Source organism: Pristis pectinata, chromosome 3, assembly GCF_009764475.1.
Source record: "Pristis pectinata isolate sPriPec2 chromosome 3, sPriPec2.1.pri, whole genome shotgun sequence".
NCBI lineage: Eukaryota > Metazoa > Chordata > Chondrichthyes > Rhinopristiformes > Pristidae > Pristis > Pristis pectinata.
This window is the reverse complement of record NC_067407.1, coordinates 137604622-137732761: the sequence shown is the minus strand read 5'-3', so window position 1 is coordinate 137732761 and position 128140 is coordinate 137604622. Positions and strand designations below refer to the sequence as shown.

The 128140-nt window shown below is 45.3% G+C and overlaps 1 protein-coding gene across 1 annotated transcript; it reads left to right on the top strand.

Moving 5' to 3' along the window:
- Window positions 1–21882: 21882 nt before the first annotated feature.
- Window positions 21883–86901, top strand: nmbr (neuromedin B receptor). The gene is made up of 4 exons (XM_052011278.1): window positions 21883–21958; window positions 24639–24915; window positions 54940–55288; window positions 86515–86901. Exons 1-4 carry the CDS (start codon window positions 21883–21885, stop codon window positions 86899–86901), a joined length of 1089 nt encoding a protein of 362 aa, XP_051867238.1.
- The last annotated feature ends 41239 nt before the right edge of the window (window positions 86902–128140 follow it).

The following is a 128140-nucleotide window of genomic DNA, read 5'->3' as shown; positions in this document are numbered from 1 at the left end:
GCTTCCCCCCTGACCCTGCCCCTCCATGTGTGGTAGCAGAAGGAACCCAGACTGTGATCTTTCCTCACAGAGCCTTTGCATTAGCTGCATCGAGCTTCAGTGCATCCCTCAGCACATTCTCCTGCAGCCTGGAATGTGCCAGTCAGCAGCATTCCCTTATGGACATAGAACATAGAACACTACAGCACAGTACAGGCCCTTCGGCCCACAATGTTGTGCCGACATTTTATCCTGCTCTAAGATCTATCTAACCCTTCCCTCCCACATAGCTCCCCATTTCTCTATCATTCATGTGTCTATCTAAGAGTCTCTTAAATGTCCCTAATGCATCTGCCCCCACAACCTCTACCAGCAGTGCGTCCCATGCACCCACCACTTTCTGTGTAAAAAACTTACCCCTGACATCCCCCTTATACCTTCCTCCAATCACCTTAAAATTATGTCTCCTCATGTTAGCCATTGTCGCCCTGGGAAAAAGTCTCTAATTGTCCACTCCATCTATGCCTCTTATCATCTTGTACACCTCTATCAAGTCACCTCTCATCCTCCTCCTCTCCAAAGAGAAAAGCCCTGGTTCACTCAACCTATCCTCATAAGACGTGCTCTCCAATCCAGGCAGCATCCTGGTAAATCTCACTGTGCTGGAAGGCCAACAAGTTTCGGGCAGACCAAAGGGCATATTTCACCGAGTTGATGACCTTCCAGCACCAGTTCACGTCTGTCTCTGTGTATGTGTCCCCGGGAACAGCCCGTAGATCAGAGAGTCCTCTGTCATGCAGCTGCTGGGGATGAACCCTTGCATCCGTCTCCACACTCTCTTAGTAAATCCACAGTCTGCAAAGAAGTGGGTGACCATCTCTTCCCCACACTTTTCTTCTAGGCTACCTCTGTGTGTGGGAGCTATACCTTACTGCTGGAACTAAGCACACACACGCTTCCTGTGCATCTTAAGGATATATTCCCTGCTTTTGCAACATTGCGAATAAATGATTTTCGCTAACTGTGATTTACTTTTCTAGTAGTGAGTTTACTAACATTAAAGCAGCATCAAATACAATATTCTCTTGGTCCAACACCCAACGAAAATTCAATTTATATAATTATTCTGTTTACTGGAAGAACAAGCCACTTGCTTAGATGTTACTGTGATGTAAAATGCACCTTTAAAACATCACTGAAAATTTACATCTCAGGCAGAAAACTCAGCTCACAGTTTCATGAGAAATATTTGCATTGATTCCTGTGAAGCTTTTATGTTTTACTGTGTTAAAAGCTCAAGTTGTTAATTAAAACCAGACTGGATAGATTTTCCTCCGGTACTGTCTCCTCCATTTTAAACCAGTGAATCAGATGCAGATGTCATGTTGGATAGTGCAAACGCATCTGGCTGTTGGTCCTGACAGCATTTGACCAGGCACAGCAAGGACAAGGAACCGTGCTGTGATGAGTAACTCCTCCCATGGAGAAGGAGAGCGGCGTTCACAAAGAGTCATGTCAGAGCGAGGAGCGTTCACTTCACTGACAGGTTGCAGGAGGTGACTAGGTATCTCGTGGACAGGGTGGTGAAGAAGGCTTTTGGCAAGTTGGTCTTTATCAGTCAGGACACTTGAGTATAGAAGTTGGGAGGTTATGTTGCAGTTGTACAAGATGTTAGTGAGGCCGCATTTGGAATATTGTGTTCAGTTTTGGTCACCCTACAGTAGGAAAGATGCCATTAAGCTGGAAAGTGGTCAACGGAGATTTATGAGGATGTTCCCGGCACTCGAGGGACTCAGTTATGGAGAGAGGTTGAGCAGGTTGGGACTTTATTCATTGGAGTGTAGGAGAATGAGGGGTGATCTTATAGAGGTGTATAAAATCATGAGTGTCAGAGATAGGGTGAATACACACAGTCTTTTTCCCAGGGTTGGGGAATCAAGAACTAGGGGGCACAGGTTTAAGGTGAGAGACGTGAGATTAATAGGAACCTTTTTCATCCAGAGCGTGGTCAGAGGAAGTGGTTGAGGCAGGTACATTAACAACATTTAAAAGGTAATTGGACAGGTACATGGATAGGAAAGACTTGGAGGGATATGGGCCAAACGCGGGCAAATGGGATGAGCTTAGATGGGAATCTTGGTTGGCATGGACCAGTTGGGCTGAAGGGCCTGTTTCCGTGCTGTATGACTCCATGTATGGATGTTTGCACAGACAACATGTCTTCTAAAGCAATGCTGGTCTATTTTTTTTACATTCCTTCAAGGGATGTGGGTTTCACAGGCTGAGCCAGCATTTCATTGCCCATCCCTAGTTGCCCTTGAGAAGGTGGTGGTGAGCTGCCTTCTTGAACTGCTGCAGTCCTTGAGGTGTGGGTCTACCCATTGTGCTGTTAGGGAGGGAGGTCCAGGATCTTGACCCAGCGACGGTGAAGGAACGGCGATATATTTCCAAGTCAGGATGGTGTCAGGCTTGGTGGGCAACTCCCAGGATGGCGGTGTTCCCCGTGCTTCTGCTGGCATTGTCCCTCCAGCTAGTAGAGGTTGTGGGTTTGGAAGATCCCACCTTGCCGAAGATCTTGTCGAAGTTAATGCTGCAAAGTTATCCTGTCAACATTGCCCACTTGGACTTTCAAAAAATGCTTTCAGTGAGGCATTAGACTTGAAAGTGAATTTTATAGGAATTCTGTGTCAGTGGTTGGATACATTCCAGACTCAACAATTTCAGATGCATAGCAATTATGGCCTTAATATATCAGATTCCCAGTCCTCTCTCTCCGCAGATGCTGCCTGACCCAACTGAATGTTCTCAACATTTCCATTCCTGTTTCAGCTTTCCAGCATCTGCAGCATTTTGCTTTTGGCTTGGGAATCGGCTGCAGTCTTGAAGACAATAGATTATAGAGCCATAGTTGTACAGCACGGAAACAGGCCCTTCAGTCCAATTCACCCACGCTGATCAAGGTGCCAACCTAAGCAAGTCCCATTTGCCTGCATTTGGTCCATATCTCTCTAAACCTTCCCTATTCAAATACCTGCCCAGCTGTTTTTTAAACGTTGTGAACGTACCCACCTCAACCACTTCCTCTCATGGTTTGTTACCACCCTCTCTGTGAAAAACTTGGTCCCTTTTAAATCTTTCCCCTCTCACCTTAAACCTACGCCCTCTAGTTTTAGACTCGTTACTAGTGGCAGTGGTTCTAGTGGGGCCTGGTCAATAACGATCAAGGAGTTGCATATATTTTAATACATCTATGTGTATGCACCTCTAGTGAATGGATAGACAAGAGATGGGTTAAGAATTTTTTAGGTTTCCTCCCTGACACCTGTCAGTCCTGCCTTGGTCTCAGTGCCTGACATTGGACTCTCTGCTGACTGTCAAAAACTCTCTCGCAATCTGTTTCTTGCACTTTGTGAAGTCTACAGAACGAGGCAAAGTCAGAGTTTGTACGTTCTCCCCATGTCTGCGTGGGTTTCCTCCGGGTGCTTCGGTTTCCTCCCACATTCCAAAAGACGTACGGGTTAGGAAGTTGTGGTCGTGCTATGTTGGCGCCGGAAACGTGGCGACACTTGCGGGCTGCCCCCAGAAAACTACGCAAAAAAATGCATTTCATTGTGTGTTTCAATATACGTGTGACTAATAAAGATATCTTATAAAAATACTGTCATTTAAAAGTTAGGGCAAAAAAATTGGATGCACAGGAAATAGTCACTGATAGAAGATTTTTGAACGATATAAATTTGGGTTGGAAATTCTTTCTTCACTACCTGATAGAGGTATATGAGATCATGAGGGGCATAGACATGGTGAAAGCACACAGTCTTTTTCACAGAGAGGGGATTGCTAAAAACAAAAGAGGGCATTGGTTTAAGATCAGAGGTGAGAGATTTAAGAGGGACATCAGGGGTGGCTTCTTCACATAAAGGGTGGTGTGTATTTGGAATGAGCTGCCAGAAATAGTGGTTGAGGCAGGCACATTAGCAACGTTTAAAAGCCATCTAGATAAGTCCATGGACAGAAGAGGATTAGAGGGTCATGGGCCAAACGCGGGCAGATGAGACCAGCTCACTGAGCAACACAGTCGGCATGGATGAGTTGGGCCGAAGGGCCTGTTTCCGTACTGTATGACTCTATGACTCGATGTGGTCACATATGTATGCACATTGCACTCTGGTTGTGGAACTGGGTTCCATTGACAGATTGCATCTTGGACATCTAAATACTGCAACATGTTCAACCACTGAGTAAGGATGACTTTCTACCCGATGGCATCCTATCACGTTCCACACTGAATAAAATACACTCCTGTTGCATTGGTACATATGTAAAAGGGATAGAAGCATTTCCTTAGCACCTGGTAGAGCTGCTGCCTCACAGCTCTAGAGTCCAAGGTTCAATCCCGACCTCGGGCACTGCCTGTGTGGAGTTTGCACGTTCTCCCTGTGACCTTGTGGGTTTCCTCTGCGTGCTCCGGTTTCCTTCCAGATTCCAAAGTTGTGCAGGTTGGTAGGTTAATTGGCCACTGTAAATTAGCCCTGGTGTGTGGGTGAGGGGGTAGAATCTGTGGGGAGTTAATGGGAATGTGGGGAGAATAAAATGGGTTAGGATAGGATGAGGCAATGATGGGTGCTTGATGACCAATGTAGACGGTGGGCTAAAGGGCCTGTCTCTGTGCTGTGCCTCTGACTCCATGCTTTCCTTACTTTCAGTGTCTTTACTTTCTGAGCAGGAAGGGACTTTCGGCTTCTCACTGAACACTCTAACAAGCTTCTAAAGGTATACGGTTGAAAGTATCCTGACTGCTTGCATCATGGTCTGGTATAGCAATTCAAATGCGCAGGAACGTAAGAAGCTGCAGAGAGTAGTGGACTCAGCCCAATACATCCCTCCCCATCATCGGGGGTATCTACAGGAGGTGCTGCCTCATGAAGGCAACATCCATCATCAAAGATTCCCACCATCCGGGCTGTGCCATCTTCTCACAGCTACCATCGGGCAGGAGGTACAGAAGCCTGAAGTCCCACACCACCAGGTTCAGGAACAGTTACTTCCCTTCTATCATTTTGTTCTTGAACCAACCAGCACAACCCTAATCACCACAACACTATGACCACTTTGATCACTAAAATGCATTTTGTTTTTTTTTGTTCTAATTGTATTCTCCTGTAAAACTGTGTATAATTTATATTTAATTTATGTTTTTCTTGAGAATGCATACATGTACTTATGCATATGACAATAAACTCAACTTTGACTTTGAAACCTCAAGAGATGATTCAAACAGCATAGGACTTTATTTATTGAATGCAGATGCCTGAGGGGTGACCTCATAGAGGTGTATAAAATCACGAGGGGCATAGACAGGGTGATTACACTGATACTTTTTACCGGGGTTGGGGAATCAAAAACTAGAGAACATAGGTTTAAGGTGAGAGGGGAGAGATTTAAAAGGGACCTGAGGGGTAACTTCTTCACGCAGAGGGTGGTGGGTATATGGAGCAAGCTTCCAGAGGTAGTGGTGGAGTTGGGAACAATAACGACATTTAAAAGACACTTGGACAGGTACATGGATAGGGATATGGGCCAAATGCGGGCAAATGGGACCAGCTTAGACGGGCATCTTGCTCAGCATGGATGAGTTGGGCTGAAGGGCCTGTTTCTGTGCTGTATTGCCCTGTGACTCTATGAGATGCCAGAATACTTTAGGTAATTAAGTGCTTTGAAAGATTGTCACTGTTGCAAAGGCACAAATACAGGTACATTTCTTAAAATGAACTGACACTGATGGATTTATAATTCACTCAGAGTCTGGCCAGGTGATAACTAGGGTCAGGCAAATGCATTTTCATTCATTTTGATTCTGCCATAGACTATGTTTTGTCAAGGGAAGGTCAGGTACATGAGCATTGCTGGTGTAATGAAGTTGATTTTACTGAACATTGTCCTTTCAGCAAGCATGCTAACAGATCACAGTTGGACCTGGATTCTTCATGCAGCTGGAGTCATGGAGTCATGCAATTGTTAGAACACAGGAAGAGGCCATTCAGTCATCAAATGAATGCTAGCTCCTCAAAGAACAATCCCATTGCTCCTACTCCCATGTACTTCTTGTGTTGATGTGGCTTTGTGTAATAACAGTCTCTGGGAAAAGCACAACACCGTGATTGTGAGATAAGATGTCTTTATTAGTCACATGTACATTGAAACACACAGTGAAATGCATTTTTTGCGTTGAGTGTTCTGGGGGCAGCCCGCAAGTGTCGCCACGCTTCCGGCGCCAACATAGCACGCCCACAACTTCCTAACCTCTACGTCTTTGGAATGTGGGAGGAAACCAGAGCACCTGGAGGAAACCCACGCAGACACAGGAAGAATGTACAAACTCCTTACAGACAGCGGCGGGAATTGAACCCCGGTCGCTGGCACTGTAATAACATTGCGCTAACTGCTACGCTACTGTGCCGCCATGGTATGTTATGTTAATCTAAGTTCATGCAATTGATGTCTGTCATGTTTGTAATGTATTGTGCTGCATTGTGTAATGTACTGTGTGCTGTACTGTGTAATGTACTGTGCTGCTGCTGCAAAAAGCAAATCTTCATGGCATTCATACCTTGGGTATGTATGTCCATGACAATAAACTTGAACTTGGTGAGAAACTCAACTAGACCAGCCACATAGAAATTGAGGGTATCCAGCACTGGCTGACTCACCTCCTGACAACTCACCATCTACAGGGCTCATGTTGGGAGTGTGATGGAACGCTCTCCACTTGCCTGGATGAGTGCGGGTCCAACAACTCTCAGAGAGCTCCACACCATCCAGAGCAAAGCAGCTGCTTGATCATCACCCTGTGCAGCACCCCAAGCATTGTTCCCCTCCACCACCAGCAGGCAGTGACTGCAGTGTGCTCAGTGCACTAAATGCATTGGAGTTACTCACCTGGGCTGCTCAAACAGCACTATCCGAACCTGTGACTCTAGCAGCAGGTACATGGGAGCAGCACCCACAGGTTTCCCTCAATGTTGCACACCATCCTGGAAAAATATTGCTGCACCCACCACCTTCTTGGGTCTAAATCCCTCCCGATGGTGGGAGCTCCTTCACCAGGACGGCAGCAGTTCAAGATGGCAACTCACAACCACCTTCTCAAGGCCAATTAGCAATGGACAAAAAAAGCTAACCTTTCCATTAACACACTGGTGCTGGAAGAACAAAAACATTTTTAAAAATGACTGAAAGGTATTCCCAAATGCACTGAAGATAAAAAAAATTCTGGATTTAGTTCCCCATAGGATGAGATGCAGAAAATATATCATACTGCCTGATCTTGTAGAGAGCTACAGCATTTACAAGTATGTTGCCAGGAAATGAGGGACAGTTATAGATAGTGGTTGGACAGGCTAGGACTTTATTCCTTGGAGCATAGAAGGGGCAGGCACGATAGTGTAGCAGTTAACGTAACGGTATTACAGTGCCAGTGACCCGGGTTCAATTCCGGCTGCTGTCTGTAAGGAGTTTGTATGTTCTCCCCGTGTCTGTGTGGGTTTCCTCTGGGTGCTCTGGTTTCCTCCCACATTCCAAAGACGTACGGGTTAGGAAGTTGTGGGCATGCTATTGTTAGCGCTGGAAGTGTGGCGACACTTGCGGGTTGCACCTAGAACACTCAACGCAGAAGATGCTTTTCACTGTGTGTTTCGATGTAGACGTGACTGATAAAGATATCTTATCTTCTAGAGGTGTATTAAATCATAAGAGGCATGGACAGTGTGAATACCCTCAGTCTTTTTTCAAGGGTTGGGGCTTAAGCTTAAGGTCATAGGTTTAAGGTGAGAGGAGAGATATTTAATAGGAACTTGAGAGGCAATTTTTTTACACAAAGGGTGGTATCAATGTGGAATGAGCTGCCAAAGGGTGGTTGAAGCAGGTACATAGAACATAGAACACTACAGCACAGTACAGGCCATTTGGCTCACAATGTTGTTCCGATATTTTATCCTGCTCTAAGATCTATCTAACCCTTCCCTCCCACATAGCCCTCCATTTCTCTTATCATTCATGTGTCTTTCTAAGAGTCTCTTAAATGTCCCTAATGTATCTGCCCCCACAACCTCTGCCGGCAGTGCGTTCCATGCACCCACCACTCTCTGTGTAAAAAACTTACCCCTGACATCCCCCTTATACCTTCCTCCAATCACCTTAAAATTATGTCAGCTCGTGTTAGCCATTTTCGCCCTGGGAAAAAGTCTCTGATTGTCCACTCGATCTATGTCTCTTATCATCTCGTACACCTCTATCGTCACCTCTCATCCTCCTCCTCTCCAAAGAGTAAAGCCCTAGCTCACTCAACCTATCCTCATAAGACGATAACAACTTTTAAAAGACAGTTGGACGGTACATGGATTGGAAAGGTGCAGAAGGTTATGGGCCAACTGCTGGCAAATGGGACTAGCTCGGATGGGGCATCTTGGTCAACATGGACCAGTTGGACCAAAAGGCCTGTTTCTGTGCTGTATAACACTATGAACTCTATTACTTCCCTTGTAGGATCTGGGCATACAAACACTGTCTTTCTCCCTTTTGTATTGTTTAAGCTTTTATATGCCTAAATCAATTAACCATTTTATTGGAGGTATAAATTCAATCATGATCTCCTGCATGTATTGCCTAAAACAGTGCTTCTTCAATGAGAATCAATGCAGTTCCTTCATACATAATGCAATAACTTTTCTTTTTACAACACTTTCAGTGCCATGGTTTTACGTTGTTATTCAGACCTTTTTCTTTGTTTCAATATCACCCGTAAGTGGATCCTACCGTGTGTTTTGTCCTGCCTAATATCCCTCCGGGTTAAAACACTTGCGCCGCACACTGAACGTAGAATATAGAACAGTACCACAGGAACAGGCCCTTTGGCCCACGATATCTGTGCCGAACACCAGGCAGAATTAAACTAAATCTCTTCTGCCTGCACATTTTTAAAATTTAAAATTTTATTTACAGCGGGGTAACAGACCCTTCTGGCCCAACGAGTCCACGCCGCCCATTTTAAACCCAAATTAACCTATCCATACGTCTTTGCAATGTGGGAGGAAACCCGAGCACCCGGAGGAAACCCACGCAGACATGGGAGAACGTACAAACTCCTTACAGACAGTGACGGGAATCGAACCCCAATGGCTGGTGCTGTAATAGCGTCGCGCTAACCGCTATGCTACCGTGTCATGATCCATAATCCCTCCAGTCCCTGCATATTCACATGTCTATCCAACAGCCTCTTAAACGTCACTGTTGTATCTGCCTCCACCACGACTCCTGGCAGAACATTCCGGGCACCCACCACTCCCTGTGTATAAAACTTGCCCTACCCATCTACCTTAAACTTTCCCCCTCTCACCTTAAATGCATGTCCTCTAGTACTTGACACTTCTACCCTGGGAAAAAGATTCTGACTGTCTACCCTACCTGATCAGGTCTCCCCTCATCCTCTGCCGTTCTAGTTTGTTCAACTTATAGCTCATACCCTCTATACCAGGCAGCATCCTGGTGAACCTCTTCTGCACCCTCTCCAAAGCCTCCACATCCTTCCTGTAATGGGGTGACCAGAACTGCACACAGTACCACAAGTGCAGCCTAACCAAAGTTTTATACAGCTGCAACATAACTTCCTGACTCTTATACTCAATGCCCTGACCAATGAAGGTAAGCATGCCGTACGCCTTCTTTACCGCCCTATCTACTTGCGTGACCACTTTCATTGAGCTAAAGGCTTGGACCCCAAGACCCCAAGTATATGGATCACAAACACAGATCACAAATCACTATGTAATTCCCCACTCTTTCAGAGAACAGATGAAATATCCACTTTTAATCTTCTGACAATTAGCTCCAGAACATGGATTAGATTTACTTGGTGCCTGCTGATTTTCCGTGTACTTTGTACTTGGCTCGAAATGGCCATCAGAATTAGGTTGTCAGTTTGCACTTACATTTCATGGAGGCAAGTCAAATCGACTCTAACATTTATTTAGCTGAAACCACCTCCTGCAAGTGACTCATGGGGTTGGAACAGTCGGGGCTGCTGAAGTAACAATGTGGTTAAGTTACTACACTAGTAATCAAGAGGCTTCAACTAGTGATCCAGAACTGTGAATTTAAATTCTGTTAGTTAAAGAATGTGTCACAAATATCCAGTAATAGTGATGGTGACCATGAAGCCATATCGCAGAATAGCTGGTTCACTGATACCACTCATCGAAGGAAGTTAGACATCCATTCAGAATCAGAATCAGAATCAGAATCAGATTTATTATCACTTACTTAGATGCCATGAAACTTGTTGTTTTGCGGCAGCAGTGCAGTGCAAAGACATAAAATTACTATAAATTACAAAAATAAATAAATAGTGCAAAAAAGGTGGTAATGTTCATGGGTTCATGGACCGTTCAGAAATCTGATGGCAGAGGGGAAGAGGCTGTTCCTGAATCATTGAGTGTGGGTCTTCAGGCTCCTGTACCTCCTCCCTGATGGTAGTAACGAGAAGAGAGCATGTCCCAGATGGCGAGGGTCCTCAGTGATGGATGCCACCTTCTTGAGGCACTGCCTCTTGAAGACGTCCTCAATGGTGGGGAAGGTTGTACCCGTGATGGAGCTGGCTGTGTCTACAACCCTCTGCAGCCTCTTGAGATCCTGTGCATTGGAGCCTCCATACCAGGCGGTGATACAATCAGTCAGAATATTCTCAGAATACAGACTCACACTATGCTTCACTCTTAATTGCAGTAACCCAGCAAACCATCCAGTTCAAGGGCAATGAGGAATGTACACTCAATGCTGGCCTTGTTGTAAGGCCCAGATTTGGTGAATGAATGAAATCAGAATTCTGACATTCTACATACAAATTGGTAATTGGTTTATTGGAATTGAATTTAGGAGCCGGGAGGTATTGTTGCAGCTATGTAGGTCCCTAGTCAGACCCCACTTGGAGTACTGTGCTCAGTTCTGGTCGCCTCACTACAGTAAAGATGTGGAAGCCATAGAGAGGGTGCAGAGGAGATTTACAAGGATGCTGCCTGGAATGCGGAGCATGCCTTATGAAAGCAGGTTGAGGGAACTCGGCCTTTTCTCCTTGGAGAGACGGAGGATGAGGGGGGACCTGATTGAGGTGTATAAGATGATGAGAGGTATTGATAGGGTAGATAGTCAGAGGCTTTTCCCCAGGACTGAATTGGTGGCCACAAGAGGACATAGGTTTAAGGTGCTGGGGAGTAGATATAGAGGAGATGTCAGGGGTAAGTTTTTTACTCAGAGAGTGGTGAGTGCATGGAATGGGCTGCCGGAAACGGTGGTGGAGGCGGATACGATAGGGTCTTTCAAGAGACTGTTAGATAGGTATATGGAGCTGAGTAAAATAGAGGGCTATGGGTAAGCCTAGTAATTTCTAGGATAGGGACATGTTCGGCACAGCTTTGTGGGCCGAAGGGCTTGAATTGTGCTGTAATTGTTCTATGTTCTATGTTCTATTATTATTGTCCCATGTACTGAGGTACAGTGAGAAACTTGTCTTGCATGCTGACCATACAGATCATTTCACCACATCAGTACCTCAACATAGTGCAAGGGAAAAGCAATAACAGAATGCAGAATAAAGTGTTACATTTACAGAGAAAGTGCAGTGCAGGCAGACAATAAGGTACAAGGCCATGACGAGGTAGATTGTGAGGTCAAGAGTCCATCTTTATCATACTAGGGGACCATTCAGTAGTCTTATAACAACAGAATAGAAGCTGTCCTTGAGCCTGGTGGTATGTGCTTTCAGGCTTTTGTGTCTTCTGCTTGGTGAGGGGGGGAGAAGAGAGAATGTCCGGGGTGGGTGAGGTCCTTGATAGTGTTGGCTGCTTTACCGAGGCAGCGAGAAGGAGCAGGAGAGGCAGGTTGGTCCCTGGTGCCTGTTTCATGAGATCATGACTGATCTAACTTTAACCTCAACTTTGTATTCCCTTCTATTCTCTGTGACTTTTTTTTATCATGTTGCTAATCAACTACATGTCTATCTCTGCCTTCAAAACTCTTCAAAGACTCTGCTTCCACCATCCTTTACAGAAGACATAGACATATATGAAATCATGAGGAGCATAGATAAGGTGAATGCACGGAGTCCTTTTCCCTGGGAAAGGGAATGATAAACTAGAGGGACACAAGAGGGACTGCAGATGCTGGAAATCTGGAGCAACGCACAAACTAGAGGGCATTGGTTTAAGGTGAGACGGGAAAGATTTAGGGGGGGTCAACTTCTCCATATGATCTGTCTGGATGGCACACAAACCAAAGTTTTTCACTGATTCTCAGTGCACCCAATTACCAATTCTTCACACAGAAAGGGGTACAGATATGGAAAGAACTGCCAGAGGAAGCTGTAGAAGTGGGTACGATTACATTTAAAAGACATTTGGACAGGAGCACAAATGCGAAAGGTTTAGAGGGATATGGACCAAATCTGGGCAAATGGGACTAGCTTAGATGGGTGTCTTGGTTGGCATGGATGGGTTGGGCCGAATGGCCTGTCTCCGTGCTGTTTGACTGAAAGAGTTCCAAAGTTTCACATCCCTCTGAGAGGAAAAGATTCACCCCATCTCTATCATAAATGGGTAACCATGAGGAAACTCTCTCCCCACATCCACCCCGCCATGACTCATCAACAGCTGATATGTTTTAGTCTAGTTCCCAACCCACCACCCCCACCGACACTCAATCGCCAGCACATACAAGCTCGGCTTGTCCAACCTTTCCTCATCATCCACCATTCTGAGTATCAGTCGAGTAAACCTTTCTGAACTGCTTTAAATGCATTAACATCTTTAATAAATAAAGAGACCATTAACGTACACATGTATCCCCACCGATACCCCTTTTAACTGAACGATAGCCTTCTTACTTTTGCATTCAACTCCCCTTGCAATAATTGATAACGTTCTGCAAGTTTTCCTAATAACTTGCTGCACCTTTGCATTGGGCTTCTGCAGATCATGCACTTGGCCAGCCAGATCCATCTGCATCGCAGAGCTCTGCACCCTCTTGTCATTTAGATAATACATTTCTTTTAATTTTTTCCTGCCAATTGGACAATATCATTATCTTCCATTTGCCAGATCTGTGCCTAATCATTTATCATGACGACGGTTTGAGTGAACTCAGCCTTTTCTCCTTGGAGCGACGGAGGATGAGAGGTGACCTGAGAGAGGTGTATAAGGTGATGAGAGGAATTGATCATGTGGATAGTCAGAGGCTTTTTCCCAGGGCTGAAACGGTTGCCACAAGAGGACACAGGTTTAAGGTGCTGGGGAGTAGGTAGAGAGGAGATGTCAGGGGTAAGTTTTTTACTCAGAGAGTGGTGAGTGCGTGGAATGGGCTGCCGGCAACAGTGGTGGAGGCGGATACGATAGGGTCTTTTAAGAGACTTTTGGATAGGTACATGAAGCTGAGAAAAATAGAGGGCTATGGGTAAGCCTAGTAATTTCTAGGGTAGGGACATGATCGGCACAGCTTTGTGGGCCGAAGGGCCTGAATTGTGCTGCTGGTTTTCTATGTTTCTATGTTTCTATATCTGTAGCCCTTTGCAGCCTCCTTACACAACTTTTCTTGTACTGAGGAATATATTACAACCTGAGGACTCAGATTCAGCTCGATAGAAGCAATAAAAGCTAAGTTTCTTGTGCCGCTCCCTGTGAGGATATCAACTATTGATCGTTCCCATGTTCAGATTCCCCTACACAAGTATGATGAATACTTACTTGAAGTTATATGGAAAAAAAATGCAATGAAAGGCTGAGTCTTCCATTATCCCAGGGGAACAAAGCCCAGACACACTGCTCTGAGCAATACGGCATGATTGGCTAACTTAGCATGACTGTGATGTGGATTGCATAAACGGACAATGCAATCATTCCCGGATAAATAGCTGAATATATTATCCCAAGGAACAAGCACTTTGTGAAACCCTGTCAGCCAGTTTATCTGGACTTGGAGTTGATGTTTTTTCTTTAAGACATTTTATGTGATTTTGGCTATTAACCTCTGAGAGTCATTAAGTCACACAAGACAGAAACAGGCCCTTCAGCCCAACAGGTCCATGCCAACCAAGGCACCCATCTAAACTAGTCCCATTTGCCCCTGTTTGGCCCATATAGAGTAATAGAGTCATACAGCATGGAAATCACTCTAAACCTTTCCTATCCATGTACCTGTCCAAATGCTTTTTGAATGTTGATAATGTACCTGCCTCAATCATTTCCTCTGGCAGCTCCTTCCATATACTGACCACCCTCTGGGTGAAAAGGTTGCCCCTAAGGTTCCTAGTAAATCTCTCCCCTCTCACCTTAAACCCATGCCCTCTAGTTCTTGATTCCCCAACCCTGTGTAAAACATTAGCAATGTAAAGTACATTTAAAAAAAATCAATGCAAGTATAGTTTTTGTCACAGGAAGCATTCTCTCCTGTCTGTTAAAATTCCTGGGAAGAATAAGTTGAAAACTGATAAATAATACACTCAAATCTCCCTTCAATACCTAAAAGTGACCTGATTACCAGTTTCCTTTGCTCAATGCTGGACAATGCCCAGGTTTACTTTGGATTCACCTCAGATAGAAAATTAGACCTTGGTCTGAAGGTCCAATCTGAGGGCAGGCACGGCAGTGTAGTGGTTAGCGTAACGCTTTACAGTGCCAGCGACCCAGGTTCAATTCCGGCCACTGTCTGTAAGGAGTTTGTACGTTCTCCCCGTGTCTGTGTGGGTTTCCTCTGGGTGCTCTGGTTTCCTCCCACATTCCAAAGACGTATGGGTTAGGAAGTTGTGGGCCTGTTATGTTGGTGCCGGAAGTGTGGCGACACTTGCGGGCTGCCCCCAGGACACTACGCAAAAGATGCATTTCACCGTGTGTTTCGATGAACATGTGACAAATAAAGATATGATATCATATCAAATGCTGTCTCTCCTGGAGATCCCACAAGCAGTGCACTGCATCTCAACCAAAATTTTATGCTTGAGAGGTTCAGTCCACCATTGATCCAAGGTGTGGTTGCCAGTGAGAAATAATTCATTCTGACAATATGAAATTTTGTCCTACATCTAAAAATATAAATATAGATATTGATAGAAATGAATGGCAAAAAGCTGAAGTCAATTACTTCTGCAAAGGACAATATAGTTAAATGTAATTAGTAAATTGGTAAATTCGTTTATTATTGTCACATATACTGAGTTACAGTGAAAAGCTCGTCTTGCATACTGTCTACACAGATCATTTCATTAGAATCATTTTATTCATGCAGAATAAGGTGTCACAGTTACAGAGAAAGTGCAGTGCAGGCAGACAATAAAGTGCAAGGTCATAACGAGGTAGATTGTGAGGTCAAGAGTCCATTTTTTCATACTTGGGAATAGTCTATAACAGTGGAATAGAAGCTGTCCTTGAGCCTGGTGGTACGTGCTTTCAGGCTTTTGTATCTTCTGCTCGATGGGAGGGAGGAGAAGAGAGAATGTCCAGGGTGGGTGGGGTCTTTGATTATGTTGACTGCTTTACTGAGGCAGTGAGAAGTGTAGACAGAGTCAATGGAGGGGAGGCTGGTTTCTGTGATGTGCTGAGCTGTGTCCACCGCTCTCTGCAGTTTCTTGCGGTCCCGGGCACAGCAGTTGCTGTACCAAGTCGTGATGCATCCAGATAGGAAGAAAATTATTCAAAACCGTATTTACATTGAACTTTTCTGATTGTGGGCACTGATTATTCAGGCAGTGAAATGATAGAAACTCAAGAAACTGTCGAGAGAGGGATAGTTAATATCTCTGTTCAAATATCAAAGGATTGACAAATATTTATTCACATTCAGACCAGTAGGGGACCCGATGGGATCGCTGGTTCTGCCTGGTAAAGCAGGCAAACTGTTCTGGTCAGGCACCAGCTGAATCAAGGGCTTATTGTTTCTGAGACATTTATGAGTTGGATTCGGTCCCTGGAACAATCTAATGATCGAGCTAAAATTGAAATAAGTTACGGATCTGATTGATAGAAGGTTTTCCTACCGTGCTTTTCATGATCTCAAGCCTAGATTTAAGAAGGCCACTATACTAACAAAAGAAAATGACAGGGAATTCACAGAAAACTGTGCAATATTAATCCACCCTAGAACCCACAAAGCTGAGCTGAAAGCAAGCCATCCTCAACCCCGAAGGAGTATCTAAGAGGAGAAGGGATGGACCAGATAATGTGCTTGTGAGGGCACCGGTGCACTGGAATGCATGAGCGAGTTGGAGCAAAATGAGTTTGTTGCAATGACTTGCCACCTCTGTATTCTCAAGGCCAGAGACTCCTCACTGAAGGCAAGTGCTTCCTTAGCGTAAGACACGGAGAGAATGAAGGAGAGGAGGAGGAAGAGGGGGAGTTGTTGTTGTTATGAGGAAACAAATGGGAGGGGAAATGGGGCTCCTGGGAATGCCCAGGGAGCCAGCATAGATTCAATGGGCTGAATGGCCAAATTCCATGTCATATTGAAAATGTGAGGTAAGATGACGTGAAAGTGTGCTCCGCGCTGAAGTGTTGGCTCGTGCAATGACATCACCCTCGGCTTGACCAGTGTGGTTGGTGTAAGTTTTCAGCTGCAGAATGTCACAAGATCACAAGATGAAGGAGCAGAAGTAGGCCATTCGGCCCATCGAGTCTGCTCCGCCGCTTCACTATGAGCTAAACTATTCCCCCATCTAGCCCCAATTTCTGGCCTTTTCCCCATATCCTTTGATACCCTGACTAGTTAGATACCTATCAATCTCTTCCTTAAACACCCCCAATGATCGGGCCTCCACAGCTGTACGTGGCAAAGAATTCCATAAATCCACGACCCTCTGGCTAAAGAAATTTCTCCTCATCTCTGTTCTAAATGGGTATCCTAATTCTAAAACTGTGCCTTCTTGTCCTGGACTCACCCACCAGGGGAAACAACTTAGCCTCATCTACTCTGTCCAATCCTTTCAGTATTCAAAATGTTTCTATGAGGTCCCCTCTCATTCTTCTATAGTCCAATGAATACAGTCCAAGAGCCGACAAACGCTCCTCGTATGTAAGCCCTTGCATTCCAGGAATCATCCTCGTAGATCTTCTCTGAACCCCCTCCAACATCAGTACATCCTTTCTAAGATAAGGGGCCCAAAACTGCACACAGTACTCCAAATGAGGTCTCACCAGTGTCCCACAGAGCCTCATCAACACATCCTTACTTTTATACGCTATTCCTCTTGAAATGAATGCCAACATTGCATTTGCTTTCCTTACTGCCGATCCAACCTGGTGGTTCACCTTTAGGGTATCCTGCACGAGGACCCCAAGTCCCTTTGTACTTCTGAATTTTGAATTTTCTCCCCATCTAGATAATAATCTGCCCATTTATTTCTTCTTCTGAAGTGTACAACCGCACATTTCTCAATGTTGTATCTCATCTGCCATTTCTTTGCCCACTCTGCTAAACTGTCCAAGTCTCTCTGCAACCTTTCTGTCTCTTCAACACTTCTTGCTCCTCCACCTATCTTGGTGTCATCTGCAAACTTAGCCACAAAACCATTTAATCCATAATCTAAATCACTTCGTTTTATAAGGGAAGGTAGTGGATAAAAGGACATATTGAACACAAACAGCGACAGGTAACCAGGTAACTCAGGAGCTTTTTTTTCCCTGCAAACAAGATGATATTTGTGACGGTGGAACCATGAACAGAGTTTGGGAGACATGCAGGTGTAGAGAGGGCAGAGATGGTGAGAGTCCGATGGTGTGAGAGTGTGAGGCTCAAAGGAGGTGAATGGGGCTTGCAGAGATATTTGGTATTAACTTCCCCTTAACCTGATAATTCAGCATTCGGAACTATGTGGTAAACTTAGCACTTGCTAAGCACATGCAAATTTATACTCATAGAATTGTAGATTGATGGCAGGTGGTTAGTGGTTATAAAACACTGGTTAGACTGCACTTGGAGAATTGTACATTGGTAAATGGGTTTATTATTATCATATGTACCAAGATACAGTGAAAAACTTTGACTTGCATGCCATCCATATAGATCATGTCATCACATCAGTGCATTGAGGTAGTACAAGGGAAAATAATAACAGAATGCAGAATAAAGTGTTACAGTTACAGAGAAAGTGCAGTTCAGGCAGGCAGTAAGGTACAAGGTCATGGCAAGGTAGATTTTGAGGCCAAGAGTCCATCTTTATCATACTAGGGGACCAGTCAGTAGTCTTATAACAACAGGATAGACGCTGTCCTTGAGCCTGGTGGTACGTGCTTTCAGGCTTTTGTATCTTCTGCCCAATGGGAGGGGGGAGAAGAGAGAATGTCCGGGGTGGGTGGGGTCTTTGATCATGTTGGCTGCTTTACCGAGGCAGTAAGAAATGTAGACAGAGTCCATGGAGGGGAGGCTGGTTTCCGTGATGCGCTGGGCTGTGTCCACAACTCTCTGCAGTCTCTTGCGGTCCTGGGCAGAGCAGTTGCCATACCAAGCTGTAATGCATCCAGATAGGATGCTTTCTATGGAGCTTCCATAAAAATTGGTGAAGGTCAAAGGGGACATGCCAAATTTCTTTAGCCTCCTGAGGAAGTAGAGGTGTTGGTGAGCTTTCTTGACTGTGGTATCTACGTGGTTGGACCAGGACAGGCTACTGGTGATGTTCACTCCTAGAAACTTGATGCTTTCAACCTTCTTGACCTCAGCACCATTGATATAAACAGGAGCATGTGCACCATCCCCTTTCCTGAGGTCAATGACCAGCTCTTTTGTTTCACTGACATTGAGGGAAAAGTTGTTGTCATGATACCATGTCATTAAGCTCTTTATCTCCTTCCTGTACTCTGACTCATCACTATTTGAGATACGGCCCACTATGGTCATGTCATCTGCAAACTTGTAGATGGAGTTAGAGCAGAATCTGGCCATGTAGTCATGAGTATATAGGGAGTAGAGTAGAGGGCTGAGGACACAGCCTTGTGGGACACCAATGTTGAGGATAATCATGGCGAATGTGTTGCTGCCTATCCTCACTGATTGGGTCTTTTGATCAGGAAATCAAAGATCCAGTTGCAGAAGGAGGTGTCGAATCCCAGGTCCTGGAGTTTGGGGATGAGTTTTCATTGAAGGCTGACCTGCAGTCAATAAACAATAATCTAACGTAGGTGTCTTTACTGTCCAGATGGTCCAGAGATGAGTGTAGGTCCAGGGAGATGGCCTCCACTGTAAAGCTGTTATGGCGATAAGTGAATTGTAGTGGGTCGAGGTTGTCTGGGAGGCTGGAGTTACCAGCCTCTCAAAGCACATCATGATGGTGGATGTCAGAGTCACTGGGCGGTAGTCATTAAGGCATGTTACCTTGTTTTTCTTTGGTACCGGGATGATAGTGGGAATCTTCTTAAAGCAGGTAGGAACCTCAGACTGTAGAAGGGAGAGTTTAAAAATGTCTTCAAATACCCCCACCACCTGATCAGCACAGGATCTAAGCACACGGCTGGGGAGACCATCCGGGCCAGATGCTTTCCATGGGTTTACTCTCTGGATGACTGTTCTGTTGTCTGCAACTGTGACAGTGGGTGCAGGTGCATGTGTACGGTTCTGGTTGCCACACTATAGGAAGCATGTGATTCAGCTGGAGGAGATTCATCAGGCTGTTTCCTGGATTGGAGGACTTTAGTTATGGGATGAGATTCAAGAGGCTGGGCTTGTTTTCCCTGACGCAAAGGAGACTGAGGAGTGACCTGATAAAAGCAGATGGGATTATAAGAGGCATAAATCGTATTGGTATCAGTCAGAAACTTTTTCTCAATGTAGGGGAATTAAAAACAAGACGGCATGAATTTAAAGTGAGAAGGAGGAGTTTTAAAGCAGATCTGAGGGGGTATGTTTTTTATACAGAGGGTGGTTGGTATCTGGAACTCATGGCCAGAGGAAGTGCTGGAATTGGATACATTGAAGTCATTTAGACAAACACTCAAATAGCCAAGGTATAGAAGGATAGGGACCTAATGTGGGCAAATGGGGTAAGTGTAGATGGGCAAATAGGTCAGCATGGGTGTGATGGGCTGAAGGGCCTGTTTCTGTGCTGTATAACTCTGACTCTATTGAAATGAGTTGCTCAGGATTGGAGGGGAAATTTACACCAAACAACTGACTGCAAGTGTCCAAGTGAGCAGAACCAGGACCAGCAGCAGAATCAGTATTCGGAGCTTTGGAAACAATGAGCAGCCGGTTCGAACTAATTTCACAACTTCCAGTGAGGATGTAGAACTGAGAACCATTTCTCTGCCAGACACAATCCCCAGGCAATCCTGCTGTGATAGCTTGCTCCAAGTTTGGGCATTTGCCACAATTCTGTCCTCTTGGAGTTTTATTGTACAGTATAGTGCTGGCTCCCCTGAAGCCCCTGTCATCCTAACTCACCAATAAATAATTTGTACTATTTTTTCATTCAAAGATTTGGGATCAATGAAATTCCACCCCAGCTCCACGTCTGTCTGTCTGTCTATCTATCTATCTATTGTTATGAACTGGGTTACTATTGGTAAATGTCCCTTTAAGAGAGGGCATAGTGTGTGTGTGTGTGTGTGCGTGTGTGTGTGTGTGTGTGTGTGTGTGTGTGTGTGTGTGTGTGTGTGCGTGCGTGCGTGTGTGTGTGGCGTGCTTACATCAACAGAAGATTAAGGACATTGTTGAAGAAGTCAGTCAGAGGAGAGAGAGGGAGAGAGAGAGAGAGCAGCCTGCTAGTTTCTCCATTGATGGATGAGAAACAATAACTGTGCCTATCACTACAATCCATGTATGGATTTTTGGAGTAATCTGGTGGAGTTCACTTTGTTGTTAACCTGCGGAGGGAAACAGGTGTTTGTGTGGACGGCCACATCTCGGATGCTTTTCGGGGTGGCAGATACTTCGGAACGACGCAGTGGAGTTCACTTTGTTGTTGACCTGCAGAAGGAAACAGGTATTTGTGTGGACGGCCACGATTCAGATGCTTTTCGGGGTGAGGAAGTCACTGCCAAGTAAACACTGAGGTGTCGTTTGGGTTCCATCGTGGAATATTTGGATTTCGTATGTACTCTCTATTTTCTCTCTACATCTACGTCTTATCTTCAGACAACGGTGGTGGTTGAAGAAGCCTTTGCTCATGTTTCACCTTGTGGCTTGCTGAACTGAACTTTAATAACCATTCCTGGACTTGGAGTTTGGCAATTTGCCACACACACACGACGAGTTTAGTTTTGGGGTTAATGTTCAAGGTTTAACATTTTTACTTCTAACATTCTAACATTTTTACTTTTATTTTTCTTATTATCATAAGTAGTTATTAATAAAATAGCTTTTAACACTGAATCATGACTCAGTGTGTTTCTTTTATTGCTGGTTTGTAACACTATCTATCTGTCTATCTGTCTGTCTGTGTCTGTCTGTCTGTCTGTCTATCTATTTCTCTATCTATCTATCTGTCTGTTTTCTATCTATCTATTTATCTCTCTCTCTATCTAGCTATCTGATTTCAGGACACTGAAATCTTTGTTGCCCCGTTCCGGACCAGGCTGTCACCAATAGATAATGCTGACATTAGAAAGAAGGATTTGGTGGGATACACTGAGACACAGATACTGGAATCTGGAGCAGCAAACGAAGTTGGAGGCCTTAGAGGGTCAGGCAGCATCTGTGGGGGGAGAAGAATATTCGATATTTCGGATCATCGGGTCTCATGGGCTGGGTTTGGAGAACTTGCTTCCAGTGTCAGGAATCTCTGCAACCCGAGGACACAAATTCAACTAAAAAACAGACAACGGCGAGCTATTTTAAAGCAGAGTGCTACCGTCTTCTGGAACGCGCTTCCCCTGAAGAGCGATGGAAGCATCTCGGCGGCAATGTTCAAAACCGGTGGCAGGGGTGTGGGTGTGGCAGGGTGTGGGACTCGCTGCTGGAGAGAAGGGGGAGAGGGGTAGGACTAATTGGATAGTTCTTTCAAAAAACTGGCAACTGTAAGATGGGCCGAATAGCCTCTTCCTACCAGCTCGTGGGCTGAGTTGTTTCCACTAATTATCATCCCACTTTAGAAAAAGACGGGGAGTTCAGTCGGGAGCAACAGCTTGTATCTTGGCTGCGGTTGTTACACCGGCTGAAAGTTCCGCAGATACTGACTGAGTGGAAATGAAGGTGTGTGTGTGTGTGTGTGTGTGCGTGCGTGTGTGTGTGTGTGTGTGTGTGTGTGTGAATGTGTGTGCGTGTGAATGTGTGTGTGTGTAAATGTGTGTGTGTGTGAATGTGTGTGTGCGTGTGTGTGAATGTGTGTGCGTGTGAATGTGTGTGTGTTTGTGCGTGAGTATGAGTGTGTGTGTGTCACTGTGCGTGAGTTTGTGTGTATGAGAGTGTGTGTCTGTGAGCGAGTGTGTGTGAATGAGTGTGTGTGAATGAGTGTGTGTGAATGTGTGAGTGTGTGTGAGAGAGTAAGTGTGTGTGATTGTGTGTTTTAGAGAGAGAGAGAGAGAGAGAGAGAGAGAGGTCTGACTTTAACAGTTAGCCCAATGTCCATTTCAAAGTCCATCTGCAGCCAAGTCGTGAAGATGGATCTGTTGCCATTGTTACAATTACTGAATTGTTTGCAGCTATCGAGGATGTTAAAAAAATGACTTGGAAAGGAAAATACAATAAAGGGCATTTCCCACTTGAAATCCCGCTCAGTAATTAGGTTGCGCTCCCTATTTCGTGGATTTAACGGTGTTATTGGCCGAGGTCTCACTGAAAAAGCGTGAAGTACCGTTCGATCGCTCTGCTTGAGTGTGCAGGATGAAGACATTTCTGATCGTGTGGAAGGCAGCTTCCAATGTATTCTTTACGGTGCGTTCGCCTTAAGGGAACCTCGTCCCAACCACCGCACACCGCCCATAGACTTCCAGCCCCCGCAAAAGAAAGGCGCTCGCAAACAAACCTATTAAATTGACCTTGCCGTTCGTTACAAGTCTCATTATATGTTCCCCGTTTAAAATTGTGAACGTACTTCTCGGAATTTGTAAGACGCATGAAACTTTGTATCTTGCGCGTTTACGATCTCTCCAGAACCGGGAACAGCGAAGCTTGTTTTAAAGGGCACATCTCATTCTGAGGCGAACAGCGACCACGATGTCTCACTGCACCAACAGGGGATCTCCCAGGCATGTCTAAAGCACAATACAGGGCACTCTATCTTTGGAAACTTCAGCTGGCCACCTGTAATAGGGATTGGGTGAGTTCAGGTTATGAAGAGTTAACATACTCCTTCAGAAACAAGGAAATCGTGTAGTAGCTACAAGATTTCAGCTGGACGCGTTGCTGACTATGAAACTACATAAAGCAGACGATACAAAACAAATAATTTCTGAAGCCCCGAAAGGCAAAATTGTACATGTATTGATTTCATCCTTCGCAATCCTGTCACAACATACTCAAGTGTTAAGAATTTTATGAGAATTATAAATTTCAAAAATTATCCAGGACGCAGTTTCCATCATCGTTTAACAAAGTATCTTTTACTTTCAGATTTGTGGTGATTGACTGGAGTTCTGCAGTGATACACACTCTCTCTCTACCGATGGAGGCGTTCCCAAGGGTTTATTCTAATTGGATTCGGCAATAACTTTCGTCATACTTCGCATGAGGTCTGTCACATTTCTTTAAATAAAGTCGACCCTTTGAGAAAACGAACACTCTGTTGTGGGAGATGCGGGTAAACCCGCGCCTTTATCGATTAGATTAATAGAATTTGTCCTAAGTGAAAGAGAGAGAGAGAGAGAGAGAGAGAGAGGCAGACAGACAGACAGACAGAGAAGGAAATATCAGGATTCAAAAGAAATAGTACAGAGAAACTGTGGAACGTTTGTAACACCAAGGGAAAGAAAGGTGGGAGAAGAATACTTGTAGAGAGCAAAATAAAAAGTGTGAGAGTGAAAAAGCAGAGAGAGAGAGAGAGAACACAAAGAATTATTCAAATATTCGAAGAAATTAACTGAAAACAAATCTTTGCTCATCTTCGCGGCTTCAGCACCGCGGGTTCGGGGACAGCTCCCTTCCCATCGACCGAAACCCACCCACTGTTAGAAATGTAACAAGAAACATTTCAGCACCGCAGGAGCAGGACAGCTCCTCAACCCGAGATCAGGGTCTGCAATCAAACCTAAACGGATCGGGAATCGACCTCTGGTACATTGGATGCTGCTTTTTAACGTGTCAGTGAAAACCATTATAAAGAAAAATCTAATATTTTTATTTAAACCAAATTCTTCCAGCTAGCAATCGATTCACGTGTGATGCTCCGTTTCTGGTTCATTCAATCTTGCACGCAGATTGTTGTGTTCGGAGTGAAAGACCCAGAAAAGGCGCGCGGATATCACGACTCTCCATCACATTGACCAAGTGCAGAGTGGATTTGACAGGTGTTTCAAGACGTTGTGGACGAGAGCAAGTTTTATTTCTTTTGGAAAGTTGAGGAGACTCTAATAGGATGGCCAGCGGACTGTTCTCAAACGGCACTATCCTCTCCTTGGACAAGTCAGCTCTGAACAACTTTACCGAGGAGATCGTCTACCTTGACACTGTCTTTTTCGCGATTAGGTGCATCGTCCCACCTATTTACCTCCTGATCATCACCGTGGGCTTACTGGGGAACATTACTTTAGTTAAGGTTTTTGTGTCCAACAGCGCAATGAGAAGTGTCCCCAACATCTTCATCTCCAGCTTGGCAGCTGGCGACCTGCTTCTCCTGGTGACCTGCGTCCCCGTGGACGCTGCGAGGTACTTTTTCGAGGAGTGGGTCTTTGGTACAGTGGCTTGTAAACTCATTCCCCTTATCCAGCTCACTTCAGTGGGAGTGTCGGTGTTCACTCTAACCGCCCTCAGCGCCGACAGGTAGGAGGAACTGCTAGATAACCCCATTGTAAATTAAGTTAAAAGCTCTCTGCTTATCGGTCGGTCTGTCTGTCTGTCTGTCTGTCTGTCTATCTACCCATCTGTTTGTATATCTCTTTGTTTACCTACCTATCTCCCTATCCGGAGACACCAGAGACTGCAGATGCTGCAATCTGGAGCCACAAACAATCTGCTGAAGGAACTCAGCGGGTCGAGCAGCATCCGTGGGGGGCAAGGAATTGTCGACATTTCGGATCGAACCCCTTGCATCTTTCTATCTGTCTATCACGTTGCCAGGTCTTCCCCCCCCCCCCCATCTCTAGCTATCTATCAGTTATTTAGCTACCTATCTACGTAATACCCTGTTTATCTACTTACCTACCTACCTGCCTGTCTGCTCCATTTATCAACTGAATTGCCTTCCTCTCTGTTGCCTCCTTCGCCCATCTACATTAAAATAGCTATAATTTGTTGAGAATTATAACAAGGAAAGTAAATATATTCCAATATCAGAAAAAAAAGTAGCATCAGCGGGCTCACATTTAAAATTGAAAGTAAAGAAACAAGCAAGAGCTCGGCGGACAGATATGGCCACTTTGAAGGATTGAGCGATGTCAATATCTTTACTGGAGTTGAACGCATAGTATTCAGTATAACTGGTATGACGAATTTGCTTAGATTCATTACAGCAAGAGCCTCATTGATGATAGAGAAGTGCTCTGATGTTCCCTGTTATGATGTTTACTTCAGGGATAGAATGATCTCAAACAATCTGTTGGATATGATTAGAGCAAAGCTGGTGGACATGACAGAGCAGATGCTCTAACACCTTGCATCACAGTGAAGTCGATTGGTAGTATTTAACCTTGTCATTACACTCACCTTCCATAGCAATGATTATCAGAGGAGATCAGAAGAGGTATCAGAGGAAGGTTTTTTACCCAGAGAGTGGTTGGGGCATGGAATGGGGTGGTGGTGGAGGCAGGCACATTGGTCAAATCCAAGAGATTGTTAGATAAGCATATGGAGGAATTTAAAATAGAGGGATATGCGGGAGGAAGGGCTCAGATAGTCATCGGCGAGGTTTAAAGGTCGGAACAACATTTTGGGCCGAAGGGCCTGCATTGTGCTGTACTGTTCTATGTCTATGTCTATATCAATGGAGAATGAGTCTCTTATAATGAATATCATTCGTCAAAATTAAACAGATAAACCCTGATGTGGAATACTCAGTTTGATTTTTATTTTAGGGAAAAGATAATTTCATTGTGTAATCACAGCAGGGTGGTGAACAAGGCAAAATATTAACATGTTGATGTGCAATTGATTGTGATGGGCGAACAGACCGCCCCACAGCTCGTTAGATTGTTCACGTTGTTGCAAATGGGATATTGAAGAGGCATTCTCCACAGGATACCAGGGTCCTTAAGCAATTAAACTGAAGAGGCGTCAGTGCCGTTTACAAAGCATGCTAGTAAGGTGCAGAAAGTGAACGGTAGAACGGGAAGCAAAAATCAGATTATGATGCAAAGTAAATATTTAAAAAGACGAGTCCACGTTTGTAAAAAAAAATGATCAGATGTTAGCTCGCACCTAGACCACACGGTCAGATGAGGATACTAATGGACAGACTCTTAAATCTTTATGCTGAGTTCTGCCTGTGGCGAAGATGTCAGTTTAGGAACTTTGCACTGCTCGGGGTATCTGCCCGAGAGTGAAATGGTGCCTTTGCTCTGTTTACTGCATGGACAATATCTTCTGTCATTTTGTGTTAAGCTGTGCATCAATGCTCAGCTAATTTGCTGTCCGAGTTCTAAATAAACAATGATGGCTGTCATCGGAATTTTACAGTAAGTTATGACTCATTATAAGCACGGGTCAATCCAATGAGGCTCCGCGTGGAGAGGAAGGGCAATCACAGACGATCCAGACTCTTCCCCCAAGAAGGGTGAGTCGGGGTGTGTGCAGAAAGTTGCAGCGAGGCTGCAGCGAGGGCTTGAGGAGGGGAGTGTGCGTTGATGCGGGAAGGAGGATGAAGAGAGGAAGTCTCCAAGGAAAAGTGAGAAAGAGGCATCTTCCCTAAACAGGTCCTCCAGCTTTCTCACCCCGCTCTCCCGACCTTCTTTGAATCCACGAAGCTTTAGTGTCAACCTCGATGAAGTACTCATGCACTTGTGCTCTGTGACAATCGCTTCTGAAACATTTTACCTAGCAGGCGGCGATCATTTATTTGTGAATTTCAAACAACTCTCTGCTAAAGAGTCCTTGTTGTGACCTTGCACGTTATTACACTGAACTTCCTCTGTAGCTGTGACACTTTACTCTGTACTGTTATTGCTTGTACCTGTACTACATCAATGCACTCTGTACTAACTCAATGTAACTGCACTGTGTAATGAATTGACCTGTACGATCTGTATGCAAGACAAGTTTTTCACTGTACCTCCGTACAAGTGACAATAATAAACCAATACCAATACCAATACCAACCATGGTGCTGGAAGGGCGAATACCTTTCCTTGGTCTGGGTTATCAACATTACCGGACAATAAGGTGATTTCAGGTGTTTATTTCTCCAATAGAACAGACGCGATTTGGCTCCTGAGGAGGACAGGAACATTGGTATTGGCTTATTATTGTCACGTACCACGAAACAGTGAAAAGATTTGTTTGCGTGCCATCCAGACAGATCATTCCACACATAAGTACATCGAGGTAGTAAAAGCAAGACAAAATGCAGAATATAGTGTTACAGTTACAGAGAAAGTGCAGTGCAGGCAAACAGATATAGTGCAAGGGCCATGATGAGGTATATTGGGAGATCAAGAGTTCGTCTTTTAGCCTGAGAGCTCCGTTCAAGAGTTTGATAACAGCGGGATAGAAGCTGTACTTGAACCTGGTGGCACGTGTTCTCAGGCTTTTGTAAGGGATGGGGGAGAAGAGAGATGTCTGGGCTGGGAAGGGTCTTTGATTATGCTGGCTGCTTTACTGAGGCAGTGAGAAGTGTCTCACATAGTGGGGAAGAAGAGCTCTTGACTGTGATTAAAGTCATAGAGTCATACAGCACAGAAACAGGCCCTTCAGCCCAACCAGTCCATGCCAACCAAGATACCCATCTAAGCTAGTCCCATTTGCCCACATTTGGCCCATATCCCCCTAAACCTTTCCTATCCATGTACCTGTCCAAGTGTTGATTGTTTGTTGATAATGTACAGTGAATAGAGGAAATCCAAGTTTGTTGGTTTCATCCACAAGTACATTAGCTAACTTCCTTAACATGATGCATCTCTATAGAACTTTGGTTGGGCCGCACTTAGAGTGTTGCGTGCAATTCTGGTCACCTAATTATAGGAAGGACGTTGATGCTTTAGAGAGGGTGCAGAGGAGGTTTACTAGGATGCTGCCTGGATTAGAGGGCATGTGCTATCAGTAAAGGCTGGACAAACTTGGGCTTTTTTCTCTGGAGTGGTGGAGGCTGAGGGGTGATCTGTTGGAAGTTTATAAAATTATGAGGTACATGAGGGGTATGTTTTTTACTGAGAGAGTGGTGGATGCCTGGAATGCATTGCCTGATAGGGTGGTGGAGGCAAATTCAATGGGGGCTTTTAAGAAGGACTTGGATGGGCACATGAATGATAGGAAAATGAAGGGATATGGGCATTCTGTAGGTAGGAGGGAATAGCTATGTTGACACAACATTGTAGGCCGAAGGGCCTGTTCTGTGCTGTACTGTTCTATGTTCTATATAATTTTGGGCTCCATTTAATAGAGTCATAGAAAGATACAGCACAAAAGTAGTCCCATCTGCCCACAGAGTCCGCACCAACCATCAACCTCCCATTTACATTAATCCTACAATAATCACTTCTGTTTATTCTCCTCACATCCCCATCAATTTGCCCAGATTCTACCCCTCATCCACACTCTAGGGGCTAACTAACTTACCAAGCTGCGTGTCTTTGGGATGTGGGAGCAAACCAGAGCACTTGGAGGAAACCCACATGGTCACAGGGAGAACGTGCAAACTCCATGCTGGCAGCACCCGAGGTCTGGATTGAACCTGGGTCTCTAGCGTTGTGAGACAGCGGCTCTACCATCTGCCCCAATGTGTTGTCTGACTCCAAAATGTTGTCCCTAACCCTGACATCTACACTAACCCAATAAGATAAGATAAGATCAGATTTCTATATTAGTCACATGTACATCGAAACACACAGTGAAATGCACCATTTTGCGTAGAGTGTTCTGGGGGCAGCCTGCAAGTGTCGCCATGCTTCTGGCGCCGACATAGCATGCCCACAACTTCCTAACCCGTACGTCTTTGGAATGTGGGAGGAAACTGGAGCACCCGGAGGAAACCCACGCAGACACGGGGATAATGTACAAACTCATTACAGACAGTGGCTGGATTTGAACCCAGGTTGCTGGCACTGTAAAGCATACAGATATATCAATAATACTCTGGAGCTGTAGAACAATATGTTGCTCTCTCTTTCTTCAGCACTCCTTCCCTGACTTCCTCTCCCTCCATCTTTCAGTGCATTGGGTCTTGTTGGCAGAAAATTGGTGTCCCAGTTTTTCTGTGTGAATGTCTCCTCCAGAAGCCCATGAGGAATCACATCAACTGCTGTACCCAATCCAGATACAACCGTGTGGTTGTACTCATGTGGATCAACTGTCGGCCTTGCTGGGGATGTGAAAGTGATGGCGTATCTCCCAGATGAGTTTCATTTCAATTGGAAAATGAACCCCTCGGTTTTCCCTGCCATGAATGCGAACACCCACACCGGAAATGCCATCTCATAACAGAGGGCATAGCTAAACCAATAATGAATCCAATTGCAGCAACCTTATATTTTTTACACCTTCTCTTGCGGTGTGGTTGACGCTGGGAACACCACCACTTATTGCCCAGTGTGCACTCTGTGATAAGGTGAGGGTGAGCCACAGCAGTATCTGTTGTGAAGGAGCACCCACAGCTCTGTTAGGATGCAGAAATCTGATACAATGATGAAGATTAGGACAATCTCATAGAGCAGCCAATTATACCCTCTTCCACACTTCTCCTGCCAAAGACCCCTCAGGTTCTTATTCATTTCAAACTATGATTCTGTAATTCTGCGACTGCACGTTTTCTTCCCCATAGGACATCAAGAAACCAGTTGAGTCTGTATGATGATACATAGCATGATATCAACCCTGTATTTTTAACAATTTTAATAGAATTGATTTGAAATCGTCAAACTGCTGTTTCAGAATCTGGATTATCAGCCCAGAGAAACTATAATTAGCTGGCGGCTTCCCAGAGAAGAGACCCACTGCTAAATCTCCATCCTCTGTGTCACAACCTGGAGTCATTAGGTTGAGGACCAATATCTATGTTGTATTGCTCTGTGACTCTGTGACTCCTTGTGATGTATGCATCCAATTTACCCAGTGGTAATGTGCATGTCCCGGAACTATACCTCTCCTCTCAGTTATTGTTCGGCTGCAGAGAACAATGATCTTTTGAAGTGTAACCTCACCAGGTTGGGCAAAATATGAATTTCCTTGTGGTCCCTGTGGTGACAATGGCTAACCCGAGGGGACATAATTTTAAGGTGATTGGAGGAAGGGAGATGTCAGGGGTAAGTTTTTTACACAGAGAGCGGTGGGTGCGTGGAACGCACTGCTGGCAGAGGTTGTGGGGACAGATACATTAGGGACATTTAAGAGACTCTTAGATAGACACATGAATGATAGAGAAACAAATTGGGCTTCACTAGTGCTGTAAATTCGCAGTTATCTTAGTGCAGCCTTCAACCTGTTTTACAGAAGGGTAGCACACCCAGCTGGGAAATGAGAGGTTTTATTAATATTGCAAACGATCTCTGATCATAATACTAGCCTTACACTCCAGCAGTGGTGCGTGAATGGATTCCTGGTTGATACACTCACTAGAGACACGAGAGACTGCGGAGGCTGGGATCTGGAGCAACACACAATCTGCTGGAGGAACTCAGCGGGTCAGGCAGCATCTGTGGAGGGAAATGGACAGTGAACGTTTTGAATTGAGACCCTTCATCTGGACTGGGAACTGAAATGTCGACTGTTCAGTTTCCTCCATAGATGCTGCCTGACTTGCTGAGTTCCTCAATACACTCACTAGACTACCTGCACCTTTATTGTGCTGTGTTTGGTTTGGTTCTACCAACCCTGATCAAGACGGACTCACTTTGTGGCTGCATTGTGTGCTTGACCCCCTCACCAGCTCTGCCACACCCTCCCACCCCTACAAATCTTCAGTATCTGTGACAACTGACAATCACATATCCTTCCTTTAGCTGGGTTCAGGTTGTTGAAGAGCCACTGGGTTATGTTGTGACTGGAACTGGAATAATGGTCATAGAGTCATAGAGTGCCAGAATGTGGAAATAACCCTTTGGCCCATGGAGTCTATACTGACATCAAGCACCTACACTGATCCCGTTTTATTGATCCCACGTTCCCATCAACTCCCCCCAGATTCTACCCCTCACATACACACTGGGGTAATTTACAGTGGCCAATTAACCTTCCAACCCGCATATCTTTGAGATGTGTAGAGGAAACCCACGCGGTCACAGAGAGAACGTGCAAACTCCACACAGACAGCACTGGAGGTCGGGATCAAACCTGGGTCTCTGGCGTTGTGAGCTCTACCAGCTATGCCACTGTACTGTCCACTGCGTTCCAGCTCTGTTGAACTGTCTTCTGCACTCCTGGTGCTGTTAAGGGCTGTTAGCTGTTTATTGCACAGGGCACATCTATGTTGGTCTCTTTGTCATCCTTAGTAGGGTACTGAACCATTCTTTTGGACAAGAGGTTACATCACAAGCACATTCATGACCTACAGCATCTTCATTGGTCTGGATGGAGTGAAGAGACAAGTTTCACGAAGGAGGAACACCAGCAGCTCTGCTTCATTAGGAGTTTGAGGAGATTCGATATATCACCAAAGACTCTTACAAATTTCTCTAGATGTACAGTGGAGAACATTCTGACTGGTTGCACCACCGCCTGGCATGGAGGCTCCAATGTGCAGGATCGCAAGAGGCTGCAGAGGGCTGTAGACTCAGCCAGCTCCATCATGGGCATAACCCTCCCCACCATCAAGGACATCTTCAACAGGCGGTGCCTCAAGAAGGCGGCATCTATCACTAAGGACCCTCACCACTCAGGACATGCTCTCTTCTCGTTACTACCATTGGGGAGGAGTTAAGGAGCCTGAAGACCCACACTCAATGATTCAGGAACAGCTTCTTCCCCTCTGCCATCAGATTTCTGAACGGTCCATGAACCCATGAACACTACCTCGTTATTCCTTTTCTTTTGCACTATTTATTTGTTTTTGTGATTTATACATTTTACGCCTTTGCACTGTACGGCTGCCGCAAAACAATAATTTTTACGTCATCTAAATCAGTGATAATAAATCTTATTCTGATTCTGATTCTGAAGTATATTCCCACCAAAGTTGGAAGAATTCTATTGGAAATTCCTGCTCTGTCTTTGTAACGTCGGGGTGATCCACATTTACCTGTACAATGTGCTATATACAATGTGCGTCCAATTCATATGGTGTTAGTCAATAGGATGTGATGATTGTTAGAAAGCAGAGCACAGCTGCTGAGAGCATCCTGAAGGTTGACACCTGTCTAGACCATGTGATCTTGCTGTAGGCGCTTTTAATTGATGGCATGTGTCAACAGCTCCAGACATAGTGGAAAGGAAGCACAGTCTCACCAGCATTATTTCCACTCAAGATGTTAGTGCTTGGTCTCAGCTCTTCGCCGTTGACATTGTGAAGGAAGGTCCTTGGAGCGTCTGGCTAAGGCAATAAATTATTACCTTGTTCTCCGCCACTGATCTCACTCATCCCCCATTCTTTCAGTTAGAAAAGGAACCTGCCAGAGGACAACACACAAAGTGCTGGAGGAAATCTGCAGGTCAGTGTGTTAGAAACATAGAAACATAGAAAACCTACAGCACAATTCAGGTCCTTCGGCCCACAAAGCTGTGCCGAACATACCTTAGAAATTACTAGGCTTACCCATAGCCCTCTATTTTTCTTAGCTTCCATGTACCTATCCAAAAGTCTCTTAAAAGACCCTATCGTATCTGCTTCCACCACCGTTGCCGGCAGCCCATTCCACACACTCACCACTATCTGAGTAAAAACTTACCCCTGACATCTCCTCTGTACCTACTCCCCAGCACCTTAAACCTGTGTCCTCTTGTGGCCACCATTTCAGCCCTGGGAAAAAGCCTCTGTCTATCTACACGATCAATGCCTCTCATCATCTTATACACTATCAGGTCCCCTCTCATCCTACGTCCCTCCAAGGAGAAAAGGCCAAGTTCCCTCAACCTGCTTTCATAAGGCATGCTCTGCAATCCAGGTGACATCCTTGTAAATCTCCACTGCACCCTCTCTATGGCTTCCACATCCTTCCTGTAGTGTGTTGTTCCTCCAGTGCATGTGTATCCAGCTTGGTGAGTTCCTCCAGCGCTCTGTGTGTTGCTCCAGATTCCAGAACCGCAGATAACTAAGTGGGAACCTGGTGACTCCACAGAGATTCCTGTCCCACTGATGAAGCTTTGACTCCTATTAGGGGGGTGTGGAAGTTGGCTGTGTGCTCTGGCTGGTGCCTTGGGTACTGACAACTGGTGGAATGCAGGCAACACAAGAGCACTTCACTTTTTCACAGTGCTGCTTTTCTGCAGCACAGAAATAAAATGGTTCATTTCCATTGAATTTGTGTGTGTGTGTGTGTGTGTGTGTTTTGTGTGTGTGTGTGTTTTGTGTGTGTGTGTTTTGTGTGTATGTTGTGTGTGCATGTGTGTTAAATGTATGTGTGCATTTGTGTGTGTGTGTTTTGTGTGTGTGTGTGTGTGTTTTGTGTGTGTGTTGTGTGCGTGTGTTTTGTGTGCATGTGTTGTGTGCATGTGTGTTAAATGTATGTGTGCATTTGTGTATGTGTGTTTTGTGTGTGTGTGTTTTGTGTGCATGAATGTTAAATGTGTGTGTGTTTGTGTATGTGTATTTTGTGTATTTTGTGTGTGTGTTTTGTGTGTATGTTGTGTGTGCATGTGTGTTAAATGTGTGTGCATGTGTGTGTGCACATCTATTATTATGTAATTTAAAAATCGTCTGGTCTCAGTGCTCCAGCAGAGAGAGAGAGAGAGCAGGAATTAGTCAGACGTCTCACTTCAGATTATTATTGAGTTGAGCTGAAAGTAGGTGGGAGGGCAAAATGTCTGCACCAAGAGGTCACGTTGGTGGGCAAACAGTTTGGCAAATGTAGTTTAATGTAGGAAGGTGTGAGGTCATGCACTTCAGGAAGAGGAATCAAGAAACCAATCACTATATAAACAGTAAGAGGATGCAAATGAGTGGAGAACAGGGAGAACTTGGTGCTCTTGTGCATGAAACATAGAAAGTTTGCATAGGTGAAGAAAGCAATTAAGAAACCAAATGTCACATTTATGGGATTCTTTATGGGTTGGCTTTAAAAATAGAGGAGCATTGTTACAATGGAAAGACCATACTTGGAGCACTGCGCACGATTCTGGTCTCCTTATTTAAGAAAAGAGGCTGTCCAGAAGTGATTAATTAAGCTAATTATGGAATCACGCACAGCTACAAAAAGTTAGATCTGTACTTGTTGGAGTTTAGAATAACAAGGGTGGTCTTATTAAAACTCATAAGATCGAATGGGCATGACAGAGTGCAAATAAACATGAAATGCTGGAAACACTCAGCAGGTCAGGCAGCATCTGTGGATAGAGAAACAGTTATCGCTTCAGGTCTGGAACTCTTTGTCAGAACTGGGAAAGAGGGAAGACGTTAGTTTTCAGTTACAGGGCAGGTGGGACAGGTATGGGTGGAACAAAACCGATATCTCTGATTGGGTGAGGCAGGCGCGGGAGTGTAGCGGTTAGCGTGACGCTATTACAGCGCCAGCGACCCGGGTTCAACTCCCGCCACTGTCTGTAAGGAGTTTGTACCTTCTCCCCGTGTCTGCATGGGCTTCCTCTGGGTGCTCCGGTTTCCATCACGTTCCAAAAGACATAGAGGTTAGGAAGTTGTGGGCATGCTATGTTGGCGCTGGAAGTGTGGCGACACTTGCGGGCTGCCCCCAGAACACTCTACGCAAAGATGCATTTCACTGTGTGTGTCGATGTACCTGTGACTAATAAAGATGTCTTATCTTATCTTACCTTAGCTTATCTTATTTTATCCTATCAAAAGGGTTAATGGGAGCATTTAGAGTAGAGTTTAGAAACACATCATGCTTCTATATCTGTGTATTATGTTAGTATTGAGGCTGTGAGACATGCCCAGAAGGCCAGACTATACTAATAGAGAAAGGAAATACTGAGTCAACATGATAACACATAGAAATAGCCAGTTCTGACAGAGAGAGAGTGAGTTACCTGCAGTTGTGGAATTTGATATTGAGTCTGAGAAGCTGCAACTTGCCCAGATGGAGGATGAGGCGTTGTTCCTGAAACTTGTGTTGAGTTTCACATCAATAATCCAGATGGCATGGACAAGTTGGGCGGGAGGTCCTGTTTCTGTGCTGCATAACTATGTGACTCTAGTGTTGGAGGCCACAGGCAGGAAGGTCAAAATGGAAGTGGGATGGAGAATTAACATGGCAGGTGACTGGAAGCTCAGGTGCTCTGTAAAGCAATCGCTCAGGCTGCATTTGGTGAAGGTAGACGTTGATATGTTTCCACTCGCAAATTGGTAGCATTGTAAATTGGTTTATTAAAGAAAGCATTTGGCATTCTGACCTACATCAGTGGGGGCGTTGAGTACAGGAGTTGGGAAGTTATGATGCAGTTATATAAGACGTTGGTGAGGCTGCACTTGGAGTACAGTTTTGGTCACCCTGTTATAGGAAAGATGTTATTGAACGAGAAAGAGTGCAGAAAGATTTAACAGGATGTCGACTGGACTTGGGGGGCCTGAGTTACATGGAGAGGTTGTGTAGATTAAGCCTTTATTCCCTGGAATGTAGGAGATTGAGGGGTGACCTGATAGAGGTGTATAAATTCATGAGGGGCATAGACAGGGTGAAAGCACACAGTCTTTTTCCCAGGGAGGGGGGGCTAAAAACAAGAGGCCATAGGTTTAAGATCAGAGGCAAAAGATTTAAAAAGGGACATCAGGGGCAGCTTCTTCTTACAAAGGGTGGTGTGTATTTGGAATGAGCTGCCAGAAATAGTGGTTGAGACGGGCACGTTAGCAATGTTTAAAAGCCATCTAGATAAGTACATGGATGCGAGAGGTTTAGAGGGCTACCGGCCAAACGCGGGCAGATGGGACTAGCACACATTCGGCATGGACGAGTTGGGCCGAAGGGCCTGTTTCCGTGCTGTGTGACTCTATGGCTCTATTGTCACATGTACCGAGGTACAGTGAAAAACTTTGGTTTGCATGCCATCCATACAGATCATTTCACCACGTCAGTGCATTGAGGTAGTACAAGGGAAAACAGTAACAGAATGCAGAATAAAGTGTTACAGTTACAGACAAAGTACAGTGCAGGTATAGACAATAATGTGCAAGGCCATGACGAGATAGATTGTGAGGTCATGTGTCCAACTTATCATACGTGAGGTCCATTCAATAGTCTTATAACAGTGGGATAGAAGCTGTCCTTGAGCCTGGTGGTACGTGCTTTCAGGCTTTTGTATCTTCTGCTTGAAGGGAGAGGGGAGAAGAGAGAATGTCCGGGGTGGGTGGGGTCTTTGATTATGTTGGCTGCTTTACTGAGACAGTGAGAAGTGCAGACAAGAGTCCATGGAGGGGAGGCTAGTTTCTGCGATGTGCTGAGCTGTGTCCACAACTCTCTGCAGTTTCTTGCGGTCGTGAGCAGAGCAGTTGCTGTACCAAGCCATGATACATCCGGAGTGGATGCTTTCTATGGTGCGTCGGTAAAAATTGCTAAGCATCAAAGGGGACATGCTGAATTTCTCCAGCCTCCTAAGGAAGTAGAGGCGCTGGTGAGATGGTCTCAAATGAAGGCACAAGAGGGTGTAGGAATTTCTCACAGAGGTAATTCTCTACTGCAAAGGTTTGGGACGCTGGATCACTGGCGAAATTTAAAGAAGAGTGAGATACATTTTTGAAAACTCAGGGAATTGAAGGCTGTGGGGAACTGGCATTGTAAAGGAGATGAGGCCTGGGACAGATCAGGTATGATCTCATCGAATGGTATTGGAATTGGTTTATTATTGTCACTTGTACCGAGGTACAGTGAAAAACTTGTCTTGCATACCGTTCGTACAGGTCAATTCATTACACAGTGCATTGAGGTAGTAAGAGATAAAGAGATAAAGGTTTCTTTATTGGTCACATGTACATCGAAACACACAGCGAAATGCATCTTTTTGCGTAGAGTGTTCTGGGGGCAGCCCGCTAAGTGTCGCCACACTTCCGGCGCCAACATAGCACGCCCACAACTTCCTAACCTGTACGTCTTTGGAATGTGGGAGGAAAGTGGAGCACCCGGAGGAAACCCACGCAGACACGGGGACAACGTACAAACTTCTTACAGACGGCAGCTGGAATTGAACCCAGGTTGCTACACTAAAACAACAGAATACAGAGTAAAGTGTCACAGCTACAGGGAAGTGCATTACAGGCAGACAATAAGGTGCAAAGTCAAACAAGGTAGATTGTCAGGTCAAGAGTCCATCTCATCGTATAAGGGAATAATTCAATAGTCTTATCACAGTGGGATAGAAGCTGGCCTTGAGCCTGGTGGTACGTGCCCTCAGGCTCCTGTATCTCCTGCTTGACGGGAGAGGAGGGAAGAGAGAATGGTGTGGTAGGTGTGAAGTGCTTCTATATTCTTGTGATCTTATGATTCCCATAGGAAACCACAGAAGGAAATTATCTTTAGAAGTTTATTATACAAAGTCTTTATCTGACCAATTTCCCTTTGGCTTCTATGTTCATCCTACTGAATTTTATTTGAAAAGTACTCAGACATGGACAGACCCAAATTCAAGTTCACACACAAACTCTTTGCCCTTCACAGAACACGCAAAGTTCATGCTCATATACAGATGTTGACCAATATGCATATATACAATGTAATATATAGAACACATAAGAGCTTTAATCTACATGAAGACTGGGTAACCAAATGAGCAGGAACAGTGTGATGAAACAGGATTAAATAATACTCCAGAGGACTTTTGAGGAGGAGCGATCCATAGTTCACTGAAAGTGGCTGGGTAAGTGGATAAGGAGGCGTGTGGCATGCTTACCTTCATTGGTAGGGGTGTGGAGTATAAGAGTAAGGAAGTCAAGCTGAAGCTGTATAAAACCTCAGTGGGATCTGCTCTTGGAGTATTGTGTGCAGTTCTGGTCGCCCAGTTTTTGGAAGGATGTAGAGAGGGTGCAGAAGAGGTTCACCAGGATGCTGCCTGGAGTAGAGGGCATGAGCTATAAGGAGAGGTTGGATGAACTTGGGTTGTTCTCCCTCAAGCGTCGGAGACTGAGGGGAGACCTGACAGAGTTTTTTAAAATTATGAGTGGCATAGGTAGGGTAGACAGTCAGAATCTTTTCCCCAGGGTAGAAATGTCAAATACCAGAGGACATGATTTTAAGGTTAGAGGGGGGTAAGTTTAAAGGAGACGTGAGGGGCAAGTTTTTTTTACGCAGAGAGTGGGAGGTGCCTGGAGTGGGTTACCAGGGGTAGTAGTGGAAGCAGGAGTTTGGGGGAGTTTAAGAGGCTTTTAGATAGACACATGAATGTGTGTCAGGCGTTGTCTTTTACACAGAGAGTGGTGGGTGCCTGGAACACACTGCCGGCAGAGGTTGTGGGGGCAGATACATTAGGGACATTTAAGAGAATCTTGAGTAGACACATGAATGATGGAGAAATGGGGGACTATGTGGGAAGGAAGGGTTAGATAGATCTTAGAGCAGGATAAAATGTCGGCACAACATTGTGGGCCGAAGGGCCTGTACTGTGCTGTAATGTTCTACGTTCTATGTTCTCTGTGAAGGGAATGGAGGGATATGGATGATACAAGGGAGGAGGACACTTAGTATAAATTGGCATCAAGATTGACAAAACATCGTGGGCCGAATGGCCTGTGCAGTGCTGTACTGTTCTATGTGCTATGTTATTACAGGACAGAATCTTATACAAAAATTGAAAGTGACTTATTTCAGTCTGAAACCAGGGACTTAAATTCTGAACAAAACAAACCATGGATATATGAGGTGTAAGTTAGTTAAGGTAGATTAAGAAATTGTATCAAAAAGGATGACAGTAAAATAGCAATGGTAAATACTAACAGAATTAATGAATCATTTGCAAAATATCTTTGAGGCGCAAAAGCCAAACAGGGAAAGTCAAAGTCGGTCAAAATCGAGTTTATTGTCATCTGCACAAGTCCATGTGTGCACAGGTGCAATGAAAAACTTCCCTGCAGCAGCATCACAGGCACATAGCATCAGATAAGCAGCATTCACAAAAAAAACATAAATTAAACATAAATTATACACAATTTTTATGAGCAAGAACTCAATTACAAGAGCACAAAAAAAAAACAAAGTCCATTTTAGTGCAAAGTGATCAAAATGGTCATAGTGTTGCTAAACTGAGGCAGTGATTAGGGTTGTGCTGGTTGGTTCAAGAACCGAATGGTTGAAGGGAAGTAGCTGTTCCTGAACCTGATGGTGTGGGACTTCAGGCTTCTGTACCTCCTGCCCGATGGTAGCTGTGAGCAGATGGCGCGGTCCGGGTGGTGGGGATCTTTGATGATGGATGTTGCTTTCTTGAGGCAGTGCCTCATGTAGAGTCATGTGAAATGAATGGATATATTAGATCAATTAATGATATTAATTGGGTAATATTAGATAAATAGAAAATGGATAAAAAGCATCAAGCTCAGAATTCAGCAAAAGAGGACCAAGATATTAATAAAAAAGGGTAATTAAGTGAGAAAGTTAAAAACCGACTGTAAAGGTTTCTGTGGATATTTAAAACTGAATAGATAGACAGAAGTTAATGTGAATCCCTTACATATTGACACAGGAGAAGTTATATTGGAGAATTAGGAAATTGCAGATTACTGAGACGAAAACTTTGTATCTGTCTTCATGGAAGCAGACACAGAACTTGTTCTGGAAATTGTGGAGGACAACATGTCCAGAGTGAATGAAACCTGAAAGAAATCATCATCAATGAAACAAATGGTGGAATTAATGAGACTGAAAGTTAATAAACCCCCAGGATCTGATGATTGACACCTGAAGGTTTTGGTAAATTGGTTTATGATTGTCACATGTACCGAGGTACAGTGAAAAACTTGTCTTGCATACCTTTCATACAGATCAATTCATTACACAGTGCACTGGGGTAGTACAGGGTAAAACAATAACAGAATGCAGAATAAAGTGTTACAGTTACAGAGAAAGTGCAGTGCAGGCAGATAATAAGGTGCAAGGTCATAACGAGGTAGATTGTGAGATCAGTAGTCCATTTTATCATACTGGGGGACCATTCAATGGTCTTATAACAGTGGGATAGAAGCTGTTATAAGACTATTGAATGGTCCCTTAGTACAATAAGAAATCTTGTGGTTAAAGATCCCCTAGATGGTAGAGACCACAGGATGATAGAATTCCACGTACAGTTTGAGGATGAACACCATTGATCCATAACCAGTCTTCAATTTAATTAATGGCAATTATGATGGAATGAAGGAGGAGTTGTCTCAGGTGGACTGAGTAAACAATTGGAGAGACAGGGCAGTGGAGGGACAGGGGCAGAATTTCAAACTGCTGGTCAATGATGCTCAGCAAGAGTTTATCAGGGACACCAGCCTCCCCTCTTTGGACTCTGTCTTTACCTCTCGCTGTCTTGGTGAAGCAGCCAGCATAATCAAAGACCCCACCCACCCGGGTCATTCTCTCTTTTCTCCTCTTCCATCGGGTAGAAGATACAGCAGCCTAAGGGCATGTACCACCAGACTTAAGGACAGCTTCTACCCCACTGGGATAAGACTATTGAACGGTTCCCTTATACAATGAGGTGGACTATGACCTCACGATCTACCTTGTTGTGACCTTGCACCTTATTGCACTGCACTTTCTCTGTAGCTGTGACACTTTACTCTGTACTGTTATTGTTTTTACCTGTACTACATCAATGCACTCTGTACTAACTCAATGTAACTGCACTGTGTAATGAATTGATCTGTACGATTGGTATGCAAGACAAGTTTTTCACTGTACCTCAGTACAAGTGACAATAATAAGCCAAAACCAATCACAATCAAAAAGAGGGATTTCATGCGAAAGAAAGTGGTTAACAAAGGAGTTAAAGGATAATAAAAAATAAACTCTTGGAGGAACTCAGCAGGTCAGGCAGCATCTGTGGTGGAACATGGACAGTCAACATTTCAGGTTGAGACCCTTCATCTATTCAGATGAAGTGTCTTGATCCGAAATACTGACCATCCATCTCCCTCCATAGATGCTGCTTGACCCGTTGAGTTCCTCCAGCAGTTTGCTCTTTGCTCTAGATCCCAGCACTTACAGTCTCTGGTGTCTTCAGATAAACGATAATGTTAAATTGAAAAGTAGGAGATATGTACTGGCAAGGGCTAGTGGTCGATCAGAAATGTTTTTAGGATCCAGCAACAAAAGACTAAAAAGCTCAGAAGAAAGGAGAAATTGAGCTTTGAAAGAAGACTTGCAGGTAGTGTAAGAACAAACAGTAAAAGTTTCTATCGATATATAAATAGGAAGATGGCTGCTACAGTAAACACGGGGCCTCCAGGGAAGAGGTTGGTGAATTAATAACAGCAAGCAAAGAAATGTCAGATATGTTGATTACATTTTTGCATGAGTCTTCACACTGGAAGACATTGCCCATTTCCCGAAGATATCGGATGGGTTAATTTCAGATATAGTAGAACTTGCAAAAATCCCATTTACAAGGGAGAAAGTATTGGAGAAACTCAGTGGGCAAGTCACCAGGTCTGCATGCTTGGGTTTAGACAATGTGGCTGCAGAGACAGTGGACCCACTGGTTGATGGTTGAAAATTTTCATAACTCTCTAAACTCTGGGAGAAGATGGGAAAACAGCCAATGTTTCAAAAAAGGAAAAAAGCAGAAAACAGGGAACTACAGCCCAGTGAGTTTAACAACTATTATTAACAAGATTCTAGAGATAACAATTAAAGAGCATTATTTTGGAAAGCGGAATATAATTAAGTCTAGTCAACATAGTTTTATGAAAGGTAAATTGTGTTTGACAATTTACTACAGCTTTAAGGATGTGACAGAGAGTGTTGATAGAGGGGAACCTGTAGATGTAGTGTATTTAGAGTTCCAAAAGGCATTTGACAAGGTGACACATCGGAGACTAGTGCATAAGTTAAAAGCCCATGGTCTCGGAGGAAGTGTGTTAGAATGGATTGAAAACATTTTTTTCATAGAAAACAGAAAGTTGAAATAAATGGGTCCTTTTCATACTTGAAGAAGGTACTACTTGGATCAGTTCTTGATCCGTAATTGTTCACTGTTTACATTATTGGTATTGGTTTATTATTAATGACCTGCAGAAAGGAAAGGATGTGAGGTTTCCAACTTTGCTGATGATACGAAAATAGGTAGAAGGTCATCTTGTCCTACAGGTATTCTGCAACAGGATATATATAGATTGAGTGAGTGGGCAACAGACTGGCAAAGTGGAGTTCAATGTGGGGAAGTGCAAGGTCATGTAGAGTGAGAGAAATCAAAAGGTGGATTATTATCTAATTGAAGAAGGACTACAAGTGAGTGTTCAGAGGGATCTAGGTGTTCCAGTTCACGAATCACATAAAGCTAGCAGGCAGGTGCAATGTAGTTAGAAGGCAAAAGTCATATCGGTCTTTAGTGCAAAGGGGGTGGAGTTTAAACAAGAGGGAGGTTTTGTTGCATTTGTACAGGGTGTTGGTGAGGTCTCACCTGGAATACTGCATGCAGTTTTGGCCCCCTTGCCTAAAAGCAGGTATAGTTACATTGGAGGCAGTCCAAAGGCTCATTCTTGGGATGAGAGGATTGTCCAATCAAGAGACACTAAATAGTTTGGGCCTGTAGTCTTTGGAGTTCAGAAGAGTGAGAGGTGACCTTATTCAAACATATAGCTGAGAGGGCTTAACAAGATAGATGTTGGGATGTTTTCACCAAGATAAGATAAGATATCTTTATTAGTCACATGTACATCGAAACACACAGTGAAATGCATCTTTTGCATAGAGTGTTCTGGGGGCAGCCCGCAAGTGTTGCCATGCTCCTGGTGCCAACATAGCATGCCCACAACTTCCTAACCCATATGTCTTTTGGAATGTGGGAGGAAACCGGAGCACCCGGAGGAAACCCACACAGACACAGGGAGAACATACAAACACCTTACAGACAGCAGCTGGAATTGAACCCGGATCGCTGGCGCTGTAATAGCATTATGCTAACCTCTATCCGGTTACTCTATCTGGTTTCCTGTAGAACACTCTACGCAAAAGATGCATTTCACTGTGTGTTTTGATGTACATATGACTAACAAAGATCTGATCTGATCTGAAGAGCCTCAAACAAGGGACATCATTGCTAGATGAAGGGCTGAGATTGAGAGAGTGGATTCTAGTCACTGGAGTTAAGAAGGAGTTTGAAGTGTACATGATTCTGAGACGGATTGAAGAGTACTTGTTGAGAGCTGTCTCCTTCGGCTGGAGAGGCATGAGTTTTGAGACAGTCTCAGGAATCAGCTACTTATAGCTAAAATGATGGATTTTTATTTCAATTGTTTTGAATCATACCAGTGGCATTTTTTCCTGGGTGGAGGTCCAGTGACAGACACCTTCAATGGATCCCAAGGGCATGGGGACACTGTCTCAATAGAGAGAGGTTTATTACTCAATGTCCCATGATGAACAATATTTTCCAAGGGAAACTGAACAGTGAGGGATTGGAATGAGAAACAGTGACTTTTTTTGTGTGCCATCCATACAGGTCATTTCAAAACGTAAGTACATTGAGATAGTACTGTGGGAAAAGCAATAACACAAATCAAAATACAGTTACAGAGAAAGGGCAGTTCAGGTAGTCAATAAGGTGCAAGGGCCATGACAAGGTAGATTTGAAGTCAAGAGTTCATCTTTAATGTACAAGAGCTCCATTCACTAGTCTTATAACAGCGGGATAGAAGCTGTCCTTGAGCCTGGTGGTATGTGTTTTCAAGCTTTTGTATTTCCTACCTGATGGAAGGGGAGAGAAGAGAGAATGACCGGGGTGGGGTCTTTGATTATGTTGGCTGCTTTACCAAGGCAGTTAGAAATGTCAACAGAGTCCATGGAGGGGAGACTGGTTTCCGTGATGCGCTGAGCTGTGTCCACTCAGCTCTCCGCAGTTTCTTGCAGTCTTGGGCAGAACAGTTGCCATACCAAGCTGTGATGCATCCAGATGCATCTAGAAAAATAGCTGCATCTATAAAAATTGGTGAGGATCAATGGGGACATGCTGAATTTCCTTAGCCTTGATGAATTAGAGGCGCTGGCATGCTTTCTTGGCCTGCGGAGAAATGTCAGAGTTTAGTCTTCAATCTGCTTAATCTGGTCCTCTCAAGTGACTAACTTTATTAATTTACTTACTTATGGGAGATGGGCACTGTTGGAAAAACCATCCTTGACCAATCATTCACCCTTCCGTCATTGCCCGTGGTAAGGTGGTGGTGAGCTGCTGCCTTGAACCGCTGCAGTTCTTCCAGTGAAGGTGCTCCCACGGTGCTCTTGGGAAGGGATTCCCTGGATTTAGACCCAGTGATGATGAAGGATTGGCAATAATTCCCCAGGTGAATCTGGAATTGTGTGCTGGCCAGATTGGGTAAGGTCACAGATGTGCTTCCTTGAAGGACGTTGGTGAATCAGATTGCTTTTCCAACCTTGTGACATCATTTCTAATATTATCTTCCTTGTTATACAATTTCAGATTAAGTAATTAACTGAATTTATTTAAATATTAATAATAAAAGTTTGGCAGGAATCAAATGAATCATATCCTATTCAATCACATTTTATAATAATCCCAGCTACTGGGCTCAATGATTATTTAATAACCAATTAAGGCAAAATTGTAATGAAGCACTGATATCAATCGATGACTCGGGCTACATGTACATCAGCTAATTATTTGTGCACCTCTTTGTTTGGAACTCAATAAGCAACTCCTACTTCTTGGAATCTTTGGGAGAGGGTTGGGAAATTTATTCCCTCTGCATAATCTGAACAGTGAAAGGTGAAACCAAGCTTATTTTGAGCTGGCGCTGGTAACTTAATGAGACAGACTCAGCCAATGTCAATTCAAAGTCATTAGATGGTGGAGTTAGAGATTCATCAGCATTGAAACAGGCCCTTCAGTGCAACTCATCCATGCCGACTGTGTTGCCCAGCGAGCTAGTCCCATCTGCCTGCGTTTGGCCCATAGGCCTCTAAACCTCTCCCATCCACGTACTTATCTAGATGGCTTTTAAATGTTGCTGATGTGCCCACCTCAACCACTATTTCAGGCAGCTCATTCCAAATAAGCACCGCCCTTTGCGTGAAGAAGCTGCCCCCGATGTCCCTTTTAAATCTCTCGTCTCTGATCTTAAATCTATGCTCTCTTGTTTTTAGCCCCCCCTCCCTGGGAAAAAGTCTATGTGCTTTCACCCTGTCTATGCCCCTCATGACCTTAGGTACCTCTATCAGGTCAACCCTCAACCTCCTACGCTCCAGGGAATAAAGTCCTAGTCTACGCAACCTCTCCTTGTAACTCAGGCCCCCAAGTCCAGGTAACATCCTAGTAGATCTTTTCTGTACTCTTTCTAGGTTAATAAAATCTTTTCTATATCAGGGTGACCAAAACTGTGCACAATACTCCAATTGTGGCCTCACCAACGTCTTATATAACTGGAATGTAACGTCCCAATGTCCTGAATAATAGCTGACCAAAGTAGTTCCTAGGCAGAGACCTAAGGGAAGAATTTATCTGATGTTTTTGGATTTAATAGTTGAGGATGCTGATCCCAGTCTTGTTCCTTTAATAACAAATATCCTGTGCAAACAGAATTTAGACTGATGATCCAGAGTTGAGGAGTCAGCTCATTCAACAGGCACTAGTGAACACACCTGAGATGATTTCAATTACTTATCCAGCAGGCTTTTGAAGAGGACTGATGACCCCAAACCTCCCACTGCATTTCAGCAGAGAATCCTTGGCAGGATGGCCCCCTCAGCTGGTCTGTGACTTCCAAGCCTGAGCGTCACAAGGCAGGAGTCAGAGATGGGTTCAGCCCGGCTGCTTGGCTGCTGAAAACAGCTCTGAGGCCAGGGGTGACCAAACATGCTGAGCTAAGGGGCAGCATGAGTTTCATATCTGACCCCTCAGCTTCAGACCAGGGATGGCTGGTGAACGTAACATGACCCCATTCATTTATATGAGGTTACTGTTTTTGAATGAAAAGATAACTACAGGTAAGTTGATTGTTTTTACTTCATTTATGTTACTTTTAAAATTATTTTAAAAGATTTATTTCTATAATAAATGATTTAAGTTTTTTTTCCTATAATTGTTTAAATACTTTTGAACCATTTAAATTGTCTGTGATCGCCAGAGATGCAAAAACTGTTTTGCAAGAACCCTTTAGAGAGTCATATAGCATGGAAATGGGCCCTTCGGCCCAACTGGTCATGCCAACCAGGATGCCCATCTGAGCTAGACCCATCTTTGGCCCATATCCCTCTAAACCTTTCCTATCCGTGTACCTGTCCATGCACCATTTAAACGTTGTTAATGTACCTGCCTCGGCCACTTCCTCTGGCAGCTCGTTCCAAATACTGACCACCCTCTGGATGAAAAAGGTTCCTATTAACCTGACTTCTCTCACCTTAAACCTGTGCCCCCTAGTTCTTGAATCCCCAACCCTGGGAAAAAGACTGTGCGCATTCACCCTATCTATGCCCCTCATGATTTTATACACCTCTATAAGATCATCCCTCATGCTCCTGCACGCCAATGAATAAAGTCCCAACCTGCTCAACCTCTCTCCATAATTCAGTCCCTCGAGTCCCGGCAACATCCTCTTAAATCTCCTCTGTACTCTTGCCAGCTAAATGGCATTTTTTACGATAGCAGAGTGACCAAACCTGAACACAATATTCCAAATGCGGCCTCGCTGACATTTTGTACAGTTGCAAAGTAACATCCCAACTTCTATACTCAGTGCCTTGACTGATGAAGGTCAGCGTGCCAAACGCCTCCTTCGCTGCCCTGTCTACCTGCGACGCCACTTTCAGAGAACCACGTACTCGAACTCCACAAGTTGCCAGAAGTCCAACAGGACAGCTCAGAGATCCCAGCATCCGCCACCTGAAGCCAGGTCACTCACTACCTGAGGGCCACTGTACCTCATGGGAATAACAACACCAGTAAGGCCTGGAGGAGAATTGGACCCACGGGGCCTCAAAAGGAAGTGTCACTGTGGGACGGTGAGGCTAGTGGAGGGACAAGTGAGTGTAGAGGGAGCAACAAAGCCCAGGAAGTCGGCCAAACTAAGCACAATCCAATCCATTGAATCTGCTTTCCATACAATGAAAGACCTTCACCTCGCACCCAGTTCTTTTACAATCAGTTGCTGACAACTACCTACCGACCTGCACATCTATGGGATGTGAGATGAAGCCAGAGCACCTGGGGGAAACCCACGCGGTCACAGGAAGGATGTGAAAATTCCACACAGACAGCACCCGAGGCCAGGATCGAACCAGGTCTCTGGAGCTGTGAGGCAGCGGATCTACTAGCTGCACCACTGTGCCACCCATTGCTCAGGCACTCCACATTGCCTCCAATAAGCCGACACACTGCTGCAGTTTCACACAGTGTGTCCCTCAAGCTCCTGGCTTAATACAACGGGTTGTGTCTCATGGTTTCACTCACCCGGTTACAGATGATGCCTGATTAGCCGATTTGACTCACTGCCAGAGACGAATTAAAATATAAATGACTAAGAAATGATATACTGGTACATGGTCAGGAGCTGAGTTTAATTACTCCGAATCTACCATCCACATGGCATTAATAACTGAAACTGTGTACTGTGTCCAGTTCTGGTCACCTCATTATGGGAAGGATGTGGAAGCGTTGGAAAAGGTGCAGCGGATATTTACCAGGTTGCTGCCTGGTTTAGAGAGTATGCATTATGAAGAGAGACTAAGGGAGCTAGGGCTTTACTCTTTGGAGAGAAGGAGGATGAGAGGAGACATGATAGAGGTAGACAAAACATTAAGAGGAATAGATAAAGTGGACAGCCAGTGCCTCTTTCCCAGGGCACCAATGCTCAATACAAGAGGGCATGGCTTTAAAGTAATGGGTGGGAAGTTCAAGGGAGATATCAGAGGAAGGTTTCTTACCCAGAGAGTGGTTGGGGCATGGAATGCGCTGCCTGGGGTGGTGGTGGAGGCAGGTACATTGGTCAAATTCAAGAGATTGTTGGATAAGCATATGGAGGAATTTAAAATCGAGGGATATGTGGGAGGAAGGGGTTAGATAGCCTTAGGCAAGGTTTAAGGGTCGGCACAACATTGTGGGCCAAAGGGCCTGTATTGTGCTGTACTGTTCTATGTTCTATGTTCTAGGAAACACATTTGCTTTCTCTAATGAATTAAAGTGAAGAAACTTCACCTCCATGGATCTACTCTATTATAACACAGAAGAAGGCCATTCAGCCCATCATGTCCTCTCAGTTGGAAGAGTGGGCAAAGAAGTGGCAGATGGAATACAGTGTAGGGGAGTGTGGGGTTAGGCACTTTGGTAGGAAGAATAAAGGTGTAGACTATGTAATGGTTAGCACAATGCTATTACAGCATCAGTGACCTGGGTTCAATTCCCGCCACTGTCTGTAAGGAGCTTGTATGTTCTCCCCGTGTTTGCGTGGGTTTCCTCCCACATTCCAAAGATGTACAGGTTAGGAAGTTGTGGGCATGCTATGTTGGTGCTGGAAGTGTGACGACACTTGCGGGTTGCCCCCAGAACACTCTACGCAAAAATGCATTTCACTGTGTGTTTCGATGTACCTGTGACTAATAAAGAAACCTTATTTTCTAAATGGAGAGAGAATTCAGAAATCAGAGGTGCCAAGGGACTTGGGAGTCCTAGTTCAGGATTCCCTTAAGGTTAACTTGCAGGTTGAGACAGTAGTAAGGAAGGCAAATGCATTGTTAGCGGACATGTCAAGAGGACTAGATTAACAAAGCAAGGATGTACTGCTGAGGCTTTATAAGGTGTTGGTCAGACCGCATATGGAATATTGTGGACAATTTTGTTCCCCGTATCTATGGAAGGATGTGCTGGCCCTGGAGAGGGTCCAGGGGAGGTTCAGAGAATGATCCCAGGAATAAAATGTTTAATGCATGAGGAGCGTTTTATGTCTCTGGGCCTGTACTCGATGGAGTTCAGAAGGATGAGGGGAGATCTCATCGAAACCTACTGGATACTGAGTGGATGTGGAGAGGATGTTTCCATCAGTGGGAGAGTCTAGGACCAGAGGGCACAGGCTCAGAATAAATGGACGTTCCTTTAAAACTGAGATGAAGAGGAATTTCTTCAGCCAGAGGACGGTGAATCTGTGGAATTCGTTGCCACAGACGGCTGTGGAGGCCAAGACATTGGGTGTATTTAAGGCAGAGATTGATAGGTTCTTGATTGGTGAGGGGGTTAAGGGTTACAGGGAGAAGGTGGGAGAATGGGGTTGAGAGAAAGAAAACAAAAATCAGCCATGATTGAATGGCGGAACAGACTCGATGGGCCGAATGGCCTAATTCTGCTCCTATATCTCATGGTCTTTTGTTTTCTTGCAGCAAAACTACCCCTCTTCTCATTTTCCTGTAACCCCATAACTTTCTCTCACATGCCCCTTTGACTTTACGGTAAAGGATAATTCACTGTGGCCAATTAACCTACCAACACACCTTCGGGCTGTGGGAGGAACCCAGAGTACCCATGGACTCACAGGGGGAACATGCAAACTCCACACAAACGTATCAACCACTCAGATCGTTTGGCTTGATTCTGCAATATAAACCAGGCGGGGATTACAGATCAATAATTAAAGGGACCTAGGTCAGAGGAGAGCTGATGAATCCGAAAGTGAATCTTCCCTGAGCTTGCACAGGAACTATATAGGGGTTGAAGAAGCAGGTCCATCACCTGCATTTCAAGTGCAGCCTGAGGTGATTTTTAAGTGCTTGGCTTGCCAAACCATAGGAAAAAATGCTTCATAAAAGTAAGGGAAGGCTGTGGGTAAGAATAAAGAATATAGTTTGAAATTCTTCAGAAAAAAAATTTAGGAATTGAAGATACATCATGTATGAGAAAACCTACTTTATTTGCCAAACCTTGCCTCTGCTGAATTCTGAATCTCCTATCTCAGTATTCCTGTTATCCTTTGGAACCCGTCCGTGGAGAGTTTTGTTTGACAGATTATTGGTGCATAGGTTCTTTCAGAATGCATGACCCAAGTTATTTTCACAGCTTATGGGCTGATACTCTTCCTAATTGATGTAATATTTAGAAGGTTTAAGGAGTGCAGATTTCTGTCCAGTAAAGGTGCAAATGATGATAGAATTGCTACAGGAGGGAGAGAGCAAGAGAAAGAGGGAGAGAGGAGAGAGAGGAGAGAGAGAGAGAGAGAGAGAGAGGGAGAGGGAGAGGGAGAGAGAGAGAGAGAGAGAGAGAGAGAGAGAGAGAGAGAGAGAGAGAGAGAGAGAGAGAGAGAGAGAAAAGGAGAGGGATGTTTGGAGACCTGACAAGAGCTTTCTAAAAAGAGAGAAGGGAAAGAGTGTGAGGGTAAGAGATCACCAACTAGAGGTGTAGTTACAGTTTTAGTTGGTGATCTCTCCCCCTCAAACTCTTTCCCTTCCCCCTGTCCCTGATGACACAGATGCAGTGTGTCCTGGGACCCAGTGTCCTGTCCACAGGTAAGATAAAATAAGATTTCTCTGTTAGTCACATGTACATCGAGACACACAGTGAAATGCATCTTTTGCGTAGAGTGTTCTGGGGGCAGCCCGCAAGTGTCGCCACGCTTCCGGTGCCAACATAGCATGCCCACAACTTCCTAACCCGTACATCTTTGGAATGTGGGAGGAAACCGGAGCACCCGGAGGAAACCCACGCAGACACGGGGAGAACGTACAAACTCCTTACAGACAGCAATGGGAATTGAACCCGGGTCACAGGCACTGTAATAGTGTTATGCTAACTGCTACACTACCGTGCCTGCATAGGATGTAGGACACATTAGTATGCAAGTTAGGACTCTATAGACCTCATTCCTTGGTAATAATGGTTACCATGGGCATGAGCAGTTTAATACAAGCTGTGTTAATGAAAAGTACCAGATAAATATCAGTACAAAAGTTTCTGTGTTTCCTTGGAGACGAAGTTGGAGCAAGGAGAAAGGAAACCATTTCACAAAAATGCAGTTTATATTAATTTTCATTTTACGTTAAGTTTTACATTTCAATATCAGAAACAGTGACCTCAAAAGCAACCAACGTCAGGTTAACTTCAACCTGTTTATGGGTTAGGTGTAGTTATCAAAACAGCCTTGTTCTGAAATAGCAATCGTCAACTACCAGAACAAAATGCTGAACCCAAGTTATCACAGCTCAACTCTAAACCCCAAGGCCCATGACTGGAGAGTGAAAGCATCTTGCAAACAGCTGTGAAGTTTCATGGGATGGCGCAGAGCAGGTAGTGGTGCTGCCTCACAGTTCTGGTGACCCGTGTTCGATCCCGACCTCTGGTGCTGTCTGTGTGGAGTTTGCACGTTCTCCTTGTGACCGCCTGGGTTTCCCTTGGGTGCTCCGGTTTCCTCCCACATCCCAAAGACGTGCTGGTAGATAAATTGTCCTCTGTAAGCTTCCCCTTAGTGTGGGTAAGAGGTCCGGGAATCAAAGGGGAGTTAGTGGGCATGGAAGGAAGGGAATAAATTGCAGGGGTACCGGGAAATAAGGAGAGTGGGAATGGGACTGAGGAGATGGCTTTACTGGGAACCAGCATGAGCCCAATGGACCGAATGTCCTCCTTCTGTTTTGTTATAAGTTGGTAACTTTATACAAACCTATCTGGTTCGCTGAAGTAAAGAAGGAATTCTACTGTCCTTCCCTGGTCTGCCCTTTATACATCTTCAGGCCCACTAGTGTGGTTGACGCTCAAGTATTTCCTCAGTTCAGGGTGGCTAAAGTTTTGCACAATACTGGTTTTGGGCAGCAGCATCCACATCCTCCTAGTGAATAAAGAAATAAAGTAAACCCTTTCAGCGGTTGAGTTTGTCAGCCATCCAACACTCCAATGGGAGAGCTGTCTGTGAATCGTGTAGTTCTCATATAAAGCTACAAACAATCTGCTGGAGGAACTCAGCAGGTCAAGCAGCATCTTTGGGGGGAAAGGAATTGATGTTTTGGGTCAAAACCCTGCTCAGGACTGATCGGGGGGAGGGGAGATGGCCAGTGTGAAGCGGGGTGAGATAGGAGCTGGTAGGTGATTGGTGGACTGAGGAGGAGTGAGGGATGATGGCAACCCTTCCCCCTCCCCTACCTGGCTCGATCTGCTCATCAGCCTGTTCCCCTCCTCAGTTCACCAATCACCTCCTGGCCCCTGCCTCACCCCTCCCCCTCTCCTCTTTATACCGGCCATCTCCCCTCTCCACTCTCAAGTCTTGATGCAGGTACTCGACCCGAAATGTCGACAATTTCCTTCCCCCTTCCCCCCCCCAACAAATGTTGCTCGACCCACTGAATTTCTTCAGCAGATTGTTTGTTGCTCCAGATCCCAGCATCTGCAGTCCCTTGTGTCTCTTGATAGAGATAGATAGATATACAGATAGATAGATAAATGGGTAGATAGACAGACAGACAGACAGATAGATAGATAGATAGATAGATAGATAGATAGATAGATAGATAGATAGATAGATAGATAGATAGATAGATAGATAGATAGATAGATAGATAGATAGATAGATAGATAGATAGATAGATAGATAGATGGATGGATTTTGGCATCTGCAGTCTCTTGTGTGTCTCTAGATTTCAGATGAAGCTGGATAAACAACTGAGATGGAAAGGAATGGATTGAGGAGTCAGGAATGTGAACCATATGGAAAGAATATTGGAATGAAATAGCTCCTGCACTATAAAACTCAGTGCGAGAAGGGATTGGTTCAAACATAAAATCTTGAGGGTTCTTGACAGGGTGGACGTGGGGAAGATGTTTCTTCTCCTTGAGTGGTGTAGTGGTTCATACAGCTGCATCATAGCTCCAGTGAACCAGGTTTGATCCTGACCCCTGGAACTGTCCATTACATGTTCTCCCTGTGACCACGTGGGTTTCCTCTGGGTGCTCCAGTTTCCTCCCACACCCTAAAGATGACCAGGTTGGTAGGTTAATTGGCCACTGTGAAATGGTCCGAGTGTCGTGGGTACGACAGAATCTGGGGGGGAGTTGATGAGAATGTGGAGATAATAAAAACATGGGATTGATGCAGGATCAGTGTAAGTGGGTGGTTGAAGGTCAGTGCACTCGGTGGGCTAAAGGACCTTTTTCTATGCTGCATCTCTCTGCTTCTACGTCTCTGTGAAAGATTTCCTCTCAGAGGGTAATGAGTCTTTGGAACTCTCTTCTGCAAAGGGCAGCGGAAGCAGTCTTTGAACATGTTTTTAAGGCAGAGGTGGTTAAATACTTGATAAGGTTGAGGGGGAACGGTTACTAAGGGGTAGTAGGAACATGGTTAGTAAGTTTGCCAATGACTCTAAAATAGGTGGTATCATAGACAATGAAGAAGGACATCAGGAATTACAGAGTGATCACGATCAGCTGGGTAAGTGGGCTGAGGAATGGCGAATGGAGTTTAATTCAGATAAGTCCAAGGTGTGGCCTTCTGGAAAGCCAAACCAGGGTAGGACTTTCACAGGGAATGGTGGGGTCTTGGGCCGTGTTGTAGAACAGAGGGACCTGGAAGTACAGGTACATGGTTCTCTGAAAATGGCGCCGCAGGTAGACAGGGTGGTGATGAAGTCAGGTCATTGAGTATAGAAGTTGGGATGTTATTTTTCAATTGGACAAGATATTTGTGAGGGTGCACTTGGAATATTGTGTTCAGTTTTGGTCACCCTGCCCTACGAAGGATGCCATTCAGATGGAAAGAGTGCAGTAAAGATTTATGAGGATGTTGCCAGGACTCGAGGGACCGGGATATAATGAGAGATTGGGCAGGCTAGGACTTTATTCATTGGAGGATAGGAGACCGGGTGGTAATTTTATAGAGGTGTATAAAATCATGAGGGGCATAGACAGGGTGAATGCACACTGTATTTTTCCCAAGGTTGGGGAATCAAGAACTAGAGGGCATAGGTTGAAGGTGAGAGGGGAGAGATTTAATAGGAGCCTGAGGGGCATCTTTATGACCCAGAGGGTGGTCAGTATATGGAACGAGCTGCCAGAGGAAGTGGTTGAGGCAGGTTCATTAACAGCATTTAAAAGACATTTGGACAAGTACATGGATAGGAAAGATTTAGAAGGAGCAACATGCAAAAAGCTGGAGGAACTCAACAGGTCAGGCAGCATCTGTGGAGGGAAATGTATGGCCAAGTCAAATTTCCTCCACAGATGTAGCTTGACCCATTGAGTTCCTCCAGCATTTTGTGTGTTGCTCCAGATTCCAGCATCTGCGGTCTCTTGTGTCTCCAAAGTTTAGAGGATATGGGCCATCATGGGCAAATGGGACTAACTTAGAGGAGCATCTTGGCCAGCATGGACAAAGGGAGTTGAAGTGCTGTATGACTCTATGACTCAGTCAGGTCAGCCGTGACCTTATTGACTGGAGGAGCCAGCTGGAGACACTCTTAAACTGTGAAGTTGGTTTGTACTCCTTTCTCGTTGCTGCAGGTATAAGGCAATTGTAAACCCCATGGACATCCAGGAGTCCAGCGCTGTCCTCCACACCTGTCTGAAGGCAGTCACCATATGGATGATCTCGATGGTCCTGGCCATACCAGAGGCTGTGTACTCACAGGTGGTCCAGCACCACAACGGAGACAACAAGAGTTTCAGCGCCTGCGTGCCTTACCCGCTCTCTGATAAGCTGCACCCGAAGATCCACTCGGTGTTGATATTCTTGGTCTATTATCTCATTCCCCTCAGTATTATCAGCATCTACTACTTCCACATCGCCCAGACCCTGATCAAGAGCGCACACAACATGCCTGGAGAGAGCAGTGATCATGCCAAGCGACAGGTAAGCCGAAAGAAGTTGTTGTTACTTTCTTAGAAGGTTAAGGAGGTATGGCTTGTCACCGAACACTCTGACAACCTCCTACAGATGTGCTGTTGAAGGTAGCTTGACTGGTTGCATCACGGTCTGGTACGGCAATTCCAATGCACAGGAACATTAGAAACTGCAGAGAGTGGTGGACTCAGCCCAATACATAACGGGCACATCCCTCCCCACCATCGGTAGTATCTACAGGAGGTGCTGCCTCAGGAAGGCAACATCCATCATCAAAGATCCCCACCATCCGGGCCATGTCATCTTCTCGCAGCTACCATCGGGCAGGAGGTACAGAAGCCTGAAGTCCCACACCACCAGGTTCAAGGACAGATACTTCTTGAATCAACTGGCACAACTTTAATCACTAGAGCTTAGCAATACTATGACCACTTTGCACTACAATCGACTATTTTTTTTTGTTCAAATTGTGTTCTTTCTTGTAAAAATTGTGTATAATTTATGTTTAATTTATTTCTTATGAAAGTTGTGTATCTGATGCTTTGTGCCTGTGATGCTGCTGAAAGGAAGTTTTTCATTGCACCTGTGTGTACCTGTACTTGTGCATATGACAATAGGCTCGATTCTGACTTTGACTTTCTAACACAGAGCAGGTGAGCAGAAGCAGCGTGGTACGTATTATGTAGCACATTGAAAGAGAGGCAGAGAGATCTGGGGTCAGTGCCCTGGCCATTGTAACAGTGGTGGAGAGATTAAATTCGGGGGTGGATGAGGGTCTAGAGCTGGGGAAGTGCAGATAGTTGGAGGATTACAGGACCAGAAAGTTGCGAGGTGGTGTTTGGAGTGTGTCCGTGGTTCAGGTTCATGTTGGAAAGATATTTCTCCCATTCTCCCAGTATCTTTCAGCCATCAGTTTCACTGTGTGTTCCCTGGTCCTTACCCAATGGGTGAAACCTCTTTATGCGAAACCCTTGTAAGGATGTAAGAACTTGTAGCAGCAGGAGTCCACTTCAAGTTCAAGTTCAAGTTAACTGTCATGAGCATCTATACACGGATTATAAATGCCATGGAAATTAGCTCTTTACAGCAGCAGCGCAGTATGTTACAAACATGATAATTATAGACTTAAATATAACATACATGTGCACAAAAAATAAACAGCAAAATAAACATCATGACACGAGTACAAGTTCAGAGAGAGAAAAAGAAATATAGTCCAGGGTAGTGTTTGAGTTTTTCAGGTGGGTTCAAGAACCTGACGGCAGTGGGGAAGAAGCTGTTGTTGAACCCTGAGGTGTGGGTCTTCAGGGTCCTGTACCTGCTGCCTGATGGCAGCATCGAGAAGAGGGCATGGCCTGGATGGTGGGGGTCCTTGATGATGAATGTCGCCATCCTGAGACATTGCCTCTTGTAGGTGTCCTTGAGGGTGGGGAGAGCTGTACCCAACGTTGGAACCGGCTGAAGTCCCAACTACTCTCTGTAGCCTCTTGCGTTCCTGTACATTGGAGTCCCAAACCAGGCCGTGATGCAACCAGTCAGAATGCTTTCCCACTATACATCTGTAAAAGTTTGTCAGAGTCTTCGATGACTTGCTGTACCTCCTTCTAAAGAAAGTAGAGACCTGGCTCACCTTCTTCATGTTGCATCTATGTGCTGGACTGAGGATAGATCCTCTGGGATGTTGATAGAACAATAGAACATTACAGCACATTACAGGCCGTTTGGCCCACGATGCTGTGCCAACATTTTATCCTGCTCTAAGATCTATCTAACCCTTCCCTCCCACATAGCCCTCCATTTCTCTATCATTCATGTGTCCAAGAGTCTCTTAAATGTCCCTAATATATCTTCCCCCACAACCTCTGCCGGCAGTGCGTTCCACGCACCCACCACCCTCTGTGTAAAAATCTTACCCCTGATATCCCCCTTATACCTTCCTCCAATCACCTTAAAATTATGTCCCCTCGTGTTAGCCATTGTCGCCCTGGGAAAAAGTCTCTGACTGTCCACTTGATCTATGCCTCTTATCGTCCTGTACACCTCTATCAAGTCACCTCTCATCCTCCTCCTCTCCAAAGAGAAAAGCTCTAGCTCACTCAACCTATCCTCATATTGATACCCAGGAACTTGCTCACCCTTTCCACCACAGACCCTTCAATAAATTAGATAAATGAGGAAAGGAAGGCAGAAAACACTGAAGGTGTGGATTGGAAAGAGAAGGGAGGAAACTCCTGTGAAGCATAACCAGTGGGCCAGTCTATTGGTATTGGTATTGCTTTATTATTGTCACTTGTACCGAGGTACAGTGAAAAACTTGTCTTGCACACCGATCGTACAGGTCAATTCATTACACAGTGCAGTTACATTGCGTTAGTACAGAGTGCATTGATGTAGTACAGGTAAAAACAGTAACAGTACAGAGTAAAGTGTCACAGCTACGGAGAAAGGGGAGTGCAATAAGGTGCAAGGTCACAACAAGGTAGATCGTGAGGTCATAGTCCATCTCATTGTATAAGGGAACCGTTCAATAGTCTTATCGCAGTGGGGTAGAAGCTGTCCTTAAGTCTGGTGGTACGTGCCCTCAGGCTCCTGTATCTTCTACCCCATGGTAGACGAGAGAAGAGAGAATGTCCTGGGTGGGTGGGGTCTTTGATTATGCTGGCTGCTCGAAATGGGCTGAGTGGCCTGTCTCACTCCTGTAATTTCTGTAACTTCAGGCAGGTGGGGTGTGCAACTTCATTTAGAACAGCAGGTCATTAAAGATGAGCAGGGAATGGAGATTTTTGTTCTGGCGAGAAGTTTGCATTTGTTAGTAGTGCAATGTAAAATAAAACCGCAATATGAATAAATACAAAACGTTGTCCTGGCAACAGGACTTCTTACAGTTCATTGAGCCTGATTAGAATCAGCCACACGTCAAGAGCATTGATACCCTGTAACAGGTCATTCCATTGTTGTTAAAATCACCCTGCTCTATAAGGTGGAGGCTTTTATCAGACTTGTTTATATTTAATGCATTTCCTGTGACTTTCTGCCAAAGTACTGGATGAATAAATGAAATTGTAGTTCTGGCTGCGTGGCGGATGGTCATAACTTATAGAATATAATCACACTGGACACAGGACCAGGACAGATGTCTGGGTCCCACAACTGCTTTCAGCACCAGTCCAGTCAGTGTAGGTTTTTAGCATTGGCTGGTGTGGGTAACTCAGAGGTTAGTGGGATCAACTACTCACCTCAGACCATAAGAGTCGTAGAGTTATACAGCACAGAAACAGGCCCTTTGGCCCAGCTCATCTCTGCTGACCAAGGTGCCTACATGGGCTGGTCCCATTTCCCTGTGTTTGGTCCATATCCCTCCAAACTTTTCCTATCCATGTACCTGTCCACGTACCTCTTAAACATTGTACCTGTACCTGCCTCTACCACTTCCTCTGGCAGCTCGTTCCATATACCCACCGCCTTCTGTGTGAAAGTTGTCCCTCAGGTCCCCTTTAAATCTTTCCCCTCTTAGCTTGTCCATACCCTCTAGTTTTAGACTCCCCTACCCTGGGGAAAAGTGTGTGCATTCACCCTATCTACGCCCCTTGTGATTTTATAAACCTCTATAAGGTCACCCCTCAGCCTCCTTTACTCCAGGGAAAACAGTCCCAGCCTGTCCAGTGTCTCCTTATAACTCAAACCCTACAGTCCTGGCAACATCCTCGTGAATCTTTCCTGCACCCTCTCCAGCTTAGTGACATCCTTCCTATAGCTGGGCGACCAGAACTGCGCACAACACTGCAAGTGTGGTCTCACCAATGTCTTGTCCAGGTGTAATATGACGTCCCAACTCTTGAACACAATACCCTGCTGATGAAAGCATGCACGCCAAACACCTTCTTCACCACCCTGTCTACCTGTGGTACCACTTTCAGGGAACTATGTACCTGTACCCCTCGGTCTCTCTGTTCTACAACACTCTCCAGAGACCTACCATTCACTGTGTGAGTTCTGGCCTGGTTTAACTTCCAAAATGCAACATATTGTACTAGTCTGAGTTAAATTCCATCTTCCATTCCTAGGCCCACTTTCACAGTTAATATAGACCTTGTAAAAATCTTAGATGTCACCCAGACTCACAAGGGGACTCTCCATTGTTGCAGGTGCCAGCTTTCAGGTGAGACCAGAAACTCCTGTCCCATGAAACAACTGTAGGAAGAGCTCAGTGTCCCAGCTAATGGTTACCCCTCAACAGCTATCACTAAAACAGGTTATCTGACACTCTACCTTCTTACTTCTTCTGGGATCTTGCTGTCTGGAAATTGACTTCCACATTTCGTAGTTCTCAACAGTCCCTCTTCATCAGAAAGAATTAATTGGCTGTTATCTTATTGCTTTGGTCATCCTGAAAAGTGATCTATAAATACAAGTCTTTCATTTTTTACAAGCCAATAACATGAAATTGAAAATGTATCCAGGCAATTAAGATAAGATAAGATATCTTTATTAGTCACATGTACATCAAAACACACAGTGAAATGCATCTTTTGCACAGAGCGTTCTGGGGGCAGCCCGCAAGTGTCACCACACTTCTGGCGCCAACATAGCATGCCCACAACTTGGCACACCACTCTCTTGTGTGGTGTTGCAACAACAACATTTCACTCATTGTCAGCAAGACCAAGAAATTGATTGCGGACCTCAGGAAGGTGCGGTCGAGACATGCCTTCATAAGACATGCTCCGTATTCCAGGCAGCATCCTTGTAGATCTCCTCTGCACCCTCTCTATGGCTTCCACATCTTTCCTGTAGGGAGGCGACCAGAACTGAGCACAGTACTCAAAGTGGGGTCTGACCAGGGACCTAAAAAGCTGCAACAATACCTCACGGCTCTTAAATTCAATTCCCCGATTGATGAAGGACAATACACCATATGCCTTCTTAACCACAGAGTCAACCTGCACAGCTGCTTTGACCGTCCTATGGACTCGGACCCCAAGATCCCTCTGATCCTCCACACTGCCAAGAGTCCTACCATTAGTACTATATTCCGCAATCTTGCATGCCTGACACTAGATTCCTAGAATAAATACTCTGTTCCAAGCTCTGTCCAGGGAGATTTCCAGGCCGACAGAGGTAAAGATTCAAGGATGTGCTCAAACTCAAAGTCAAGTTTATTGTCATATGCCCAAGTAGAACCAGAATCAGAATCAGGTTTATTATCACTGACGTATGTCGGAGATTTGTTGTTTTGCGGCAGCAGTACAGTGCAAGACATAAAAATTACTATAAGTTACAAAAATAAATAAATAGTGTAAAAGAAGAATCATGAGGCAGTGTTCATGGACCATTCAGAAATCTGATGGTGGAGGGGAAGAAGCTGTTCCTGAGTCATTGAGTGTGGGTCTTCAGGCTCCTGTACCTCCTCCCTGATGGTAGTAACGTGAAGAGGGCATGTCCTGGGTGGTGAGGGTTCCTTAGTGATGGATGCCGCCTTCTTGAGGCACCGCCTCTTGAGGATGTCCTCAATGGTGGTTAGGATTGTGCCCGTGATGGAGCTAGCTGAGTCTACAACCCTCTGCAGCCTCTTGTGATCCTGTGCATTGGAGCCTCCATACCAGGTGGTGATGCAATGTCAGAATGCTCTCCACTGTACAGCTATAGAAATTTTCAAGAGTCTTTGGTGATATACCAAATCTCTGCAAGCTCCTAATGAAGTAGAGCCACTGGCGTGCCTTCTTCGTGATTGCATCAATGTGTTGGGCCCAAGATAGATCCTCTGAGATGTTGACGCCCAGGAACTTGAAGCTGCTCACCCTTTCCACCGCTGACCCCTCAATGAGGACTGGTGTGTGTTCTCCCGACTTCCCCTTCCTGAAGTCCGCAATCAGTTCCTTGGTTTTGCTGACAATGAGTGTAAGGTTGTTGTTGCAACACCACACAAGAGACCCAGTGAGACTGCGTCCACTGTAGACCTGTTGTTGTGATAGGCAAATTGCAGCGGGTCGAGATCCTTGCTCAGGCAGGAGTTAATTGTAGCCATGACTAACCTCTCAAAGCACTTCATCACAAGAGATGTGAGTGTTATCGGGCGATAGTCGTTGAGGCAGCTCACTCTGCTCTTCCTGGGCACCAGTATGATGGATTGGTATTGGTATTGATTTATTATTGTCACTTGCACCGAGGTACAGTGAAAAGCTTGTCTTACAAAGCGATCGTACAGGTCAATTCATTACACAGTGCAGTTACATTGGGTTAGTACAGAGTGCATTGAGGTAGTACAGGTAAAAACAATACCAGTACAGAGTAAAGTGTCACAGCTACAGAGAAAGTGCAGTGCAATAAGGTGCAAGGTCACAACAAGATAGATCGTAAGGTCATAGTCCATCTCATACAATGAACCATTCAATAGTCTTATCACAGTGGGGTAGAAGCTATCCCTAAGTCTGGTGGTATGTGCCCTCAGGCTCCTGTATCTTCTACCCGATGGAAGAGGAGAGAAGAGAGAATGTCCCGGGTGGGCGGGGTCTTTGATTATGTTGGCTGCTACACCAAGACAATGAGAGGTAAAGACAGAGTCCAAGGAGGGGAGGCTGGTGTCCGTGATGTGCTGGGCTGTGTCCACAACTCTGCAGCTTCTTGTGGTCCTGGGCAGAGCATTTGTCGTACCAAGCCGTGATACATCCAGACAGGATGCTTTCTATGGTGCATCGGTAAAAGTTGGTGAGAGTCAAAGGGGACAAACCAAATTTCTTTAGCCTCCTGAGGAAGTAGAGGTGCTGGTGAGCTTTCTTTGCCGTGGCATCTATGTGATTTGTCCAGGACAGGCTGCTGGTGATGTTCACTCCCAGGAACTTTTGAAGCCCTTTTGAAGGAGGTGGGAACCTCCGACTGCAGCAGTGAGAGGTTGAAGATTTCCTTGAACACTGCAGCCGGTTGGTCGGCACAGGTTTTCAGTTCCTGGCCAGGTACATCGTCAGGACCTGACGCCTTGCGAGGGTTCACCCTCTTGAAGGATAATCTGATGTCGGCTTCTACACAGAGATCACAGGGTCGCAGGATGCTGTGGGGCTTCGCACAGGTGTAGTGTTATTCTCCCCTTCAAAATGTGCATAAAAGGCATTGAGCTCATCGGGGAGTGAAGCATCACTGCCATTTATGCTGTTAGGTTTCACCGTATAGGAAGTAATGGCACGCAAACCCTGCCACACATGTCGTGCATCCATGTGTGCACAGGTGCAATGAAAAACTTACTTGCAGCAGCATCATCACAGACACATAGCGTCAGATAAGCAGCATTCACAAGAAAAACTTAAATATAAATTATACACAATTTTTACAAGAAAGAACACAATTAGAACAAGAAGAAGCAAAGGCCATTGTAGTGCAAAGTGGTCATAGTGTTGCTATAGTGAGGTAGTGATTAGGGTTGTGCTGGTTGGTTCAAGAACCAAGTGGTTGAAGGGAGGAGCTATTCTTGAACCTGGTGGTGTGGGACTTCAGGCTTTTGCACCTCCTGCCCGATGGTAGCTGCGAGAAGACTACATGGCCCAGATGGTGAGGGTCTTTGAAGACGGATGTTACTTTCCTGAAGCAACTCCTCCTGTAGATACTACCGATGGTGGGAAGGGAAGTGCCAGTGATGTATCGGGCTGAGTCCACTATTCTGTGCAGCTTCTTACATTCCTGTGCATTCGAATTGCTCTACCAGACCATGATGCAACCAGTCAGGGTACTTTCAACAGCCTTCTTGAAGGAATGCAACGTCCCCACTGACTCTTTCTTGAAGCAGTATATGGATACTCCAACTGGAGGAGGACTTTGTTTTGGGAAATGAGTCTGGCCAGGTGACTGGTCTTTCAGTGAGAGAGCATTTTGGGAATAGCAATCACAACTCCTTAAGTTTTGAGATAGTAATAAGTCTGGACCTTGCAGGGAAGTACTAAACTGGGGGAGGGTTCCTGTGCTGTACTGTTCTATGTTCGATATTGAAAGGCCTGGATAGAGTGGATGTGGAGAAGATGTTTCGAGTAGTGGGAGAGTCTAGGACCAGAGGGCACAGCCTCAGAATAGAAGGACGTCCCTTCAGAACTGAGTTGAGGAGGAATTTCTTTAGCCAGTGGGTGGTGAATCTGTGGAATTCATTGCCACAGACGGCAGTGGAGGCCGTCATTGGGTATATTTAAAGCAGGGATGGATAGGTTCTTGATTAGTATGGGCATCAAAGGTTACAGGGAGAAGGCAAGAGAATGGGGTCGAGAGAGAAAAATAAATCAGCCATGATTGAATGGCGGAGCAGACTCGATGGGCCAAATGGCCTAATTCTGCTCCTATGTCTTATGGTTCTATGAGCTGCCCCCACAACCACTCAATGAGAAGAAGGAGCATTTGGGATGGCTTTGACAATCTGACAATAGATTGTCAAATGGACCAGGATTGGGATCATACAGAGGCCCATTGTAAGAGGCCATTTCACAAACTTACCACCAACACCCTGTCCCCCCATCAGCCACCGACTGCCCCATTTGTGGAGAAGTCTGCAGTTTTTACATTGCCTTGGAGTTGTATAGCACAGAAGTAGTCCCTCTCACATGCCCACAGGAGTTGATGGGCATGTGAGAGAGAATAAGGGCTAAAAGGGCAAGAGAATGGGAAGGGGATTGATCTGCTAGAAGCAGACAATGGGCTGAATGGCTTTCTTCTGTATCATGGTAAGTAAATAAGTAATTTCATCCTTAATCTCATATTGATTAGGGTTTGAGTTATAAGGAGATACTGGACAGGCTGGGACTGTTTTCCCTGAAGCGAAGGAGGCTGAGGGGTGACCTTGTGGAGGTTTATAAAATCATGAAGTTTATAAAATCATGAGGGACATTGATAAAGTGGATGGTCACGGTCTTTTTCCCAGGGTTGTGGAATCTAAAACAAGTGGGCGCAGGTTTAAGGTGAGAGGGGAATGGTTTAAAGGGGACCTGAGGGGCAACTTTTTCTACACAGAGGGTGGTGGGTGTGTGGAACGAGCTCTCAGAGGAGGTGCTAGAGGTGGGGACAATTATATCATTTAAAAGATACTTGGACAGGTTCATGGATAGGAAAGGTTTAGAGGGATATGGGCTAATTGTAGGCAAATGAGACCAGCTCAGTTAGGCAACTTGGTCGGCATAGACATGTTGGGCCGAAGGGCCTGTCTTGTGCTGTATAACTCTATGAATTGATGATTAATTGTACGTGTGTTTCTGTGTTGCAAGTGAATACCCTTTAAGAAGTCATAGCATTGGTATTGGTTTATTATTGTCACTTGTACCGAGGTACAGTGAAAAGCTTGTCTTACAGAACGATCGTACAGGTCAATTCATTACACAGTGCAGTTACATTGGGTTAGTACAGAGTGCATTGATGTAGTACAGGTAAAAACAATAACAGTACAGAATAAAGTGTCACAGCTACAGAGAAAGTGCAGTGCAATAAGGTGCAAGGTCACAACAAAGTAGATTGTGAGATCAGAGTCCATCCCATTGTATAAGATAACTGTTCAATAGTCTTATCACAGTGGGATAGAAGCTGTCCTTGAGCCTGGTGGTATGTGCCCTCAGGCTCCTGTGTCTTCTGCCTGATGGAAGAGGAGAGAAGAGAGAATGACCCGGGTGGGTAGGGTCTTTGATTATGCTGGCTGCTACACCAAGACAATGAGAGGTAAAGACAGAGTCCAAGGAGGGGAGGCTGGTTTCCGTGACGTGCTGGTCTGTGTCCACAAATCTCTGCAGTTTCTTGTGAGTCATACAGAACAGAAAAAGGCCATTTGGCCCACCATCTCCATGATGACCTTTAAGTACCTACCCCATTTACCAGCACTTGGTCTGTAGCCTTTGATGCCAAGGTGATTCAAGTGTTCATTAGGTTTCTCAAATGTTGTGAGAATCTCCACCTCCTCCTCCCTCTCAGCCTGTGTTCCAGACTCCACTACCTTCTGGGTGAAAAAAAATTCTTTCTCAGATTCTGAGGAAGAATTCTGAGTGGAGGTTGGTGACTAGAGGTGTACCTCAGGGATCTGTACTGGGACCCTTACTATTTGTGATTTTTATAAACGACCTGGATGAGGAAGTGGAGGGGTGGGTTAGTAAGTTTGCAGATGACATGAAGGTTGGGGGTGTTGTGGATAGTTTGGAGGGCTGTCAGAGGTTACAGAGGGACATAGATAGGATGCAGAGTTGGGCTGAGAAGTGGCAGATGCAGTTCAACCCAGATGTGTGAAATGGTTCATTTTGGTAGGTCAAATATGTTGGTGGAATATAGTATTAATGGTAGGACTCTTGGCAGTGTGAAGGATCAGAGGGATCTTGGGGTCCAAGTCCATAGGATGCTCAAAGCAGCTGCGCAGGTTGACTCTGTGGTTAAGAAGGCATATGGTGTATTGTCCTTCATCAATCGGGGAATTGAATTTAGGAGCCGGGAGGTATTGTTGCAGCTATATATGCCCCTGGTCAGACCCCACTTGGAGTACTGTGTTCTGGTCACCTCACTACGGGAAAGATGTGGAAGCCATAGAGAGGGTGCAGAGGAGATTTACAAGGATGCTGCCTGGAATACGGAGCATGCCTTATGAAAGCAGGTTGAGGGAACTCGACCTTTTCTCCTTGGAGAGACGGATGATGAGGGGGGACCTGATTGAGGTGTATAAGATGATGAGAGGTATTGATAGGGAAGATAGTCAGAGGCTTTTCCCCAGGGCTGAATTGGTGGCCACAAGAGGACATATGTTTAAGGTGCTGGGGAGTAGATATAGAGGAGATGTCAGGGGTAAGTTTTTTTACTCAGAGAGTGGTGAGTGCTTGAAATGGGCTGCCGGAAACGGTGGTGGAGGCTGATACGATAGGGTATTTCAAGAGACTGTTAGATAGGTACATGGAGCTGAGTTAAATAGAGGGCTATGAGTAAGCCTAGTAATTTCTAGGGTAGGGACATGTTCGGCACAGCTTTGTGGGCCGTAGGGCCTGAATTGTGCTGTTATTGTTCTATGTTCTACATCTTCTTCAAATTCATACTCAGATCCCCTCTAACACTCTTACCCCTCCACTAAAATATGTTCTATATTTTTGATGCCTCAGCAGTCACTTCAGAACCCACAAAATCAGAGTGCAAGCACATCACCCTTGATTGCAAAGAACTTCCAAACAAGAAGCAGAAGAAGCAACTGAAATTATCCTCCCTGTCTCTCTTTCAGTAACCTTCAGCCATTCAAATCATATTACTTGGTTTGTCACACTTGGAATACTGTGTGCAATTCTGGTCACCTAATTACAGGAAGGATGTGGAGGCTTTGGAAAGGGTGCAGAAGAGGTTTACCAGGATCTTGCCTGGATTAGAGGGCAGGTGCTATAAGGAGAGGTTGGATAAACCTGGGTTGTTTTCTCTGGAACATCAGAGGCTGAGGGGAGACCTGACACAAGTTTATAAAATCATGAGAGACATAGAAAGGGTAGACAGTCAGAGGCTTTAATCCAGGGTAGAAATGTCAAGTACTGGAGGACATGCATTTAAGGTGAGGGGGGAAAGTTTAAAGGAGATGTGCGAGGCAAATTCTTTTACAGAGAGATGCGATAAGATATCTTTATTAGTCACATGTACATCAAAACACACAGTAAAATGCATCGTTTGTGTAGAGTGTTTGAGGGGCAGCCCGCAAGTGTCGCCACACTCCCTGCGCCAACATAGTATGCCCACGACTTCCTAATCCGTATGTCTTTAGAATGTGGGAGGAAACCGGAGCACCCGGAGGAAACCCACGCAGACACGGGGAGAACATACAAACTCCTTACAGACAGTGGCGGGAATTGAACCTGGGTCGCTGGCGCTGTAATAGTGTTGCGCTAACCACTACACTGCTGTGCTGTTTTTCTAGTGGTGGGTGCCCTGAACGGGCTGCCTGGGGTGGTGGTGGAGGCAGATACGATAGTGGCGTTTCAGAGGCTGTTGGGTAGACACATGAATATGCAGGGAATGGAGGAATATGGATCAGGTACAGGCAGGAGAGAGTCAATTTAATTCGGCATTGTGCTCAGCACAGACACTGTGGGCTGAAGGGCCTCTTCCCCTGCTGTACTGTTCTGTGTTCTATCTTCTATATCATCCAAGACCAGTTGACTACAAGTAAAAATGAGGCCCTGTAAACTTTCAATTTGAAGCCATTGCTTTATCCATATGGAAATAAAATACTCCAATAAATTAATATAGTGAGAGGTGGGTTTTGCACTCAGCTACTGTCTGAGAAAATCCAATAATAATGCCAAACTGAAATGCTTTTTGTGTTATTGTAATGCATAAAATGAGGCAGATTGCAAACTCTCAAGAATACCAGTGCTATTGGGTGTATCGTTTTTCAAAATTACCTTTCAATCTAACATCTGGATTCCACAAAAACTAGATGTGAGGAATTGGAAACAATCTCTCTTCCATCAACGAAGGGGATATTGCAAAGCTGGCAATCTGCCCTGCCAGCCTGCTCCCTCCCTGGGGAGTTCTGCACCACAGCACGGTTGACAGCTCAGCTGACCTGATCATCAGTGGCTTGCAGCGCTGGTGGGAAGTCAGTCTGTGGAAGGAGCATATAGTATAAAGCAAAGTGGTGTTGCATTGAAAGGGATCCCAGCAGATAGCCTGAGGCTGAGGTCCAGCAACAAGTGCCCTTAGTGCCAAACTTGTTTGTTCAGTCGCTTTCCTGATGATAAGGCAGTAAAATGTCATAGAGTCACAGAGAGATACAGATGGACACAGGCCCTTCATTCCGCTGAGTCTGTGCTGACCATCAACCATCTCTTTAGAACATAGAACATTACAGCACAGTACAGGCCCTTTGGCCCACAATGTTGTGCTGACATTTTATCCTGCTCTAAGATCTATCTAACCTTTCCCTCCGACATAGCCCTCCATTTCTCTATCATTCATGTGTCTGTCTAAGAGTCTCTTAAATGTCCTTAATGTATCTGCCGGCAGTACGTTCCACACACCCACCACTCTCTCACAAACTTACCCCTGACATCCCCCTTATACCTTCCTCCAATCACCTTAAAATTATGCCCCCTCTTGTTTGCCATTGTCGCCCTGGGAAAAAGTCTCTGACTGTCCACTCGATCTATGCCTCTTATCATCTTGTACACCTCTATCAAGTCGCCTCTCATCCTCCTTCTCTCCAAAGAGAAAAGCCCTAGCTCACTCAATCAATCCTCATAAGACATGCTCTCCAAGCCAGGCAACATCCTGATAAATCTCCTCTGCACCCTCTCTAAAGCTTCCACATCCTTCCCATAATGAAGCGACCAGAACTGAACACAATACTCCAAGTGTGGTCTAACCAGAGTTCTATAGAACTGCAATATCACCTCGCGGCTCTTGAACTCAATACCCCGACTAATGAAGGTTAACACACCATATGCCTTCTTAACAATCCTATCGACCTGCGCAACAACCTTGAGGGATCTATGGACATGGACGCCAAGATCCCTCTGTTCCTCCACACTGCTAAGAGTCCCGCCATTAACCTTGTATTCTGCCTTCAAATTCGATCTCCCGAAGTGTATCACTTCGCATTTATCCGGGTTGAACTCCATCTGCCACTTCTCAGCCCAGCTCTGTATTCTATCAATGTCCTAGCCATTTTTATTCTCCCCATGTTCCCATTGAGTCCCGCCCCCCTCCACCCCCCAGATTCAACCACTCATCTCCGCACTGGGGGCAACTTACAGCAGCTGATTAACCTACCAATCCACACGTCTTTGGGACATGGGGAGAAGCTAGAGAACCCATCGGAAACCCACGCGGTCAAAGGGGGAATGCGCAAGCTCCGCACAGACAGCACCTGAGGTCAGGATCGAACCCGGGTTTCTGGGGCCGAGAGGCAGTGGCTCTACCCGCTGTGCCACTGTTCCACCTTGTCTGAAGGTGTTTATCATGAGCATTATCAAACCAAGCCTTGTTAGGGCAAATTCAAAGAAATTCTGACACAGCATTCAGCCCAAGATGTGCAAGCAGTCAGAAATGTACTCTAAATTAATCTGAATTCCCTTCCGTGGTTTTCCCTCAAGGTTTCAGCCTCCTCTACTCTTTTAGACAGCAAGCTCCAGAGTCCAATATTGGGTGAAATAGGTTTTCCATAACTCCCCTCTAATCCTTCTACAAGTATATAACCATAAGATCATAGGTTCATGAGATATAGGAGCAGAATTAGGCCATTCAGCCCATCGAGTCTGCTCCACCATTCAATCATGGTTGATTTTATTTTCAACCCCATTGTCCCGCCTTCTCTCCGTCACCCTTATCCCCCCTACCAATCAAGAACCTATCAATCTCTGCCTTAAATACACCCAGTGACTTGGCCTCCACAGCCCTTGGTGGCAATGAATTCCACAGATTCACCACCGTCTGGCTGAAGAAATTCCTCCTTATCTCAGTTTTAAACGAATGCTCCTTTATTCTGAAGCTGTGCCCTCTGGTCGTAGCTCCTACTAATGGAAACATGCTCTCCACCTTGTGGACCCCAAGTAACCCCTTGTATTGTCCCGCCTGTTAAGGTAAACATATCCATGATGTTAAATCTCCCTTCCTTTATTCCAAGAAACAACCCCAGTCTGGACCATCTTCTCTTATAACTGCGATACTCCAGTCCCGTAGATTCTCTCTGCTCCCTCTCTGGTGTAATGATCAGAACTATGCATTGTACTTCCAAACTGACACAAAAGTGCACAAAACAGAAAAGCAGACTAAGGACAGTTTCTATCCCACTGTTATCAGACTCTTGAATGGACCTCTCATACAGAAGTCTTGAACCCTTGACAATTTCTGATCTGAAGACTCTATGACCCCATGACTCTTCTCAGGACTTAACACTAGGATGGAAGTGAAATAAGTCCACCAGAAGAATCACATGGGAGACACGATTCTACAGGCAGGAAGTAGACACAGCTGAAAACTTTCACCATCTTTGGATTTAGAAGGCAGAGTTTAAGCAGGTGTATTTTAATAAAGTTTCATATTACCACACCTGCCTCTCATAGACCCACTGGTGTCAGCAGGAGGTTAGTTCAAATCTTGATTTCTTGTCTGGTCTCAACACCATATTCCAGTCTGTCAGTGGAGATAGAAAGGGAGACTTGATGTGACAGTCAGATCAGCCATGATCTCAGTGAATGGTGGAACAGGTTTGAGGGAATGAGCTGCTTCCACTTCTGATTCTTTATTTTACCCCCTCCCATCGGGCAGATGTTCTGCTCAGGACCACAAGAAATTGCAGAGAGTTGTGGACACAGCTCAGCACATCACAGAAACCAGTCTCCCCTCCATGGACTCTGTCTACACTTCTCACTGCCTTGGTAAAGCAGCCAGCATAATCAAAGACCCCGCCCACCCCGGACATCCTCTCCCATCGGGCAGAAGATACAAAAGCCTGAAAGCACGTACCACCAGTCTCAAGGACAGCTTCTATCCCGCTGTTGTAAGACTATTGAACAGTTCCCTAGTACGATAAGATGGACCCTTGATGCCATAATCTACCACGTTATGACCTTGCACCTTATTGTCTGCCTGCACTGCACTTTCTCTGTAATACTTTATTCTGCATTCTGTTATTGTTTTCACTTGAAATACCTCAATGCACTGATGTGATGAAATGATCTGTATGGATGGCATGCAAAACAAAATCTTTCACTGTACCTTGGTACATGTGGGAATAATAAACCAATTTAATTTACCAATTGACATAGAACGTAGGACGTAGGACAGTTCAGCAGAAGAACAGGCCCTTCAGCCCACATCTATGCTGATCATGATGTCAAATTAAACTAAATTTATATGCCTGTGTACGACCCATTCCCTGCACGTTCATGGGCCTGCCTCTTAAACACCACTATCGGATCTGCTTCCACCACAATCCCTGCCAGCACATTCCAGACACATGCTAATCTCTGTGTAAAAAAACTTTAAACTTCCTCCTCTGATTTTAAAGCTATGCCCTCTAGTATTTGACATTTCTACCCTGGGAAAAAGGCTCTGTCTACCCTGTCTATGCCTCTCATAATTTTATAAACTTCTATCAGGTCTCTCCTTAGCCTTCGACGCTCCAGAGAAGACAATTGTGTCCATCTTGTTCTTGCGTTCCTATGTAACAAGGTCAAATTATGCCAAGTTCCTTTCACGGTGTCCTCTTCCGATTCACACCACTACTATAAAACTAATCAAGTTCATGATTCCTGAGAGATCGGGTGGTACACGGTTACAATTATATACTGAAAGTGACTTTAACAGCCTCTAAGAGATTCTATTGTTCAGTTCTGTCTTGTGGTTGGACACTGATGGCTTTTCACAGGTTAATCTGCTGAAATGTAAGTGCTATTTACTTGATGTCTGCTTAGGCCGAAGAGCGCTGTTACCATAGTTACGTGACTGAACACTGAGTTAATAATCTAGAGGAACACTAAAGGCGCCGGAGGAACTCAGCGGGTCAGGCAGCGTCTTAATCTAACGTAATAATCTAGAGGACTGAGTTTAAGTCTCATCACAACCACTCGAGAATTTTATTCTTATTTGAAAAAATAGAGATATAAAGCTGGCCTCCGCAAGAGCTCAGAATCAGAATGAGATTTATATGAGATGAAATTTGTTGGTTTGTGGCAGCAGTACAGTGCAAAAATATAAGGTTATTATAAATTACAAAATAAATAAATAGTGCAGAAAAAAAGAATAATAAGGTAGTGTTCATGGGTTCATGGACTGTTCAGAAATCTGATGGCAGAGGGAAAGAAGCTGTTTCTGAATTGTTGAGTGTGGTGTTCAACAATTGTTGATTGTTGAAGAGAGAGAATGGTGTTTCGTTACAAAATTTAGGTACTGGAAATCTGAAATAAAAACAGAAAATGCCAGAAACACTCGGCAGGTCAGGCAGCATCTGTGGAGAGGGATACAAGAGTTTCAGGTCAATGATCCCCCTGGGAAAAGTGGGAGAGATAACACGTTTTCAGCAGAGGTAGAGACTCTAGAGACTGCAGATGCTGGAATCTGGAGCAACAAACCATCTGCTGGGTGAACTCAGCATGTCGAGAAGCACCTTTGGGAGGAAAGGAATTGTCGACATTTCGGCTCGAAGCCTTGCATCAGTGAACTTGGTGACCCATCATGTCGACAATTCCTTTCCTCCCACAGATGCTGCTTGACCCTCTGAGTTCCACCTGCAGATTGTTTTTTCCTTTGCCTTTTCTCTGCCTTTTCTCCTTGGAGCGACGGAGGATGAGGGGGGACCTGATAGAGGTGTATAAGATGATGATAGTGTGGATAGTCAGAGGCTTTTCCTCAGGGCTGAAATGGTTGCCACAAGAGGACACAGGTTTAAGATGCTGGGGAGTAGGTACAGAGGAGATGTCAGGTGTAAGTTTTTTACTCAGGGAGTGGTGAGTGTGTGGAATGGGCTGCTGGCAACGGTGGTGGAGGCTGATACGATAGGGTCTTTTAAGAGACTTTTGGATAGGTACATGGAGCTTAGAAAAATAGAGGGCTATGGGTAAGCCTAGTAATTTCTAAGGTAGGGACACGTTCGACACAGCTTTGTGGGCCGAAGGGCCTGAATTGTGCTGTAGGTTTTCTATTTTCTATGTTCCTTAAGCGTTGGAATTGGAATTGGTAAATTGGTTTATTATTGTCACCTGTACCGAGGTACAGTGAAAAACTGGTCTTGTATACTGATCGTACAGGTCAATTCATGACACAGTGCATTGAAGTAGTACAAGGTAAAACAATAAAGTATAACAGCTGCAGAGAAAGTGCAGTGCAGGTTGACAATAAGGTACAAGGTCATAATGGAGTGAGTGGGGGGTGGAAGGAGGAGGAAGGCTGTGATAGGGTGGAGACAAAAGGTGACTGGGAAATAAAAAGTTGGGTCTAGAGAAGGTGTAAATGGCAACAGCAAATCCGACACTGCTGCAACCTGAGAGAGTGCGGTGGAGGAGCCGAAAGTGTTGAGTTCGGAGGCTTTAAGGGGCAGTGGGGAAAGGGTGTGTCACTCCCTGGGCATTCCTGTGCGATAGGCTAGGGAGAGAATGAAAGCTCGGTGAAGAATTAACGTGACCAGTGGACAAGGTTGCTCAGTTGTGGTTGTGTGGTCTGGGGATCTCATGTTGCCCATGTTGATGCACCTTCTGTGACATCTCAGTCAGTGTAACGAAGACAATTGAGACAGAGCTCTACAGCTGATGGGCAGGTGCACTAATCTGTTCCAAGTTAGTACCAATGTGTTCCAAGCCAGTACCAACAATCCCAGCTTCTGAATCTGCAGTGCCGGTGAGTGGACTCGAGCCTGTTATTGTGGGGATATACAGCAGCATAAACCCCAGAGAGAGACAGTCCCACTCATCTGATTGAGAAGGTGTCTCAGGATCAATTTAGAATGTCTCATCTCTTGATTATCTGGTTAAAGGCCACTGGGTCACACACACACGCACACACACACACACACACACACACACACACACACACACACACACACACACACACACACACACACACACACACACACACACACACAAAACCACCAAGGGAATACTTCTGAACAGTGTCAAGGTGATGAACTTGTGACTCCATCCTTGACTGCCACCACCAGGTAACTGGAGACTCATTATCTGCGAAGATTTTTCACGTGTGAAAGGTTTGTCACAGCACAGCCCCTCAATGCACTAGGCTAAGTTGAAGCCCCTTGGCAGCCATTGCCCCTACAAAAATCGATCCATTGACATCTTGAAATAATCCCTGACCCCACCACATCCTAGGGGGTGTGAGAGTGCTAACCTTTCACTAACTTCTTATATGAGTAACTTTCTTCAGACAGGAGGGAGTTGATGGGTGTGTGAGAGAGACTAAGGGCTAAAAGTGCAAGAGAACGGGATGGGGATTGATCTGCTAGAAGCAGACAATGGGCTGAATGGCTTTCTCCTGTATCATGGTAAGTAAATAAATAATTTTGTCCTTAATCTCATATTGATTAGGGCTTGAGTTACAGGGAGAGACTGGATAGTCAGGGACGGTTTTCCCTGGAGCAAAGGAGGCTGAGGGGTGACCTTATCGAGGTTTATGAGGGTCATAGATAGGGTGGATGGTCACAGGCTTTTTCCCAGGGTGGGGGAGTCTGAAACAAAAGGTCACAGGTTTAAGGTGAGAGGGGAAAGATTTAAAGGGGACCTGAGGGGCAAGTTTTTCTCAACAGAGGGTGGTGGGTACATGGAGATCAGCTGCCAGAGGAAGTGGTGGAGGCAGGCACAATTACACTATTTATTATAATTTTATTATATAAAAGACATTTGGACAGGTTTATGGATGGGAAAGGCTTAGGTGGATATGGGTCAAATGCAGGCAAATAAGACTAGCTCAGGTAGGCAGTTTGGTCGGCATTGATGAGTTGGGCCGAAGGGCCTGTTTCCATGCTGTATAACTCTGTGATTCTATGATTGACTGTACGTGAGTCTGTGTTTCTGATGTTACTGGTGAGCACATTTTAAAAAGTCATAGAATTATACAGCGGTGAAAAAGGCTCTTTGGCCCATCTTGTCCAGGTTGACCATGAACTACAAAGTTCTACCAATCCCATTTTCCAGCACTTGGTCCGTAACCTTCTAAGCGTTAGCAGTTCAAACACCCATGCAGATACTTCTTCAATGTTGTGAGAGTCTCTGCCTCCACCCCCTCAGTCAGTGTGTTACAGATTCCAACCACCCTCTGGGTGAAAAAAATCTTCCTCAAATCCCTTCCAACCCTCTTACGCCTCACCTTACATCCATGCCCTTTGATATTCATGTAAGAGGGAACAACTCTCACCATCCACCCTCTCCATGCCCCTCATAATTTTGTATTATGGGTGAAGGGTTGGTAATTTAGGACTGAGATGGAGATAAATTTCCTGGCTCAGGGAGTTATGAACCTTCCCAGTTCTTTCCTCCACAGACCAGTGGGTGTTCAGTTGCTTGGAATTAGAATTAGAATTGGAATTGGTTTATTATTATCACATGTACTGAGGTACAGTGAAAAACTTGTCTTGCATACCGTTCATACAGGTCAATTCAATACACAGTACATTGAGGTAGTACAGGGTAAAAACAATACAGAATGCAGAATGAAGTGCAGTGCAGGTAAACAAAAAGGTGCAAGGTCATAATGAGGTAGATTGTGAAATCAGGAGTCCATCTTATTGTACTAGGGAACCGTTCAATAGTTTTATAACAGCGGGATAGAAGCTGTCCTTGAGCCTGGTGGTATGTGCTTTCAGGTTTTTGTATCTTCTGCCCAATGGTGGAGGAGAAGGGAGAATGTCCAGGATGGGTGGGGTGGTTGATTATATTGGCTGCTTTACCAAGGCAGTGAGGCAGTCCATGGAGGGGAGGCTGGTTTCCGTGATGCCCTGGGCTGTGTCCACAACTCTCTGCAGTTTCTTGCGGTCCTGGGCAGAGCAGTTGCCATACCAAGCCACGATGCATCCAGATAGGATGCTTTCTATGGTACATCGATAAAAGTTGGTGAGTGTCAAAGGGCACGTCAAATTTCTTTAGCCTTCTGAGGAAGTAGAGGCGCTGGTGAGCTTTCTTGGCCATAGCATCTCCGTGGTTAGACCATTAGTGATGTTTTCTTGAAGCTCTCAACCCTCTCTACCTCAGCACTGTTGACGTAGTCAGGAGCATGTGCACCAGCTCCCTTTCTGAAATCAATGACCAGCTCTTTTGTTTTGCTGACACTGAGGGAAAGGTTGTTGTCATCTCACCATGTCACTGAGCTCTCTATCTCCCTCCTGTACTCGGACTCATCATTATTTGAGATACAGCTCACTACTGATGTTCAAGACTGAGATTTTTAGACGCTTGGAGACTAAAAAGAGACCAGCCAATCTGGAGATCAGGTGGAAAAGTGGACAGGATCCAGGATCAAACAGGATCTGGAATGGTGGAGGAGGCTCAAGTGGTCAAAACTTTGGCTCCTGTTTCTTCTGTTCCCTGGTGGGTTACTGGCTCTAAAATGCAATGGGTATTCCTGACCAATATTTATCCCCAATTTACTCCACATCCATGTTCTCTGTACATCTCCCATTCTTGATCACCTCTGATTTTAATTGGCCCACCTTTGTGCCTTCTGCTGTAAAACGACGGACCAAATCCCAGAGTTGGGATTGGGTTGGGTGGCCTTTGTTCAGCTGACACTGACATGATGGGCTGAATGGCCTCTCATCTCCTCTTATTTCCATGATGCTATGATCTCCAGGTACTTCTTCAATGCGACCGGGGTTTACGCCCCTTCTACCCTTTCAGGATCCTGCCAATCTTTGGGTGAAATCGGGCCGGATGGTACTGAGGGCCAGCCAGGATCACAAGATCACAAGATCACAAGACAAGGGAGCAGAAGCAGGCCATTCGGCCCATCGAGTCTGCTCCAAGGAAGGGGAAAATAGAAATGAGAAATGGGGAATGGGGGAAAGAAAAAAAAGAGAAAAAAACCAAAAAAAAAACCTATTCTAATCCCAATTTCCGGCCTTATCCCCATATCCCTTGATATCCTGACTATTTAGATATCGATCTATCTCCTCCTTGAGCGTCCCCACTGATCTGGCCTCCACCGCTGTACGTGGCAAGGAGTTCCACAAATTCACCACCCTCTGGCTAAAGAAATTTTTCCTCATCTCTGTTTTGAAACTGTACCCTCTAATTCTAAGATTGTGCCCTCTGGTCCTGGACTCACCCACCAAGGGAAACAGCCTAGCCACATCTACTCTGTCCTTTCCTATCAATATTTTAAATGTCGCTATGAGGTTCCCTCTCATTCTTCTGTACTCCAGTGAGTACAGTCCAAGAGCCGACAAACGCTCCTCATACGTAAGCCCTTTCATTCCTGGAATCATCCTCGTAAATCTCCTCTGAACCCTCTCCAACGTCAGCACATCCTTCCTAAGATGTGGGGCCCAAAACTGCGCACAATATTCCAAATGAGGCCTCACTAGTGCCCTGTAGAGCCTCATCAACACTTCCTTACTTTTATACACTATACCTCTCGAAATGAATGCCAACATAGCATTCGCTTTCTTTACCACCGATCTGACCTGGTGGTTAACCTTTAAGGTATCCTGCACGAGTACCCCCAAGTCCCTTTGTACTTCCGTGCTTTGAATTTTCTCTCCTCCTAGATAATAATCTGCCCACTTATTTCTGCTTCCAAAGTGTACAACTGCACATTTCTCAACATTGAATCTCATCTGCCATTTCCTTGCCCATTCTCCTAAACTGTCTAGGTCCTTCTGCAACCTTCCTATCTCTTCAATACTCCCTACTCCTCCCCTCATCTTGGTGTCATCAGCAAACTTAGCCATGAAACCATCTATTCCATTATCCAAATCGTTAATGTACAAGGTAAAAAGAAGCGGCCCCAACACTGAACCCTGCGGAACACCACTAGTAACCGGTAACCAACCAGAACGAGATCCTTTTATTTCCACCCTTTGCTTCCTGTCAACCAGCCAATGCTCCACCCATTCTGTTATCCTACCCGTAATTCCATGACCTCTCATCTTATTAATCAGTCTCTTGTGAGGCACCTTATCAAAGGCCTTTTGAAAGTCTAAATACACAACATCTATCGCCTCTCCCTTATCCACCCTACCTGTGATTTCTTCAAAAAACTCCAATAGGTTGGTCAGGCAGGATCTTCCCTTCACAAAAACCATGTTGGCTAGGACCTATCTTGCCTTGCGCCTCTAGGTATTCCGTAACCCCATCCTTGAGGATAGATTCCAATAATTTTCCCACCACTGACGTCAGACTAATAGGTCTGTAATTTCCTTTATGCTGCCTCCCACCTTTCTTATACAATGGAACTGTATTTGCGACCCTCCAGTCCTCCGGAACCATGCCGGAATCTATTGATTTCTGGAAAATTATCGCCAATGCCTCCACTATCTCTAAAGCCACCTCCTTCAGAACCCGGGGATGCACCTCATCCGGTCCGGGAGACTTGTCAGTCTTTAGCCCATTTAGTTTTCCTAGCACCTTCTCCCTAGTAATCTTAACTGAACTCAGTTCCATTTCGTGAGACTCCTGACTAACCGGCACATTGCTGATGTCCTCCACCGTGAAGACCGATGCAAAATATTCATTCAATTCCTCTGCCATCTCTCTATCCTCCATTATAATAGCTCCTGCACCGTTATCAATTGGTCCTATATCAACCCGTGTCTCTCTTTTACTCCTTATGTATTTAAAAAAAACTCTTAGTATCCTTTCGAATGTTATCCGCCAACTTCCTTTCATAATTCCTCTTTTCTTTCCTAATGACCTTCTTAGTTTCTCTCTGCAGGTTTTTAAAAGCTTCCCAGTCTTCTGTTTTCCCACTAATTTTTGCTTCTTTGTACGCCGCCCCTTTTGCTTTTATTTTAGCCTTCACCTCTCTCGTTATCCACATTTGTGCCTTCTTTCCATTCAAAACCTTTTTTCTTGGAATATATCTATCCTGCATTTTCCTTATTTCCTGTAGAAATTCCTTCCATTTCTCCTTTGCCGTCCCTCCAGCCAGCTTACTCTTCCAATCAATTTGGGCCAACTCCTCTCTCATACCATTGTAATTTCCTTTGTTCCACTGAAATATCGATACACCAGTTGTCAGCTTCTCCTTCTCAAACTTGAAACTGAACTCAATCATATTGTGATCACTGGTTCCCAGTAGTTCCTTTACCTTTAGTTCCCTAATCACCTCTGGTTCATTACACAGCACCCAATCCAAAACAGCCGATCCCCTGGTGGGCTCTTCAACAAGTTGCTTTAGAGAAACGTCCCTTAGACATTCCACAAACTCCCTCTCCTGAGTACTACCGCCATTCTGGATTTCCCAGTCCACCTTCATGTTAAAATCCCCCATAATTATCTTCACATTGTCACCCTGACATGCTTTTTCTATCTCAAACTGCAACTTATTGTCCACTTTCTGACTGCTATTAGGGGGCCTATATAATGACTGCTACCATTGTCATTTTACCCTTGCTATTTCTTAGCTCCACCCACAAGGATTCCACCTCCTCTGACCCAATATCCTTCCTTTCTATTGATTTTATATCACTACTAACCATCATGGCCACACGTCCCCCTCTGCCTACCCGCCTATCCTTCCTATACACTGTGTACCCCTGGACATTCAGTTCCCAATCACATCCATCATAAAGCCATGACTCGGTGATTGCCACAATGTCGTATTTATTAACCTGTAGTTGTGCCACTAGGTCATCTACTTTATTCCTAATGCTACGTGCATTTAAATATAGTACGTTTAGTCCGGTATCTGCTATCAACTTTGTTGTACTTCTGTTGTTCAGCAGATTATCCTGGCTTTCCTCCTGTCTATCCTTCTTACCATCTTCACTACATAATATCTTAGACATGTTCCTATATACCTCATCCCCTATCCTAACATTCTGTATCCTAACATCCTGACTCATTGTACTTCTATTATTCAGCAAATTATCCTGACTTCTCACCTGCCTGTCCTTCTTGCCATCCTCATTGGACTTGTTTCTATAAACTTCCTCCCTTACCTTAGCATCTTGTAACCTAACATCCGGGTTTCCATCCCCCTGCCAGATCAGTTTAAACCCTCCCCTACAACTAAATTAAACATTCCCGCCAAGATATTGGAACCTTTGGAGTTTAGGTGCAACCCATCCTTAGCGAATAGGTCATGCCTCACCCAAAAAAGGTCCCAATTATCCAAAAATCTGAAGCCCTGCCCCCTGCACCAGTCACTCAGCCACACATTCATCTGCCAGAACTTTCTATTCTTCCTATCATTGACACGTGGCACAGGTAGTAATCCTGAGATTACTACTCTTGAGGTCCTACTTCTCAACCTTCTCCCTAATGCCTTGTATTCCTCCTTCAGGACCTCTTCTCTTTTTCTACCTATGTCATTGGTACCTACATGTACCAAGACTTCTGGCTGCTCACCCTCTCCCCTCAGAATATTCTGGACCCGGTCCGTGATATCCCATACCCTGGCACCAGGGAGGCAACACACCATCCGAGACTCATTGTCGGTATCGCAGAATCTGCTATCCGTACACCTTACTATAGAATCCCCAATAACCACTGCATTTCGCTTCCTCCGCTGGACCTCAGTACCAGGCACGGTGCCAAGGTCCCGGTTGCTGAGGTCTTCCTCTATCAGGTCATCCTCTCCAACCGAATCTAAAATGAGATATCGGTTTTTGAGGGGGACCGCCACAGAGGTGCTGTCCACAAACTCTTTATAACTCCTGTCTATTTCCTGCTTGCTCTCCCTAACCAACCGAAGGTCATCGAGCTGCAGCTCCAGACTCTCAATCTGTTCCTTGAGGAGCTGCATCTCGGTGCACTTTGCGCAGATGTAGTTATCGGGGAGCCTGGTAGTCTCCCAGGGTCCCCACATCTGACACTCCAAACATAAGACCAACCCCAGATGCATACTGCTGAATACCACTGAGTTCAACAAATAAACTAATAACTTACCCCCTCTCTATTAGTCTCACCTCCTTCCCGCTCTCGCTGGAGCCCGTTGAGCCAAAGCCTAACCCACTCTGCTCCCTCTCACTCCGCTGCCCGCTCCAACGTTGCCCGCTGGATGTGGTGGTCTGCTACTTAAATCGCCCGCGTGCTTCCGAGTGATGTCACATGCCTGCGCAGTCACTCGCCGCTATCCCAAATGCTAGAAAGAAAAAGAAACTCGCTCCTCGTTAATTTCCGGCACTCTCCGCTCTCTGGTCGCTGGAATTCCATGGAGACCTGCCGGCTGTCTGTCGTGCACGCTGGAGGCCTCGCACCCGTGCAGAAGTATGGAATGCACTGGAGGTCAGATGACAGGTTCACCTGAACTCCTGCTTCCCCATTTAGTAACTTTTTGTACTGAGGGGCCGGATGCACTTTGCACCTGGCCCCTCACCACTATGTGAGCCAGAACCAGCTTGGTTGCAGTTATTTGAATGGATCACTGACATTGATTGACAGGGTGTGTTTTGCTAACCCTTGGTGGGTTATGAATTCTGTTTTAAGATAATTAGTAGTTAGTTGCTGTGCTTTTAAACACAGTTTTCATTTTTAAACAATTTTTTATCTGAATTTCATTGTCTTTCAAATGTCTCCAATGACCAGAGAGATTTACAAACAGTGAACACACAATCTCTCTCTCTCTCACACACACAGACACACACACACAACACACACATAACACACACACACACAGACACACACACACACACATATAAAAATACAGACACAGACACATGCATAAAATCATACAAGCACAGACACCCAAACAGAGATACTGTCTCACACACACACACACACACACACACACACACACACACACACACACACACACACATATGCAAGACACATAAAAAGACCGAGACAAAGACACAGACACATGCACAAAATCATACAAGCACAGACACCCAAACAGAAATACTGTCTCACACACAGACACACACACAGACACACACACACACACACACACACACACAGCCACATACACACGCGTGCACACGCACACGCACACACACATATGCAAGACACATAAAAAGACCGAGACAAAGACACAGACACATGCACAAAATCATACAAGCACAGACACCCGAACAGAAATACTGTCTCACACACACACACACACGCACACACACACACACACACACACACACACACACACACACACACACACACAGAGAAGTGATCTTGCCCACACCCCTTTCCCTCTAAATCCTATAACTCCGCCCCACCATAATCCTCTCCCTCCTTCTGTCCCCCTTCTCCTAACTGCCCCCTCAATCTCCCCCTCCCTCTCAGCCCCTAATTCCCTCCTGGCCCCATCCCGTTCCCTCCAACCCCCCCCCTCCTCTCCCCTTACACCCTGGCTGTCATGCTCTCCCTATCTCCTCCCACCCATCGCTGCCTCTCGCCCTCTTCGGGGCTGCCTGCTGATTGTGCCCACGCCTGAGCACAGCAGCCAGGTCAGCTGCATTGCGTGGCCCATAACCCCTTGCCTCAGGCCCCAATCTGATCTTGGAAATGAGACTCATTAACACAGCTGAGAGGCTAACACAAAGATAAATTCATGGGACAGGTCAAGTAAAATCTGCGCATAGAATGAGGAACAACACAACACAGGAACAGGCCCTCACCCCACCATGTCTGTACTGAACATGATGCCAATTTAACTAACCTCATCTGCCTGCATGTGGTCTACATCCCTCCATTCCCTGCTTGTTCATGTGCTTGTTTAAAATCCTATTAAACATTGCTGTTGTATCTGCTTCCGCCACTTCCACTGGCACTGTGTTCCAGGAACCTACCACTCTCTGTGTAAAAAAACTTGTTTCATAAATTTCCTTTAAACTTTCCCCCTCTCACCTTAAACCTTTGCCTTCTAGTATTTGATGTTTCTACCCTGGGGAAAAGACTCTGGCTGTTTACCCGATCTGGTCCTCTCATAATTTTATAAACTTCTATCAGGTCTTCCCTCAGCCTCCGGTGCTCCAGGGAAAACAACCCAAGTTTGTCCAACCTCTCCTTATTGCTGATACTCTCCAATCCAGGCAGCATCCTGATGAACCTCGTCTGCAACCTGTCCAAAGCCTCCACATCCTTCCTGTAATGTGGTGACTAGAACTGCATACAATACTCCAACTAAAGTTTGTGATGATTGGTTGACTCTGCCCAATTCCATCATCCTCCCTTTTCCTAGGAATGGGAGAGTTTGTTGTATGAGGAGAGATAAAGCAGCCTGGCCCTATCCTCTCTTAACATAGAACATCAAACATAGAACATTACAGCACAGTACAGGTCCTTCGTCCCACAATGTTTGGCTGACATTTTATCCTGCTCTAAGATCTATCTAACCCTTCCCTCCCACATAGCTCCCCATTTCTCTATCATTCATGTGTCTAAGAGAATCTTAAATGTCCCTAATGTATCTGCCCCCACAACCTCTGCCAGCAGAGTGTTCCATGCACCCACCACTCTCTGTGTAAAAGATTTACCTCTGACATTTCCCCTGTACCTTCCTCCAATCACCTTAAAATTATGTCCCCTCGTGTTAGCCATTTTCGCTCTGGGAAAATGTCTCTGACTGTCCACTCGATCTATGCCTCTTATCATCTTGTACACCTCTATCAAGTCACCTCTCATCCTCCTTCTCTCCAAAGAGAAAAGCCCAAGTTCACTCAACCTATCATCATAAGACATGCTCTCCAATCCAGGCAGCATCCTGGTAAATCTCCTCTGCATCCTCTCTAAAGCTTCCACATCCTTCCTATAATGAGGCGACCAGAACTGAACACAATACTCCAAGTGTGGTCTGACCAGAGTTCTATAGAGCTGCAACATCACCTCGTTGCTGAACTCAATACCCCGACTAATGAAGGCCAACGCACCATCGTGGCTAGCCCTCGAGGTTGAGGATGATGGTCTTTGTTCCGTTGATCTATTTATGGGCTCTCAAGTGGCTCATGAGTTCAATCTTGGAAGTAGCCCACAGAGCGAAGGCGCCTGTGCATGTATTTGTTTAATGTGTACTTGATGTTGCACTACAACAAGCGCACGATACTTCACAAATCAACCAACTGATTCCAGTGGCATGGAAACCACGATGATTGGAGCTGATGGATTTGTTGCAGCCTTCATCCGCCTTCACAGCCGTTGAGCTCGAAGTAACTTCGTCCGCCTGTTCCACCGTTGAGGTCTTGGTTGGATTGTTCTTTGTCAGGGACCTCACCATCGACCTTACCGTCATGGGTGACCCTACCAGGAGCATAGCTCCAGACGGCATCGCTCTCAGGATCTCAGGACCACACAAGCTTCTCCACCATGATAAGGTGACAATCCACGGAGAAGCAACACACCATATACCTTCTTAACAACCCTATCGACCTGCGTGGCAACCTTGAGGGATCTATGGACGTGGACCCCAAGATCCCTCTGTTCCTCTTAAGTTCAGAAGAATGAGAGGTGATCTTATTAAATGGTTCAAGATTCCTTAGGGACTTGTTAAAGTTGATGTTTTCACTGACTGGGTTGTCTTGAATTAGGTGTCACAGTCTCAAAGTAAAGCCATTCAAGATAGAGATTATAAAAACATTCACTCACCCAGAAGGTGGTGAATCTTTGGAATTCTCCATCTTCAAGGGCTGTGGAGGTTCCTGAGAATAATCAAGACAGAGATGTGGACATTAGGGGAATCGGAGGGTATGGGGCTAGTGCAGGAGAGTAGCAGTGAAGTGTATTTGGTACTGAAAGAACTCAGCAGGTCTGGCAGCATCTTGGAAGGGAAATGAACAGTCAACGTTTCAGGCCAAGCCCCTTCGTCGGGACTGGAAAGGGTCTGTCTCCATTTAATTTCAGCAGTTCTCTGGTGACACAGGGTGGGTGAAAAGATTGGTAATTGGTTTACTATTGTCACATGTACTGAGATACAGAGAAAAGCTTTTGTTTTTGCATGCCATCCAGACAAATTATTCCATACATAACTACATCAAGATGGTGCAAAGAAACCAAAATGCAGAATATAGTATTACAGTTGAAAAGAAAGCAGGTAGTCAAATAAAGTGCAAAGGCCATGACAAGGTAGATTGGGAGATCGCGAGTTCACCTTTTAGCATATAGGAGGCCTGTTCAAGAGTCTGATAACAGCAGGATAGAATCTGTCCTTCAATCTGGTGGTTTGTGTTTTCGAGCTTTTGTATCTTCTGCCCGATGGAAGGGGGGAGAAGAGAGAATGCCCGGGGTGGGATGGATCGTTGATTATGCTGACTGCTTCCCCAAGGCAGTAAGAAGTGTGTTTGGAGTCAGTGGAGGGGAGATTGGTTTGCGTGATGGACTGGGCTGTGTCCACAACTCTGCAATTTCTTGTGATCCTGGGCAGAGCAGTTGCCATTTCAAGCCGTGATGCACCTGGATAGGATGCTTTTTGTGGTGCATCTGTCAAAATTAGTGAGGGTCATCAGGGACATGCTGAATTTCCTTCACCTTCTGAGGAAGTAGAGGCATGCTTTTACATCTATGATCATTTTGCATGTTTTTGAAGCTATACTGAAAGGCCTGGATACAGTGCACGTGGAGGGGATGTTTCCATCAGTGGGAGAGTCTAAGATACAAGGGCACAGCCTCAGAATAAAGGGACGTCCCTTTAGAACTGAGATGAGGAGGAATTTCTTCAGCCAAAGGGTGGTGAATCTGTGGCCACAGAAGGCTGTGGTGATCAAGTCATTGGGTGTACTTACGGCAGAGATTGATAAGTTCTTGATTGGTAAGGGGGTTAAGGGTTATGGGGAGAAGGAGGGTTGAGGAAAAGAATACAAAAGTAAGATAAGATACAATATATTTGTCACATGTACATCGAAACACAGTGAAAAACATCTTTTGTGTAGAGTGCTCTGGGGCAGCCCACAAGTGTCACCACGCTTCCGGCGCCAACATAGCATGCCCACAACTTCCTAACCCGTACGTCTTTGGAATGTGGGAGGAAACCAGAGCACCCGAAGGAAATCCACGGAGACACAGGGAGAACGTACAAACTCCTTACAGACAGCGGCCGGAATTGAACTGGGTCGCTGGTGCTGTAATAGCATTACGCTAACTGCTACATTACTGTGCCTGCCATGATTGAACAGTGGAGTAGACTCGATGGGCCAAATGGCCTAATTTTGCTCCTATATCTTACAGTCTTTTGCTTTCTCACAGCAGAACTACCCCTCTTCTCATTTTCCTATAGCCCTGCAACATTCTCTCACATGCCCATCCATTCCCCTTTGATTTTACATTAAAGGATAATTCACCGCGGCCAATTAACCTACCAACACACCTTTGGGCTGTGGGAGGAGCCCAGAGTACCCATGGACTCACAGGGAGAATGTGCAAACTCCACGCAAATGTATCAACCACTCAGAGCGCTTGAGTCGATTCTGCAATATAAACCAGACGGGGATTACAGATCAATAATTTAAGGGACCTAGGTTAGAGGAAAGTGAAAGTTAATCTTCCCCGAGCTTTCCTAAGAACGATAGAGGTGGGAGAATGTGGTTGAAAAGAATCAGCCATGATTGAATGGAGGAGCGGACTCGATGGGCTGAATGGCCTAACTCGGCTCCTATATCTTGTGGCCATACAGAATGGTGGAAGGGATTGAATTGATTCTTCCAGCTTCAATTTGGTACTTTCTCATGTTCCTTTCCTTTCCAGATGGAAACCCGCAAACGCCTGGCCAAGATCGTTTTGGTGTTTGTCGGCCTGTTTGCGCTGTGCTGGTTCCCCAACCACGTGCTCTACATGTACCGCTCCTTCCACTACGGCCAGATCGACCCCTCCCTCGGGCACCTCATGGTCACTGTGCTAGGCCGGGTGCTGAGCTTCTGTAACTCCTGCGTCAATCCGTTCGCCCTGTACCTGCTGAGCGAGACCTTCCGGAGACACTTCAACAGCCACCTCCGGTGTAAGAGGCAGCACCGGCGTTCCGCGTCCAGCAGCTACTTCCAGAGCACCTCCGCCATGCGCATGACGTCCGTGAGAAGTAGCAACAGGAACACCGTCGCCAATGGACACAGCCTCAAACAGGAGTCAATGGCCTAAAGCACGATACATCACCCTTCATCACCTTCCACGTTATCCACAGTCACGGGCAAGTTCCCAAATCTCGGCAGCCAAACTGAAAAATGGAGGATGCACAGTTTACCCTCTCCCCTTCCCATTCCAAGCCAGGGGGAGACCATTCGGCCCATCGAGTCCCTGCCAGCTCCCATCAGTCCCTTTCGCTCATATATGTCCCTGTAAACTATTCTCTCCTTAACGCTCATCAACTCCCCTTTGTGTCTTTTGTTATTAACCTACACTGTGGTAATTTACAGTGGCTAATTAACTTGCCAGCATTTCCTGGGGCTGTGGGAGGAAACCGAAGCACCCGGGGGAAACCCACGCGGTCACAGGGAGAATGTGCAAACTCCACACAGACAGGACCGGAGGTCAGGATCAAACCTGGATCACTGGGGTTGATTGGCAGATGCACGACCTGCCCGTATCCAGAAAAGGTAGCTTAAGGTTGGCTTCAATGCAGTAAAGCAGATGCATTTAAGTAGCACCTGCTGTGATCTCAATGCTCTCCAAGGAGGCATTTTTGAATTGTCTTCACAGTGGAACCCGAAGTAATCATAAGACCATAAGGTACAGAATTGGGCCATTCAGCCCATTGAGTCTGCTCTGCCATTCAATCATGGCTGATTTTTTTTCTTAATCCCATCCTCCCAACTTCTCCCCATAACCCTTAACCCCCTTACCAATCAAGAACCCATCAATCTCTGCCTTAAATGGGCCTTGGCCTCCACAGCCCTCTGTGGCAACGAATTCCACAGATTCACCACCCTCTGGCTGAAGAAATTCCTCATCATCTCAGTTCTAAAGGGCCGTCCCTTTATTCTGAGGCTGTGCCCTTGGATCCTAGACTCTCCCATTGATGGAAGCATCCTCTCCACATCCACTCTCTCCTGGGCTTTCAGTATCCAGTAAGTTTCAATGAGAGCCCTTCCGTCATCCTTCCGAACTCCACCGAATACAGGTCCAGAGACATCAAACACTCCTCATACGTTAAATCTTTCATTCCCGGTATCATTCTCGTGAACCTCCTCTGGACTCTCTCCAGGGCCGGCACATCCTTCCTTAGATACGGGGTCCAAACTTGCTCACAATATTCCAAATGCAGTCTGTCCAACGCCTTCTAAAGCCTCAGCAGTACATCCTTGCTTTTATATTCTAGTCCTCTTGAAATGAATGTTAATACTGCTTGGCAGCTAATTTCCACACAGCAAGAGCCCACAAGAAGGATCAAAGCGAGTGATGGAATTATCTTTATTTTGACGATATTAGTTGAGGGACAAACACTGGCAGAAGCCCAGTTGCATCTTCAATATCAGTCTGCAAACCACCTTCCAAAAAATTTACAACCAGATATAATAACCACCTTATGAGCAATTCTGATGAATCAACGATGTTCATGAACAACAGGTTTCCACCTGCATAGCTTAACCAAGAAGTTGGCATGCATTTTATTATAAAACCAATTTATCTCAGTTGACTCCATTTCAGTCAACATTCTAACCATTGAATGTAAAGGAGTGGCAAATTGCAAATGTCCCACAAACACTAAATCATTTCAGTTCCAGAGAATAAACCCTTATAAACTAATCTGGTTTGAAAAGATTAATGTTGTATGGTAATTGCCTTGACAGCCTTTATCCATTCATGCTTTGAGAAGCGCCAAGACTATAACATGTTGAAATTATTCAGTGCAATTTTTTGCCTCGTTTCCATGAGAATTGGAGCTTTGGTTGAACAGAGCCGGGAATTGATATGGGGGTGCAAGTCAGCTGTGATGCAGTCGAAGAGGAACGACAGAACATGATCAGTGGGATGGAAGATCTTTCCCTGCTTCCTCTTTACAAAGCTGGAGTGTCGCTGTGGGAGTACTCTGTACTTTTGCAGTGACAGCTGGGCACTGTGCACATTCAGGGCTCATTCCAAAAGCATGGATGTCCAGCTAAGTTCCATGTCACGAGAACCCTGGAGCCTGTAATTTTTCATTTGCTTCTGGTACCAGTCAGTGTTGCTTCTAATACTCACCCTGATGATGCTAAAGACGGAGAGGTCCTCTGCATGACTTCCGGTCTATAGAGATTGAATGAACCTCCCAGCTCCTGACTTGGTCTCCTGGACACCTTTGTGAACATAGAACATCAAACAATACATCACAGGAAGAGGCCCTTCGGCCCACCATGTCTGTGCCAAACATGACGCCAACTTAAACTGCATATCTACCTGCACGTGGTCTATATCCCTCCATCCCCTGCCTGATCATGTGCTTAAATGCCTCTTAATTGTGGGCTTTTGTACAAGCCCTTGTGGGACACGACACAGCAGTAGCTTGGAGGGGAATCTGGAGTAAAACCACCATCTGAACATCTACTCTCTGACCCAAAAATAAACACATCTGGTTTGACCCAGCAAGGAAAAGGTTGTGAATCAAATCTCAACAGAGCACGGACGGAGGAGATGCTCGATGTACAAGCGATGCCTTAGGAGTTCAGTGGACACCCTGATCAAACTCTGGGTCACGTAACAAGACCCTTTACAAATTTGGTGGTGATGTCACAGAGATACAGTTGCATTAGACTGGTTAGTTAACCTTAAAGTGGATGTCATCCACGTGAAGAGAACTCTGTACCAGATCAGTGGGTGTAATCACAGCGAATGATGGAAGAGATGGTTTCTCCAATCGCACTGCTTGCCATCTCATTGAGCAGCCACTCATCGGCAAGAGGTCATGATCATTGCACCAAAATGGATGACTAACCCCAAGTGCAATCACCTTTTGTGCAAATGATGTTCATGGTTTCCCATTGATCTCCTCGATGACAAAACCATCAGAATCACATCCTCTGCCCTTTATCTGTGTGCTTGCAAGGGCTTGCTTTGAAATTGCTCTTTCTCTGTGATGTGCATGCTGCTTTTTGAGGGGAAAACAAATAAAACACTTGCTGGAATCTGAAAGGAAAAGAGAAACGCTGCAAGAACTCAGCTGGTCAGGCAGCGTCCGTGGAAAGAGAAACCAGTTAACATTTCAGGTCAGGGACGCGAGAAGTTCTCCTCCTCTCACTGGCAGGAGTTCTGTCAGTCTCCTTCACACTGTTCACCCCAAGGTTTCTGCCTCCCTTCTTGTGTTTGATAAGGTTCTGACACACCCCAGTTCTGGGGAAGTTTCTCTTGCCACAGATGCTGTTTGACTTGCTGAGTTCTTCCAGCAGTTCTGTTTCTGTTGGTTTTGAGGGGGATACGGGCAGTGAGACAGGATGGGTTGGACATTTTGGATGTGAGATTGACAGGAAAGTCTGTGGCTCAGTGGTGGCTTTCTTGCCTTTAACCCATGAGGGTACAGGTTTAAAACAGAGATGAGGAGAAATTTCTTTAGCCAGAGGGTGGTGAATTTGTGGAATTCCTTCCCAGGTACAGCAGTGGAGGCCAGATCATTGTTTAAGGAAGAGATGGATAGGTATCTAAATAGTCGGGGTATCAAGGGATATGGGGATAAGGCCGGAAGTTGGGGTTATAATAGTGTGGTTTTTTTTGCGCCTGGCCCCCCCCCCCCCCGATTTCTCATTTTTTTCTCCTTTTTCCCTTTTCCTTGGAGCAGACTCGATGGGCCAAATGGCCTATTTCTGCTCCCTTGTCTTGTAATCTTGTGATCTTGTTTCAAGTCCCACTTCAGGTTTAAAGTTGGTTGTATAGTGCACAGAGAAGAAGGATGTCCAAGGTTATAACAGGATCTAGATCAACTGGGAAAATGGGCAAAGGAATGGTAGATGCAATTTAACTCGGACAAGTGCAAAGTGATATGTTTGGGGAGTTAAACCAGGGCTGGACATACACAGTGAATGGCAGGGCTCTGGGGAGTTTGTTGAACAGATAGACCTTGGAGTACAAGTACATGGTTCCCTGAAAGTAGCAACAAAAGTAGACAGGGTGGTAAAGAAGGTGTATGACACACATGCGTTCATCAGATGAGACGCTGAGTACAAGAGTTGGGAAGTCATATTGCAGTTGTATATAACATTGGTTAGATTGCTCTTCTTAAATTGGTAAATTGGTTTATTATTGTCACATGTACTGAGGTACAGTGAAAAACTTGTCTTGCATACCATCCGTACAGATCATTTCATTACACAGTGCATTGAGGTAGTGCAGGATAAAACGATAGCAGAATACGGAATAATGTGTTACAGTTGCAGAGAAAGTGCAGTGCAGGCTTACAATAAGGTGCAAGGTTATAATGAGGTAGATTGTGAAGTCAAGAGTCCATCTCATCGTACTGGGGGACCGTTCAATAGTCTTATAACAGCGGGATAGAAGCTGTCCTTGAGCCTGGTGGTACGTGCTTTCAGGCTTTTGTATCTTCTGCCCAATGGGAGAGGGGAGAAGAGAGAATGTCCAGGGTGGGTGGGGTCTTTGATTATGCTGGCTGCTTTACTGAGGCAGTGAGAAGTGTAGACAGAGTCCTTGGAGGGGAGGCTGGTTTCTGTGATGTGCTGAGCTGTGTTTACAACTCTCTGCAGTTTCTTGCAGTCTTGGGCAGAGCAGTTGCCATACCAAGCCATGATGCATCCAGATAGGATGCTTTCTATGGTGCATCGATAGAAGTTGCTGAGTGTCTTCGAGTGGTTCTGGTTGCCACACCAGAGGATTAAGCTAAGGTGCAGTAAAGATTCACAAGGGTGTTACTGGGACTGGAGAGACTCGATAGGTTGGGTCTGTTTTCCTTGGAGCGTAGGAGGCTGAGCGGTGACATGATAAAGGGATATAAAATAATGAGAGGCATGGGTAGGGTAGATTGACAGAGTCTGTTTCCCACGGTGGGGGTGTCTTGAACTAGAATTTATAGGTTTAGGGTGAGAGGGAAAAGATTTAACGGGGTTCTGAGGAATAGAGAGCAGTTGGTATCTGGAATGAGCTGCCAGGGATGGTGGAGGTGGGAACAGTACCAAGATTTAAGAGGCATTGGGACTGGTACTTGAATGAGCAGGGCATAGAGGGACATGGAATTAATGCAGACAAGTGGGATTAGTATGGATAGGCATGATGGTTGGCATAGATATGTGGGCAGAATGGCCTGTGTCTATGCTTTACAACTCTCTGACTCTAAGTTTTTTTGACCTAGGCTTCCTCTCCAGAACTGACAGAGTGCTGCCTTACAAATCACGATTTAAACTCTCAATACAGAGTTGGGAGTGAGATGAGGAGACATTTCTTTATTCAGAGGGTTGAAAGTCTCAAGTCTAGGGGGCAGTGGGTGCTCTTTTGTTCAAGGTTTAAGTTAGAAAGTCCGTGGATGCATTTGTGGATGAGGTAGTGAACTGATGGTGCTACAGGGCTAAAATTACTTGTGGTGTTACAGGAAATAGGAAGTTGCAACCACTTTCAGAGGAGCACAGCCTGACTTTTATGTGGAGCAAGATATAACCTGCTGGAGGAGCTTGGAGGGATACTGAATCTTGTCACTCCTGACATCTCCAGCATTTGCAGCCTCTTGTGTCTCCTCTGACTTATGTGGACCCACATTACAGTTGTGGAGGGAAGAAACACGGCCCAATCCTATTGGAATTCTGCTGGGGAGTCCATCCCTCTCAGCCAGGCTCAGAGTAGAGTTGACAATCCTGGCACATTTCATCTCAATGCACTGGTGTCGAGTTGTACAGACTCAGTAATCACCCACTTTTCCCCAAGGTTGGGGAATCAAGAACTAGAGGGCACAGGTTTAAGGTGAGAGGGGAGAGATTTAATAGGAGCCTGAGGAGCAACTTTTTCACCCAGAGGGTGGTCAGTATATGGAACAAGCTGTCAGAGGAAGTGGTTGAGGCAGGTACATTAATAGACACTTGGACAGGTACATGGATAGGAAAGGTTTAGAGGGATATGGGCCAAATGCAGGCAAATGGGACTAGCTCAGCTGGGCATCTTGGTCGGCATGGACCAGTTGGGTTGAAGGGTCTGTTTCCATTCTGTATGATTCTATGACTCTATGACACAAGCTGGGAACCACTTAAATTTCCCTAGGGCACACTGACCTACTCTTTGATTATAACCACTGAGTCTTTAATGTATGAGATAGGAAGAAAAAGTTGCTCATTTGAATGTTTTTAATCTTAGTGCTTTCCTCAATTTTACTTCACACTAAATTATGGGGATTATTCAGAAACAGGAGGCACTCAACCAGTTTAGTGTTGGTTGAACCTTCCACCTCTGTAACCACACCCATTATTCTTTTGAAAGGCCCAGAAATGGTACCGAGCAAAATGATACTCAGGATGGAGAGATTGGAGGAGTTCGGATTGTTCTTCTTAAAGCAGAGAGGGTAAGGGGAATGAACAAAAGCTTCAGGTACAATAAAACACCGATAACCTGGCGTCATTGTGAATTTGGTGGCACTGGACTGGAAGGTTTTCTGAACTGTTGGATGTAACTTCTATTAATGCCCAAATACACTTTTATTTCGAATACTAGGGGGCATAGCTTTAAGGTGAAAGGGGATAAGTTTAAATGGGAAGTGCGGCACAGGACTTTTACACAGAGGGTGATAGGTGCCTGGAACAGGCTGCCAGTGGTAGAGGCAGATCGGATAGTGACGTTCAAGAGGCTTTCCCACATGTGCTTACAAGTCTGCACTCTCTCAACAGGATTAAAGCTCGGGGTTTCAGATGTTAATGATTTCCACCTATCGCTCATTTTCCCTTCCCTTTCTGGATCTCCGTCTCCATCTCAGGGGATAGGTTAGTGCCCAATATCCATTACAGACACACAGACACCCATAGCTATTTCAATTATACCTCCTCCTACACTGTTTCCTGCAAGGGCTCCACTCCATTTTCTCCGTTGCTCAGTGCCTCTGTTGCGTTTACTCCAGACATTCTGCACAGGTGCCCCTGAGATGTCCTCTTCCTTTTTCCTGAACCATGGCTTCCCCTCTACCATCCAAGGAGACTTAACCACATCTCATACCACACCCCTTGTCTCACTCCCTCTATAGGCAGAGCAAACTCAGAGTTCCCCGGGCCTCACCTTCCACCACACCAGCTTTTGCATTCTATGGATCAGAGAATCACTGAGAGGAAACAGGACATCAAGTCCATGCTGACCACAAAGAACCGAAAGGAAGTTTTAGGGAGGGTTCAGTGGAGATTTGCCAGGATAAGATATCTTTATTAGTCACATGTACATCGAAACACACAGTGAAATGGATCTATTTTGTGTCGAGTGTTCTGGGGGCAGCCTGCAAGTTTTGTCACGCTTCCAGCTGCCTGGATTGGAGAGCATGTCTTATGAGGATAGGTTGAGTGAGCTGGGGTTTTTCTCTTTGAAGAGAAGGAGGATGAGAGGTGACTCGACAGAGGTGTACAAGATGATAAGAGGCATAGATCGAGTGGACAGTCAGTGACTTTTTCCCAGGGCGACAACGGCTAACACGAGGCGATTTTTAAGGTGATTGGAGGAAGGTATAAGGGGGATGTCAGGGGTAGGTTTGTCACACAGAGAGTGGTGGGTGCGTAGAACGCATTGCCGGCGGAGGTGGTGGGGGCAGATACATTAGGGACATTTAAGAGACTCTTAGATAGACACATGAATGATGGAAAAATGGGGGGCTATGTGGGAGGGAAGGGTTAGATAGATCTTAGAGCAGGATAAAATGTCGGCACAACATCATGGGCCAAAGGGCCTGTACTGTGCTGTAGTGTTCTATGTTCTATGTTCTATATATACTAATCCTATATTAATCCCATTTTATTCTCATCGGATCTCACCAGAGTCTATCTCTCACCTATACTCTGCATCCTTCATAGTTTCCACCACCTTGGCCAGGATTCCACCACTAGACCCTTTTCCCTCTCTCCTCCCCTTTCCAAGTTCTGAAGAGACCATTCCCTTTGTGAATTCTTGATCCACTCCTTTGTTTCCACCAAACACTCCCTGCTCGGTGGAGACACAGGAGACTGCAGATGCTGGAGTCCCGAGCAACACACAAAGTGCTGGAGGAACTCAGCGGGTCGGGCAGCATCTGTGGAAGGAAATGGACAGCTGACGTTTCGGGTCGAGACCCTCCATCTGGACTGAAAGTTAGAGGGGAGAGAGCCGGTATAAAGAGGTGGAGGGGAAAGGGTGGAGCAAGAGCTGGCAGGTGATAGGTGGATCCAGTGAGGAGGGGCGATAGGCAGATGGAGGAGGGGGGAGCATGGGAACGATGGAATTGGAATTGGTTTATTGGTTTATTATTGTCACATGTACTGAGGTACAGTGAAAATCTTGCCTTGCATACTGTTCATACAGATCAATACATCTCATCAGTGCACTGAGGTAGCACAAGGTAAAACTATAACAGAATGCAGAATAAAGTGTTACAGTTACAGAGAAAGTGCAACGCAGGCAGACAATAAGGTGCAAGGCCACAATGAGGTAGATTGTGAGCTCAGGAGTCCATCTTATCGTGCAAGGGAATCTGTCAGAAGTTGGGAGGTGATTTCCATTGTCTGTTTTCATGTGACTGTCCGTTTCCCTCCACAGATGCTGCCTGACCCGCTGAGTTCCTCCAGCTCCTGTGTGCGTGTTACTCCCCAGTTCTCGGCACTTCTCCATCCAAGCTCAGGAGATGTACCGCCTGTCCTTTTACCTCTTCCCTTCCCACCAACTAACTCCCCTCCTCCTCCTTTCCAACGTTCAGACAAGAGGCCTCTGGCTTGAAACGTTCACTCTGCTCCTTTTCTGTCACCTGCACTGAGTGGTCCCACCATTTTGCTTCACCAGTAGTTTGGGCCTGTTAGAATTGGTTTCCTGGACAGTGGGCACGATCCTTCACCCTATTCCTTCCTGTTGCTTCTAACAGCACAGTGAACCTTTGGCATCACTTTCTCTACTCCAGCTGCCTTGTTCTGAGAGGCAGACAGCCAGCTCTGTATAGCATTGATTAGGGGTCTGTCACCCGTGGTTACACATCAGTCCTTGATACTTGACTAAAGCTCTTTGATTAAAGCAAACTACAGTTAATGAAACATATCCAGTGCAATCAATAGCAGAAACTCCTGCTTCGCAGTGGGGTATACCTGTGCTTACACACAAGAACACAAGAACATAATAGCAGGTGTAGGCTTCCAGGCAATCAAGGACATAGAACAGTACAGCGCAGAAAAAGGCCCTTTGGCCCACGATGTCTGTGCCGAATATGATGCTAAATTAAACTAAATCTCTTCTGCCTGCACATGATCCATCTCCCTCCACTCCCTGTATATTTATGTGTCTGTATAACAGCCTCTTAAATGTCACTATCGTACCTCCCTCCACCACCACCCCTGGCAGCCCATTCCAAGCACCCACCACTCCCTGTTTAAAAAACCTGCCCCGCACATCTCCTTTAAACTCTCCCCCTCTCGCCTTAAATGTATGTCCTCTAGTATTTGACATTTCTGCCTTGGGAAAAAGTCTCTGACTGTCTACCCTATCTATGCCTCTCATAATTCACGGGAGTGTAGCGGTTAGTGTAATGTTGTTACAGTGACAGCGTCCCGGGTTCAATTCCCGCCGCTGCCTGTAAGGAGTTTGTACATTCTCCCAGTGTCTGCATGGGTTTCCTCCGGGTGCTCCGGTTTCCTTCTACATTCCAAAGACGTACAGGTTAGGAAGTTGTGGGCATGCTATGTTGGCGCCGGAAGTGTGGTGACACTTGTGCCGACATTTTATCCTGCTCTAAGATCTATCAAACCCTTCTCTCCCACATCGCCCTCCATTTTTCTATCATTCATGTGGCTATCTAAGAGTCTCTCAAAAATGTCCCTAATGTATCTGCCTCCACAACCTCTGCTGGCAGTGCGTTCCATGCACCCACCACTCTCTGTGTAAAAAACTTACCTCTGACATCCCCCTTATATCTTCCTCCAATCACCTTAAAATTATCTCCCCGGGTGTTAACCTTTGTCGCCCTGGGAAAAAGTCTCTGACTGTCCACTCGATCGATGCCCCTTATCATCTTGTACACCTCTATCAAGTCACCTCTCATCCTCCTTCTCTCCAAAGAGAAAAGCCCCAGCTCACTCAACCTATCCTCATAAGACATGCCCTCCAATCCAGGCAACATCCTGGTAAACCTCTTCTGCACCCTCTCTAAAGCTTCCACATCCTTCCTATAATGGGGCGACCAGAACTGAACACAATACTCCAAGTGCAGCCTGACCAAAATTTTATACAGCTGCGACATGACTTCCTGACTCTTATACTCAATGCTCCAACTAACGAAACCAAGCCTGCCCCAGATCTCGTCTCGTCCTTTGTGTTAGTTCCCTATTGCCCTTAATTCCCTGATCTATCAGAAACTTCTCTACCTCCTCTTTAAATAACCTCAATGATCCAGCCTCCACAACCCTTCAGGATAATTGTACAAGACACTGGTGAGGCCGCACCCGGAGTATTGTGTACCACTTAGGTCACACTGTTGTAGGAAAGACATCATTAAGCTGGAAAGGATGCAAAAATGATTTACAAGAATGTTGCCAAGACTGAGTTATAGGGAGAGGTAGGGCAGGCTAGGACTTTATTCTTTGGAGCGTAGGAGACTGGAGGGTGACTTTATATATAAAATCATGAGGGACATAGATCGGGTAAATGCACACAGTCTTTTCCTCAGGGTAGGGGAGGCTAAAACTAGAGGGCTTAATTTAAGATGAAAGGGGAAAGATTTAGTAGGGACCTGAGGGGCAGCTTTGTCACACAGAGTGTTGTGCATACATGGAATGAGCAGCCAGAGGAAGTGGTTGAGGCAGGTACAATAACAACATTTAAAAGACACTTGTCAGGAACATGGACTGGAAAGGTTGAAAGGGATATGGGCCAAACACGGGCAAGTGGGACCAGCTTAGATGGGCATCTTGGTTGGCATGGACGAGTTGAGCTGAAGGCCCTGTTTCCATGCTGTATTTTTCTATGACTCTATGATAGAGAATTCCAGAGATTCACCAGTCTCTGAGAGAAGAAATTCCTGTGCAGCTTAGTTTTAAATGACTGTCCCCTTATCTTGTAACAATGTCTCCTCATTCGAGACTCTTGCTCCATTAGAAACATCTCAACATCGACCTAATCATGCACTCTCAGCATCTTATATGTTTCCGTAAGATCACCCCTCATACTTCAGAACTCCAAAGTATACAGACCGAAACATTTTTAGTCATTCAGGACAGGACAACCATCTCATTCTCGGAAGGAGCCTTCTGAATCTCTTCTGGGCTGCGTCCAGTATATCATTTATTAAATAAGGGACCAAAAATGCACACAGTACTCCATGTGTGACCTCAACAATACTTCTCTAATTTTAGATTGAGAACCACGGGAGCTGGCACAGAGAATCAGAATCAGATTTATCACTGACTTAGATGACGTGAGATTTGTTATTTTGCAAAGGGATAAAATTATGATAAAAGATAAAAACAAATAAATAGTGCACCAAAAAAGGAATAACAAGGTGGTGTTCATAGGTTCATGAACCATTCAGAAGTCTGATAGCAGAGGGGAAGAAGCTGCTTCTGAATCGCTGAGTGTGGGTCTTCAAGCTCGTGTACCTCCTCCCCGATGGTAGGAACAAGAGGGCATGTCCTGGATGGTGAGGGTCCTTAGTGATGGATGCCACCTTTTGAGGCACCACCTCTTAAAGATGTCCTCGATGGTGGGGAGGGTTGTGCCCGTGATGGAGCTGGCTGAGTCTACAACCCTCTGCAGCCCCTTGCAATCCTGTGCATTGGAGACTCCATACCAGGCGGTGATGCAACCAGTCAGAATGCTTTCCACCGTACACCTGTAGAAATTTATAAGAGTCTTTGGTGATATACCAAATCTCCTCAAACTCCTAATGAAGTAGAGCCACCGTCGTGCCTTCTTCGTGACTGCATCAATGTGTTGATAGATCCTCCAAGATGTTGACGCCCAGGAACTCTAAGCTGCTCAACAGTGAGCAGTCTTGAAGACCCAGGTGGCCTACTCCTGATCCTAACTGATTGTGTTCTTTGTTTATTAGTAGGGGTATAGAGTATGAAAGTTAGGATGGTTTAATTCAACGTTACAAGGTACAGGTGAGATTGCCACTGGAGTACCATGTGCGGTCTTGATCTCCATTTTAAGAAAAGAAAATTCAGGAGTTTGATTCCTGAAATGAAAGGGTTGATATTTGTCAGGAGTTTGAACAGTTTGGGCTTATACTCATTGGGGATGAGAAGAGGTATTGGTACTGGTATTGGTTTATTATTGTCACTTGTACCGAGGTACAGTGAAAAACTTGTCTTGCATGCTGATAGTACAGGTCAATTCATTACACAGTGCAGTTACATTGGGTTAGTACAGAGTGCATTGATGTAGTACAGGTAAAAACAATAACAGTACAGAGTAAAGTGTCACAGCTACAGTGAAAGTGCAGTGCAATAAGGTGCAAGGTCACAACAGGGTAGATCGTGAGGTCAGAGTCTCATTGTATAAGGGAACCATTCAATAATCTTAGCTGTGAGGATGCTTCCCTTAGTTGAGCTCTCTAGAACTGGGGGCTTACTTTCAGAATAAGGGGTCATCCATTCTAAACAGAGATGAGGAGGAATTTCTTCTCTCAGAGGATGGTGGAAGCTCTGGAGTTCTCCACCCCGTAGGGTTGTGGAATGTATTCAAGCCAGAGATTGAGAGATAATTAAATTACTCAGAAGTTTAAGGAAATGGGAAGGGAGCTGGGAAGTGGTGTTCAGGCCAAGACTGGATCAGGTTCAGACTCAGATTAGTCTATTGTCATATACATCAGGATGCAATGAAATTCCTTGCTCGCATGAAGCTCACAGAAGAAACAGTGCTGGCATAGGTATTGGTTTATTCTTGTCTCATGTACTGAGATGCAGTGAAAGGCTTTTGTTTACGTGCCATCCAGACAGATCATGCCATACATAATTACTTTGAGGTAATGAAAAAAACAGAATGCAGAATATACTGTCAGAGTTCCAGAGAAAGTGCAGTGCAGGTGGACGAATAAGGTGCAAGGGTCATGATGAGGTAGATCGAGAGATCAAGAGTTCCTCTTCATTTTAAGAGGTCCATTCAAGAGTCTTTTAACAGCGGGATAGAAGCTGGTGGTACATGTTCTCAAGCTTTTTTAATCTTCTGCACAGTGGAAGGGGGTAGAAGAGAGAATGACTAGGGTGGGAGAGGCACTTGATTATGCTGGCTGCTTTCCCAAGGCAGCGGGAAGTGTAGACGGGCTGCTTTCCCAAGGCAGCGGGAAGAGTCCATGGAGGGGAGGCTGGTTTCCGTGATGCGCTGGGCTGTGTCCACAACTCTCTGCAGTTTCTTGTGGTCTGGGGAAGAGCAGTTGCCATACCAAGCCGTGATGCATCTGGACAGGATGCTTTCTATGATACATCTCTAAAGGTTGGTGAGGGTTATGGCAGATTTCCTTAGGAAGTAGAGGCACTGGTGAGCTTTCTTGGCCTTAGCGTTCACATGGCTGGACAAGGATAAATTGTTGGTGATATTTACACCTACTTGGTCTTGAATAGAACAGTCTAGATCCTTTGGTGGGCAGGCAGCAGAAATACCTTGGAGGAGAAGGAGGAGGGGCAGAGAGTGATGGGGTAGGATGCATGGTTGCAGGGTGCAGACCAAGCACACCAGAGCAGCTCAGGCAGGGTAAGGGCTCTATTTCTGTGCTGGTGACTCAATATTATTCCTGCCTGACCTGGGAGCTGAACACCAGATTATGAAAAGGTTTGTGACTGAAGACATAGTGACGTCTGTGCCTCAGTCTCCGAGAGAGTACTTATGGCCAATTTATTCAAAAACGTCAAGAAAGTAATAAAATTACATATTTTTGTGATGTGGTGAAATGTGTAATCAATGTTGCTTCATGGCTGGGTGAGCCAGTAGATTCTGTTGCATAGCCAGTTGTTCATCAATATGTGTTGAACTAAGCTTGCATGAAACTCCAATGCACTGCCAAGGGAGTTTTGCATTGTCAGAAGGGGTCTTTTTCAGATGCGACATTTAGCAGAGGCCCCATTTGTTCCTTTGAGTAGGTTCGGGAGATCCCACAGCCACTAATTCGGCGAAGGGCAGGAGAAGTCTCCCGGTGTCTGATGGCCAATATTTGTTCTCCAACCAGCAACACTGAGGCTGGGGATCCAGTTGTCCACATTACTGTTATTTGTGGGAGCTGGCTGTGCACAAAATGGCCACATCACAACAGCGGCCACAGTTCCAGAGCCTGACGCCTCCCTCTCTGGGCGAGGATGACTTGCTGGCACTCTGCCAAGGTCTCCCTCAGAAGGTGCCTGACACTGTGGGCAGTTGGTTAGCTGGCGAGGCCATTCATTCCTTCAGCCATTTTTGCAGACGTCTGTGTGCTCCTGGCCCAAGGTTCTCAACCCCATTCCGAATTCTCCTTTGAGTGGGGCTCACAAATCGGGAGTCCAGAAGAAGGGTCTCGACCAGAGACATCGACTGTCCACTTCCCTCCACGGACGCTGCTTGACCTGCTGAGTTCCTCCAGTGCTCTGAGCATTGTGCCTTTGAGCGTTTGTGGACCAGGGGTTCCCAGGACTCAGTGGGGAAGTTGCATTCCTTCAAGAGGCTTCGAGCACTGCCTTGACTCTTCCCCTCTATCCACCTGGTAATCTCCGTAGACAGAACGCAGAACAGAGTACCTGTTTCGGGCATCCGGGGTCAGGAATGCTAATGACATGAGCTGCATAGTGGAGCTAACTGAGTGTTATTGGGGCCTTAGTGCTAAGGATGTTGTTCTGGCAAAGGACGCTCGTTTCCTCATCCCTCCAGTGAGTAGGAGTATTTTACAAAGACAACATTGGTGGTGTTTTCCTAGTGCTTTGAGATGCCTGGGGGAGGGTGTGTTTTCTTTCACACTGAGCTCTACAGAATGAAATGGGATGGTGCTGGTGGAAGCATGTTAGTGGTTGGAATGCTCATCATGACTGTATCCATCTGAAATCAGGCCAAATTGTGTTCAGTTCTGGTCGCCTCATTATTGGAAGGATGTGGAAGCTTTACAGAGGGTGCCGACGAGATTTACCAGGATGTTGCCTGGACCGGAGAGCATATTTTACGAGGATAGGTTGAGCGAGCTAGGGCTTTTCTCTTTGGAGAGAAGGAGGATGAGAGGCACAGATTAAGTGGACAGTCAGAGACTTTTTCCCCACGGCGACAATGGCTAACATGAGGTGACATAATTTTAAGGTGATTAGAGGAAGGTATAAGGGGGATGTCAGGGGTGAGTTTTTTACACAGAGAGTGGCGGGTGCGTGGAACGCACTTCCGGCAGAGGTTGTGGGGGCAGATACATTAGGGACATTTACAAGACTCTTAGATAGACACATGAATGATAGAGAAATGTGGGGGTGATGTGGGAGGGAAAGGTTAGATAGATCTTAGAGCAGGATAAAATGTTGACACAACATTGTGGGCTGCAAGGCTTGTACTGTGCTGTAGTGTTCTATGTTCTATGTTCAGGTACACTTCCTTGAGAATTCTGCAGTGGTGATCCTTTGCTTCTTGGTTAGCAGCTTGGAAACTCGCCCTTCAAGATCATCTCAATGGTTAGGAAGCCCTTTCCAAACCCTAATACGCTCTTTGTACTAGTCAGCTGACTTACTATCACACCGACACTTCGCTTGACCGCTTTGCACCGTTCAATAAACAGAAGCTCTCCTTCAACACCACTTGTTATGCTTGTGCTTACTACTACATGTCCAATGTGTGCATCGTGCAATATGTTTTGTGGATAACCTGTTGCATTGAGGCAATGGAACCCCATCACTTTCAGCTTGGATTTATGCTTTGATGTGGACATGTACTTGATTAAATTCGCTGAAGCTGTTCGAATGCATAAAGCTCTGGCAATTTGAAATAAAAGATGAATTGTTCAATTATTTTCCACACTGTCATCTAACTGCTTATTTTGTGCGATGTTATGATTTTACAATTACTCCGTCTGTGCACATTTTATTCAAATGTAAAGTCTCATTTCCTACCTCAAAACTGTGATCTGACTGACAAATGTTTTATTATGCATCACATATTAAAACAATGGGAATATTCAGCCCTAAAGTCATGATGTTCAGAAGTCCTCTTAAAAAATGGCATTTTTTTATATTATCCTTTGGAAAGTGAGCGTAACATTTATTTCCTGTCCCTAATTGCCCATGAGAGGGGGCAAGTTTAAATAAGATGTGGGGGGGGGGGGGGGGGTGGGTGGGTCAAGTTTTTTTACACAGAGAGTGGTGGGTGCCTGGAATGTGCTGCCAGGGGTGGTGGTGGAGGCAGATACGATAGGGGCGTTTAAGAGACAGGTAGTCGGATGAATTTGCGGAGAATGGAGCAATATGGATCATGTGCAAGCAGAAGAGATTTAGTTTGATTCGGCATCGTGCTCGGCACAGACGTTGTGGGCCGAAGGGCCTGTTCCTGTGCTGTATTGTTCTATGTTGTATGTTGTGAAACGTGGTGAGCTGACATTACTCCTGCAGTGTATCTGGCGCCAAACAACATTGATTCACACTGGATGTGCCTGGGCTAAGGTGTTGGTGGAAGGGCAGCCAGTGTCATTTCAACTTGCCTTGGAATCACCCTACAGTCTTGTCAAAGCCAGCCGTCAGTCTTGGGGCGATGTAAGATAAGGTAAGATATCTTTATTGGTCACATGTACATTGAAACACACAGTGAACTGCATCTTTTGTGTCAAGTGTTTTGGGGGCAGCCCGTAAGTGTCGCCACGTTTTCGGCGCCAACATAGCATGCCCACAGCTTCCTAACCCGTATGTCTTTGGAATGTGGGAGGAAACCGGAGCACCCGGAGGAAACCCACGCAGACACGGGGAGAGCGTACAAACTTCTGACAGACAGTGGCCGGATTTGAACCCGGGTCACTGGCGCTGTAAAGTGTTACGCTAACCGCTACATTACCGTGCACAACCAGTGAGTCATGCGCTGTTAATGTACAACAATCTTACACTGGAGTCATCCGGGAGGTGCTGTCTAAAGGTGATGAATCCAAAGAATAAAGAGTACTATGACATAGATGTCTTTATCATGGTCCAGAAAGATGTCCCATCCATATCTGGAAGTACTTATCCTGCAGGTGGGACTGGTGAAGGTCCTCTGTAATTAGGTTTCTTCAAAGTCATCAATCACTTCTACTGCACAACTCACAGATGCACATAGAGGTTGTTCTTGCAACTGGGAAACCAGAAGTGCAGACGGTTCCAGGAAGCTGGGCAGCACGATGGCCCAGCTGGTGAAGCCACCGACTTGCAGCTCAAGTGACCCGGGTTCAATCCCGAACTCGGGCGCTGTCTGTGTGTGGAGTTTGCCTGCTTTCCCTGTGTCCACATGGGTTTCCTCCCCTGGGGCGCTCCGGTTTCTTCCCACATCCCAAAGACTTGTGGATCGGTAGGTTAATCGGACGCTGTAAATTACGCTGTGTGTGGGTGCAGAGTAGAACTTTAGAGGAGCTGATGGGAATGTGGGGAGAATGAAATGGGGTGGGGTAGGATTCATAAAAAAATAAATGCTTGATAGTTGGCATGACCTCAGTGGGTTGAAATTCCTGTTTGGAGAGTCATAGAGTAATACAGCACCAAAACAGGGACTTCAGCTGAACTTGTCCATATCTATCTGAGCTAGTCCCATTTGCCAGCATATCCCTCTCATCGTCGTGGTGACTATCCCTCGAGGTCGAGGATGATGGTCTTCATTCCATTGATCTACTTATGGGCTCTCAAGTGGCTTATGAGTCCAATCTTGGCTAGAAGTAGCCCACAGAGTGAAAACGTCTGTGCATGTATTTGTTTAACATGTACTTGATGTTGCACTACAACAAGCACACGATACTTCACATATCAACCGATTCCAGTGGCATGGAAACCACGACGATTGGAGCTGATGAATTTGTTGCAGCCTTCATCCGCCTTCACGGTTGCTGAGTTTGAAGTAACTTCATCCGCCTATTCCACCATTGAGGTCTTGGATGGATTGTTCTTTGTCAGGGACCTCACCATCGACCTTACCACCATGGGTGACCCTACTAGGAGCATAGCTCCAGACGGCATCGCTCTTGAGATCTCAGGACCACACAAGCTTCTCCACCACGACAAGGTGACAATCCACAGAGAAGATATTCCTCTATACCTCTCCTGGCCATGTAACTGTCCAAATGTCTTTTTAATACTGTTTTTGTATCTGCCTCTACCACTTCCCCTGGCAGCTCGTTCCACATACCCACCACCCTCTGTGTGAAACTACCCCTCAGGTCCCTTTTAAATCTTTCCCCTCTCACCTTAAACGCGTGCCCTCGAGTTTTAGACCTCCTCATCCTGGGAAAAAGTCTGTGATCATCCACCTTATCTAGGCAGGATTTCATAAACCTCTATAAGGTCAGAATCAGAATCAGATTTATTATCTGACTTACATGACGTGAAATGTGTTGTTTTGCAGCAGCAGTACAGTGCAAAGACATAATATTACAATAAATTACAAAAATAAATAAATAGTGCAAAAAATGGAATAATGAGGTAGCTTTCATGGGTTCATGGACCATTCAGATATCTGATGATGGAGGGAAAGAAGCTGTTCATGAATCATTGAGTGTGGGTCTTCAGGATCCTGTACCTCCTCCAAAATGGCAGTAATGAGAAGAGGGCATGTCCTGGGTGGTGAGGGTCCTTAGTGATGGATGCCGCCTTCTTGAGGCACCACCTCTAGAAGATGTCCTCGATGATGACCCCTCAGCCTCCTTTTCTCCAGGGAAAATAGACCCAGGCCATCCAGACTCTCCTTATAACTCAAGCCTCCCGTCCTGGCAACATCTTCGTGAATCTTTCCTGCACCATCTCGAGCTTAATGACATCCTCCCTACGGGATGTCGACCGGAACTGCGCACAATATTCCAGGTGCGTTCTCACCTACATCTTGAACGACTGTTTTCTCTCTTTCTCAGTTCTGATGAAGAGTCTTCGACCTAGCCTAAACCCTCTCTGCACAGGTCGATAGGGTTGTTAAGAAGGCATATGGTGTGTTGGCTTTCATTAGTCGGGGTATTGACTTCAAGAGCCGTGAGGTAATGTTGCAGCTCTATAGAACTCTGGTTAGACCACACTTGGAGTATTGTGTTCAGTTCTGGTCACCTCATTATAGGAAGCTTTAGAGAGAGTGCAGTGGAGATTTACCAGGATGCTGTCTGGATTGGAGGGCATGTCTTATGAGGATAGGTTGAGTGAGCTGCGGCTTTTCTCTTTGGAGAGAAGGAGGATGAGAGGTGACTTGATAGAGGTGTACAAGATGATAAGAGGCATAGATCGAGTGGACAGTCAGAGACTTTTTTCCCAGGGTGAAAATGGCTAACACGAGGGGACATAATTTTAAGGTGATTGGAGGAAGGTATAAGGGGGATGTCAGGGATAGGTTTTTTTTACATAGAGAGTGGTGGGTGCGTGGAACGCATTGCTGGCAGAGGTAATAGGAGCAGATATATTAGGGACATTTAAGAGACTCTTAGATAGGCAAATGAATGAGTGAGAAATGGAGGTCTGTATGGGAGGGAAGAGTTAGATAGATCTTAGAGCAGGATAAAATGTTGGCACAACATTGTGGGCCAAAGGGCCTGTACTGTGCTGTAATGTTCTATAGATGCTGCCTGACCTGCTGAATTTTTTCCAGCAATCTCTTCTTTCATTTTGGATTTTCAACATCTGATTTTCATGAAGACTTTATTCCAAAGTGAAACATCATTACAGAGTAACGATGAGTTATCTTAAACATGATTTTTTTACTTTTTATTATTAGAGGGATGTAACACATGTAATATTGGATTGGAATCATTTTAAGAAATGTACGATTTGACTAATTGCACTCTGCAAATAAACAGCAACAATGCTTGAGGTAGAACATTCCAGAACCTCTGGGGTGAAGCTGCCTGCCCGTGTGTCGTACTACCATCAGGGAGGAGGTACAGGAGCCTGAAGACCCACACTCAACGATTCAGGAACAGCTTCCTCCCCTCCACCATCAGATTTCTGAACGGTCCATGAACCCATGAACACGACCTCATTACTCCTTTGATTTTTGCACCATTTATTTATTTTCATAATTTATGGCAATTTTTATGTCTTTGCACTGTACAGCTGCCACAAAACAACAAATTTCACATCATATAAGTCAGTGATAAATCTGATTCTGATTCTGGTTCTGCAGAAGAGTAGAAATGCTGTCATGGATCTCTGTAAATTATTTACTGAAGTGCCTTTTGCTGCTAGTTTAAGCAACTGACTAGCACCTCATATCTCAGACGGTGACGGAGAGAAGTGATGACAGAGGTTGCATTTAAAAATGCTGCAGCACCTTAGAAAGTTTAATAGAGCAGAGCGACTTGGACCCAAATATTTGAGAGCTCAAATTAACACAAAGTGCAACTTCCTCTGCTCATTACTTTTAACATCCCGTTAACACATTGTTATTATATTCTGGCTGCGCTATTTAACTGTAACTATTTTCATAAGTGCTATTTACAGAGAGTGTCAGACACCACAATCGCCACCGAGGACAAAGCAGCCCATGTGATCCTCAGCTGTTTGTGGGGCTGCAGTGTTGGCACCATGAATATCTGCACTGGTCCAGTCCGACAGAACCTCCCAGACCCGCAGCCTCTACCGACAACAAGGACAAGGGCAGCAGACGTGAAGGAACCTACCTGTCCCTCCCTGCTTCACCATCACTGGGTCTACATCCAGGAACCCCCTCCCCAACAGCACTGTGGGAGCACCTTCACCAGAAGGACTTCAGCAGTTCAAGAAGGCAGCTCACCACCACCTCCTCAAGGGCAGTTAAGGAATGGCCTCAGCATCATGTACAGGAGGAAGAGATGACCTTCTCAGGGGTAAAAAAAATTGGTAAAATTTGTTTATTATTGTCACATGTAATGAGGTACAGTGAAAAACTTTGTTTTGCATACCGTTCCTACAGATCAATTGAGGTAATACAAGGTAAAACAATAACAGAATGCAGAATAAAGTGTTACAGTTACAGAGAAAGTGCAGTGCAGGTAGACAATACAGTGCAAGGTGACAATGAGGTAGATAGTGAGGTCAAGAGTCCATCTTATCATATATGAGAACCAGTCTTAGAGCAGCAAATAGTTCCCTTAGGAAGTTAGGAATGGGCAATAAATGCTGGGCTTGTCAGTGACTCACGTTTTATGAATATGAATCTATTTATTTAATGCTCTTGTCCTTCTATCCATCTCTGTCTGAAAGTGCTTTGATCTCCCTCTAGCTACATCTGTTCTATCTCATTCTACCTCATCTCTTTTCCATTGCTCCAACCATCAATATCTATCACTCTATCTCTATTCTTGTCTTTGCACCTGGCTGTCTTTATTTTACTTCACTCCCTAGTTTAATTTCTATCTGTAGTAGACCCCAGGTTATTTATACCTGACTTATGGACGCCCCGTACATACAATGAGCGTTTGGGACATCAGCAGCACGGATTTGCCGGCTGCTGCGGGGCTGCAGGCATCTTCTTCCAGGTGGGAACAGGGCATTTCTGCCTGCCTTGTCTCCCCACCCACCCACCCACCTCCTCCCCAAGTCTCACCAAACAGGAGCTGGGTGGAGATGAGCAGAGCTGGGAGACCTGAGCAGACTCACTCGCACACTCACTGAGTCAGTGAGGCCAGTTGGTGTTGCTCTTCCCAACGGTGATTAGTTTACTATTGTCACATGTACTGAGATACAGTGAAAGGCTTCTGTTTGCGTGCCATCCAGACAGATCGTTCTGTACATCAGTACATTCAGGTAGTAAAAAGGAAAACAAAATGCAGAATATACGTAGTGCTACAGTTACAGAGAAAGTGCAGTGCAGGCAGACAATGAGGTGCAAGGGCCACGACGAGGTAGATTGTGAGATCAAACCTTCATCTTTTAGTGTATGAGAGGTCCGTTCAAGAGTCTGATAACAGCAGGATAGAAACTGTCCTTGAGTCTAGTGGTACTTTTGTGTCTGTCCATTCTCCGTCCACAGCTGATTCTGTTCATTTCCGATTTGAGAACTGTTCTCAGGAACGGGAACCTTGTCGTAACCTGGGGACTGCCTGAATTTATTTACATCCCTATCTCCCCTTATCTCTCCATCTTTGTAACCCTCCCCACCATTGAGGACATCTTCAAGAGGCGGTGCCTCAAGAAGGCGGCATCCATCACTAAGGACCCTCACCACCCGGGACATGCCCTCTTCTCATTACTACCATCGGGGAGGAGGTACAGGAGCCTGAAGACCCACGTTCAACGTTTCAGGAACAGCTTCTTCCCCTCCGCCATCAGATTTCTGAACGGTCCGTGAACACATGAACACTATCTCGTTATTCTTTTTCATTGCACTGTTTATTTATTTTTGTAATTTATAGTAATTTTATGTCTTTGCACCGTACTGCTGCCGCAAAACTACAAATTTCATGTCATATGTCAGTGATAATAAATCTGATTCTGATTCTGATTCTTAATTCCTCTCTGTGTTGCGTTCTGCCCATATCTGTTTCCCCATTCTGCCCACAGTTCTAACAAAAATAATTCAACATTTTACCTGTCCTAACCTTTCCCCCAATTTACTGCACATCAATAACTTTATATTTCCTGAATTCTTTGGATGAGAGAACATGCAAACATCTCCAGACCTTGTAGCTACTGAAGTCTCTCCATCAAAGTATTTTCCAGCATCCACAGCAGATTATTAATAAGTCTTTCGTGTGTCAGTGATAAGTTCTACACTAGGGATTTAGCATTAGGCGATTATTGACACATGATAAACCTGCCTAGTCACCTGCTCTCGAGTGATATTCTGCAGAAGCATTCATTGTGTTCGTACTGAGTACATCACTGAAGAATGCAAATCCTCAGAATGGTAATAAAATGCAACTACCACAGGAGGTTATGTTAATATTTTGATGTGTTGATATCTGTCAGCTGCTTGTCAATCCTGCCCTTCCTTCGTTCCCACATCCCCACTTCAATACTAGTATAGACAAAGCTGTCACAATAATGCTCACATTCTGTTCTTTCCAGTCTCACTTTAATAAGTGGCTCTGCCAATTCATGCATCGTTTATATGCCTGGATTGAAGGCCATAAGACCATCAGACCATAAGCTATAGGAGCAGAATTAGGCCATTCGGCCCATCGAGTCTGCTCTGCCATTCAATCACAGCTGATTTTATTTTTCTCAACCTATTCTCCCGCCTTCTCCCCGTGACCCTTAACCCCCTTACCAACCAGGAACCTGTCAACCTTTGCCTTAAATACACCCAATGACTTGGCCTCCGCAGCCCACCGTGGAAACGAATTTCACAGATTCAACACCCTCTGTCTGAAGAAATTCCTCCTCATCTCAGTTTTAAGTGGCTGTCCCTTTATTCTGAGGCTGTGCCCTCGGATCCTGGACTCTCCCACTGATGGAAACATCCTCTCCACATTCACTCTATCCAGGGCTTTCAGTATTCGGTAGGTTTCAATGAGATTCCCCCCTCATCCTTCTGAACTCCATCGAGTACAGGCCCAAAGACATAAAACGCTCCCCATAAGTTAAGCCTTTCATTCCCGGATCATTCTTGTGAACCTCCTCTGGACCCTCTCCAGAGCCAGCACATCCTTCCTTAGATATGGGGCCCAGAAGTGTTCACAATAGATATGGGCACAAATTGCTCAGGACCCTATGAAGATTACATTTCGGTCACTTTCTAATGCTGTGTTCAGTGAAAGCATGATCACAGAACATAGAATGTCACAGCATAGGAACAGGTCCTTTGTCTCACAATGTCTGTGTTTGACCACGACGTCAAATTAAACAAAACCTACCTGCATGCAGATGCTCCATGTCCCTCCATTATTCATGTACCTGTCTAAATGCTTCTAAAATGCCACTATCGTGTCTACCTCCGCCACCACTCCTGGAAGCCTGTTCCAGGCGCCCACCACTCTCTGTGGAAAAAAACATACCCCGCACATCTTTAAATTTTCCCCCTCTCAACTGAAAACTATGTCCTCCTGTATCTGATATTTCTACCCTGGGAAAAAGACTGAATAGAACAAAGAACATAGAACACTACAGCACAGTACAGGCCCTTCAGCCCACGATGTTGTGCTGACATTTTGTCCTGCTCTCAGATCTATCTAAACCTTCCCTCCCACATAGCCCTCCATTTCTCTATTATTCTTGTGTCTATCGAGTCTCTTAATGTATCTGCCCCCACAACCACTGCCAGCAGTGCGTCCCCACACCCACCACTCACTGTGTAAAAAACTTGCCTCTGACATCCCCCAATAATTGACTAAACAAACTGCTATTCAGCAATATCAGCTGTGATACCAGTTGAAGCTGCATTAATGATTACTTTATCAGCTTAAAATAGTAAAGATCCTGCAAATAGTACTCATGCTGCTTTAGATTGGCCTATATGACAATTTTGCATTTATTATTAATCATTTTCTAGAAACTAGGCATTACTAACTGGATACTGTATATATTCCAACTGCCATACACTCTGTCTAGACATTAGATAGAGTAGACAGCTGGCGCCTCTTTCCCGGGACACCAATGCTCAATACAAGAGGGCATGGCTTTAAAGTAATGGGTGGGAAGTTCAAGGGAGATATCAGAAGAAGGCATTTAACCCAGAGAGTGGTTGGTGCATGGAATGCACTGCCTGGGGTGGTGGTGGAGGCAGGTACATTGGTCAAATTCAAGAGATTGTTGGATAAGCATATGGAGGAATTTAAAATCGAGGGATATGTGGGAGGAAGGGGTTAGATAGTCTTAGGTAAGGTTTAAAGGTTGGCACAACATTGTGGGCCGAATGGCCTATATTGTGTGGTACTGTTCTAACAATGTCAAGATTTGTAGCCCATCTCTAACTGCCCTGGTGAAGGTGGTGGTGAACAGCCTCCTTGAGCTGCTGTGGTCCTGGTGAAGGTGCTCCCACGGTGCTGTTGGGGAGGGAGTTCTAGGATTTGGACCCAGTGACAATGAAGGCCAGCATTATACAGGGAATCCCTTGGTTACGGATGACTTGACTATTAGAAATCCAACTTTATGCAAAATTCTTCCATACATTTTTAAAGAATTTTTCAAGCTAGTAATAATAATAATAAGATGCTTTGTGGTATTCATTGACAAGTGGACACTGTATTTGTTCTATCTGCCATACAGCTCTCCCCTAGTGGTTCCCACTTGACTTATCAGGGTCCAGCACTGGGAGCCCTTTGTGTTCCTGTTTATCTCCCTCCAGCAGCCGTCTCCAACCTTTATTTCTCCTCACCTTGCTCCATCTCCCTCCCACACGATTTCTATCTCTTTGTCTGGCTCCATCTGTCCTTTACCTGCCACTCTCGCCCAACTCCACCCACTCACCTCAGCTTCCTGGCAGAACCGGCCCGTCATCTTTCACCTCTCCTCGGTCCACCAATCACCTCTGGCCCCTGTCTCACCCCTCCCCCTCTCCTCTTTATACCGACCATCTTCCCCTCTCTGCTCAGTCCTAATGCAGGGTTTCAGCCTGAAACATCGACAATCCCTTCCCCCACCCCCCACAGATGCTGCTCAACCCACTGGGTTCCTCCAGCAGATTGTTTGTTGCACTGTATAAGTTCCATTGGTTTAATGATGTGCAGTGTTTGGGCAAATGTAGGAGAATATTTGATGAAATGAAAGAATTGTAGGGAGCATATACAAGAGTGATACAATATGGGTGGCTATATAAAACAGATGTTCCTGACATGGAAAGATTGGTTTACGTACAATTCTCAGGCTGACCTTAGTTCCGTATTCTTGCCTATCCCCCAGTGACCTTTCACCCCTTCGCTTATCAAGAATCGAACTGCCAATGTCATTTGACCCTCTGGGAGAAAAGAATGTTGCCTCATTTCTGCCTCAAACCATCTATGAGGATGTTGCCAGGACCAGTGGGCCTGAGTTATAGGGAGAGGTTGGCCAGGCTAGGTCTTTATTCCTTGGAACGTAGGAGAATGAGTGATGGCTTCATCGAAGTGTTTAAAATTATGAGAGGCAGAGATAAGGTGGACGGTAGCAGCCTTTTCCCCAGGGTAGGGGGAGTCCAAAACTAAGGGGCGTAGGTTGAGGGTGAGAGGGGAAAGATTTAAAAGGGACCTGAGGGGTAACTTTTTCACGCAGAGGGTGGTGAGTATATGGAACGAGCTGCCAGAGGAAATGGGTGAGGCAGGTACAATAGTAACGTTTTAGAAGCGCTTGGATAGGTACATGGAGGGGCGGGGCTTGGAGGGACATGGGCCAAATGCAGGAAATTGGGATTAGTTGGGTGGGCACCATGGTCAGCGTGGACTGGTTGGGCCGAAGGTCCTGTCTCCGTGCTGTATTGCTCTATGACTCAATAACTCTATGGCCCCTTATATTTAAACAGTGACCCCCCTAGTCCTATTGGAATTGGTTTATTATGATCACATGTACCAGGATACAGTGAAAAGCCTCTGTTTGCGTGTCATCCAGACAGATCATTCCATACATTTCTACATCGAGGTAGTGAAAGAAAACAGAATGCAGAATATAGTTTTGCAGTTACAGAGAAAGTGCAGTGCAGACAGACGAATTTTAGACAGAGTCGTCAAGTTATACGGCACGGAAACAGGATTTTTGGTCCAAGTCATCCATGCCAACCAAGTTATCGATGAGCTAGTCCCATTTACCTGCCGTTGGCCCATATCCCTCAAACTTTTCCAATCCATGTCACTGTTTAAATATCTTTTAGATACTGTAATTGTATCCCCTCTACCACTTCCACTGGCAGCTTGTTCCACATACCCACCACCCACTGTGTGAAAAAGTTGCCCCTCAGGTCCCTTTTGGATCCTTCCTCTCTCATTTTAAACCTCTGCCCTCTGGTTTTGGACTCCCTTATCCTGGGGAAAAGACTGTTACCATCCACCCTTCATCAGGGTCGACTGTTTATTTCCCTCCATAGATGCTGCCTGACCTGCTGATTTCCTCCAGCATTTTGTATGTGTTGCTCCAGATTCCAGCATCTGCAGAATTTCTTGCGTCAACATTCTTGGCAATCTTTATTGCACCCTCTCCAGTTTATTGACATCCTTCCTACAGCAGAGTGACCATTACTGAACGCAGTGCTCTAAATGTGCCCTTACCAGTGTGTTGTACAGCTGCAACGTGAAGTCCCAACTCTTGTACTCAGTATTTCGAGCAATGAAAGCAAGCATGCCAAACGCCTTCTTCACCATCCTACCTGTGTCACCACTTTCAAGGAACTATGTATCTTTTTCTCTATTCTACAAATACTGCACGTTCTTCCATAGATGCTGCCTGACCCATTGAGTTCCTCCAGCATCTTGTGTGTCGCTCCAGTTTCCAGCATTTGCAGTCTCTCCTGTGTCTCTGCATGCCAGTAGATATTAGCTGCCCTCTTGCAGAGATTAATTGGTAAAAAAATACATTTCACAGCAAAATTGCTCAATTTAAGATCTCTCACAAAATTGTAAAAGTTTAGGAGTCCGCGTGTCGAGAGTAATTTGCTGGCTCTTGACCTCTTTGTACTTCAGTTTCAGTGATTCGGTGTCTAGTTGAGATATAATTCACCGATACCATAGCCTGAGACCCATGTTGCATGGAAGAGGATTATTTCTGATTGAGCTGAGAGTTGCTCATCAGCCTTTTCCCACCCCGAAGGAAGAAATGAGCAGGCTAGAAAAAAAATCTCTCAACATTATATTCAGGCTCAAGTCAGATGTGATGGAACACTCTCCACTTGCCTGGATGAGTGCAGCTTCATCAACATTCAAGAAGCTCGACCCCATACAGAGCACAGCAGCCTGCCTGATAGACACCCCATCCACAACTGTTCAATCACTGCACCACTGACACACAGGAGCAGCAGTTTGTACCATCTACAGGCTGCACTGCAGCAACTCACCGAGACTCCTCAGACAGCACCTTCCAAACCCACCGCCTCTACCAGCGAGAAGGACAAGGGCAGAAAAACCACGGAGAACATCACCCCCGGAAGTTGACCTCCAGGTCACACACCATCCTGACTTGGAAATATATCGCCGTTCCTTCGCCATTGCTGGGTCAAAATCCTGGAACTCCCTCCCTGACAATACTGTAAATACACCCACATCTCAAGGACTAGAGGTCATAAGTTTAAGGTGAGAGGGGAAAGATCTAAAGGGTACCTGAGGGGTAAGTTTTTCACACATAGAGGGTGGTGGGTATATGGAATGAACTTCCAAAGCAAGTGGTAGAAGTGGGTACAATTAGAAAAATTGTACTTGGCCTCCTCCACTTCCAGAATTCCAAGCGCAAACTGGAGGAACAGCACCTCGTTTTCCATCTTGGAAACTTGCAGCCTAACGGCATGAACATTGAATTCTCCCACTTTAGGTAATCCCCACCCCCCCTCCCCACAAACACCACCCCCCCCCCACCACCATGCTTCTTCTCTTTCCTAGACTATCTCTTTTTCTATCCCCCCCTTTCTTTTCATTAAAGGAGAGCAGATCTACCCACGGTGGATCTGCTCTCCCCTCCTGCCCCGCACCTGCCCATCACCATCTCTTACCTGCATCTACCTATCACCACCCTGTGCCCACCCCGCCTCCCCTCCTTTGTCCACCTATCACTGCTCTGCTTCTCCCTCCTATATATCGGGCTTCCCCTTTTCCTATCTTCAGTCCTGAAGAAGGGTCCTGACCCAAAACGTTGACCACCTGCTTTTCTCCACGGATGCTACCTGGCCTGCTGAGTTCCCCCAGCATCAGAGTGTTTTTAATTAGGTACAATTATAATATTTAAAAGACGTTTTGACAGGTACATGATTAAGAAGGGTTAAAATAGGTAGTTTAGTGGACAAAAAAGGCTATCAAAAGTTACCTTGGGGTAAAACTCCCTGGGGAGTGTTGTAGAACAGAGGGGCCTTGGAGTACAAGTACATCGTTCCCGAAAGTGGAGTCACAGGTAGACAGAGTGGTGAAGAAGGTTTTTGGCATGCGTGTCTTCACCAGTCAGGACATTGAGGATAGAAGCTGGGAGGGCATGGTACAGTTGTGCAAGACGCTGGTGAGACAACACTGTGTACAGTTTTGGTCACCCTGTTATAAGAAAGATGTTATTAAACTGGAAGGAGTGCAGAAAAGATTTACAAGAATGTTGCCAGGGATTGAAGGACTGAGTTATAGAGAAAGATTGGACAGGCTAGGACTTTTTTCCTTGGAGTGTAGGAGACTGAGACGTGAACTTATAGAGGTGTATAAAATCATGAGGGGCATAGAAAGGGTGAATGCACTCAGTCGTTTTCCCAGGGTTGGGGAATCAGGAACTATAGGGCATAGGTTTAAGGTGAGAGGGGAAAAATTTGAAATTTAACAGGAACTTGCGGGGCAACCTTTTTACACAAAGGATGGTATACTTGTGGAACAAGCTGCCAGAGGAACTGGTTGAGGCAGGTATAATAACATTTAAAGGACACTTGGACAGGTACATGGACAGGAAATATTTAGAAGGTTATGGGCCAAACACTAGCAATGGGACTAGCATCTTGGTCAGCATCGACCAGTTGGGCTGAAGGGCCTGTGTCCGTGCTGTATAACTCTATGACTCTAAAGGGATATGGGCCATACACAGGCAAATGGGACTAGTTCAGGAAGGTGCCTCAATGAGTTGGGACAAAGGACCTGTTTCTGTGCTGTACAACTCTATGGCTCTCGATGATTCTATGACTCAGTACGAACAACAATATATCAGAGTGTTGGACAGCGTTATCAAAATCTTTTCACTGAAGCAAGAAGCAGAGGCAAGATCGCTCACTGCAATATTAACCATTGATGAATCCCACAATGGAAGAATCTTTAGCTCTTCCAGTTCCTTTGATGAAATGTGCAAAGACCCCCAGAGGTACGGAAATATTGAAAAGTGTCTCACAGCTCCCACAGATGAAACAACAATCGTAAAGCACAAATAGAATCAAAAGCTCTTTCCTCTGTGAGAACCCATCAGGTAAACAGGACACGTACAGTTTTTGAATGTGTTAAGCACTGAGCTATTCACTTGCTCCCTTGTTATGGTGGTGTTAGTTGGGGCTAAGTAATAACCAAAGTACTGCAGAGAATGCAATATAATGTTATGGGATATACAAAGAATTAAAATCAATCCTTAAGTTGTGCTGACTCCATTCCAAAGATATTAAAATTAATGACAAAATTAAGATGAGAGAGTTCTGTGATATTCTGGCATGCAAGACTAATGAGCAATGCTCCTGGTTAAAAACACACACACTTGATAATTTGCCCATTAGTTCCTGGGGTCTAGACTTTTCCAGACAAGCATGATAATCCATGACTTTTAGGCTGTCAAGTTGATTAAGAATTTAAGAAATACTCTGTAGAATCTCATCCAGGGAACAACCCATCAGGCAAAAGATACAAAAGCCTGAAAGCACGTAACACCAGGCTCAAGGACAGCTTCTATCCCGCCATTATAAGATTATTGAATGGTCCCCTCGTATGATGATGGACTCTTGACCTCACAATCTACCTTGTGATGGCCTTTGCACCTTTTTGTCTGCCTGCACTGCACTTTCTCTGTAACTGTAACACTTCGTTCTGCATTGTGTTATTTTCCCTTGTACTACCTCAATGATCTGCATGGACGATATACAAAACAAAGTTCTTCATTGTACCTCGGTACGTGACAATAATAAACCAATTTACCAATTTACCTGGCGAATCTCCTGTAAACCCTCTCCAGTGCAGTCATATCCTTCCAATCACATCCTGAACGTTGGCTGTTCAGTTGTTGTGTACATTCATCTGAGAATGACAGATTTTTCAACACTAGCAGGATGTGGGTGGTGAGTTATAGGAACATCCCGAGTGAAAGTGAATGGTACTTGGCCAAGTCCTACTCTTATTTCCTACGCACTGTGTAACAGACTGAGCAATTGGGCATTGCAACACAGGCATTTCCCGCCTTCCAGAAGTTCCACCAACAAATGTCATAGAGTCACAGAGCAATACAGCATGGATACAGGCCCTTCGGCCCAACCAGTCCATGCTGAACAATGTGCCCACCCAGCTAGTCCCAATTACCAACATTCGGCCCATATCCCTCCCCTCCATGTATGCATCCAACTGCTACTTAAATGATACTATTGTACCTGCATCAACCACTTCCTCTGGCAGCTTGTCCACATACCCACCACCCTCTGCGTGTAAAAGCTGCCCCTTAGGTCCCTTTTAAATCTTTCTCGTCTCACCTACGCCTCCTAGTTTTGGACTTCCTGACCCAGGGGAAAGGATTGTTACCATCCACCTAATCTATGCCTCTCACAATACACTTGTAAGATCGTCCCTCATTCTCCTATGTTCCAAGGAATAAAGACCAGGCCTGGCCAACCTCTCCCTATAACTCAGGCCCTCTAATCCTGGCAACATCCCCATAGATCTTTTCTGCACGCTTTCCAGTTTAGCCACGTCTTTCCTATAACAGGGTGACCAAAACTGCACACAGTACTCCATATGTTTGCAATAGTTTGTTTGTTTGATGTACATGCCTTCATTTCTTACAAATCTTTTTTTGCTCTATCATTATCATGCCCCTTTCCTCCCATGGGGAACACACTGCAGCAATGTATTCATAATGCAATTCGCCCAGCCTTTTCGATTGACAAAGTTTCACTTGCCACAACGTTATCCCTTTGGTGAGTTGAAGGACGATTTACCACGGTACTGCAGGATCATGCAGGTTGCAGTTGTACCCGCCTTGACCACTTCCTCTAACAGCTCATTCCAGGTACTCACTACCCTCTGTGTAAAGAAGTTACCTCTTGTGTCTCTTTTAAATCTCTCCCCTCTTATTTTGTATCTGTGCCCTCTAGTTAGGGACTCCCCATCCCTGGGGAAAAGACCATACCCCTTATGATTTTATAAACTGTGATACCATGTTCTGAGTTCTGCTTTTGTTTTCCCTTTTGTACTACTGCAATGTATTTATGGATAGAATGACCGTCTGGATGGCATTCAAAACAAAGCTTTTCACAGTATCTTGATACATGTGACAATAATAAATAAGAATAATAAGCCAAGATCTGCAGTGTGTTTTGTAAGCACTGCAACCTTTGTGTGCCAGTGGTGATGGCAAGGATATTTAGGATGTTGGATGGGGTGCCAATCAAACTGGCTGGATGACATTGAGTTGCCTGGGATCATAGAGTCATACGGCACAGAAACAGGCCCTTCGGCCCACTAGATCCCTGCTAACCATTGTATACCTATCAATAGGTTGAGCTGCAGTCATGTAGTGGGGACTATTCCATCAGTCTCTTGAACCAGGAGTGCAGCAGAGGTGAAATTAGTCCTGATTTTCCCGACATGCAACATTATATCTGTCTCAGCATCCATGAATCAAAGATGCATAATGTCCACAGACAGGCTGAATGACCAGGCAATGAAGAATCAGTTCACCTGCATTCGGTGTCTGAGTTTGCATTGATATGGAAAGGTACTGGTTGGTCTAGATCTAAGAACATAAGACCATAAGATATAGGAGCAGAATTAGGCCATTTGGCCCATCGAGTTGCTCCGCCATTCGATCATGTCTGACTTTTTTCTCTCATCCCCATTGTCCCATCTTCTCCCTGTAACCCTTAGCCCCTTTACCAATCAAGAACCAATCAATCTCTGCCTTAAATACACCCAATGACTTGGCCTTCACAGCCCTCTGTGGTAACTAATTCCACAGATTCACCACCCTCTGGCTGAAGGAATTCCTCCTCATCTCAGTTCTAAAGGGACGTCATTTTACTCTGAGGATCCTACCAATGGACACATCCTCTCCACATCCTCTCTATCCAGGCCGTTCAGAATTCAGTAGGTTTCAATGAGATTACCTCTCATCTGAACTCCATCGAGTACAGGCCCAGAGACATCAAATGCTCCTCATGTGTCAAGCATTTCATTCCTGAGATCATTCTTGTGAACCTCTTCTGGACCCTCTCCAGGGCCAGCACATTGTTCCTTAGATATGGGCCTCAAATATCCCCAGCCTGTGCCGTACACCAGTTGTTAACTTTGTACTCCAGCTGCACAGGATGTGGAGGCTGTGAGGCTCACTCTGCATATATTAACTCTCATCGCTTGCTGATTCTGGGGAAAATCACCTTTGATATTGTACAAACATTAGCTATTCCTCACTTGGGGAGCTGTAATCTCTCTGCAGGAGAAAAGATCACATCCTAGCCTGCCAGCAGAAACCCGGATATCTTCAAGAAAGAGTAATTAATTTGAAAATTAAGAGATTAATTATTTCACGAAAATGAAGCAGTCACTGTTGTTGTCCACTGCCCAGTGATGAAGACAAACTGCATCATTGAATGAGCTGTCATTTGCTTTGGATTTAACTCTTAAAATGGTGGTGGTCCAGGGAATTAATCAAAGACAAAGTCGAGTTTACTGTCACATGCACAAGTCCATGTGTACACAGGTGCAATGATAAACTTACTTGCAGCAGCATCACAGGCACATAGCATCAGATAAGCAGCATTCACAAGAAAAACATAAATTAAACATAAACTTTACACAACTTTTACAAGAAAGAACACAATTAGAAAAAGAAACCAAAGTCCATTTTATTGCAAAGTGGTCATAGTGTTGCTTAACTGTAGTGATTAGGTTTGTGCCGGTTGTTTCAAGAACGGAATGGTTGAAGGGAAGTAGCTGTTCCTGAACCTGGTGATGTGGGACTTCAGGCTTCTGTACCTCCTGCCCGATGGTAGCTGTGAGAAGATGGCATGGCCCGGATGGTGGGGATCTTTGATGATGGATGTTGCCTTCTTGAGTCAGCACCTCATATAGATACTATCAATGATGGAGAGGGATGTGCCTGTGATGTTTTTGGCTGAGTCCACTACTCTCTGCAGCTTCTTATGTTCCTGCGCATTCGAGTTGCCATCCCAGACCATGATGCAAGCAGTCAGGACACTTTCAACAGTACATCTGCAGAAATTTGTTGGTGTTCGGTGACAAGCAGAACCTCCTTAACCTTCTAAGTAAAGTTTTTGCTTGAGCTGAATTTCACCTGACTCACTGACCTTGGGAAAAAACTGAAATTACTGCAAAGAAAAATCGAAATTTGGCACAGCAGATAGAGCTGCTGCCTCACAGCTCCAGTGACCCAGGTTCGAACCTGTCCTCGGGCGCTATCTGTGTGGAGTTTGCATGTTGTCCCTGTGACTGCGTGGGTTTCCTCCGGGTGCCCCAGTTTCCTCCCACATCTCAAAGACATGCGGGTTGGTGGGTTAAAATAGGATACTGTAAATTGCCCCTAATGTAGGTGAGCGGTAGAATCTGGCTGGAGTTGATGGGAATGTGGGGAGAATTAAAAAATAAAGCAATACACATATATTTAGTGCAGGATTGGCACTTCCCTCCATGGACTCTTGTCTACACTTCTCACTGCCTCGGTAAAGCAGCCAACATAATCAAAGGTCCCACCCATGCCGGACATTCTCTCTTCTCCCCCCCTCCCATCGGGCAGAAGATACAAAATTCTGAAAGCACATAACACCAGGTTGAAGGACAGCTTTTATCCAACTTTTACAAAACTACTGGATTGTTCCCTTGTGGAAAAAGATGGACTCTTGACCTTACAATCTACCTCATTATGGCCGTGCACTATTTTGTCTGCCTGCACTGCACTTTCTCTGTAACTGTAACACTTTATTCTGCATTCTGTTATTGTTTTCCCTTGTACTACCTCAATGCACAGTTGTAATGAAGATAAGACAAGATTTCTTTATTAGTCACATGTACATCAAAACACACAGTGAAATGCATCTTTTCCGTAGAGTGTTCTGGGGGCAGCCTGCAAGTGTCCCCATGCTTCCAGCGCCAACATAGCATGCCCACAACTTCCTAACCTGTACGTCTTTGGAATGTGGGAGGAAACCGGAGCACCCAGAGGAAACCCACACAGACACAGGGAGAATGTACAAACCTCTTACAGACAGCGTTGGGAATTGAACCCGGGTCACTGGCGCTTTAATAGCGTTACACTAACTGCTACCCTACCGTGCTTGCCCTAGCGATGGGGCAGGTAGACTGAGAGATCAAAAGTTCATCTTTTCTTGTTCAAGAGGTCCATTCAAATGTCATTTAATAGTGGGATAGAAGCTGTCCTTGACTCTGATGGTGTGCATTCTCAAGTGTTTGTATCTTCTGCCTGAAGGAAGGGGAGAGAAGATAGAACGACCAGGGTGGCAGGGGTCCTTGTTTCTCTTTGGTAGTTGACACTACATGGAAAGACTTGGTCAAAGATGGTGGATTTAATAAGGAACATCTCAAAGAGGAAAGAGATAGAGGAGAGAGATATGGTAAAATATCAAAGTTTAAGGTTTAAGCTGCAACAATAATTGTTGATGTAAACATAGGAATAGTACATTATTCAAAATAAGTGAGATGATGTAAGTTGGAGTAGAAAAGCAATTTGGAGCACATTTAATATAGTGACAATGGTAGTGTAGATGTCAACTTTAGTGACAGAACTGTATTTTCAGAAAAATTTGGAACCATTACTCACTCAACCGTTCCTTGGTGATTAACAAAATTGAGTGCAGATTGTCAAGGAAGCTGTCAATTGTACAAAAGGGATTTATCTTGCAAGCCTCACAAGTAAGAGGCACTTAGGCAGACACATGAACAGGCAGGGAATGGGGGAGATACAGACAAGGTGCAGGCAGATGGAATGAGTTTGGATTGGCTTCAGAGTTGACACAGACATCGTGGGCCGAAGGGCCTGGTCCTGTGCTGTACTGTTCAATGTTCCATGTATGTTCTAGGTAGGCAGACACGGTAGTGCAGGGGCAGGCACCGTAGTGTAGCGGTTAGCGTAACGCTATCACAGCGCCAGCGACCCGGGTTCAATTGCAGCCACTGTCTGTAAGAAGTTTGTATGTTCTCCCCGTGTCTGCGTGGGTTTCCTCCGGGTGCTCCGGTTTCCTCCCACATTCCAAAGATGTACAGGTTAGAAAGTTGTGGACATGCTATGTTGGCACCGGAAGCGTGGCGACACTTGTGGGCTGCCCCCAGAAGGTGTTACACAAAACGTACATTTCACTGTGTGTTTCTATGTACATGTGACTAATAAAGATATCTTATCTTACTTTAACTGTTGTCTTGTTACTGTGATGGTAAATAAAAATCTTCTGAGTGGACTCAATCTGACTTGGGAGAATGGTTCAGATCCACCTGACTGTAGCAGTTAGCGTAACGTTATTACAATGCCAGCGACCCGGGTTCAATTCCGGCTGCTGTCTGTAAGGAGTTTGTATGTTTTCCCCGTGTCAGTGTAAGTTTCCTTCGGGTGATCCGGTTTCCTCCCAAATTCTAATGATGTACAGGTTAGGAAGCTGTGGACATGTTATGTTGGCGCAGGAGGTGTGGCGACACTTGTGGGCTGTCCCCAGAACACTCTATGCAAAAGATGCATTGTGTTTCAATGTACATGTGACTAATAAAGGTATCTTAATATCTTAATCTTAAATTCCCCCAACTCCTTCACATTTCCTGTGTTCATATCCAGTGATCAGGAAGAAACCCACCCCTTTTCTCAGTAGTTCTAAAAAAAAGGGATGTGATGATGTGAGGTATAATTGTTGCTGGTTCGTGACACAAGGTGTGTGCATTCTATTCCCTATGTTACATTGGTGTTTGGTACGGCAACTGCTCTGCCCAGGACCGCAAGAAACTGCAGGGAGTTGTGGACACAGCCCAGCGCATCACGGACACCAGCCTCCCCTCCTTGGACTCTGTCTTTACCTCTCATTGTCTTGGTGAAGCAGCCAGAATAATCAAAGACCCCACCCACCCCGGACATTCCCTCTTCTCCCCCCTCCCATTGGGCAGAAGGTACAAAAGCCTGAAAGCACGTACCACCAGGCTCAAGGACAGCTTCTATCCCATTGTTATAAGACTATTGAATGGTCCCCTAATATGATAAAATGGAATCTTGACCTCACAATCTACCTTGTTATGGCCCTTGCACCTTATTGTCTGCCTGCAGTGCACTTTCTCTGTAACTGTAACACTTTCTGTTATTGTTTTCCTTTTGTACTACCTTGATGTCCTTATGTATGGCATGATCTGTCTGGATGGCATGCAAAACAAAGTTTTACACTGTTTATTGGTGCATGTGACAATAATAAACTAATTACCAATCTGCATCACTAAAAGAAACTGCTATTCTTACCTGGATTGAATTTGCAAAGGTATTTTTCATTCCTCAGTGCTCCAGCGACCCAGGTTCAATCTTGACCTCGGGTGCTGTCTGTGTGGAGTTTGCACGTTCTCCCCGTGTCTGCATGGGTTTCCTCTGGGTGCTCTGGTTTCCTCCCACTTCCCAAAAACATGAATTGGTTGCTGTAAATTGCCCCTAAGTGTAGGTGAGTGGCAAAAGAGTCAAAGGGAGTTGATGGGCACATGAGTTAAGTTTAAAGCTCTCAGATCTTTACAGAGAGGGGAAATAGGATTGATGGGATTGCTTTGTTAGGAGCTGGCATGGATCCAATGGGCTAAATGGTCTCCTCTGCATCATGATGTTACTGTCATTCAGTCCACCTTTAATGGCTGTGATGGTAGACTTCTTTCTTAACCCAGTCATAGAGCACTACAGCACAGAAACAGGCCCTTCAGCCCATCTAGTCCATGCTGGCCTGGTTTTCTGCCTAGTCCCATCTACCTGCACCCAGACCATAGCCCTCCATACCTCTCCCATCTGTGTACCTATCCAAACCTCTTACAATTAAACCCACATCCACCTCTTTTGCTGGCAGCTTGTTCCACACTCACACCACCCTCTTGAGTCCAAGTGGTTAAGGTGACCAGTAGCACATAGAACGTGGAGCATTGAACAGTACAGCACAGGAAAAGGCCCTTTGGCCCACAATGTTGCACCAACCTAATTAAACAAGCACGGTAGGCAGGCATGGTAGTGTAGAGGCAGGCACGGCAGTGTAGCGGTTAGCGTAACGATATTACAGCGCCAGTGACCCAGGTTCAATCTTGGTCGCTGTCTGTAAGGAATTTGTACGTTCTCCCCGTGTCTGCGTGGGTTTCCTCCGGGTGCTCCGGTTTCCTCCCACGTTCCAAAGACGTACGGGTTAGGAAGTTGCGGGCGTGCTATGTTGGCGCCGGAAGCGTGGCGACACTTGTGGGCTGCCCCCAGAACACTCTACGCAAAAGATACATTTCACTGTGTGTTTTGATGTACATGTGACTTATAAAGAAATCTTATAAATTAAATGCCTAACTAAACTAATCTCTTCCAACTACACAATGGCCATATCCCTCCATTCTTTGCACATCCATGGGCCTATCTAAGACCCTCTTAGTCACCTCTGTTGGCCAGAATGAATTAAATTCTGTAAAACATCTAACTGGAATGAGCCAAAAACAGTCGAAGCTGTCAGACTACATGCCTTTGTCTTGTCATGTGGTCAAAGGAATATAGGCTGCCATTTTGTGAGACTGTTCTCACGGCCACCATTTTGTGAATGAGGCAACCCCTCCCCCTTTGTTTCATCTCGTTCCTGTGGTCCCCTCACCCCTTCTCTTTCCCCTCCCCTGCCCTCACGATGTTTCCCCACCTCCTTCCCTTTATTCCATGGTCCACTGTCCTCTCCTGTTGGATTTCTTCTTCTCCAGCCCTTTTTCTCTTCCATCATCACCTCCCAGCTTATCATATCACTCCCTTCCATCCCTCCCTCGCCCACCCACCTACCTTCCCCCCTCACCTGGACTCACCTGCCTGCGTGCGCTCCTCCCCCTTACCCCCATCCACACCTTTTCTTTTGGCGTTTGACCTCTTCCTTTCCAGTCCCAATGAAGGGTCCCGACCTGAAATGTCGACACTTTATTTCCCTCCACAGATGCTGCCTGACCTGCTGAGTTCCTCCAGCATTTTTTGTGTTGCTCCAGATTCCAGCGTCTGCAGAATCTCTTGTGATCTGAAGTAACCTGAGCCCAGTGTTTGGTTGACATGGCTAAACTGGTTTGAACTGGTCCGATTCAGAAAGAACAAGAAAAGTTACCTGGGGCATAAGTCTGGGGGAAGAACAATAAAGTAATGCTGCTTGTAATGCTGCTCAATATAAAATATTGAGAGGAATAGATAGAGTAGACAGTCAGCGCCTCCTTCCCAGGGCACCAATGCTCAAGACGAGAGGTCATGGCTTTAAGGTTATGGGTGGGAGGTTCAGGGGAGATGTCAGAGGGAGGTTTTTCACCCAGAGAGTGGTTGGTGCATGGAATGCACTGCCTGGGGTGCTGGTGGAGGCAGATACATTGAACAGGTTCAAGAGCTTGTTGGATAGGCATATGGAGGAACGTGAGATAGAGGGATATGCGGGAGGAAGGGGTTAGGTAGTGTGAGGGTGGTCTGATGGACGGCACGACACGGTGGGCCGAAGGGCCTGTTTTGTGCTGTATGGTTCTATGGTTCTATGGTTCTATGGTAACTTTGGACCAGATCCAATGATAATATAAGGTATCTTTATTAGTCACATGTACATTGAAACACACAGTGAAATGCACCTTTTGCGTAGAGTGTTCTGGGGGGCAGCCCGCAAGTGTCGCCACGCTTCCAGCGCCAACGTAGCATGCCCACAACTTCCTAACCCGTACGTCTTTGGAATGTGGGAGGAAACCGGAGCACACGTAGGAAACCCACGCAGACACGGGGAGAATGTACAAACTCCTTACAGACAGTGGCCGGAATTGAACCCGGGTCACTGGTGCTGTAAAGGGTTACGCTAACCGCTACACCACCGTGCCTGACACAGGCTTCTCTGATGAGCCTGAGCCAACGAAATTGAAACACAACAGTTCGATCTGATAAGAATGGAGGGTTTCGGGTGTAGAAGCAGCGACAACTCTGGAGAACAACCATCGCAGAAGTGGATGACCTCACGTCGGAAACGTGGAGATTAAGGCGGGATCAAGAGGGACATCTGGTCAGTATAAACTCCTGTTCCTGCATATTACCTTTTCTATTCTTTGGCTGTTGAGGGAGGATCAGATAAACCTTGTGAATGTGCGCACAGATATTTAGTTTTGTATGACTTGCATGTTTGTTGTTAACTGAACCAATAAAGTTAATTGTCAGTTAACGCAGATTCTCTCTGTGCCTAATCAATTATTGTTGTTGAGGGTGAATACCTGCAACGCCTCTATTTGTCTTCACCCCTGGCAGCGCATTCCAGACACCCACCACTCGCTGTGTAAAAAACTTGCCCCACACAACTCCTTTGAATTGGTAACTTGGTAAATTAGTTGATTATTGTCACATGTCCCAAGGGACAGTGAAAAACTTGTCTTGCATACCATCCATAGAGATCAACTCATTACAAGAGTGCATTGAGGTAGTATAAGTTAAAAACAATAACAGAATACAGAATAAAGTGTTACAAATAAGATAAGATTTCTTTATTAGTCACAACAGTTACAGAGAAAGTGCAGTGCAGGCAAACAATAAGATGCAAGGCCATAAAGATAGATTGGGAGGTCAAGAGTCCATCTTATCGAACTAGGAGACTGTTCGGTAGTCTTCCAACAGCAGGATAGAAGCTGTCCTTGAGCCTGGTGGTATGTGCTTTCAGGCTTTTGTATCTTCTGCCTGATGGGAGAGGGGAGAAGAGAGAATGTCCAGGGTGGGTGGGGTCTGATTATGTTGGTTGCTTTCCCGAGGCAGCATGAAGTGCAGACAGAGTCCATGGAGGGGAGGCTGGTTTCCGTGATGCGCTGAGCTGTGTCCACAACTCTCTGCAGTTTCTTGTGGTCACGGGCAGATCAGTTGCCGTACTACCTTCCCCCATCACCTTAAATACATTCCCTCTGGTATTAGACATTTCCACCCTGGGAAAATGATACCGGCTGTCTACTCTATCTATGCCTCTCATAATCTTATAAACTTTTCTCAGGTCTCCCCTCAGCCTCTGCTGCTCCAGAAAAAAACAATCCAAGTTTGTCCAACCTCTCCTTTTAGCACAGGCTTTCCCTATAGTAGTTTGACGCAACTTTACACAAAGTTAAAGATAAGATCACAAGGTCACAAGACAAGGGAGCAGAAGTAGGCCATTCGGCCCATTGAGTCTGCTCCAAGGAAAAGGGAAAAAAGAAAAAGAAATG

What these genes read in the sequence shown, in the direction of transcription:
- nmbr (XM_052011278.1), top strand. Translation starts at nt 21,883, where the DNA reads ATGGAAGCATCTCGGCGGCAATGTTCAAAACCGGTGGCAGGGGTGTGG. An exon ending in GGGTGTGGGACTCGCTGCTG is followed by an intron (nt 21,959 to 24,638) that starts GAGAGAAGGGGG and finishes TCGTCCCACCTA; the next exon opens with TTTACCTCCTGATCATCACC. An exon ending in GTGATCATGCCAAGCGACAG is followed by an intron (nt 55,289 to 86,514) that starts GTAAGCCGAAAG and finishes TTTCCTTTCCAG; the next exon opens with ATGGAAACCCGCAAACGCCT.